We start from the raw sequence: 137680 nt of genomic DNA, 5'->3' as shown, positions 1-137680 counted from the left end.
CTGTGACTTCTAAGAAAGCAGTGGATGGAGATCGGAACCAGGAAAGTAAGTGGGGAGATACCATGCAGTTTGTGAAGTAATTTGGGCAAGAATAGAAACGGGGAATAACATTTTTATTCCCAGTTGCCCACCCCCTTCTCATTTCTCACCAGTAACCAGACTGACTCGTTTCTCCACTTCCAGGTTTGAAAAAGAGAGTTTTCATGCAGGGATCAGACGCGTCGAACTTTTTCAAGAAGCGAGGCAAAAGATCCACCAAGTCCAGAGACGAGCTGAATGGTGAGACTGTTTGGGGAGTGTTTATGGAAAACTGGGATTTCGTTAATGCTGCTTTCATCTCCTGGGCTTCCCCCCCCCCCGGTCCTACATTGTCTGCCACACTCTGAAAGGATTTGTGAACAAATCAGAGATTAATGGCTTGGGATGAGAATAGACTCATGTATTTTTGTATTTTGATTATAGGAAATGTATGTAGACACTGGTTGCATTCACCTGTACAATGGAGGATCCCCTGTTTATTTAAACAGGGTAACTCTTGAGTAAGGGGGTGGTGTATTGAATTATAACTGTAAAGGACTGGTGATGGAATTAAAGCTATTAACAGGGTTATGAAAAATGGGCTGTCTAGATCAGAAAGCCATAAAGGAAAATCCATCAGTCTGAGTTTGCTTAAATTGACCAGTATTTGCAGAGTGCTGTCTGGATGATGGAGGTTTTCATTTAATTTTTTAAGGATGCATATTTATTGGTAGCATTTCTAAACACGAAACGAGTTCGCTCTGCAAATGGAAATAGCATTGTCTGCCAAGTATCCTTGAAAGCATCAGATGCTTAATTGGCTATATATCACAACATGGTCTCGACTAGAGTGTGCTTAGGAAGCTGCTGTGGGAGGTGCAGGACTGCACGGTGAAGTGAATCTACCTGCTAGCAATACATTGGTCTGTGCTGGCTCATGTTGACAGCTTGCTTAGGAAAGAAGCCATATTGCTAGCAAATTTCTGGCACTGAGCTCAATGACAGTTTATCAGCTCCTTTGGATCGAATGAACACTGTCGGCAGTCAGAGAAATATGCACCTGATTTTCTCAAGACTCTTTTGACAGACCTATGGCTGAATGGGGCAACAAATCCACACGCCCAGGTAATCAAAATGCTCATTGAAAGGAACTCCCACACGTCTGTGTCTATGATCTGGGACATAAGTGTGTAGCAGGAGAAATGCATCAGTTGTCTTATAGCAGCTTGAAGTACCTTTCACCCTAGGTGACCCATAGGGGAAAGGGCACCTTTCCCAGAGGTAAGTGGAAAAGTTTCCCCTTGCCTCTGGCTGAGCCGCTTTTGGCCCCTATCCTGCGCTGGAACAGGCAAGCCAGGAGGATTGCACCCTTAATGGTTACATGAGCCATTAGTCTGACTCAGCATAAGTCAGGTAGCTCCTAGGGGCAGCTTCCAAAATGAAGCATCACACGATACACAACATTGGAGAAAGGTAACTTATGTGCAGATTTCAAACTAAATGTCACTGCTATTTGCTACTCTGGGCCTCCAACGCCAGAAGTCATCCAACGCACAAGCAATGGGCCCAAACATTGACGACAGAATTCCCTTGTCCTCGCAGTGTTGCCAAAGTATCTCTCCCACCAGGCTAACATGTAAACAACATGTCATCCCTCCTCCTTGCTTGTATTTTTAAGGAGAATATAGCAAACACTCCCTTTGCCCAAATGTCATTTACATCCAAACTCTGAAATACTTTGCCTAGAAGCCCACAGCAGGGTCTTAGTGTGCATGATAAATACTGAGCACTGAGGATAATCAGCTTTTGATCAGCTCCTCGAATTTGTGCCACCTCTTGAGGATGTACCACAAGACCATCTGGTCTAACCCCATGCCACCAGGTGGACCCTGTTCACACACCAACCCCTCCCAGCTGCTCATAATGTGGGAAAGTAAAATTAGGAGGCAGGCTTCAAAACTGTAAAGCAGGGGTGCCCAAACTTTTTGGCAGGAGGGCCACATCATCTCTCTGACACTGTGTCAGGGGCCCGGAATAAAAAATAATTAATTTACATTTCAAATTTGAATAAATTTACATAAATGAATATATTAGAGATGGAACCTATATGAATGAATGAAGGTCTTGTAAAAGTCCTTACACAAAGCAAGACTGGCCTCTCCTTTGCTGCTGCATCACAAACGTGAAACAGCAAGCAGCGGAGGGAGCCCTCATCCCACAGCTCATGCAAGAGGCCAAACAGTTGCCCGCACACTGATAGTAGTTGCATTGGGCCAGCATGGGCTCCAGCAAGTCTCCAGAGGGCCAGAGGCTCACTGGAGCCTGGGGGCTACCCGCGGGCCGGATTGGGAGTCCTCGAGGGCCACAAGTGGCCCCCGGGCCGGGGTTTGGGCACCCCTGCTATAAAGTATAAAACTGTGGTCTTTAACCTTTTTTTGTGCCACAACCCCCTTAAGTAAGGGCCCAATCCTATCCAATTTTCCAGTGCTGGTGCAGTTGTGCTAGTGGGGTGTGCGCTGTATCCTGTAGTGGAGGGGCAGTCTCTGGAGCCTTCTTAAGGTATGGGAACATTTGTTCCCTTACCAGGAGGTTGCAATGTAGTTACACCGGAGCTGGAAGGTTGGATAGGATTGGGCCCTCAGCAAGTAAGTAATGAGATTGGGGCTCCCCTGCCAATTCAAGCCCCTCCTGGGACCTGATTTGCCCATACTTATCCCTACCCACCCCTTATAACCTTACCTCCTGTGTCTTCACAACAACCTTGTAAGGTAGCAGCCTGAGCAGGGCTGGCCTCAGGAACTGCAGGGCAAGACTGTAAGAAGAGGCTGTGCAGGATTATATTAAGAACCCGGTTTTTATAAGGCAGTGCCAATATTGGATTGGCTCCAAGTTCTCTCCTGCACAGGCTTTGAAAGGTTGCTGCAATTCCCCCCCCCCCAAAAAAAAATGAGGCTTCACGACCCACAGGCTTAAGAACCCTGCTATAAAAGAAACACGTATTTCTTTTCTTGCAACGTGATTTCCAAAGGTGGATCACTCTCACTACTTTGAAAAGTCTCCTAAAAAGAAAACCCTACTTGGTTGGATTAGCTTGGAAATAACTGAGTTAATCCAATAATGGGGGGGGGGGAGTATTAGCTCTTACCATTTTCGGCTTTATATTTTAAAGTTCAGCCTGTGGGCTGGAGGCGAACCCCTTCCAGTTTGCAACAAAACAGTCCACTTAAAAGCTTATGGAGAAATCAAGTGAGGTAATAAATAGATTTATAGCAAAGCGAATCTCTATACAGTCCTAATCAGGGCCTCCTGGGCTCACATTTTATGCACATCTTTTAATACAGCGGAGACCCGCCAGATGCTGGCTGCCGATGAACAAAGGAGGGAATACTATGAAGAGCAGAGGAATGAGTTTGAGAACTTTGTGGAGGAGGAGCGCGACGGTAAGAGCACAGGGTCCAGAATCAAAACACAGAGGAAGCTGCCTTAGACCGAGTCAGACCATCGCTCAGTCAAATTCAGTATTGTCCAGTGGTTCCCAAACTGTGTGCCATGGCGCACTCAAAGGGGCGGTGCGGGATGTTCCCAGTGGCCCCTCCTACTGGCTCTCCCGAGTGCCACCATCTTGAATTGTGCAAAATCTCACAAGAGCCAAGATGGTGATGCCCAAAGATTTGGGCACCATGTGAGATTTGGTGTGATCCAGGTGCTGACATCCTACCAGCTCGCACGGCAGAATGAAGACATTGCAGCATTAGGGGAGATAGTATTGGCTTCTTAAAATAAATGCCACATGGCTGCAACTTCAGCCCAGTGTTGGACAGGGATGTGCAGTCAGGGGAGGCATAGACATACTCCAAGGAAAATACCACAGTCTGTGAGTGCATGATGCGCTCTGCCTGGTTTCTGAGGGGTTGTGTGAGCACAGGGGAAGCTGAGCTCTTGCTGCTGCTAGACTAGAGCTGTGGTAGACAAAAACTCAGCCTTTGCTGTGACTGCACAGGCTCTGCAGCTTCTGGGTAGCTCCCAGAATGCTGCGGTGCCGCATCAAGTGCCTCCCCACTCATTCGCTACACTACACGTCACTGGTGTTAGGCTGGCTTGGCAGGAAGACTCCTGTGCAACGCACACAATGCTAGGAAAGGAATCTTTCTGTGCTTTTGGGGTACTGTTGCAACAGTCTCCATTTCACGAGATTCTATTGATGGTGTTGAAGATAAAGGTTCTCCAAATGGGAGTTGGTTGATATTGCCAGGACACAAACAACAAGCTCCTTCTTGTCTAGGGTTGCTGATTGTTCTGGATTTTGTTAAGGCAGCTCAAAAGACTACAATTCTGCCTTGAATTTAATTGAATTTAAAAAGAACCCTTTAGGCATTTTGAGAAGGAGAGTAGCAGATGGTGGTTAAATTCTTTAGAAACAGGAACCAGATACGGAAGTGACCTTTCCGAAGGTGGTACGCTTGCTCCTCAAGAGCTGTTGGGGCTCAGTACCTGCTACCACATGCACAGGCAGTGGCCTGATGCATTTAGCAGCGCTGTGTAAGTTGTTAGCCGTTTTGCATTGGCAGTTGCAGCCTTCTAGCTCAGCGCCAAACCAAACCTTCATACTTCTGCATGGAAATTAGCATTTCCCATAGCTGAGGCACACACTTGCGTGTAAAACCCACATGTGTTCCCTTATTTGCATTTTCCCACAGAATAAGCCTTGTACGTTTTGCATTATGTTAGCGCATCAGTTCAGAATCTTCCACGTGGGTTGAGAACATATAGTGCAGTGGTATCCCTCCTAGTGGTTTGATTAGGGTTGCTCTCTCTTTTTCTGCCAGGGCTTCTGTTCAACAGAACAGATTCAGGCACAAATTCAACTGCATTCACTAATTCAGTCCCACCATTTCACAAACTACAGTCATTGCTCCATATCAGTGGGAGATAAATTCCTGCTGCTTTCCCAGATACTTGAAACCATGGACAGCAGGAAACCCTATACTTACCGTTCCTCCAGGCAAGCCCTCCAAACCACTTCCTCTTCATGCTTGGAGGGTAAGTGTTAATATATGCTAAAAAGCAGTTATAAAGAGGAAGTAATTTAGAGGGCTACAAATGAACAGAAAGAGATGAGATAAGCACAAGGGGGGCAGTTGGAGTTAGTAAACCATGGCAACTTGAGACTACCGAGACAGGGTCCTCAAATACAGTGGTTGACTGTACTTTGGAAACCTCTCAATTACAAAAAGTAGTGCCCCATATAATGTTGAGGCTACTCTTCAGAAATTTAAGGCCAAAATCTTGGGTATAAGGAGTTAGAGGTATAGTTCTTTGTGCTACTCAATAGCAACTTGAAATCTAAGTGCCAAAACTGTCAAGAGTTAGGACAGAGGCAGGGTGCCTTCTGAACTCCTGCAAGTGATAGTAAGCAATCTGTATATGAAGAGCTGTCTTGTGCTGTTTTTGCTCCCCTCGGCCATAAACGCAAGGACTTCTTCCCAAACATCTTTTCCTAGGAGGGAAAATATATGTTGCTTCTAAAGACTATGACCACATCATTCCCACCACAACCCACACTGGGCAGTAACACGAAAGGGTGGTGAGGGTTTTGTTTTTAAAAGGCCAGTAAAAATTTCATTCTCTGAAATCCCCAGCACTGCCCAGGGTGAAAATGTAACATGCTACCATGTGCTATGAAATGGCGTATATTCGTTCTGTTGCTAATGTGAGGGTTAGAAAGAAAAATCTGGACTTTTTTTTTCCAGATTTGTATAATTTTTTTTTTTTTAAAAGTGATTTCAAAATTAATTTCTATGGGGTGAATCCATGTGTAGATCTTAGGGGTTCAAAATTGAGGGGGAAGGCAAGATTGGAAAGGGCTGAACAGTGGATATAAATTCCTCATACTGCTGAAAGAATATGGGGGTTTCATTATGAATGGGGCCATAATCCTGCATTTAGGTCAAGAATTTAGATCAGTGACCAAGCCTGAAATTGGACTAAGCAGATCTAGGGCAAAATCCTAACCAGGTCTACTCAGAAGACAGTCCTATTGTGTCCAATGGGTCTTACTCCCAGGAAAGTGAGGTTAGGATTGCAGCCCTAGCTGGTCCCACTGATATTGCCACATGTCTGGTATTACCATAAACCAGCATTTCTCACACTGGATCATGGCCATTAGGTGAGACTTTTGGTGAGTCTTCGGTCCACGGAGACCAGGACATGGCGAGGTGAAAAGGCAGACCATGCAGAAGTCACTTCTGGGTCACACATGCATGCCCACATCAGCTGCTTAGCTGTATGTTGTGCTGGGGGGTCATGGGGCCAATAACTTCTGGATTCTGCCATTTTACTTTGCAACATTCTGACCTCAGAGGATCCCACATCCATGACGGATGACTCAGTGGGTCACCAACATAAGGAGTTTGTGAACCCCTGCCATAAACACATTGAAAGGTGTCGGGGCTCACTTTTTCCATTTGGCCACCATCAATAAAGGGTCGTTGTTGGTTTTGTTTGTTTTTTTTAACTCTCCTCTCCCTCTACAGAACAGGATGAGAGAAGCCGAGAACAGATCGAGCAGTGGCGTGAATACCATTACGATGGACTCTACCCCCCTTACCTATATAATCGCCACGTTGTCTAGAGCAAGCAGGAAGAATGGACTGTACAAAGCAATAAAAAACTGAAGTATCTTCTGAGCAGGCGGCTGGCAGCAAAACACCCTTTTTGAAGATAATCCCGTTATCAAATTCTCTGTTGAATCTTCAACTTTTCTCTTGGCTTCTTGCACAGAGGGCAGCTTTGCTTTGCATCTGAAGCGCTTGTACGTATGTAGAAGACTCTGGAGTTGGGCATCCAGGGTAATAGTAACAAGCTAGATTAGGTCTTTCAGGGCTGAATGTATACAGAGCAGCTTCAATTAAGCAAATAGGTAAACCTTATTCTAAAGCAGGAGTCTCCAAACTTTTTGGCCAGAGGGCTGCATCCAATATCTGGCGTGGTGTGGAGGGCCAGAAAAAAATTAAATATAAAATTAGAGATGGAACTTAGATGAGTGAATAAATGAATGAATGAATGGGCTCATTCATTCAACCTCTCTGGCCTGCAGAACACCCTCCAGACACAATCAGAGCACAGTTCTGGTCATGTTCAGTTGAGTGGACCAGAGGCTTTTAGGGGACAAGAGGTTGGACATGGGCCGGAAAGAGGCTTGCTGCGGGTCGTGGTTTGGAGACCCCTGCTCTAAAGTAATCACTACTTTGAGGGGATAACTGAAAATTAAGTCAGGTTTATACAGTATGTAGAGTATCTCAAATGATTTTTGAACATGGGATAAAGAATACTGCCACAACGTATTTGTATGTTAAAAATATATTTTAGCCTCTTGCAATCTATTAGCGATGCCTTTAACTATGCTACTTTTATGCAAATGAGGCACATTTACAAGCAAGAAAACATTCAAATGCATCATTAGTGGTTTGGTTTTATTGTAAGCTGCTTTGGGGTGTACATTGCCAAAATAAAAATGGATAATTTTTTAAAAATAAAAGGTTTCCAACTATCAGTTGGTATGATTAGAAGCTTTCAAAATTTAGTGCATCACAAGTACAAGAATTCTAGAACCTATAAAAATTACCTCAGGAACAGCTGTAGGAGGTAAAAACTCAGTACATTCAAGACTTACAATGACATTCCTTCCACATTGGAAAGTAGGAGAAGTTTAGCCCTGTTGTTTATTTATATCTGACTTTATCTCCCTAGTGGGCATAATAGGCAAAACAGCTGGTTAGTCTCTTGCAGCAAAAATAATCTTGTAGCACCTTAAAAATTAGCCAGTGCACTTCAGCAGAAGCTTTTTTGGGCTAAACTCCACTCATCAGATGCATGAAGCAGTCTGCAGTGCACAAGTTTATTGAAAATGAGATGCCTAGGACTTTTCACTGCTGCAACCCACTTGGTTGGCAGCTGCAGTTGCATCGTGCCCCAGAATGCAAAGCTGCAAGGTGTTCTGGGGTGCGACGTTGCATGGCCAACAAAGTGGGTTGTGTGCCAGCACTACCTGGAAGCCGCAAGACATTCTGGGGTGCATTGCAGCCTTGTGGCTTCTGGGTAGTACCGGCTCCACAACCCAACCAAAATCCGTTTGCAACCCATAGTCTGTTGAGAACTGCTGCTCTAGGATGTAGAAGGCTCCTAAGTGCTTCTTCCAAGCAGGATTATTTCTGGTGTGTAAGAATGTTTTTCTGTGGGGCATTCCATCACCCCATAGCTGCAGCCAAACAGGGATTTCCACATATGAGTGGGGCCTTAATCCTGCTTTTAGGTTATACTTTAGAGCAGTGACCAAGTCCGAAACTGGACTAAGCAGACCAGCTATCAAGCTGGTCCCACTGATACTGTCACACGCCTGACATTACCATAAATCGGCGTTTCCAAACTGTGGGTCACACCCCCATTTTCGTGAGTCTCGAGCCTTCTGAGATCAGGATGCCGCAAGGTAAAAAAGTCAAAAGTGAACAGAGCATAACTCCATGCTCAGCACCCTCTTTCCAGATGCAGGACCATAATCTGATGCTCTAAAAGCAGAACTATTTGTGCTCTGTACTTAAAAAAAAATAAACCCAAACCAGAATGGTGCAGCAAGAAAAGCATGCAAATTCAGCAAATCTGTGTATTTCTTTCATTTGCAGAATTCTGCTAGTTCACTAAGACAGATAGTGAGCTACACAGAGCTATGGAAAACTCATTAAGTTTGCCTCTCATTTAAATTTCACAAGACCTATACAAGCCTATCTTTGCAACCTTGAGGGCTAGAAACTTGCTTCCAACAAAAAGTAAAGAAGTGATCCTTAGGATGTTGAGTTCTGCCACCAACACCGCTGCGGCTTTTTGGCAGTTGTACCAAGTGCACACAGAGACTTTCCTACCAGCATACATCCTGTTCATGACCTTGCCAGAAATGCTAGAACTATCCCCCCCTTCTTTGGGTAGAGCTCTCTCCACAGCCAGCATTAAAGGACCAACTTGGTTCTATCATTTCAAGTGAGCACACAGTCACTGATTTATAAAGGCGGCCTTTGATCAAGCAACCTGCTCTAGTGGAACGGCTGACGGAACTCATGTGTAAGTCACCAACAGGAGTGGTTACACACACACACACACACAATCTTGCCAGACATTCTATGGACATGAATCAGAAACAGCACCAGCCAAGCAAGCAAAATGAAGGGCTATTCATGGGGATATAGAAAAGCATTATAGAAACCGTCCACATTATGAATGCTTCAGCGGCTTGGCTACCTAGAGTTCCGCTTCAGTTCAACATCAAAGATGGGATGGCTGCTCTTTTGTACACTTTTAGAGAAAATTGCAGGTGCTTTTGGATGCTTTCAAAGCCTGTACTATGTTTCCATCAACTTGTTCTTTAATTTACAGTTAATGAGACTGAGCAAAAATGGTGAACGCTGATATTGTTAGCCTGCCAAAAGCAACAAGCTGAAACTCAAACCTTCAGGAGAGCAGAGCAAAAGCATCTAATAAATAAAAGTTTGATGGGATGTGCAGTTCTTATTCAAGGCTCAGGCTTCATCTTTGCGCTGGAGACAGGAACTGGGCAGTTTGTCTAGAAAACTCTTCCGCAGACAAGTAAACATTTCTTACTGAAGAATTCCATCACCTGCTGGCTCTTCCAACAAGAAAACAACATGGCTCCTTATAAAGCACATTTCTAACATACTATGCTGAATTCCAGACGTGTTTACTCTAACAGGTTGACTGAAGTATAAAGGCAGAACCTTCAGCACCTTCTATATTAGCCGTTTACCGAGTTCTCAAAAGCAAGTTCATTATTGTTTCTTTGCTTCTGTTCTTCCCCCTACCCCTGTACTTGAGTTCTCCCCATCTAGAGGACACCTTGTTCCTCATGAGCACCACTATCACCTTAATCCCACAGGCCAGTGGTTCCTAATCCCAAACTGTCAGCTATGGCTTCCCCAGGGAGCCACAGAATCCTTGCAAAAAACCTGCTGCAGTACTAGGATTGTAGCCCTAATGGGGAGCTGTGGCCAATGGCCCCATAGGTCAAGGGAGGTCAAAAAATCTTGAGAACCACAACCACCAGACAATAGTAACCACCAGGACAAAAAAGCCAGAACCAGTGGCTGGTTCAATACCTAGAGACCTACTACTGAGCGATTTTTAAGTTTGCCTCTGCTCTCGTTCCTCCCACTCAGGACCATTGAATAATTGGTTTTTAAAAATAATTGCATAAGTCTTGGTCAAGGCTCTTGTTCTATTCTGCATGTGATGACTTCATACAGGCATCCCCCATATCCGCTGATCCTGTATCCACAGTTCACAAATCCCCCCCCCCCCCATTGCCCAAATAACTTATTTGGTCTCTGGTTGCAGCCTCCTGTTACTGTCTCCTGTGCCTGGCTGTTTCTAACAGCTAACAGGAAGTAGGTAGGAGGGCTGAAAACAATGCAATGCTTATCATAAGAGTTCATGTTGCTTTCAGACCTCCAACCCGCTTCCTGTTAGCATTTACAGACAGCACAGAAACCGCAGCAATGGGAGGGGAGGGAATTGTGAACTGCTTCTTGTAGGGTTTACCGCTATCCATGATGGCAGCTGGAACCTATTCCCCCATGGATTGGGGGGATGCCTGCACATGAAATGAATGCTGCTCTCAGACTGAGAAACAGTGCAAAACACAAATAGAGGTGATGAATATATTTTCCCCTCCTTTCTCCAGTCATGGGGCCATGAACAAGCACTTGCTGTGAAGTTTCCTCACCATATGATAAGAGTTGGGTCTAGAGCAAGCCCCTTCTTTTCCCATAGATTTGTGGTCGGTTCCAGCACATATGCTTGGAGATATACCTATGCTCACATCTGGGATATGATAACACACTAGGAGACAAGGAACACCCCGATTTAAAGCATTCACACAAGCATTCACTGCAAGTGCCTTGCTTTAAAAATCATTTTAAAGCAAGTCCAATTTGCCTTTCATTTCTTCTCCTCTGCAGAACATATGATCACCATCCTTATTCTTCAAAGCAGAGCTAAGAAAGATGTTATTTAATTCTTGGGCAGTGAAACTATCCAGAACTATCAGGTAGAGATTTAAAAAACATTTTAAAGTCATAACCAAACATGATACATGAACAACAACAACAACAAAAATAAGCCATTTTACCTTTTGCAACTTCCAAACTAGGAAACTAGAAAACAAAAATCTCCTTTGCCTTTTAAAAATTAGACTTTAATCAGTGTTTATTGTAACAATCTATTCCGGACGCTTCAGGCCACTACATTCTTGTTACGCAACATATATACAAGGCTTCAAAAATATCAGATTTTTAATCATAGCAATCCAGGTAAGTATTTACAAGCCTTTAATGCATTCCACTAAAGAATATATGTGGTTGACTAGTTACATAAGGGTAAATGAGGGGATGCTGAAGAAATTGATAGTGATTTTTAATGGCTAATGCACCATTTAAATACTTGATCCAAATTACGTGAGAAGATAGGAAAAATAACCAAGAGTCTAACATTAATGAATTCATTGCCTTATGTTCTCGTTTCATTTCAAAGAATGCCAAATTTTCATTTGTTTCCGAACACATGCAGTAAGAAACATGATGCCCGGGAGAAGCCACCATTTGGGGAAAATAAATACTGGTTTTTCCTATTTTTTTTTTTACTCCATAGACTATCATGTTTTAGAGTGTACAATGAACAATCTGTAACAGCCTGTACTTTCTACAACGCTGATAAAAAGCATTCAGGCAGGGCACAAAACTTAAAAACAACACCTAGAGGAAAAGTTAAAAAGCAAACGCTATAAAAAGCCTTACTAGAACCACATTTGACAATACTTGTTGCCATTTTCTAAGTATTAAAAAACTTTTTTTCCCTTTTTGGGGGTAAAAAGAGTTGTTCTAGTTCTGCATTAGGGGTAAGACCCATTGTGAAGACAGCAGATTAGTAAGGTGAGGTACATCAAGGAGAGAGAACTTTCTGAATCAATACTTGAGAATTGTTCCCAGGTACCAGGAAATCTTGTTCTCTAGATTCAGGCACATCTTAGATAAAATTAGTCACCGTGCAGCTGAGGTAGTCTTGAATAACACCGGTGAATACTGGTCGACCACAAGCATGGCTGAAGGACCTGAGAAAGCACTGCCACTAAGCTGTGGCTCCGTGGAATGTCCTCTGGTCACTTAGTAAACATAAGCACCCCTGTCGAAGCCAAAGGAAGACGGCTAGGCAGTGGTGTAGCTAGAGGGGGTGCAAAGCACTAAGTGTCGCAGGGAGCCTCACCACAGCGTGCAAAGTGCCCCTCTGCCTCCCCTTTGGAGCCAGGTGTATACATTTTGCTCCCATCGCCTTGAATGGCTCCAAAGGGAAGGGGGAGTGGTCCCTTGCACGCTTTGGTGAGGCTTCCTGCAAAACTTAGTGCTTTGCATCCCCTGTAGCTATGCCACCAAAGCTAGGGATACCCAGCCAGTGTCTCAACCCAAATCCACTGAAAAGCTGGGGATTGTTCACTCTCTGTGGTGGAGAGACTGTGTGTGGGGGACGTCATCAGAAAAAGACCAATCCAGAAGGCAAATACGAAGGATAGAACACGAGAAATTTTTTAAACAGTTACTTCATGCTGCAAGGAATTTGGGTTGTTCTTCCCCTCTTGGTAGAAGAGTTTCTGCACCAATCTTGGGTCCTTTCTTTTCCTAGAAAGGGGGGTTGACAGTGAGGTTCTGTTCAAACACACTGGAGTAAAAACCAACTTCAATACACAATCCGGAAGCAAAACATGTGGTGCCAAGTCATCCCAGTGACCCTGACTAACAGGTACAATCCACAACGAAGTTCACCCATGTAAGGCTCAGGTGGGTCCTTGTCATCCATGGGTTTGGAATCCATGGATTTTACTCAATGTGGATTGAAAGCCCATGTTGGAAGACCTCGGAGAACTTTCTGAATTTGTCTGGGGGGTTTTCTGAGGCGCAGTGGCAGGGGGGTCACATGCAGCTTCCATTTGCCTCAGAACTGGCTTCCCTCTCAGAAACAGCTCTGCTCCAATTGTTCAGAGGCCCGCAGGGCACAAAAGAAAGAGGAAGGATACTCTGGTCCCAGCTGGAGCAAAAGTTGTTGGGATACTGCACTACCTTCTAGAACCAGCATAACAATCAACTGCTCTCAAAGTTGCTGTACAGGCCAATGGTGGTTTAGGAGGCATTTATGAAACAGGGAAATTTGCGGGCATTCTGAAGCTTCCCACAGCCACTTTAAAGCACTCCGTGCTAGTTGTGGGTTCCATTTTGAGAATCTCTGCAGCTTTGCTGAAGGTCTCCACTGCTGGCAGACCCTAACCCTCCCCCCTAACCCCATTTGATCCAATGATTCCCTGTCCACAGAGTCACCATTTGGTCAACAGGCTCAATCATCTCTCACATTTTTATTCCTTTACTAGGACAAAGTGATGCCTTTTTCTATGCCAGAAACACCAGGCATCATCACCTGAGATTTCTCAAAACACAAAGATCTTTGGGTGCAAAAGCCACCTACCAAGACACAAGGGTGTGATTCTGGGAGACAGCCTTTGGTTTACACTTACCTTGAGCATTCCATCACGCTCCCATTTAAAGAGGCCACAATTGCTGGAAAAAAAGAAGGCAGAAGAATCAAGATGGGGGGCAGCTCCAGTTGATTGCAGCACCATGCTAAATTCTGGGAAGCTTCATTTTTGGCCTGAGAGTTGCCATTTAAGGAGCCTGTTGACACCTCCCTACATTCTTGTGTTTTGTACTCTTTTGCAAAGGAGTGTGAAAAATTACCAAGGAGGGGAATTGTTTTTGAAATCTGTCACTCCCCCCCACTCCATTCAGCAGTAACAAGTCAAAGAATGTTAGGAACTTGGAGGTCATCTAGTCCACCCTTCTGCTCGGCACAAGTGATTACAGCACCCTGACAGCTGGCTTTCCATCCTCTGCTTACATACAACAGGGGAGAACTACTACTGCCTGAGGCAGGCTGTTACAGTACCAGACAGCTGACACATAGAGACTTCTACTTCATGTCTAATCTAGTCATCTCACACCATCATTCTTTATGGTAGGATTAAGTAATAAAGTGGGCCCTCAAAATCCACAGACAATGAAATCTGTGGGGAGGGGCTGATATGGTGCCACAAAACTTACTTGGAGGGCATGCCTCCTCAGAAGCCCCCAGGATGTGACTGGAAGTCATTTCCTGTTCACACCAGAGATTTCTGGTCACATCCAGGAGGCCTTCTGAGGCCCTCCAGCTGTGGGCTCGGCATCTGTGGAAACTGAAATCCATAGATGCTGAGCCTCTAAGGAGGCCTAAGGATCCTCTAAGGATGAATAAGGAGGGCCCACTGTATTGTTGTGTGTCAGAAAACTGTCAATGTCCTGTGACCAGACCTGAACTCCTTCCTGCCCCATGGCCTCAGAAGCTTGCAAAGTTTCACCACCTGTTGAGAGGCTGCCTAGACATTTGATGAGGTAGGCTTCAGCCTACAAACAAAATTAACCTGTAGTAAGCCAGTTAGGGACTTGAAGACTGACAGCTTCAGACCCAGATCCTCCTGAGCTAAGGGTAGGGCAAGGAGAAGCAAACATAGTGCTTCTAGCCAGCGAAGTAGCTGCCGCCAGATTAACACACATTCACTACCCAAAGGCTGCCCCAACATCTTCCCATAATGCTTGATGTGGCAAGAAATGAAAGAGGCTCAGTAGTAAAGAACATAAGAAGAGCCCTGCTGGATCAGGCCAAAGGCCCATCTAGTTCAGCTTCCTGTATCTCACAGTGCCCCACCAAATGCCTCAGGGACATACAAGATAACAAGAGACATGCATCATGTTGCCAATCCCTCACATCTGGCATTCAGAGACAGCCTTCTTCTAAAAAACAAAACAAAAACACACACGCTTCCTACCCGCAGTGCTTTTTCGGCAGCTTGTCAAGCGATATGGCTCTATTTCCACAGGGACACTTGAAAAACCGCTTCACGCCATCATGCCAATGGTAGTCGTGACTTTGCTCCACGCACGAGTCCAGGAGTTTGAAATAGGTATACTTACACTGCAGCGTAAAAAGAGAGAGGGAAAGTGGAAAAACACATCAAGAAAGCCTGACTTAAAATTGGGGAAATTGCTCACTGCCCCCTTCCCCCTTCCTTGGAGGGTATCGTTGAGCCTCTTCATTGTATTCAGAACTTACAGTAAGTTTCAGATATGCATGGGCGGGGAGGCAATCTGCCCACCCCCTTCCCATGCGCCTCTACCTCTTAATGTTCCTAAGCATCCATGTCCTTCCGTTATGTGCAAAGGGGGGACAAGGAGGAGAGGAGAACAGATGCACTCAAGGCCTGTGTCGGCATTTTCTCATCCCAACAAACAGCCAGTGGGATGCTGGGCTAGAACCGCACACAGGGATCTGGAATGTTCTATGAAAAGGCTGCTCTGGAGCGCATCTGAAGAAGTGCCCCAGCGCTCTTCAAGCTGCCACGCCACTCACCGTCTTGCACGTGGCCACACGACACTTCACCTCCCGAATGCTCCTCATTTTGTCTTCCATTTGCTCTTTTTTCACCAAAGGCTCAAAATAGCGTTCTTGTAACTCAGCCTCAAACTGTGACCAAAAAAGAAAAAAAACACAGAGATAGAGAAATGTACTTCTTTAGTGTTTAAGCAGGCTGATATAAACCAACATGGCTTGGGTTAAAAGATGGCTGTTTCACAACTGCCGAGTGTGATATGATTTTTTTTTTTGTAACATTAAACACTTCTCTGAAATAGGCAACAGCATTCAGAAGCAATAGATAACTCATTTCAATTGAAGACTTGTCTGAAAATACAGAGTTGAGCCCTAATTGCTGTACACAGTTCTTGCCAGGGAAATCCCCCACAGCAACCCCCTGTGCCCCCCAGGCCTCTCCTGAGAATCAGGGGGCTCTTTCAAACAGGGTGGGATGCTGGGACCCTACAGAGAGAGGAGGAAATTGCCCCAAATTTAGCAGACATCCAACTTGAGCAATGTGCCTCTCCCCAATAGCCCATCCCCAGTCCAGACTCCCACACAATCATTGTGGACCTCTCTGACCCTCAAAAGAGGCTTTTGGCAGCACGGGGGTTGCTGTGAGGAGGGGGCAAGGAATTTTGCTAGTGGAAACTTCCCTTCTGTGATAGCAATGGCCCACTTACAGAGGCAAGCCGCTTCTGGATGATACAGTGAAGTGTTCAACATGCATGTGCAAAAACTGCCCTTAGAGACTGGGTAGTTTAATCACATTTCAACAAAATAATTTTTAAAAACCCTCAAATGTACTCAAGCGCAGAAAACCTTCTGAGATAGTCACCTGGATTAATATTGTTCCAAGACAAAATTTGCAGAATCTTTGATTCTGTCCATAAGGTCTCCAGCAAGTGGCAACCCCAAAAGAGGTTTCCATTCAAAAATGAGTCTGTTAAGTCAGGGTTGACTCAAAGGAAGAGGGCCACTTACTGAGCCAACAGCAAGACTCCAGACCCTTTCTAAAATACAAGATTCAGCTGCTCCAAATACAGTATGTACTTTTGATTTTGAACATGCAATGCTATCACTCAAAACTGGTTTAGGGGGAAAAAAAAAAAGGGATCAGACACCCAGTTCCTTCAAAACAGCAACAAAAAACAAACCAGACAAATGCCCAGTAAGCAACGTGAATTGCACAATCTACTTCCAGGCTTGCAAAAACCTTCTTTTGAACCTGGGATGACAAGGAAGCAAACACCTGTGGCCACCTCCCCCTGCTTTCATCAGCGGTGTAGCTAGAGGGGGGACAAAACGGTAAGCGCTGCAGGTGCTGCAACACACTCCCGCTCTCCACTGGAGTCATTCCAGGCAGCAATGGCAACGTGCAGAAGACACAGTTTGGTTCAGCAAGTGAATGCACGCTGCCATTGCAGCTTGGAACGGCTCTGATGGCAAATGGGAGGAGCTGCTTGAGAGGCACTTGCAATGCTTACCTTTCCCCCTCTAGCTACGCTACTGGCTTTCATCAACCTGTTTTCCAGGCGGTCTGTTTTGAGAAGGTGGTCACCGGTAGCAGGCTGTGGCCACAGCGTGACCTGTGCTTCAGTCTTATTGTCGCAGCCATTATATTCTCACTTACCGGTAGACTGACAGCAGAGGACCCAGAGGAGTACAGCAGAGGCACAAGCTGATCCAGCAAAGCCAAGTGCCAATTCCTGCCAGCACGTCCTTTCTGCACTGGAAAGTGGTGAATGCTGCATTTCTGCTCAGAACGCAGTAACGTTTTTGCGCAAACAGGAGAAATTTAAAGAGTTCTCTTTGAACTCTCTTGTGTGAAAGCCTTCTCTGTCACCATGATTTTCCACCTTTCCCATCTCACATAACACTAACGAGGTACAAAAATTGTCAAGGCACGCCATCAGTTTTTTTAACAATTGACAAGGTACACAGTGCTGTCAGTGGGGGACTCACATCTTTTACTGGCCCTACTAATAAATGACCCTCCCCCTAAACTCCCATGGCACACCTACAGGTCATTCACAGCACAACAGTACACCACGGCGCAGTGGTTGAAAATGGCTGCTCTATCATAAAGCTGTTAGATGGGCAACTTGAAAGTCACCCAATTCCATCTTCTGCTGCTGATCCTCTTTGCCACCCATGGCCCAATCTTGCAAAGACAATTTTAACTCGCGATTCCTGTTGTGATAGCAAGTTAATCTTGCACTTCCAGAGCAGCAAAAAGAATTGGATAAGAACAGTCCCAACTACCTGATCTGAAGCATTCATATCCAGGTATTTTCAGCTAACTCATGTAACTGAAGCTCTCCTATATATGCCAAGAGCTCACCTCCTTAAGTACTCCTGTGTGTTTGGATTTAGCATGCAAGATCTCTTGGAATTCTTCAGACTCCAAATATGCAAGTTGCTGACGCCGTCTCTTTTCAGCGGGTGCTGTTACATCAGAGTCTATAGGAACAAAGGAGGGATAAACAGTGGTTCAGATCCACTTATGCCAGTTCTGCTTCAACAGAACCCAAGTTAATACAGGTTTCCCCTTTATCTGTGGGTCCCTTATCAGTGGTTTCACCACTTGCGTTGTTCAGTTTAACAGTAACTCCCCAGTGTCAGTTCTTTGGAGTTTGCCTGCTTTCACAATCGGACACATGGCAATTAATTTCGCAGCAAGCCTCCAATGTGGCAGTTTTACAATCTCAAAACATCTTTCCGTTTAGTTCTGTACTTCCATACCTTCCAAGAGAGAGGTGTTTCTCTCAGCTCTCTCTGCAATCTCCAGAATATCAACATCCGAGCGTTTCCGTTTGATGCTGTTGGGGTCAATTTTAGAGAGGATATGGCCCTTCGCACGCAGTCTGTTTATAGCTGCCATCTGAAAACAGTGAAAAGACAAGCTGGATTCACAGCTGCAAACAACCCTGGTTAACAGTTCCATCCTAACCAACTTTCCAGTGCTGATGTGGCCATGCTAATAGCGCACTCACTGAATCCTGCAGTGGTGGTGGGGGGAACGGACTGTCATGGAGGCCTCCTCAAAGTAAGGGGACATTTGTTCATTTACCTCAGGGCTGTATTGGCACTGGAAAGTTGGTTAGGATTGGTTTTAGGATGAGTAAAGAAAGCCAGCAAAATTTAACTGGAGCTGAAACCAAATGCCCCCCTCCCCAATGCTCTGCTTGTCCAACTGGCCAAGTTCTATCCATTTCCAACTAGCAGTAGTGAACCTATCCCCAGAGTAGCCAATACTGATGCAATAGTGTCCATTATGGGCTACCACAATGATAAGCAAAAAGATAATTATCAATCCAGAAGGATGCACAAGCTGAATTGTTACCTTTTTCGCTTCTGCCAAGCGACTCAGTTTGGGTGCTGGAGGAGGAGAACCATCAAAGAAGAGGACATCCTCTCCTTCAGAGAAGCCCTTGCCGAGTTGAGGAGTTTGGGGGCTGAAAAGTTTTGCAGATTTGGGAAACTCCATCCCTGGAGGTGGTGACTTCAGCACAGCTGGCCCTGAAGAAGAGGGCAGAGCTGGTGCGGCTGCATGGCTGGTATCCTGAAGAAACCTGAGATCAAAAGACAAAAGCTGTGATTGAGGGGCAGAGGGTGGTGACAGAAGGCAGCTTCAAGCCCTGAAAAAGACTGCCAGAGCAGTCCTTGGAGAAACTGCCCTTGGGTCTTACCAGAAACCCTGTGGTTCTTAAAGGTTTAACAGAGGATCCTCAGTGAGGAAAGTAGTGAGGATGGGAAGGGCTTCTAGGAAGAGAAGGTATGAGAGCCTGAGATCTACTTCCAATCTCAGAGCATGCAGAGATTTATTTATTTATATCCCGCTTTAACTCCCACGTGGGCATTCAAAGCGGCTTACAAAAAGTCAATAAAAACATAAAATACAAAATCAAAAATATCACATGTCTCCTGAGCCACTGCAAAACCTAGTGCTTTGCACCCCCTCTAGCTATGCCACTGCTTCTAATGAAAACCAAGGTACTGTAATGGGCAACCCCCCCCCCCCCACCGATCAGCAGACAACTGAATCTGCAGGCACCAGATCCATAGATATGGAGGGACACCTGCAATTGATTCACTTTTGAAAGCAACAATAGGGTCCAGAAGGAACTCTTTTAGGACTGTTTTGTGGTGTTGGAAAGGGATTTGCTTTCTTGTTCTGATGCCAAGTCAGCCTGCATTTTCCTTGATACGATGTGTTCAGTATGCTTTAAAAGTGGCTTTGTGTTATGACTAATACTATAACCAAGTTTGGACAAGTGAATTGCTCCTTGCAGAGCAATCACTGAAAACTGTCTGAAAATTACCTCCTTTGCAGCTCTTCGGACCTCCTTTTCCGGACTTCCAACATTTTTTGCTTCTGTTGGTTCAGGAGTGCCGAAGCAGAGATAGACTGGAAAGCTGGGCTCTGTTTCCCAGCAGATTCTGGGGAGCAAAAGAAAAAGTTGCAGATGGAGCAGCTTTGCCTAGGATGCCTCAAATGTAACAGCTCTTTCTTTCAAGCCTACCTGTTGCAGTGGCTTTGGCCAAATGTTTGTTAAGGTTCCGGGCTCCAAAGGAGGGCACTGCCAACAGTTCTTTGAATTCCTCTGAACATGGCAAAGGTTGCTTTGGCAAACCTGAAAACACAACTCACAATGAAACAAGAGCCAGGGCCCAACGATTCACTAAGCACCTCCACTTGTCTCCACTAAAAACACCATCAAGTTTTTAGATCAGTGTTTCTCAAACTGTGGGTAGGGACCAATTTCAGGTGGGTCTTGATTCATTTCAACAAGTATTTTATTTTTAATCTATTAAGATTTGGTGCAATCATGGTACATGACTATATTTGGGGAAATGTTACAGATCTGTACTTTGAACAGGCTATGATGTGTATGGTTTTAACAATGGGGCTTATTCCCAGATAAGTGTAGACAGGACTGCAGCCTTTGGGATGTTTGGGGAATTAAAAAAAAACAAAAAACAGATCAGCAACTGCTTGAGAGGGTTAAGAGGGTTCTTATACTTATTGCAAATTTTAATTTACTTGATTTGATTTTGTTGTATGGGGTTTAACAGTTTTCCTGCTTGATGATGTCACTTCTAGCTATGGAATCACTTCTGGTCATCCTGAAAGATTGTCATTCTAAAAATGAGTCCTGGTGCTAAAAAGTTTGAGAACCACTGTTCTTGCTCTTAAGGCAGTAAAGATATGCTTAAAAGTGGGTGAGAAGGGTCTGCAGAGATCTTATAAGCAGCTAAGGTAGCTGAACAAGGCTTCCACCTGCTGGAAATCAACAGGCCAATGTAGACAATCAGGCAATAAGATATGAAGTCATATCTTATTCTAGCAAACTGTAGTCACATGTACTGAACAGCCAAGTTTACACTACTGACTGCACTTCAAAGCCCAGACTTAGAAGAAATCAGGATACAGTTGAACTACAGGCATATTCAGCAGCAGGGGGGCATGTAAGAAAACAGGAGAGAGTTACCCAGCCTTTGCTTGGTTTCCTGAAGAATTGCATCAACTCCTCTCACCACCAAATTGGAGAGCGTGGTCTGGACCTTCTTTTTCGGAGCAGCAGCAGCTGCGCTAAAGAGGAAACGCAGAAGAGGGGTTACCAGCTGGAAACAGGCAGGCTGCAATCTGATGGTTGCTAAATGCTTCGGTTAGTTCCCACTGTGTGTGGGCAGGTGGCCGCTCCTCATTGAGGAAGAGTTCTTGGGCTATGCGCCCCTGCAAGCCTCTATAATGCAGTTTTCACATTGTGATATTGAAAAGCGGGAGACATGTCACTCACATGAAGGCACTGAAAAGGTGGAGACAAATCCAGCCTGGTTGTGATTATGGCAAGGTAGTGAAGAAATACCAAGAAGTAACTAATCCATGCCTAGGGACCGTGTGTATGGCTCATCGCGCTCTAGGCAGAAATCCCCCACTCACCATAACCTCCAATCTCTGCAAAAACCCATCTTTTCCCGTGAAGTCCTTGTTTCCTCCCCAGCCCAGCCTTAATTTCAAGCACAATCAGGTCTCTCCCTGCCTCTCCCTGCCACCAAAATTTAGAATATAAATAAGCTCCTAGGGCAGCGGTTCTCAAACATACTGTGGTCACAGTGCCCTTCTTTTGCGGCAACCAATTGTTCCCGGCTCTCCTGGGCACCATCTTGAATTGTGCGAAATCTTGTGCAAACCAAGATGGCAGTGCCCGGGAGAGACAGGAAGAAGAGGCCGCCGGGGATAGCCTGTGCCACCCTCAGGCACTACAGTACACAGTTTGGGAACCACTATCCTAGGAACTTACTATCAATCTTTTTACAGTCAAAACCGTAACCAAATATATATTCTAACCACACTATTTGCCGTTCACAAGGAGAGAATGATGATTACCCCCTGAATACAAAACATTATACACGACTACAGCTGACACAACAGCTCTTGTTTTAAGAACCAATCTAAGCACACTGTGCTTACTAAAAGGTAACGCTGAATAGTGTCAGAAGAGATCAGTAAAGGAGCCCTGTAAGGAAAAGGGAGACCTGGTTTCTCTTACACAGAGGCTGCATAGGCTGCCGAGGAAACCCCTCCGTAATGAAACCCATTCTGGCACAGCCTCTCTTTCAAGCCAAGGTTCTTCTTAGCTGTCCTTTTCAGAGGGCAGGAACTTGAGAAGGACGACTGTAGATCTGCCCGCTTTGAACTGAGCCTTCGGTACTGGGATTGCACATGAAACTGACAGTATTCACACTCATTCTGAAGGAGGAAAGCAAGAATAAAAGGGCTGTAGGAAGGCTCACAGGGCAGTGAAATGCAAGTAGTAAGACTGACTTGTTTGCAGCACTCGGACAGTCCTGAAAACATAGGTTACCACCAGATATCAAACATGTGGACATAACACACCCCTCTTCTTAAAATATTAAGAATTGTCATCATTCATTCAAGATCCCAGATTACTTATGGACATAAACTTACCATCTAAAAGTTTATGGACAGGTTTGAACTCGGTATCCACAGGGATCCACTCCCATACTCCCCCATGGAAACTGAGATTCACAGGAGCCCCCACAGACACAAGACACTTCCAGTTGTGTCCGGAGGTGTTCTGAGGCCCAGGGCTTGCCAGTTCTGGCTTGCCAATTTGCCTCCCCACAGAACACCTCTGGAAGGTACTTCCGGTCATGTTCAGAGGTCCTCTGCGGGCTCTCCAGATGCAAACCTGCACTGGGTCAAATCCTCTGGTTCCGAACCCACAGATAAGGAGGGCCCACTGTGTACATTTTTTTGAGAGAGAAATTTGTTTTAAACCAGAGGTGCCCAAACCCCGGCCCTGGGTCCACTTGCGGCCCTCGAGGCCTCTCAATGTGGCCCTCCGGGAGCCCCCAGTCTCCAAGGAGCCTCTGGCCCTCTGGAGATTTGTTGGAGCCCACACTGGCCCGACGCAACTGCTCTCAGCGTGAGAACAACTGTTTGGCCTCTCGAGTGAGCTGTGGGATGAGGGCTCCCTCCATTGCTTGTTGTTTCACGTATGTTATGCAGTAGCAGCAGCAAAGGAAAGGCCAGCCTTGCTTTGTGCAAGGCCTTTTATAGGCCCTGAGCTCTTGCAAGACCTGCATTCATTCATATAAGTTCATCTTTAATGTATTCATTTAGGTAAACTTATGTAAATTTATTCAAATTTTAAATGTAAATTAATTCTTCCCCCGGCCCCCGACACAGTGTCAGAGAGACGATGTGGCCCTCCTGCCAAAAACTTTGGACACCCCTGGTTTAAACTGACCTCCACCCTCCCTCCAAACAGTTGCCTATTTACTGCAAACTCCCAGGTGACAGAGAACCTCCCTGTTTATTTCAGCTTGCCCAAACCACCAGGGCCTGAATTTCTCTGGTTAATGACTACAACAACAGTCTGCAATACCAGAGTATGCCCCATTAACTTAGCAGCACTGGTATCAAAGTGTACAGGAAGATCTAAATGTGCAATTTGTAAGGAGAGAGTTTGGAATCAGAAGAATTTAGGCAACTGGCTCTCACCCACAACAAACCCAGAGATTTTTCCAACATCAGCTCCGGGTGTGGCCTTTGGCCATGTGGTGGGTGGGGAGTTTGGGCCATTTGAGTCTCAGGTAACAAGCCACATGGTCTCTCACCAGGCATGCAAATTTGTGTAAATATCAGAAGAGATATACACACCAGGTTAACAAGCTGTGTACAGGGTTCTCCATTTTTCTTTCTGGCTTTACAGGTTCCTAAATCCAGGGCCTCACCAAGAAGCAAGATCTTCTGAGGATGATCAACAGATATACAAACCTAATAAGAAACAGTGCCAATAGATTTCAGTACACAGAGAGCTCAGCTGGAAGTCAGCAACTACTGTAAAGAAACCAACTATAAAGGAACCAACCAGTTGAAAGGACATGAAAACAAGTTTCCCCAGGGATTTGTGAACAGTAGCTGCCACTGTTCTCTTCAGAGAATAGTGCTCGTGCTCTGAGCAGCAGGTACAAATGAACATGCAACTTTGGCCTCTGTGGAGTAAGAAACAACAAAGTTGAACTTCACTGGCTACGAGGACTAATGACTGACTATCAAGCCCACAGATTAATTACACACTGGGTAAAGAAATTTCTTCTTCTTGACCATGGATGCTGCTAGAGTTTCTCTTACCATCTAAAAGGCTGGCTAACTCCTAAGGGAACGGAAGCACCTATGGTTGTGCACGTTCTAGATGGTGAATAGCTGTAGAACAGAAAATGGATGATCCTTTCCCCACTAGCAGTCTCACTTCAAAACACATTGCACAGCATGCCTGAAAAGAATTCCCTGTGCAGAAACCAAGAGGCTGGCGCTTGGGAAAGAAAAGAACGACCCTCACCTCATCTGAACCTTCTTTTGGTTTCATGGGATTGGCATTGAGCAGCCCTACAACCATGCCACGGTCCGTCTTCCAGTGCTGCTTGTGAACGTCCCCAAACAGAAACAAGGAGACACATCTATTGAAGTCCTGCAAGTCATTCAAATGCCAGATACTGAAGGTTCTGCCCTGGAAGGGAACATGGAGGAGAGCAAACTGTCACAACACTCATACTGTGGGTTGCTGTTAAAACCTTTACCGCCACCACGAAGGTACATCATTATGTAAGTGAGATGCCCTCTGTTAGGAGATTAACAGCCCAATCCTGTGTCCAGGTCTGCTCAGAAATAAGTTGAGTTAGTACATCAAACAATAAGGAGCACTGATAATAAAGATTGGTTCCATTGCATTTTTTCAACTCCTACTAAGAGGAAGGAGAGTACAGGTGGAACCTCAGTATCCACTGATTTGGTATCCACTGAGTTGACTCACCACTGATACTGGGGTCCAACTTTAAATGCCTTGGAAACAAGGAAAAAAGTACCAAAATCCAATTTCCCACCTTCATGTTCTTGAATAATTATAATTTCATTCCACCAGATTCCATTATTCACCCCACTTAGTGGTTGAATGCGATATAGCATCTATACCAATGCATTTTGGGGCAACAATGGAAGAGCAAGAAACCTGGGTCTTTAAAGCTATTTTTTCCACTAATTTGGTATCCACTGATTTTTTTTTCATCCACTGGGGATTCTGGAATGGAACCCCAGTAGATTATCAGGCACATCCTATAGCACCTCTTGATATGTTTATTCTGCTGTATACTTTCTCTACCATTGGCACACATCAATAGGACCCCAAAGTAAAGGGCAGGAAGGACTTTTTAACCACCTCCAGCCAGTCAATGTTTCAGGAGTATGAAGAGGACAATAGCAAATGTGTCCGAGAGCAATAGTAGGTGAAGAAATGCAGGACTGCAAACCAATGCAATCATTGATCTTTAAAAACAATAATTTGGAAGTTCAACGAGGCGCACATAACCTAATGTTCACTTCAATGAAAATGCCACAGTGCAGGCACAACTGAAAAAAACCACATTTACATTATTGGAGCTCTGAGGAGTGACTTTCTTTATGATGACTCCAAATGTCACCCAGTCCATTTCTTCAAGATTTACAGAAGCAAGTTTGTCTTGCAGCTGAGAGAGTCGAATAAACTTCCGGCCTTGCATTTTTCTCTCCATCTCAATTGAGGACACCCGGGGTTTTCTACAACAAAAACACAAAGAAGAATCTGTTAGAAAAGAAAGCAGGAGAGAAATTTCCATCCCATCCCAGAAGTAGCACTTAACCGAAGGCGCCACAGCACGCAGTTTGGAAATCACTGGATTACAAAATTCAACTTTTGGGCACAGACTTTACCATTTTTCTGAAGACAGCATGTATGTGGCTGTGCTCAAACTATAATGAAAGAGTAGAGCTGATCACTTTTCTACAATGCTTGCTGACCTTAGCCGGAGCCTGGAGAAAGTTTCTACAGAGACTTCCGTATTAGCACCGCTGGAACTCTTGGGCACTGGAGACTTCCAGCTGTTGCTCACAGGAGGCCTGTTCCCAGGAATTGACTTAAGAGGCTGAGGCAAGAAATTTGACACTGGCTGTGGTGCACGGCTTTTATTCTCTAAGAGAAAAAAAAAGAAGAAAGGTCACCGTGAATGACACAAAATGGTCTCCTGGTGTATTTTTGTTACTATCTCCTAAGAGCTTGAACAGTTTCTCAAGACTGGTTCATCTACTATTGCCAATGCAGGCACTCTTGCAATGCAAACTTTAAAACCACAACTTACTATAAATCTCAGTTGCCAAGTTTCTTTCAAGAAAAAAATAAACAGTTGTTGCCAAATCCAAGCAGAGGGTGCCTGTGGCCAAAGAACACAATCAGACAACTAATTCAGCACTAAGAAATTGTTTAAACCACTGGTTCTCACACATTTAGCACTGGGACCCACTTTTTAGAATGACAATCTGTCAGGACCCACTGGAAGTGCAAGATCCAAGATGGCGCTGCCCAGCTGAACCGGGAAGAAGAGGCTGTGGAGATGCTGTGAAGTTAGGGAACCACTGCCCTGACATATACTATTCTTTGAATTTTTATGTACCACAGAAGTTCTCAAAGCAGTTTACATAGCAAAAGAAAAGGGAAGGTGGTTCCCTGTCCCAAAAGGGCTCATAATCCAAAAACTGCTCACTTAGGCAGTCCATAGGAGTCCAAGGAGGCAAATAAGCACTACAGTTGCAGTAGAAGACTAATTACGGATGACTATACCTGAAACTGGTGGTTTGGGCTTCTGGCCCTGACCTTTAGAGGGCGGCAAGGCAGGACAGTCAAGCTGGGCTGAGAAACATGGAGACTCTTGAAGTTTTGTCAGCTTCCTTTCCTTTGGGGGGGCTGCGAGCGATTTACCTGATCAACAAATCAAAGATCAGTTAACAAATGTAATAAGGTACTTGATGACAAACAAGGGAGAAACTGACCCCTGCAGTTCAAGTGCTTGAAAATACAGAAGACCATTAAGCTGTATTTGAGAGAAAAACAACAAAGAAGGAACAAACTGCTTAATAATAATAATAATAATAATAATAATAATAATAATAATAATAATAATAAACTTTATTTATATCTCGCCCTTCTCCCCAAAGGGACCCAGGGCGGCTTACAACAGGTTAAAAGCAGATTAAAACATAATATTAAAAACAGATAAAAACATTAACATATTAACAACCTGCTTAAGGGGCAGGTACGATGAAAATCTGTTTGATCTCAGAGTTAGCCACACTCTGTCTTAGGGCTCAGCATCAGCTCCAGATTTGAACCCCCTTTTTTGCTTTGTGATAACAACTGCATCACTGCTCCCCAACAAAGGCACCCAGAATTTTATAAGAAATTCAAATTGCATTATACAAACAGTGTCATATTTCTGGGTTCTATCTGAAATACCCTTTCATGTCAGCAGCCTAATGTCTGAGGCTGACAGCCTCTTCAGGGTTGGACTATATTACCATATAGGTAAAATACTACATAAACATTCTAAATCACGACAGGTGTGGTACAAGAGAGATTGAGCGAGAAGAGGAAAATAAGAAATCAAGACACCACTTTCTAAACGATGTACATTAAATAACTTCATTACCAGAAGTGTTCTTGTTAGGGACAGACTTAGTCGGCTGCCCTATCACGGTCATTTGCAACTGGTCCTGTAATTTCTTCATCTGTTCTTGTAGTTTCCTCAACTCATCTAGGCAGGAAAAAGAACAAATCAGCATACCAACAGAGGACATAATTACAAGCTTGAAGCCAAGGGAATGGTGACAAGGTGCAGGGTCTTTTCTATTGTGGCACCGCATTTCTCGAATCAGTTACCAGAATATTTCAGAATAGCCCCCTCTTTATATGGTTTCCAGAGGGGTCTAAAAACTTATTTTATTTTGCTTGGCCTTTAAGGAAGGAGGAACCTCCTAGGTGATCTTTCTATCCTTGTTTGCTGCTTTTATGTTGTTGCTGTTTTTTATATTTTGATCTGTATCATTTAACTTTGTAATTTTAATATTGCTTTTAATGGTTTTTATTTATATCTTTTTACAGTTGTACTTTTATTTAACTGTATACTGCCTTGGACATAGGAAAAGCGGTATGTAAATCTTTTACATAAAATAAATAATGATTTTAGAAACCTTGCAACTCTTGGTTGGTTTGCTCCTTCGTCTCATTAGCTGACACTTGTTGGGGCACTTCCTGCACAGTTTGCTCCTCCTCCTCGTCGTCTTCTGACAGGTCACCCACATCTCCGAACAAGTCAGCCACATTTTCCTTGTGGTCGCTGGACCCTCCCTCATCACTTGCCACCTCCTCAGTGTAGGATGTGTCGTCTTCTGCATCAAAGAGCTGATCATACTCATCTGGCTCTCCACCTGCATCAATGCCATTTTTCCCAGGATGTTCAGCCTCATTCTCTTCTAACAGGGAGGCTAAGAAGTCTATATCATCATCACCTGAAGCAAGAGGAATTGAGTCAAACTAACCATGGCTTAAATGGCACCAAAAACCCAATGCAAGGCATACTTAAGCCTACTGGTCATTATAGTGGGCCCATGGCATCTGCGGATTCCACCACCCATGGATGCCCACTCCGCAACTCAAAGGGCCTCCAGGGTGACTGGAAGCCACTGTCAGCCGTATCAAACTGGAAGAGGCAGGAAAGCCCATGAAATGCTTTGCAGGTCCGGTGTGGCCCAATGTGAGCGATTGCAGTGCCACCACCCTGTTCTCCATGAACTTGGGGGATCCTAGAATGGATCCCCTGTGGATACCAAGGGCCCGCTGCACAGCTCTAATCAGAAACAGACACCACTTAACTATGTGTTAGCATTCAAACCTGTTCAGAAATGGTGCTCCTGACTCTGACGTGATCCCTTACTCCCAAAGCCAGAAACGAGACAGAAAGGACACAGGGCCACAATAGTTTCCTGCTTCTTGGAGGGCAAAGAGCAGCACAGGGCTGCCTCCAACTCTCTTGGCAAAAGACTTTGACAAAAAGCTGCCCTCTCCATTTGATCGGCTTGTTCCCCTTTGCAGATGAAGCTGAAAAATGTGTAAATATGTGCAAAGTAGAAGGTGATAATGCCAAAGTTGATGCGTAGAGTGTGCTTTACCACACTGAGCTACCTCCCTATTACAGCAAGGGGGGGGGAGGAATCACCCCAGTTAAATTCAATTTGGATAGAAAAGTTATTCTTCTGTTCATTGAGTCATCTGGCACATGGATGGGATGCATGTAGGTGGATGGGTCTGGGTGGATGTCAGAACTTAATCAATATTCTTCGCCCACGGACTCTCTCTTAGTCACAGTCAAAAGGTAGCAAGCTGGCCAAGATATTGTACTTTCTTCCATAGACAACCAAAATTAACTGGGATTAAAAAGAGAACATGCAGGATCTTGCTCTTGGCTCCTGAGCCCTTAGCCACAGCTAAGAAAGAGCTGGTGCTATGTTTGTACTGCCCCCACTTAGTGTTAATCACATAGGCAGGAAAAGGTCAGGAATACAACCCATATGGAAAGCAACAGATCAAGCCCAATAGCTCCTTAAATAGCAGTTGTATTTTCCAAACTAGTTCTTGGATTGCAGCCAGGAGGGCTTGCTTGTCCAAAGTATAGTTTATAGCAATTCTTAAAACTCTCAGACAAGATTGTTTGCGGATACTATGCGTAACAAGAAAATTTGGGCGGGGAGTGTCTGATACTGAAGAGTTACTGAAGCTAAGTGGGTGTGTGAACCTGATCAATAACAAATACTTGATAAAATAAATATATAAATATATTGTAAAATACAAGAAATTCATAACTCACCATTCATACTTTCAATAGCACCAGCAGAGAGTTAATGGAAGAACTCTGATCTGCTAGAAAGACACAAGACGAGAGCAACAGCATAAACATAAACAAGGTCTAATAAGTAGAAGGAACTGCTGCGGAATATTTTAAAATCAAAGAACTAAAAAGGATGAAAACAGCACTATGATCAAAGCTGTAGAGAAGCCACATGGAACCATAGCACAGAGATCACATTAGCAACATTGAGGCCAGTTTACAGAGTCCAAAGTAATACATCTGACCAGTAGAATATATCCCAACAGAGAAATTTCCAGTGACAATTATGTACCCATAGGAATCTAGTACAACATAACCGAGTGATGTGTTGGAAGCACTATGTTCATGCATTACTCAACAAGGCATCTCAGCCTTAGGTTCAAACACGCAGTGATAGGGGGCAAACCTATGCATTTAAGGCTGCAATTCTATACATGCTTACAGAGAGCAAGTCCCACTGGACACAATGGGATTTACATCCAAGTAAACATGCAAATAGGAGTGGTGTCAGGAATGGGCCAGGTCAGACACTGGCTGAGGGCCCACCTGGCCAGGCTGATCCATGAACTCTCAGTACAGTGGCACTGAAAGCAGCTAATAAGCCATTAGCTGGGCAAGGGATCCCCCTGAAGAGCTTTCCCAGGGCGCCCCCCCCCAACAACCCAATACCAGTCACACATGCACAAAATTATGTTAAGAATCAGGTCTGCCCCAGTCACATACAAAGCACAGAATGTGCACGGCTCATTTTAAGAGCAAAATCCAACTCATGTTCCCACATGTGCATAAACGTAGCTGCTTAAACATGTACATGTCTGTATGCTGTTTGACCTTGAAAAAAATGAATCATTTATTTTTTCATTATCGGTTACAAGGACAATAAATAATAAAGAAGAGACATAAATAGAAGTAGGGGGAAACAAACCACCTTGATTAGGGGAAAGAAAGTAGGCCCCCAGTAACGAAACCATGCCTTGAGTACAGATGCCAAACTGCAGCCCATGAGCCACACGCAGCTCTTTGACATATAACATGTGGCTTCTCCCCAACAAAGGCATTCAGAATTTTTCTAGGACATTCAAATTGCATTCTACAAACAGCGACATATCTCTGGATACTATTGGAAATACCCTCTCATGACTTCAGCCTAATGTCTGAGGCCATTACCCCTAAGAGGGCTGAACTAGATGATCTTGTAGGTCCCTTCGAATCCTCCAATTCTAAATTCAATTGTGATGGCACAATGGGAGGCTACAGGGCAAACGTTGCTTCCCACATGCCAGTGGTGGCCAAACCACAGCTCGTGAGCCACATGTGGCTCTTTGACATACAGCCAGTTCCCATTACCTGCTAGGGTGAGGTTCCTGGAAAACCGAGTAGATACTGAATTAGCGGATACTGAATAATTGAACCTATGGGGAAAATGGGGTTAGGTTAAAGGGGTCCTCTTCACCATACACTCTATGAACTTGAATCTTAACTTGAAGTCTATGGGGCGGGGTGGTAGCAAGGGCTCGTCTACATCTCCAATGTCGGATGCTTTCTTCTCTGTGCTGGCTAACCCTTGATACATTGAAGGTTGTGGCAATGGTGATTTCTCCATACTGGCTATCCCTCAACTTGCTGAAGGTTGCTGGCCTTGGAGCATTGCTGGACAATGAGGCCTTGGAGTTCAACAGTGGGGATGGGGTTGCTTCACCCATCCGCCTCCTTCACCTGGCTGTCCTTCCTCCTTTACCTGGCTCCTTCTCTAGCTTGCCCCAGCCCCAAAGCAGGTAGCCTTCCAGCGACCTCTCATCATCAGCCTCTCAGCATCGCAAGAGTTGTGAAGGTTCAGCCTGAATTCCCAAGATGGTGGGGCAAATCTGGAAGTGGACACAGATGTGTCCGATGATTTGCCCTGGACCAATTCCAATGCCTGTTTGATGTGGCACCAGCAAATATTAGCAGATAACAAGGACAGAGTCATGGTTAATGAGAGATAGGTGGCAATTCTGTCCCTTGCAGATAAGCAAACTAGCAGACAGCGAGTATAACGTATTCACATATAAAGAGAACTGACCGTAGAATGCGCAGCTCTCAGAAATATGCTGGTTCCTTTTCTGCAGCACAATCTACAACAGAAATAAGAAATGTTGAAGCTTTGCAATTATTTACTGGCTATAAAGTGAGAGTTCTCTGGATCAAAATGCTCAGTGTAATGACCACGATCAGTAAATATTTATAAGAATTGAAACGCTTCTTTCAAACAACAGCTGTCAAATGTCCAAAGTTCACAGCACATGGCGCTGATGCGAAGTAGGTCTGGCCCCCCCTGGCAAGGAGGCTCTGAAGAGTCTGGCTGGACATGCAGCGCCAGCTGCTCTTTTTGCATTGCCCCCCTTCCTTGCAGGCACCCAGTGCAGAGCTGCCCCCAGGAGGCTCCAACCCTCCCTGTGCACTCTGACTTGGGAGGAAGCCATGCACTGGGCAGCAGAGCTTCCTTCCCAGGAGAGCAACTTCAGTAGCCTTGCAGAGAAGTAGCAGTTCCTGGAGGTCCTCCACCCCCCTCCCAACTGCAAATCCCCCCCTTCCTTTCTGCACTCCTGCGCTGCTCCTTCCTTCCTGGCAGTGGTGGGGAAGCCCCCTTTCTGGTTGATCAGCCCCCCAATCAAGAAGCAACCCTCCTTTAATGACAAGCCAGCCCCCCATGGAGCCCCCTCCCGCTTCATGATCTGCCTGCTCCCTCAGGAGGAGAAACAAGAGATTTTTTCCCTTACCGTTCATAGCTTCTGGCCACCGCCCGCACTACTCTCTTGCAATCCCCCGCCAAAATTCTAACTGACCTCAGCCCGGCCTCCTCCAAGCCCCGCCCCTTCCTGGTCGTCATGGCAACCCGGAAGTGGATGAGTTGGACCTGAGTTCAGATGGGTTGGCCCCGCCCACCAGGGCCGAAGTCAGCGTTGCCCTGAGAAACGGGGCCCGCAAGGCGGAAAGGCAGCCTGGACCTTCCTGACACGTGTCGCGTTGCACGTGTGAATGTGCCAAAAGCGGGGTTTTCCATCATTTCCAAGGGCAAGGCGTTTGGAAATGCAGGATTGGGCTGGAAGGGGGCTGGCCCCTGCCTGGGACTCCTTTAAAAGGGGCTGGGCACAGAAGAGTGTGAGAAGAGACAGCCCACTTTCAGGACCAGGAGGTGGCAAGGAGTTCCACAGGCTGATGACAGATATTGACTGGGAGGAGCAAAAGAGGCTTCCAAAGGTGTCTGAGCTTTCAGGTTCCATAATCACATCCTATGGCAAGGAGTTCCACAGGCCAATCACAAATACTGGATGGGAGTAAGAACAGGGGGTTCCAAGGGCTCTGAGCATTCAGGTGCCATCACCACACCTTGTGGCAAGGAGTGTGGCAAGGAGTTCCACATGCTAATTACTACAAGCAGTTGTTGCACCTGGCATTCTGAGGTAGCCTGCTTCCAAAACCAGAAGGTTGCCCATGCCCAGTAACCTGGATGGACTTTTCCTCCCTCAATCTGTCCAATCCCCTTTTAAAGGCATCCAGGGCAGGTGCCATCAGCTCATCCTGTGGCAAGGAGTTCCACAGATTAATTACACACATAAGATTAAGAGGTAGTGCCAGAATGCTTAGCAGGAATACATAAGAACATAAGGAGAGCCCTGCTAGATCAGGGCAAGGGTTGTTCTAGTCCAGCTTCCGACATCACACAGTGAACATAAGAAGAGCCCTGCTGGATCAGGCCAAAGGCCCACCTAGTCCAGCTTCCTGCATCTCACAGTGGCCCACCAGATGCCTCACGGAGCACACAAGACCACAAGACTCCTGCATCCTGGTGCCCTCCCGTGCATCTGGCATTCTGAGCCTACTTCTAAGGTCAAGAGGTTGCACATACCCATCATGGCTTGTAACCTGGATGGACTTTTCCTCCCTCAATCTGTCCAATCCCCTTTTAAAGGCGTCCAGGTCAGAGGCCATCAGCACATCCCGTGGCAAGGAGTTCCACAGATTAATGTAATATAAAGCTAAGAGGTAGTGCCAGAATGCTTAGCAGGAATATGTAAGAACATAAGGAGAGCCCTGCTGGATCAGGGCAAGAGCTGTTCTAGTCCAGCTTTCTACATCTCACAGTGGCCCACCAGATGCCTCACAGAGCACACAAGACCACAAGATTCCTGAATCCTGGTGTCCTCTCTTACACCTGGTATTCTGAGGTAGCCTACTTCTAAAACCAGAAGGTTGAACATACCCATCATGGCCTGTAACCTTTGATGGACCTCTCCTCCAGAAATCTGCCCTATCCCCTTTGAAAGGCATCTAGGCTAGATGCCAACACCACATCCTGTGGCAAGGAATTCCACAGATTAATCACACACTGGGTCTAGAAATATTTTCTTTTGTCTGTTCTAACTTTCCCAACACACAATTTTAGTGGATGGCTCTGGAGTCTCATAGAACACAGTATATTGCAATATATTCTTATTCTTCTTACAGTAACATAACTCAATTAGGTGTCATGTCACTAAATTTTCTTTTTTGAAGCATTATGTGGCCAGGTGATTTTGTTGAAAACACTTAAAAAAAAACAACAGGACAAAACAAGACAGGTTTTTAGGACTAGTTCATTTATTCTTTCATTATAAAGTCCAGAAACCACTGAGAACCTTACATCATTAAGGTGCATTTGAAAAAAGAGAGATTTATTTCAATATATTATTTAAATCAGTCCCAAAACAGTGTTAATGCCCTGATTAAAAGTAGCTGAAACAAGAAATGAAATTGTTACTGGTTTTCAGCCTAAGCCATGTCTACTCAGAAGTAAATACCATTAGTGTCAATGGAGCTTACTCCCAGGAAAGTGTGGATAGGATTGGGCTGTTTGTCTCTTCAATATGCCTTCTCAGCTTTCCACATATACTTGCAGAAATCAGTGACAATCAGTGACAGTGGTATCTGGCCAAATGCAGTCACATCCAAGCATACAGTGATCATCACAGCTACTGCCTTGGACACAGGGCCTCAGGACAGCTGAATGCAAGAAACAAATCCTTTGAGTTGTATCCATTTTTCTTCCTGCTAAAATGATCACCTCTTTCACTCAAGTGTAAACATGCACAGCCAGATATATGGGCTAATGTGGTGCACCTGAGATCATGTGCATGGATCATGTACACATGCCAGCACATACAAGACTGCAAAAATGTGCAAACACATTGTCATACACATATATAAATGCACATGTGGGTATATATGCAATTCAAACAATAAGACCATTCAGTGGAATTAATATTCTCACTCTTTCAAGTATCTTAATTCAAATCATAAGTTATAGTGCTGGCACATTCAGTTCCTGCCCACTAAAGAGATCTGATAACTGTTTTTAAAAAAATCCTTACCCCAAGGTAATTTTCCAATACAAATAAACTAAAAGCAAATAATTCCAACTGAAATAGAAAAAGCCTATTGCACTCCAAAGGCCAAACTCTCTACTCAAGGATTGTGGTGGACACATTATTTTAGAAAGTGGAGATCTTATGGGCATTTTTAAAGGACAGTGCTTAGATGATACAGTCCATTACATGAATCTGAAGTGTGTCTATGTCAGGAAGAATCATTCCACACTTTGGACAAGAATGGACTGGGATACTCCTCTGTTGCTGGTCCCAGTTCTGATCTTCTGTTCCTGCAGAGAAGAATTTTACAGTTTTTGAGAATACATATACTTCCTACCAACTCCTTCTGCAGTAGGGGAACACTGACTAAAAGTCAGACGAATTCACAAAATTGGATCTTCCTTTACCCTTATTAACTGGACAAAGGGGCCCCTTTTAATTAGTGGCCCTCTTATATTCAGAAGGGAAGAGCAACTGTCCTGTTTACCCCACCATAATATCTTTTCCAGTGGTTATTTCCCGGTATCTTTGTGCGCACATTTTCAGTTGTTGGCCCTTTTGAGACAAGGAATCACCTTCTAATTTGTTTTGCTTTGTAAGCTGCTTTGCAAACTTTTCTGTTGAAGAGCAGGATATTCATCATTATATTGAAGAGGGTAACAAAGAACCTGAACTGCAGGGTAGGACAGAACGTTGGCATCTTTCAGGTAGGCTCTAACTGAATATATTTTTTGAAGGGCGGGGTACATGGATTCTGAATCTGTTGCATAGAAATCAGTAATGGGTATGCTGTCAATCACTACATCAAACAAAAAATTTCCCCCACACTTCATACAGAAAAATTCATCTTCAATTCACATATTTGCTACCCTCATTTTCAGAAGCTGATCCAGCTCTGTATCCTGAGGGTTTGGGCTTAGAGGTGATTGCATTGCACAGGTTACAGATAAAAACTTTGTATAGGCATTATCCAAATAATCATGGCCATCCAACATCCACAAGTGTGGGCTGGCAAGCCGTGACCCCATGCCGATCTGTTCTGAAAGTTCAGCTGTCACAGTCACAGCATTCATCTGCAGTGATTAAAAAAACACCCATCTGTGAACCTTTTCATGGCACTCCAATGTGCCATGGCACACTGGTTGAAAATCGCTGACCTAGCCAGCTGAGGAATATTTTTTTATCAAGTAATTCCCAAGATGGTCCTATGGCCTCCAACAAGTGGACACAGCCAATGAACAGCCTACTGTCAACTTACAGCTTCCCAAATAGATCAGTTCACAACAGAGGCGTAACTAGGTGCAAAGCAGTAAGTTTTGCAGGCACCTGAATGTGCTGTGCAAGTGGCCCCTCCCCCTCCCTTGGAGCCATTCTGGGCAGTCGGTGCAAAATGGAGCCTGGCTCCAAAGGGGAGAGGGAGGGGAGTGGCTGCTTGCACACTGTGGTGAGGCTCCCTGAAAAACTTAGTGCTTTGCACACCCTCTAGCTATGCCACTGGTTCACAACCAGGAGATTAAAATGAAACAATCTTGAGTGTTGTATGAACCAAATGCTACCCTGTGGTGCATTCCTTGGTTCACCCTCCTTTTCATTTTACCTCCTTGGGAAAAGTGAGACGGGTTTTCTGGATCTGATGGTAGCCGAGCTCCATGGCGAGTCTGCATTTCGGCCAATGAGTACCTGAAGAGAGAGAGAGAGAGAGAGAGAGAGAGAGAGAGAGAGAGAGAGAGAGTTAATGGCATGCTCCTAACTGCCACTCACAGAGGCATTTTGGTCCAATTAATATAGCACCAAAGAGCAGAAGAACTGGGAGAGAAGATACTCCCTGAGAAACATTTTTAAAAGACACCACATTTTCCTATTAACTATAAGAAATATTGGAATATTTCCCCATACTCATCCCTTACCTGTCTAAATCTTCACGGTCCTGTCTCTCTGACAGCAAGTAGGCCAGCTGCACAGCTAATTGCTCTTTTTCCTCGTGTATCTTTTCCCGAGCGGCTCTTTCCGCATGAAAGTCAGAACAATACAACTCCATCTGATGAAGGAACAGAAAGAAATAACAGTTGCTTCAAAACAGAGGGAGACCTCACCTTTTACTATAAAGATCCACATGCAACATCCTGATCCTGTGCATTTTTAGGCTGTATCTTAAAGACAGTGACCTGGGAATAAGCTCCACTGAACACAAGGAGGCTTACTCCCAAGTAAGCATGCATAAAATGGTGCTGTGCGTCTCACTCAGTTCAAGCACTTATTCCCCTGCTTTCATTCATGGGAATGTAGCCTTCAAAGGCGTAAAGTTTGTCCGACCCTGTTGATCACTTTCCCTACCCTTTGCAAGTGTTGAGATAGATCTGGTTAAAAAGTATTTCAATTTTACCGAGACAAACTTGTGTAGAAGATACAGCCGGGAAACAGGAATTTGCTCAAGGCTCAGGGAGTTTTGTGGCTTAGGAGAGGATGACTGAAAACATGTGACAATGGTCAGTAGAAGCTGGGGCAGAAGTGTGGGAAGGTAGTCTGCTAGCATGCCAATTCTAGGTGAAGATCTGTAGTAAGTCCAATCTGATACTGCACAAGGTACTAATTCAGTTTCAGTTCCCAATGTATTGTATGAGGTTAATGGTAAGAAATAAGAACAGCCCCGCTGGATCAGGCCCCAGGACCATCTAGTCCAGCTTCCTGTATCTCACAGCGGCCCACCAAATGCCCCAGGGAGCACACAAGACAACAAAAGACTTGCATCCTGGTGCCCTCCCTTGCACCTGGCATTCTGAGTGCTATTCTTCACTGATCTTTTTGTCCTTGTTTGCTTTATTAACAATTATGCTTTAGCTCAGCAGCAAAGCACAAGCAGAAAGGCTCAGGTTCAGTTCTTGGTATTTTCCTATAAAGCTGGGAAAGATCCCGACCTGAAACCTTAGACAGCAGCCACCAGTCACTATGGACAATCCCAAACTAAACGGACCAACAGTCTGATTCCGTTTAAGGCAGCTTCCAGTTTGATCTATCTGTGACACCTCTTTATAGATGGAGGGCAACTACAACTTGCAGTTCCTGAACTGGCATTAAACCCTGTTGGCATCTTGACCCCATACCTGAGCTTGGAGGACAGTTACGGTCTCCAGTTCTTCCTCCTGCTTTGCAATGGTCTGCTTCATTTCATCTATCTGGAATTGTTTGTCAGCCAATGCCTTCTCCGCCAGGCCCAGCCTGCGAGTTAGTTCTTCCGCCACAGCCTTATCTACCCTTTCAGCCTGTAAGAGGTTTATTAAAAAAACAAAGCAGAACAAGAAACATCTTTGAACAAAAGCAGCCTGGCCACTCAAAACACATGAATCTGTTTTAGCTATTATTTTAAAGACTAGTTTGAAAGCATGCTGTTCTTTCCCTTCCTATATTAAATTAGGACTCCTCTTTATAGTTATACTTACCTCTTTGCCTTTCAATTCTTCAATGGTTTTCATTGCATCAGTCAGTTCAGGTAGGAGTTTGCTGTGAGCATCCTGCAACTTATTAAATTTGGCTCTGTTGGAAGGCAAGAAAGGTTGATATGTCAACCTCATGTTTCATTTACTCCCTGTTCACAATGATTTAAGCCAGAGAAGTTACTAGACTAGAGAGGGTGCAAAGCACTGAGTTTTGCAGGGAGCCCATGTCCATGGTTGTGGGACATGTTCTGAGGCCCAGAGAGGCCACATGTGGATGTGACTGGAAGGTGCTTCTGGTTGCGTCTGGGAAATCAGGTGGGGCCCTCCACCATGAGTTCGGAAACAGCAGTGAGTCAAATCCAAGGCTCCAAACCTCCAGATAAAAAGGACCCACCTGTGTCTGCTTCTGAGCCTATGTCCTACTCACTTCTCATCCTGTGTCTTGGCTTGTTCCAGTCTGATCTCTGAATGCATGCTCTCCACTTGAAGTTCCAGCTTCTTCATGCTGTACAGCAACTGCTGCTTCTCATCCAAGTCTGCTGCATTTGCAGAATGTTTTCTTTCAAGCGCTTGACACCTGAGGAGGTTCAGAAACAGAATGAACACCTTTTCACAGCTCTCATTCTCAACCACATGTGTGTTGCCTCACCTGTGGCACTCTCTCCCTATATACAGGGGGTTCTCTTTATCCATTGGTACAGAACCTGTGGATTCGACCCATTGCAGGTTCTGAACCTGCAGCTGGAGGACCCACTGAGACCCTCCCAGACATGGTTGGAAGTGCCTTTCTGGCACACCCAGAGGTGTGCTGAGGCCCAGAGAGGCCGCATGCCACCTCTCCAGGCCTCAGGAGATCTCCGCATGCAAGTGGATAATGAAACCTGCGGATAATGGCATCTGTGGGGGTTCCATTCTCAGAACACCCACAGATGCAGAAAACCTTGGATTTCAAGGACGGACCTGTAGAAGCAAAATAATGGTTGGCAACATTCAGTCTGGAAAGACTATGGTAGAAGCCTACAGCACCCGGTATTCCTAGGCGGTCTCCCATCCAAGTACTAACCAGGCCTGACCCTGCTTAGCTTCTGAGATCAGACTGCCGATTGTCCAAAACAAGCCACTAAATTTAAAGGCTCTCTGCTGGGTGATGTTTTCGCTATGCTTATTTTAAAACATTTATATTCTGCTTTTCTTGTCACAAAGGCAAGCAATTTACAGAACAGAGAATAAAACAGCAACAAAATAAAACTAAAATAAACAAATAAGGAGGCAATTGTTATAACCAAATTCAACACAGTAGACCATCCAAATCCCCTGGGGGCTGGGGATAAGAATAGGCCCTCGGTTCGGCTGTACTTGTCGTAAGAGGCGACTAAACAGCCACCGGGTAGATGGGACTCGTTAGCCTGGGAAGGCAGCTCATCTGAGAGAAGGAAAACTCTGATCCCAAACCTCCACTGCCTTGTGGCTACATCCAGTTATGGAAAAGGCTTCAGGAGTCAACCTGGAGGCAAAATCCGGAGCCGGAGCCCCTGAGGCAGTTCATGGCTGAACACAGTCACATTCTGGCAACTCCTGCAACGCTGCTGGAACCAACTGTATCGGCCTCTGCCTTTCCATTGGACCATTTCAGCGATGTGGAGAAGGGGGATTTGCTGCATGGGAAAGAGTCTATCCTCCATACCTACTTTACCCAGGCTTCACGCACTGGAGAGGACACTGTTCCAGAGTCACCATTCAGAGCGCGATACCATAGTCTTCCAAGACTGAAGGATGCCAACAGACCGTCCAAGTGTAACCCCATCACCACTATAACTCTCATTCCCCTAACAAAAGCTGGACAAAAAAACCAATCTCTTGAAGGAGTGCAGAGTAGGAGCCTGCCACAACTCAACAGGGAATACATACCATAAGGTTGGTGCCACCATCAAAAAGCTCCTGTTTCACACAGATGCCTGTCATATACATCCACATACGTTTAGTATATAGATTACTTTTGTGTATAAGCCCACTTAAAAACAACAATTGAAGAATTCTAGACACTTTTTCTGACTTTGGATTTAATGGCACTCTTACTTTTCTTGCAGCTTCTTCTGGATCTGCTCAGCCTCTGATAGTTTAGCATGCGTCTCCTGAAGTTCTTTGAATAGGGCAGTCACTTGCAGATTTAACGTTTCTACTTCACTGCCCACCTGCAAGAAACAGACAATGCAAAATCACCTGAGAAACCAATTCTACCTTCCTATTCCAAATTTAACATAGTACACTTCTAGACTGCACTCATCTGAAATTATTAAACAGGCTTACAAATTTTGTTGTCTTAAAAAGACCTATTCTTGGGTATATTTGGGGTGCTGAATGAAAAAATGGCATTGGTTTTGCCCAAGTGGCTCTAGTTTTGGGGTATGGCATAGCTTCCTTATATGCTGACTCAAGCAGCTTCCTCATGAGGAAGCTATGTCATTGGCTTCCTTATAAGGAAGATGTTTGTTGTTGGCACCCTTCAGTCTCAGAAGACTATAGTATCGCACTCTGAATGGTGGTTCTGGAACAGAGTGTCCTCTCCAGTGCGCGAAGCCTGGGTAAAGTAGATATGGAGGACAGACTGTTTCCCATGCAGCAAATCCCCCCTCTCCATGTCGCTGAAATGGTCCAATGGTAAGGCAGAGGCCAATACGGTTGGTTCCAGCAGCGTTGCAGGAGTTGCCAGAATGTGACTGTGTTCAGCCATGAACTGCCTCAGGGACTCCGGCTCTGGATTTTGCCTTGAGGTTGACTCCTGAAGCCTTTTCCATAACTGGATGTAGCCACAAGGCAGTGGAGGTTTGGGATCAGCGTTTTCCTTCTCTCAGATGAGCTGCCCTCCCAGGCTAACGAGTCCCATCTACCCAGTGGCTGTTTAGTCTCCTCTTACGACAAGTACAGCCAAACTGAGGGCCTATTCTTATCCCCAGCCCCAGGGAAGGAAAGGAAGATGCTTGTATCAACATATAAGGTGGCTATGGTGTACCCCCCAAACTAGAGCCAATCAGGCAAAGCCAATGCCATTTTTTGATTCAGCATCCCCCAAATATCCTAAATTCAAACATCCTTGGCAACCAAAAAAAGTTTTGTTTGTAGGCCTGTGTTATTTATAAATTGGTATGCACAAGATTGCAGTCTGTATTTTTATCAACCTTTTTTTTCAATTAGAGCAGTCTACACCTTTAACGCTTTTCAGTGTCCCTAAGACTATGACAAAAATAGTGGAAAACCCTGGAGAGCCAGAGATTTCTTTCAGGTTTCCACCATATGCTGAAGATGCAACCCAATTTTCTAGTTCAATTTTAAAATTCTCACACCTCCTCTTTTCAGTAGTTCTAAGTCCTCACTGAGTACACCTTTTACCTCTAAACATGCCTGCACATTCACTGATTTCAGCAACATACGACAAACACATCAATTTTAATTCAGCCCTTTTAAGTGTCCTTCCATTAGGCGAAAAACACAGTAAGAATGTCTGGTGGTTGACAAAGAACCAGGTGACCTTGAAGGAAGTGTCCAGTCTTTGGGGGATAGAGATGAACTCCCCGTGAAAGAACAGGTTCATAGTTTGTGGGTACTCCTGGCTCCCTTGATGTCAGCCATGAGTGTTTGATCAACTCTGTCTGGTTTGCTACCTGCACACTTCTCTGGAGAAGGTGGACTTGGCCATAGTCGTTCATGCCCATCAAGCTATGGACACACACAGACACTTGAATCACAAGTACCAGTGGATCTTTGTGGTAATAAGCCCAGCTTGGAATAGCAATGAAGCTTCTTTTTCATTCCAAGATTCTGACCTCTGAGGAGTCCATGCTGACTTCCCTTGCACCCCTCATTTGGTAGAGGAGTCCATGCTGATGTCTCTTGCATCCCTCATTTGGTGTCTACGCTGGCAAGACTAGATCACTTGGACCATTAGTGAAATATCATTGATGATGTCATCTGCAGTTCACTGAGGTCACTCCACTCTGCCTATCAAGTTTTCCCAGAGGCAATGTGACAGCATCACCCAAAATGTCATAATGAGGCATTCTGAGATGTAGTACATGAGACCAGCATTTGCATGAATAAAAACTGGTTGAAGTGAATGCATGAGGGATGGTTCACTCTGGTCCATTGAATTTCAAATATTCTAGAGTCCTACAGATGGAAGAAGGATTCTGCCCCAAAGCCACCAACAAATACATCTGCCATGTACATCAATGAATGAAAGGTACTTACACTTTCTTTTTCTTTTGGTTCCTCCTCTTCCTGTTCTGTTTGGGTGCCTTTCTCCAACTGATCTGGTTTTTTCCCCAGTGTCAACAGTCTAGGAAATGCAAAAATCCAGGTTTCAAATGAAACTTACTGGCCATTATGAATTTAGCTATTATGGATAGTTATTATGGATAGCTAGAGTAGTGGTTCTCAAACATTTTGGTCTGTGAATCCCTTTACACTTCTAAAAACTATTGCAGAGCTATTCATTCTAGGGCATGCCAGAGCCAAGGGAGGGGGTTGCAGGTTCTCCAGCTGGCATGGAAAGCAATGCTAAGGCAAGGAATACTCTTTAAAAAAAAAAACAACTTTTTATAAACGTTTAAGAACTTTCAAGGCAGATTTGGGTATCCGGGGTTTTTTGGCATCCATGGGGGATCCGGGAATACAAACATGCGCAAAATACCCACATGGATTACAGTGCAGGGAGTTAAAAACATAACAGTGGCATCATACAGTTTTGCCTTCTTTGCTAGTCTGCACAGGTCTTGTTTTTCTGTTCTGCTTTCACCATCATGGTACCGAGACGTGCTCTGAACAGTCAGATATACGAATTACAACGTTATCATTCTGGTCACAGGAGCTCATCTCTGCCAGATAAACACTGCACAGTAATCATCCATTTGATATTGTCTGTACCTGTCCTCCTGCTCCTGAAGTTCCTTTTCTAGTGCTTCCCTCCTCTGAGTTTCATTCCTGAGACAATGAAGAAGCTGGCGGACCGTTAACTCTTCTGATTCCAGGCAGTTTTTAGCTTCCTCCATGGATCTGCTCCTGCTTCGACATGAAATATATCGCTAGGAAAGGTGATTGTCATTTTAACATATTTATTTACTGTGTTTATACCCGACTTTCTTTTCCCAAAGGGCACTCAAATGGGCTTACAGGCATAAAAATCACATTTAAAACAGTATAGGCATTAAAGGTGCAATCCTAACCCATTTTCCAGCACAATAGTCAGGCAATGCAACTCCGTGGTCAGGGAACAAACATTGCCTTACCTTGAGGAGGCCTCCATGACTGCTCCCCAACTGCAGGAAGCAGCACATGCCCAACTGCCACAGCTATGCCAATGCCGGAAAGCTGGTTACAGTTGCACCCTAAATCTCCTAAAACCACTGTTTACTTAGAAGTAAGTCCCACTCATTTCAACAAGGCTTACTTCCAAGTAAGTGTGCCCATGTTTTCAGCACCCGTTATCTTTTTGTGTTGTTTTTCCAGGTATCTTCCCCCCACAATAGGGGTGATCAGAATTGCACACAATATTCCAAATCTGGCTGCATGCCAAAGATTTTTATATCCATTTGCTAATATAGACTGTAGATTACATTGGAAGTTGCCTGATCCTGACTGAGATCACAGGTCCATTTAGCTCAACATTGCCTACACTGATAGCAGCTCTCCAGAGTTTCAGGTGGGTTTTTCCCAGCCCTACCTAGAGATGCCAAAGATGGAACCTGGGACCTCCTGTATCCAAAACAGGTGCTCTACCACCCCCAACAGATATCTGTGAAATGAAAAGGGCAATACAGAACCAAACCAGTCTCAGGAATGGCACAGGAATTCGACTTACATGTAGACAGCAGTGTCACTGATTTTTTTGCCACTAAGATCCTTATTTTCCTTTAGGCCTCCAGTCACTTCACCTTCCTGTGAAAAATAAAATTAAAAAAACAACAACATTCAGACTGCAAGTAGTAGTAGTAGTAGTAGTAGTAGTAGTAGTAGTAGTAATAATAATAATAAACAACTTTATTTGTATCCCGCCCTTCTCCCTGAAAGGGACCCAGGGCGGCTTACAACATGTAAAAACAATTTTAAAAAGCATGATTTAACACAGATAAAAACATATTAAAAACACATTAACAGAGGCCATAAAAACAGTAGTCAGAATAAAGTCAGAATAAAAAGAGCATAAAACAGCAAATCATAGAGGAATCCAGCCTGTCAAAAAGAAACTAAAAGATGTATAAAAGTGTTTAAAAGGCCATGGAATCAGAAGGCTTGTTTAAAAAGAAGGGTCTTCAGGCCTCGCTGAAAACACTCAAGAGAGGGAGCCATTCTCAAGTCAAGGGGAAGGGAGTTCCATAGTGTTGGTGCCACTACTGAGAAGGCCCTATTTCTTGCCGCCGCCCCACGTACCTCTCTAGGCGGTGGCACTTGTAAAAAGGCCTTCTCTGATGACCTGAGAGGACGAGCCGGATTGTAGGGGAGTAGGCAATCTCTAAGATAGCCTGGCCCAGAGCAGTATGGGGCTTTAAAAGTCAAAACCAGCACCTTGAGTTGGGCCCGGAAACGAATGGGCAGCCAATGTAGTCCCCGGAGAAGCGGACTGACCGAGTCAAACTGCCTAGCTCCAGTGACCACACGGGCCGCCGCATTCTGCACTAATTGCAGTTTCCGAACCGTCTTCAGGGGCAGCCCCACATAAAGCACATTACAATAATCTAACCTCGATGTCACTGAGGCATGGATCACTGTGGCCAGGTCTGCACGATCCAAGTACGGACGCAGCTGGCGCACCAGCCGAAGCTGAGCGAAGGCCCCCTTAGCCACAGCTGCCACCTGGGAATCCAGGAGCAGCTGCGAGTCCAGGTGGACCCCCAAGCTGCGGACCTGCTCCTTCAGGGGGAGTGCAACCCCATTCAGAGCAAGCCGATAATCCAGCACCTGCATCAAGGATGCAAGTGAGATTTTGTGAGATCGAAGAGGCTGTGGAGGCATCACGACCCAGGCAAGTTTGGGAACCACTGGTCCTGGGCCAGATCCTAACAATAAACTCCAAACTGATGACACCTCATGCATTATTTTTTGGGAGAAGGCAGATGTCACTTACGTGCATCTTGATCTCCACAAATGAGTCTTCAGTTGTGGTACTGTTGAGTTTCAGCTGGAGCTCTGAGACAATGGCAACCAGATCTGCCTTCTCTGCCTGGAGTTTTGTCACCTGGGTCTTCAACTGCTCCAGTTCTTGTTCCAGTTCCTTTTTGGAAACCACTGCACTCTCCTAGGAGAACCAGTCAACAGACAGGTTAGCTCACCCTTAGAGTAGTCCTAGGTGGAGAGCAAGAGCCATTCCTCATATTATTTGTCAGCCAGTTTGCTACTGAGCATTCCTTGGCATACCCAGAAGGAAACCAGAGTCACTTTTGGCTCTCTGATGAGTGTATTTCTAGACATAGGTTTGTCTCAACATTCACAAGTGTCATGGAAGAAAAAGGTCAAAACTTTCTTATTAATGTGTATCTTTCTTCTATGGATCTAATTAAGAATATTTTTGTGAGAACTATTATTTTATTTAACAGTGTCTTTTTACAGATTTGGCCTCCAGCAAAGATGGCCATCAAAACACACAGGATACCAGCAATGCCATCCTAAGCAACTGAACTCAGATGCAAGTCTCCCTGAGCGCAACAGGAATGACCCATATATACTCCTATATAAGTCAGTTTTGTACATAAGTTGAGTTTTGAGGCAAAAAAAAAAAAAAATCACATTTGCTACGACCCGCAGATAAGTCAACGGCAAAACTTAGGAGAAAAGCTGGCAGACATTCATGCATTATCTTTAGAATTTTAATTTAACATATAACTTATTTTTAAAAAATAAGTGGGGAGAGGGGGGCAGTGGCACAGTTAGAGGAGGTACAAAGCAGTAAGTTTTGCAGGTGACGGAACAATTCGTGCAAGTGGCCCCTCCCCCTCCCCTTCGGAGCCATTCCAGGCAGGGAGAGCAAAACTGTGTTCAGGCACCTGCAAAACTTAGTGCTTTGCACCCCCTCTAGCTATGCCACTGGGAGGGGGAACAGCAGGCAGGAAAGTTAGGCATGCACACTGCTGCGGTCTCTCTGTCCTGGCTGGAAGCGTTCTGTGGGATGAGAATGCTTGGATAAGCGTTCTCATGAGACCAACGGATGAGCTGACCCAGGTTTTCAGGGAGACTTCTAAGACTCAATTTCTAGACTTATACATGAGTATATATAGCACTCCCTAGTGAGTGTGCTTAGCCTTGAAAACAAGTCATTTGGAGTATCTGTGGCTTGTTCTTTTGTTAGGAAAAAAAAACCTTAAACATTTAAGATAGCTAAGCAGCTAGTTCAGGTTCTGGAAAGGTGCTTGCACCCACCCACTCACCCCCCAAGCCAGTTTTATTTACATTTGGAAGTCCTTCGTTCTTTTCTTCTAGAGTCTGCAGTTTTTTTTTAAGTGTTTCGTTCTCCGCACACTTGGTTGCCAAGCACTGCCTCGCTTCTTTGAACTTGGAGGCATAAAACTCCCGCTCTTCTTTCTGCTTGTCACTCCACACGGAAAGCTCTTCAAAGCGCTCCTTCATAGCTTGGTTGCGTTGCCTCATGGCTTCTGCAGGGCACACAGAATAGACACTATTAGAACATGGCAATAAGTTGTAACTCCCTTCCCTCCTAATAGATCAGGAGCTCCCAAATTTTTAGTGCTGTGACGCAATTCGTCCTACACTGTGGGTTGTGACACGATGCCCCTGTACTGCTGCAAAACCTTCTTGGGCACCCCTGGAGGCCACTTCTGAGTCACACCAGGCCCGTGACCAACTCCATTGGCCTCTGCAGTCCCCAAAATGCCCTGCAGAAGTAACCAGAAGCAACTTCTGGTTTGATAGTGCAAGTACCCTGCGCATCTTGTCTGATCGTGGAAGCTAAGCAGAGTCAAGTCTGGTCAGTACTTGGATGGGAGACCGCCTGGGAATACCAGGTGCTGTAGGCTTATACCATATTCTTTCGAGACTGAAGGTTGCCAACCCAGTGGCAGGTTTTACAGAGTACAGCAATGATTCTATAAAGTCTATCAGTTTTATTTCTAAGATTCTATAGACCTTGGCTGTGAACCTGGGGCCCCACAAAAAATGTTTCCAACTGGTCCCCACAGCAACTAAGGCCAGCTGTGGCAACAGCTATCCGCTATGACTTGTCTCCAGCACCAAACACACTGCCTATGAACATGGAAACTCTACTTTTGTGTACTCTGACAAGTAGTCTCATTCTTGAATTTATTTAATGACACAATAAATATAGGATCAAGGCCTACATTCTATTCACACGGCACCTCTGATTCCTACATCTTAAAAGGGGACAGGAGCAAAATGAAGCCACCTGCTAACAAAACTGTCCTGCCAGCCAGCCAACCCAAAGCCACACATCAGTAGACTCTGCAAAAGGGACTCCTGCTCAAGTCAGTTTTCTCTAGGCAAGTTTACTGCAAACTCAGGGTTGGAAAAAAGAAAGCACATGTGCAGTAGCTTTTCTTACCTTTCAGCTCATTGTTCTCTGTGATGAGCTCTTTCATCTGCTGGACCATTTCCTCCACCGTGTATGTGCCGAGAGCAGGCGATGAGAGGTTGGGGTGCCCGTTTTCCACCTCATTTCTTCTACCATCCCCATTGGTGCTAGGGCAGCTTAAGGAGTTCTTGGACATGGCTAGTTACTTTGGAAGGGGGGGAAGAGAAGAAATGGGAATTTAAATACATGTCACAGCTTGGAGGTGTTGCCAACCGATGCCATGGTAGTCCTGGGCTAGCCTTTTTAAAACCTTATCCTTGTACACCTGTGCAAATACTAAACTGATGAAAAACACACATGGGAGTTATCAAGGCCAATGACCACATCACTGGACTAACCCAACACCAACACAGTCCTGCAACGAGCTGGAATCCCTAGCATGTTTGCACTGCTGAAACAGAGATGCCTGCATTGGCTTGGTCATGTTGTGAGAATGGATGATGGCCGGATCCCAAAGGATCTCCTCTATGGAGAACTCGTGCAAGGATAGCGCCTTACAGGTAGATCACAGCTGCGATACAAGGACATCTGCAAGAGGGATCTGAAGGCCTTAGGAGTGGACCTCAACAGGTGGTAAACCCTGGCCTCTGAGCGGCCCGCTTGGAGGCAGGCTGTGCAGCATGGCTTTTCCCAGTTCGAAGAGACACTTGGCCAACAGGCAAAGAGCCAAAGAACAAAGACCCATAGCCAGGGAGACAGACCAGGGACAGACTGCACTTGCTCCCGGTGTGGAAGGAATTGTCACTCCCGAATTGGCCTTTTCAGCCAAACTAGACGCTGTTCCAGAACCACCTTTCAGAGCGCGATACCAGAGTCTTTCGAGACTGAAGGTTGCCAACTACTAGTGGTATTTTGGTGCAGTGGTCACAACATGCAGCAAAGAACGTCTGGGGGCAAATGAAGCAGCAACAGGGTTTCACAGGTGAACCCAAGTTGGCAATTTTCAATATTTTTCTTCTCATGGCATACTGACCTCTATGGTCTTCACCTCTTATGATGTCACTTCCAGCTTTTGGTAGATTCTTCCAGGTTCTACGGCTCTGTTTTTAGGGCCACTGTCTTTACTGTAGTAACAGGTTGTCTGTCCCTCTTCTTCTGCTGGGTCATGTTACTCCATGTTGGCATCCTTCAGTCTCGGAAGACTATGGTATCGCGCTGTGAATGGTGGTTCTGGAACAGAGTGTCCTCTCCAATACGCGATGCCTGGGAAACGTAGATATGGGGGACAGACTGTTACACATGCAACAAATCCCCCCTCTCCACGTCGCTGAAATGGTCCAATGGAAAGGCAGAAGCCAATACGGTTGGTTCCAGCGGCGTCGCAGGAGTTGCCAGAACGTGACTGTGTTCAGCCATGAACTGCCTCAGGGACTCCGGCTCCGGATTTTGCCTCGAGGTTGACTCCTGAAGCCTTTTCCATAACTGGATGTAGCCACAAGGCAGTGGAGGTTTGGGATCAGAGTTTTCTTCTCTCAGATGAGCTGCCTTCTCAGGCTGACGAGTCCCATCTACCCAGTGGCTGTTTAGTCGCCTCTTACAACAAGTACAGCCAAACTGAGGGCCTCTTCTTATCCCCGGCCCCCAGGGGAAAGGCTCATGTTACTACTACTACTACAACTACTACAGTTGCCCTAAAAACGGAGCCACAGAACCTGGAAGAATTTTCCAGCAATTTTCAGCTCCAAACTCCCACGGCACACCTGCGGACCTTTCGTGGCACACCAATGTGCTGTGGCAAACCGGTTGGAAATAGCTGGTGTAAGGATGACTTGCAGTGATGATGGGTTTCAGGGGTTCTCGCGTTCACTTCTTGATGTCGATAATTAGGGGCAGCAAAGCGTCTTGTGTGTCACCATCATCATCAAGATGATAAACAGGCAGCATCACAGAAGCTTTCACAATCAACAGTTATCCTTGTGGCCTGTAGGTTATTTCCTGGACGAAAGTGGTTTCCATACTGCAGGCCTGTCACATCTGAAGATACTAGGAGGGGCAGGGCTGCTGAAGGCACCTGGCGCAAAGCCAGCCTTCAGATGAGGTGGGATGCCACTCGCCCTTCATTCTGCCCACGTGTGTCAATTCACTCTTCTAAAAGTGGCTTCTCCAAGGGCTCTGAAGGGGGCGAGCAGAAGGGCCTATACTTTGGCAAAGAATGCTGCGGACAGGTGACCAGATGTCCTCTTTTTCCAGGACACATCCTCTTTTTTAGCCTCGTGTCCTGGAAAAGAACTTAAATGTCCTCTTTTTTGTGAGCAGGCATCACACAGTCTTCTTGTAATTAATAAATTATATGTAATACAGTTTTAAATTTAATAGTAAGTAATGTAGTGTTAAAATTAACCACATGAAATCAACAGAGGAGAGTTTTTAGCTTTCATTTGGTCATGTCCTACATTTTTCTGGGGTGTCCTGCATTTTGGGGTGCCCTGTCCTGGCTGCAGAAGGAAGGAATTTGGGCAGGTGTGCAGCTTGTGGGGGGGAAGCAAAGCTGCACCTGCCCAGATCCCTCCCTCTGCACAGCACTCTTCAGATGGGGGCGGTGGCGTAGGTGGAGGGGGTGCGAGGCACTAAGTGTTGCAGGTTTGCTTTGCGCCCCCTCTGGCTACGCCACCGGGGGGCTGCCTGATTCTCCGTCCGGGGCTACAGCTGTTCAAGGAAAAGCAGGACAGCCAACGGCCCTTGGAGGGGGGGGGGCTGCGCGCACGCCCCCTCGGGGTCCCCGGGTCTGCTGCTGCGACCTGCCCCGCCTCCCCCCCCGTCCGCCCGCTCCGCTGCAGCCCAGCCCTGGAAGGGCGGCTTCCTCCTCGCCAGTGACGAGCCCGCTTTCGCTTTCGCTTGCGCAGGCGAGCGCGCGCGCGCTGCGCGGGAGCATCCCGTCTCCGGGAGTTCCGCGGGACGCACAGCTCCTGGCACGGCTGCCCCGAGCGCGCGCGGGTGCCCCCGGCCGCCCCCTCCCCAGGGCCCGGGGTGCGCCCCTCCCGGCCGGCCGGCGCAGCGCACCTGGGCTCCCGGGGGGCTCCTCGCAGCAGGACCAGCCGCGCCTGCTGGGTCGCCTCCGCCCCGCGTGCAGCTGCTGCGGTCCCGAGGCCGGCGGTGCGCGCGCGGCAGGCAGGCAGGCAGGCAGGGCTTGGCCGGGGAGCCGCTCGCCTCGCCCGCATCAGCTGACTGCAGCGCACGCCTCCCCCGCCCTCCTCCCGCAGCCCGGGCGCTGCTGGCCGGGAAGGGGAGGATCTCCGCGGGGCAGCCCAGGAGCCTGGCACCGGCAGCGCTGCTGGCATCGCCCGCGGGGGGCGCTCTGGAGCGGCGCCCGGTGCTGGAGGGCGCCCCTGCAGGCTCGCGGGGACACCTCCAGTGCGCCCACCCGCCCCTGGAGCCGCAGGGCCAGCAGGCGGTCCCTGCAAGGACCCACCCGCCCGGGGGCCTGCCAGGAGATGGAGCCAGGCGGGCATGCGCGCCAGGCCCCAGGAGGGTGTTGTGGGCACGAGGCGGCGCTGGGCTTGACAGGCCAGTGGCAGTGCCCCCCAGGCGCTCGCCTGACCACAGGCTCAGTCTTCTCACGGACTCGCAGTGGCCCTGCGCAGTGGCGTAGCCAGAGGGGGGCAAAGCACTGAGCAAGCCATGGAAGCAGACCTTCCCCTCCGCAGTCAGGCGCCTGCCTCCGTTTTGCTCCCGTCACCCCAAATGGCTCCGCTGCTTGCCCGCCACCTTCAGGCGCCTGCAAAACTTGGGGCTTTGCACCCCCTCTGGCTATGCCACTGCTCCTGGTTTTGGTTCACATACCCACACAACGCCACAAGGCAGGCACTCAAGTTTCACTCAACCTGCATCGCTGTGCATGACCTTATATATTAAAAAACCCAGGCTTGATGATTCCTCTGTCCATTTGATTTGATGGTTTATGGCCACCAAAGGAGCATCTCTCTTTAACCCTTGCACTGGGAAAGCGGGACTTGGATGGCCAACTGGCTGTTGCATGCCAAACTGGTCAGCCATTACCAGTGGTTCCCAAACTTTTTAGCACCAGGACCCACTTTTTAAAACAACCCTCATCACTATCAGGACCCACCTACGTTTTTTAAAAAAGACCCACCAGATTTTTAAAAAAGGAGATCTAGAAAAAACTATTTATTTACTTATAATTAATAACAACAAGAAAAAGAATCCCTCAAACTTTATCTCTCTGTATTGACATCTGCTTGCAAACTGCAGGAGCTGAACTCTTTGCAGGGTAATTAGCAGTTGCAATATCTGATTTTTCAATAGCTTCAGGGCTTGTAGCAATTAGTTATCTGATCTTTCCATGGTGACCCACCACAAATCAGGTCACAACCCACCAGTGTGTCCCACCCCATGGTTTGGGAACCCCTGGCACAGACAATACAGAGTGAACTGTCTCCATATCAGGCTAATTCATATGTGTGCATCTTTCACTGTTAATATTTCCCAACTTTATTTTTGGGAAAAGTTGAAAAGCGGTATATAAATACTGTTAATAATAATAATAATTTATCTGAGACATTGGAGGGAGCATTGAGTGGAGGTGGGTTGAACTCTTGCTAAGAAAGGGTGACCAAGATGAATTAGGATAGCATATACAGTACTCTGTGTACTAAGAAGATAAATTCTGCATCCCAGCAAACCCAGTTCTACGTCAAGAACACCTGAACTCTGCAACCTGCATACATTATACCAGGGGCGTCCCGACTTTTTGGCAGGAGGTCCACATCATCTCTCTGATACTATGTCAGGGGCAAAAGAATTAATTTACATTTCAAATGTGAATATATTTACACAAATTTACATAAATTATATTAGAGCTGGAACTTATATGAATGAATGAAGTCTTCCAATAGCTCAGGGCCTATAAAAGACCTTGCACAAAGCAAGGCTGGCCTTTCCTTTGCTGCTGCATCACAGATGCGAAACAGCAAGCAGTGGAGGGAGTTCTCATCCCACAGCTCATGCGAGAGGTCGAATAGTCGCCCTCATGCTGAGAGCAGTTGTGTTGGGCCAGTGCGGGCTCCAACAAATCTCCTGAGGGCCAGAGGCTCCTTGGAGACTGGGGGTTCCCTGAGGGCCGCATTGAGAGGCCTCGAGGGCTGCAAGTGGCCCCAAGGTTTGGGAATTCCTGCATTATACAAATTGAACAAATATGTGCAGTTTATTCAATTTTCCCAAATGTATTCCATGTTGCCCATTTTACATAAAATTCTGCTTTGCTAGTCATGGAGTGGAACTATATAGACAAATAAAGGCCTATTCTGTATTGCAATCCATTATGCATTTACCTGGGAGTAAGTCCCATTGAACATCTGAGTAGACACGCATAGGATTGTGCTGTTATTCAGCCACCTCTCCGATGCCCGAGATATAATCCCTACATTTGTCATAAGAACATAAGAACATAAGAACATAAGAACAGCCCCACTGGATCAGGCCATAGGCCCATCTAGTCCAGCTTCCTGTATCTCACAGCGGCCCACCAAATGCCCCAGGGAGCACACCAGATAACAAGAGACCTCGTCCTGGTGCTCTCCCCTACATCTGGCATTCTGACTTAACCCATTCCTAAAATCAGGAGGTTGCGCATACACATCATGGCTTGTACCCCATAATGGATTTTTCCTCCAGAAACTCGTCCAATCCCCTTTTAAAGGCGTCTAGGCTAGACGCCAGCACCACATCCTGTGGCAAGGAGTTCCACAGACCGACCACGCGCTGAGTAAAGAAATATTTTCTTTTGTCTTTGTACCATAAGGATTAGAAACTTTTTTCTTAAATCCCAGATGCTCTTGAAGCTGAATTTAGTAACAAGTATAATATCCTACCCTGTTGCAAAATTATGCTATAAACACAGTCCTCATAAGAACATAAGAAGAGCCCCACTGGATCAGGCCAAAGTCCCATCTGATCCAGCCCTGTATCCTACAGTGGTCCACCAGATGTCTCAGGGAGCACACAAGACCACCAGTACTATCCTGCAGCCACTCCCTTGCACCTGGCATTCTGAGGTGGCTAACTTCTATAAACAGGAGGTGATACATACCCATCACAGCTTGTTACCTGTAATGAACTTTTCTTCTAGAAATCTGTCCAATCCCCCTTTAAAGGCATCGAAGCCAGATGCCATCACCACATCCTGTGGCAAGGAGTTCCTCAGATTGATTACATGCCGGGTAAATAAATTTTTTTTTGGCTGTTCTAACTCTCCCAACACTCAATCTTAGTGGATTTCCCTTGGTTGAATGAAGTGTGATATGCAAGGCCTCGCTATCCTGACCTTTGGGTCACCTTGTTTCCATCACTATTGGCTCTGTCCTATTTAAAAGGACCAGTCTGTTGGGCATTGTCTCTGATGTTTCCTTCTTGCACATGGCTGGGTTGCATGACATACAGCTTCCCCTTCTAATGCAACCCCTTCCAGCTCTGCAGAACTATTCTTTGTTCTAAGACAGGAAAGCTGTCTCACGCTTCACTTAAAACCATAATTTATCTCTGCTGCATTTGTTCTCTTCTATCTTTTTAAACGGTTGTCTTTTGGGCCATTGCCATGACCTCTACTTTCTCAGCCTCAATACTGTAAACTATTGCCAGTCAATTTAAAATGGGGTAGAACTTTAGCGTTTCTAACAAATTATACAAGGACCCTGTGGCCAGATTTCTCAAGACAAGTTACAGCCCAATCCTATGCATGTCTACTCAGAAGTAAGTCTCATTAGAGTCAATGGCACCTACTCCCAGGAAAGTGTGGATAGGCTTGGGCTCTCAGTCTGTTTCAGGGAGATGGCTGGAGACCAAAATCTCTTGGCTTCTTGGCACGAGAAAAATACTAGTGTTTGCTATGGATTCAGATGTGCTGAATAAGTATCGCTTCCAAAGTTGGCAGGTAATTTAAAGGATTGTGAAGATGCACCCCTTGAAACATTAAAGATAAACTTTGAAATGTGAGTTTTTCCAGTCTGCAATATCAGAATGTCTCCCTACCCTATGTCAGAAGCAGCGGAGATATGGTAAACAGCTGTTTGGCCCATAGAGGTAAGGTCTACTACTCACACAACATGTTTTTACATAGCAAGGTCAAGAAGAGTTAGACCCCTTTGTGATTTTGACACGTTGAACTGGTCTTATAAACTCTCAAGCACTCATCCAGCTGGTGATATGACCTAGTGGGGAAAAAAAAAATATTGCGAAGGGTGTTATACCAGGCAGAGACAAGGTACACAAACTACACAAAGCACATTTGCGGACAGATCCAGAGGCAGAGCCCCTTGGGGAGTTTGTAGGTAGCCACACTGGGAAAGGCCTCTAATGCCAGCCAGGAGGGACAGTGCCGGGGGCTCAATGGAACAAAGGCCTGTCTCAGAATGAGGCAAAATATGTCATTGATCATGACAATTACTGTAAATACCATACAATTGAGCTTGCGTGTCTCCAGCAGAGGGAGCTGATGATCTTGGATTCTGCAGGTTGACAACATGATGTACCTTATATTTGAAGATTATGCCTCAGTTCTAGATGAACTTCTCACTCTCATCTGTGCTTTCATCTATAGCATTTCAGAATTCAGGTCACATGAACACTAGTTCTCACCCAGGTCCTCATCATGACTGATTATTAAGCTTTCCAGGTTCCTCTGTGCTACACTGCAAAAGAACCCAGCTCTTGCAGCTGTTGTTGCATCTGTTTGCAATTGAATGCTTCCAACCAAAATAGCTCTAGTAATCTAGTAGTTCATTGAATCTGTAACTTAACTATGCGGGCAGCTAATGACTGGGCAAAATCTATGGGTTGAGAATAGGCTTAACCAGCTCAGTTGTTAGAGTACAGCTAGTTGCCAGAAGAGTGCTTCTCATAGATTGAAACTTTAATCAGCCTTGGTTTATCAGTGACTGTGGGGCTTCACGCACATACAGTATGTGAACTAAGCAGGATTCAGTAAAAGCAACACAGACAGTAAAAAAAGTCACACAGGTTAAGCTGAAAGATAAAACTGGTGATGCTGCTTTTTCTCCTTAGACCTGCTGAGAAAATTACGCTGTTCTGTAATGCTGCTGTCCTTCCATAAGTGGCCTTTTCTGATGACTGCCTGACATGACTCAGTCAGAATGCATTCCAGCTACAGATAATCATCCGTTCACACTATCCCTTTAGGGTCCCTTAATCCTCTGATGCTTTGTCAAACTTCACATGGCAGATTCATTCACCTTCTTTGCAGTGGTCTTTTTCTACCACGTTTTCCAGACTCACAAAGAGAGTCTGGTCCAACAAGAAGCTGACGAAACATACCAAGATCCAGGTCTACAGAGCTTTCGTCCTGAGTGCACTTCTGTACTGCAGCAAGTCGTGGACTCTTCGCTCACAACAGGAGAGGAAACTGAACGCTTTCCACATGCGCTGCCTCTGACGCATCCTTGGCATCAATTCCAAACAACACAGTCCTGGAATGAGCTGGAATCCCTAGCATGTATGCACTGCTGAAACAGAGACGCCTGCGTTGGCTCGGTCATGTCGTGAGAATGGATGATGGCCGGATCCCAAAGGATCTCCTCTATGGAGAACTCGTGCAAGGAAAGCGCCCTACAGGTAGACCACAGCTGCGATACAAGGACATCTGCAAGAGGGATCTGAAGGCCTTAGGAGTGGACCTCAACAAGTGGGAAACCCTGGCCTCTGAGCGGCCCGCTTGGAGGCAGGCTGTGCAGCATGGCCTTTCCCAGTTTGGAGAGACACTTGGCCAACAATCTGAAGCTAAGAGGCAAAGAAGGAAGGCCCACAGCCAGGGAGACAGACCAGGGACAGACTGCACTTGCTCCCAGTGTGGAAGGGATTGTCACTCCTGAATCGGCCTTTTCAGCCACACTAGACACTGTTCCAGAACCACCATTCAGAGCACGATACCAGAGTCTTTCAAGACTGAAGGTTGCCAACAGTTTTCTGCTTTTCTCTCAGTTTGATGTGGCTTGGTCCTCAATGGCAGTGGGCATTAATGAGCAGCTGGCTGTGCCCAGCGCCTAGAACAGTGATTTTTCAACTAATGTGCCATAGCACATTAGAGTGCCGTGAAAGATCCACTGGTGTACTGCTGGAGTTTGGAGCACAGCTGTGGGAAATGGCTGAAAATCTCTTCCTGGTTCAGGGCCCTTGAGAGGAGGGTGCAAGGGGGAAATGGTACCCGGGACCAGGATCAAAAAAGGAGACCCAGAACCAAAGGAGGGAGGCCAAAAACTTCCTGGGATCCTACATTTTCCAATCTCACCACGGCCATGAGAGGGGAGGTGCAAGGGGTACATTGTACCTGAGCCTGGTGTCCAAAAGGGGGGCCAGGAGCCAAAGGAGGGGAGCCTAAAATTTCCTGGGCTCTCAGAAAATATTTGCATACATCCTGTGAAAACTAGCATTCACATTTTGTGTAAACTTATATGGTTTTCTATATCATAATTCATAGAAATTATGATCCGATGATCGTATGAAATTATGATCTAGCGGAAAAGGGAAGGGGCCCAAAAGAAATGCCATACCCCCCGATAAAATTAATCTCAGAGGTCCTGAGGGCAACTGTCTGTAGTAACGAATTTTCTGTCCCTCTTTCTCCGCTGGCAGAGCTGGACAGACAATTCATTTCTACAGACAGTTTTCCTTCAAACAGAGCCACAGAACCCAGAAGTGAGATAACAGGTGAAGATCATAGAGAAGACCATAGACGTCAGTGTGCCCTGAGAAGAAAAACGTTGAACATCACTGACCTAGAATGTGAGTCCTTGATGTTACTCTGAGACTGTGCACTTTTCCCCACTGCCTGCTCAGCACTGTATTTGTCAATCTCTTGTTGGCATCCTTCAGTCTCGGAAGACTATAGTATCGCACTCTGAATGGTGGTTCTGGAACAGAGTGTCCTCTCCAGTGCGCGAAGCCTGGGTAAAGTAGGTATGGAGGACAGACTGTTTCCCATGCAGCAAATCCCCCCTCTCCACGTCGCTGAAATGGTCCAATGGAAAGGCAGAGGCCAATACGGTTGGTTCCAGCGGCTTCGCAGGAGTTGCCAGAATGTGACTGTGTCCAGCCATGAACTGCCTCAGGGATTCCAGCTCCGGATTTTGCCTCAAGGTTGACTCCTGAAGCCTTTTCCATAAGTGGATGTAGCCGCAAGGCAGCGGAGGTTTGGGATCAGAGTTTTCCTTCTCTCAGATGAGCTGCCTTCCCAGGCTAACGAGTCCCATCTACAAATAACCTATTTGTCAATAGGTTATTACAAAAGCACTATAAGTCAGTTGATTGTACCCAACATGCCAGTTACAGAAAGCCCATTTACCAGCATGAGCTATTATGTGCTAATAGGACCGAGCTGTTCTTTAGTACATATCTAGAGGTTTTGTGTCACTGTTTCTGAACTGCTTTTAATTCTCTGATATTTCATAGCAAATCCTCATGTAAGCCGTATAAGGAAATCCGGGAGCTTCAGACACGTAGACATTAATGTTACACATATGTTCAATGTATATTATTCAGTAGTTTTGTTGGGTGGTTGTCTGTTTTTGTGTGCCAATTGAGTTGAGAAATTGGAAAAAGTAATGCTGATTTTCTGAAAGGCCATTAATTGCAACCATTAAAAGGGATCTAACTAACAGAACACCAATTTCTTCCTGCTTCCTGTGGATAAGAGGATTAATCTCATTAGAAAAGGGAACAATAATTCTCATATGTGCTTTAGCTCACAGTAGTTCGAATAGGGTTGGAGTCTAATGTGTAACATTAAAATCATTCCTTTTGGGCCTTGTCCAGTTAATTCACAACTATTAACTATAGCTGGGACTTAACAAACTTCTGGCCATTAGATTTACTACTTTTCTGGGGATGCTGCTCAAATGTGGGTGTCGCACTGACGATACAAGATACAGACTTGTTGCCTGTACACCACAATCCAAAAATAAAAGAATCCAGTATGAACCCTCCTTTACCACAGGCTAAGCATCTGTGAATTTGAGCATCCGTGGATGCTGAACCCACACTTCAGAGGGCCTTCTGGATGCAACTGGAAGCCGTTTCCAGCTCATGTTGGCGACTTCCCCTGCACATGCCCGATCTTGTCTGATCTCAGAAGCTAAGCAGGGTCAGACCTGGTTAGTACTTGGATGGGAGACCGCCTGGGAATACCGGGTGCTGTACGCTTATACCCTGGGGTATACCCGGGTGCTGTACGCTTATCCCCTGGGGGCTGGGGATAAGAATAGGCCATCAGTTTGGCTGTACTTGTCGTAAGAGGCGACTAAACAGCCACCGGGTAGATGGGACTCGTTAGCCTGGAAAGGCAGCTCATCTGAGAGAAGGAAAACGCTGATCCCAAACCTCCACTGCCTTGTGGCTACATCCAGTTATGGAAAAGGCTTCAGGAGTCAACCTTGAGGCAAAATCCGGAGCCAGAGTCCCTGAGGCAGTTCATGGCTGAACACAGTCACGTTCTGGCAACTCCTGCGACGCCGCTGGAACCAACCGTATTAGCCTCTGCCTTTCCATTGGACCATTTCAGCGATGTGGAGAGGGGGAATTTGCTGCATGGGTAACAGCCTATCCTCCATACCTACTTTACCCAGGCTTTGCGCACTGGAGAGGACACTCTGTTCCAGAACCACCATTCAGAGCGTGACACCATAGTCTTCTGAGACTGAAGTATGCCAGCTAACGCTTATACCATAGTCTTTCGAGACTGAAGGTTGCCAACCATTTTCCAGTCACATTTGGGAGGTGCTTTGGATTCGGATGCAATCGGAAGTCGCCAACGTGGACTAGACGTGGCTTCCAGTCATGTCCAGGAGGAGGCTGGGAGGCCAGCATGATGTCCTGGTGCGGCCTCCAGGTAAGTTTATGTAGCACCATGACCCTGGCTCCTCATGGACTTCAGAATCCATGAATTTTGGTATCCTCTGGGAGCTTGTGGAACTGATCCCCTGTGGATACCGAGAGCCCTTATAAAGCAGACAGATATACTTTATTAATGGTTTCAATACCTTCCCTACAGGTTAAAAAGTAGTAACATGACAGAAGTTCATAACATTATTAAAGATATGCAGAAATGAGAGAAAAATTGCCCCTCAAACTTGGGATTGCCCAATATATCTTCATGTTCAAAGGATGTGGACAGGATATTCCATCATTTCTAGTTGCTGTGGAGCCTTCAGTTGGCCTTCAGGCACCGCTCAAGGCTTCTCAGGTATACCTGGCCCAAAGTGTGCTGTTAGAAGCAGAATGCTGGATGAGGCATGCCTTTGCTCGGATACTGTGGGGTACTTGCTGTGTTCTGATGATATCTTCTTATTGCATTTAATGGTGGCTGTTTACGCCTAGGGAGTGGGCCAGATGGAGATGGCCATATGCTGGGAGGCAGAGTGTTCCACAGGAACACAGCAGAGAGTGCAAAGAGCGAGGGAAGAACGGCAGGCTTTTGTGATTTAATGGGGCGCCAGCAGAACGGAGTGAACTCGAAGGGATCCAGTGCAGGGAACAAGGAGAGAGATGGTGAGAGAAGGTATGCGCTTGAAAGGCCAGTCATGTAATTGTGTCATCACATTTATTCTTCTGTACTCTGTGTAACAGAAGTAGTATACAGAGGTACCCCCATATCCGGGGGGGGGGGTTCCATTCCACCTCAGAATACATTGCGTTCCACATCACAATGCGTTCTGGGAAGACACTGAGTGACGTGAGGAGCCTCATGTGCTCGGGAAGAGGCTTCAGGCAGGTCAGAAGGTTGTGCGCAGTCCTCAAAATGCAGCGGTTTCACTGTGCACTAGTAGAAAAATCTATTTCTGGTATTTTAATTCACTTTCCCTACCTTTTTAACAGGCATCCCCTGTATCTGCGGAACCTGGGTAACTGAAACCACGGATACAGAATCCGTGGATACTGAGGATGCCTGAATTTCATGTGCCTTCACCTTTTACTGAATTAAGCTGTTGGTTCGTTTTGTGGAACTCCCTCCTAGGAAAGGTCTGTATTGCTCCCCTAGTCTGGCTTTTCAAAGGCTACTGAAGATCCCCCTTTTTGGCTGTGTAGGCTGGATGTTTGTCAGAAAGGGAGAAAACTGGGAACCTGAGTCACTGCTAATCTGGAATGAATTAGTGGTCCAGAAAGAGGCAGCCTTCACTGCATGAAAGGGTGCCACAGTAGGAGATAAAAGGCAGGGTTCTAAAGGTTGCCATGATATCCTGCAGAGAGGCAACAGGAACCCCCTGGGAGATGTGGGAGTCAAACTCTCTCAAATTAAAAGAAGCACTGAAAAAGCTTTTAACATTGACAAAAGGCGTGCGACCACATTGGGCTCATTTTATGTGACAAGCTTGCATATCAAGCATTCACATGAGATTATCAAGAACATTTTTATTCTAATTGCATTCCTAATAATAGAGTCATACTACAATCTAGCTGGCACAATGCCATTCTCAGTGCTTGCAAAGCTGCGGAAATCTGTGCACTGAGCTGAACTTTCATGGAGTTTTCTTGCAGCAAGATGTGACATTTGGGGGATCCCAATGTTTTCTAGGAAAGAACCGTCCCTAGCCAAAAAGGGGCTGGGATTCATCCCCTTCTCTTGCCAAGAGAGATTCCAATGGTGGCGCCTCTCCTAAAACGGCTGCTACAGCCCCTCTCTTGACAGGAGATGGATGGATTGTGCTACCCATGTGATTGTAGGTCATCTCTCAGCCACGATAAAAGTGCAGTCCTGCGCATGTTTCTTCAAAGCAGTGGCATCCCAGAGCTGAAACCCAGGGCTGGGTGACGCAGTGATGCGGAAATGTCAGCCCTTGCACCATTATGTCGCCCCTGCACCTTTGTGCTACACCCTCCCACTTTTGGAATGGCTCCATTTTGAAGTCAAACAGAGGTGAGAGAGGGCAGGTGGACCCAACCTGGGTATAGTGCTCTATACGTACATTGATACACATTTCTGTGTGAATGACTGTTTGCAAGTTCATTTTTACAGCTCTACAATCTGCTTACACTAGACACAGATTTTACCAGCATTGAATGGAAATTGTGAATTACTGTCCTAGGTACAAATGGATAATCCTTTGAGGTACAGAGATGCAGCTGGGTACAGTTTGTGACCAGCCCTTTTCTCTCCTTACAAATTCATTTCCTTGTCATATTCCCCCCCCCCCACCAAGAGTTGCTGCCCGAAATTCTTCCTGAAATTCATTTCCCCTTCAATTAATTTTTCTTGCCAAATTCATTTTCTCCAGCTTCTTCCTTCCAACATTAATTTTTCTTCCGCTCCTCTCCCAAAAGAGAAAAATCCCAATTTTCTCACTACAATCATGCCCTTTCTCCTTTCTTTTTTTAATTCATATGTAGATGAGACCGATTCCTTTTAAGAAAATAAAACAAATGCAGTATACCAAGGAAATGTGCCATGAAATATTTGCTTGTTTAAAACATTTATACTCTGCATTAAAAGGACTATCAAGGCAGCTAACGACACTGAATAATACTGACTAACAGCATTGAAACAATGTCATAAAAAACAATATTAGCAATATATACAATTAATAATATCTATCCATATGCTATATCCATCACCACAGTAATATCTGGGAGCTATCATCTGCCCTGAGAACTAGTGCAGTTATCAAGATCAGTTGTTAAATGAATTAAGTTCACTTGTTCAGATCTCCCCTTGGCCATGTTTGTAGTGGATAGTCTTAAGCCATCTGTGGTTCTTTCATCCTTACCTACCTCACAGGGTTGTTGTGAGGACAACAGGAGCTATGTACAGCACCCTGAGCTCCTTGGAGGAAGGGTGGCATACAAATGTGAAAAATCAATAATAAAATAAATTACTGCAACAGTATATCAGAAATTCTTTCAGCATTTGGGAAAGATACTCTTAAATGCAACTTACCTGCCTTTCTGATCGCAGAGCTTATTTTCTCTCCTGCAGATATATTTCTGTCCAGCAGGTGGCAGTGTATGTAAGCCCACGAGTATATTTGGTAACCATGTAAATTGATCCTCAAAGAGCTTAGCCACTTTGATACACTCTGCAGACTTGCTGCTCCCCTGATGTCTAATTCAGAGAAAGCACAAAGCCAGGGCAGATAATGCACTGAACGTAAGATCGTAAGCAAAGTCCCACTGAATCAATAGCCCATCTTCTTCAGCATCCTGTTTCTCAGTGGCCCCCATGAGCCAGCTCCAAAAAGCTCACAAGGAGAGACATACATCTCTCCTGAAACTCAGTTCAGAGGTATACTGCTGCAGAACCTGGAGACACTGCAGAGTCATCATGCCATCGATAGATCTGTCCTTTATTTAGGCTGTGTTTGTTTTTCAGCTCGAAAATAGCCAGAAGTCGTTAGCATGCCTCTAGTGAAGTTGTTAGCAGGCCTCTAGCATGCTTCTAGTGTGATTCACAAGAACATAACATAAGATTCATTAAAAAACAGCAGAAAAATGGTGTCAACGTACTTCATGATGTCTTTGTGACATTTAATCATTGCCTTATGATGATTAAAGTTACCTTAAAGTTATTAACTTCTGTATAATGCTTTTAAAATCTCAAGAAAGGATGGTTCCTTTGGTCCAAGTTCAAAAACCCCTCCTCCACAGCTTCCCCTATTTGCTGTACAAGATGGCTGCACCTAGTTGTTACCTCGAAACAAGAGTGATATGACATTATTCGTGGAGGTGGCCATGTTTTCTATCCCCAAGCTTGGAGGTGGTGAATGCCTCCATTTTGCTCTCACAGCCCAGAATGGCTCCAAAGGGGAGGAGGAAGGGCCCCGTGCTGAGGCACCCTGAAAAACTTAGTGCTTTGCACCCTCTCTAGCTATGCCACTGGATTCTGAATAAAGCTGGCGAAAGCCTCTAAGCTATGAACAGAATAAAAGTTATGAGTAGGTGGCACCTGTAAATACAAGAGATTCACTTTCCTTCATCCCACACACGTAAACCTGCATGGGATCCTCCTTATGTCCAGATAACAAAAGAAAGCCTGCCTAAGCTGACATCTGTGACTATTTCCAGATCTGTAGAAGTAGTGCAAGCCCACCAGTGAGGACACTGGTCAGGCAATACACAGAAGCAATGAATGAATGTGTATTCACAAGATAGCATGCGCAATGCCATTTTGCAGGTGGGTATTACTGGAACGAGTACATTTATTTTATTAATTTATACCCTTTTTGCCCAACAGGCACACAAGGCGGCTTACAACACCTTAAAAATACAACATTAAAAAACAATTTACAATAATTAAAAAAATCTAAAAACAAACAAACCCCGTGGATTTTCATATAAAAAGCAAGAACGCCAGCCACCCTGTCAACAATTAAAAGCTTTTTGAAATAAAAAGGTCTTCAGTCCACGCCGAAACGTTAGCAACGAGGGAGCAGTTCTCAGTTCTAAGGGGAGGGTATTCCACAGTTCGGGGGCCACCACCAAGAAGGCCCTCTTCCTGGCCGCCACCCCTCTCACATCTCTTAGTGGCGGTACAGTCAAAAGGGCCCTCCCAGATGATCCAAGAGCACGGGCAGGATTGTAGGGAAGGAGGCAGTCCCTCAAATACCCCGAGCCCGAACTTATCACCTGTTTTGTGACACTAGGAGCTGGCTGGCGGTTGGGTAAGGGGATATAGTTCCACTTATCATGAGTAAAGCCTCAGCCAACCCTCTGGTACTTCTTGGATTCGCACCAGCTGGCACAAACCTGGAAAGCCTGTGAAGGGTTGCCCATCCTGGGAGTGGTGGTTAGAATATGGCAGAGGAGGCCTCAATTGACCCTAACCCAGGTCTGATCCTCCCCCACACAAAGCCCCCCTTCCCTGTCTCCAAACTGCCCTCCTACCACCCTCCCCACACTACCCAGTGCAAACGTATCTGTGCCAGCTGGTGCAGGGTTAGAATTGGTGTTGGCCTTCATGCCAACCCCCTGAGTAGCCACAAACATGCCTTCTGTTTGCAGCTGAGCCAATTTAACTCCAGGTTAGAATTGTGCTGCAATTTAGCAAGGCAATCATTACATCCCATCACTGGTACAACAAATCAAAGGGAAGGCCCATGGCTAGATTTAAGAATGACTGAGACTGATTGATACGGCCTCCACTGCTCTAGAAGCAAGTCAACACATTTCTACAGGAAGCTCTGGAAAGCTTCTGGTTCTTAAAATTCTGTGATCTATTGAACTTTAAAGTTGAATATCAGCTACAAAGGGAGGAAGGTGTGTCTGATCAGGAGCAGGGTTTAATCCTCTCCTCTGAATTGTTTTTCCCATGAAAATAGTCTTACCCATTTCCTCTTTTTTCCTGCAGAGCAAACGATACAGCTGAAGGAGAATACTGATGGCAGATAGCACAATGACACTGCAGTTCTGGGGGTATGTCAGTTCTGAGTCCTCAAATCTCAGATAATCTCTCATGCTTTGAGCTGCCTTTAAGATTGCAGTTTGATCCATTATTATATAGGAAAGTGTCCTCTTCTGTGAATTTCCCATGTATCTCTTGCTTTGGGGTGGGGGGGGGGAAACCCTTAATCTTATTTCTATGCAGATTTTTTAAAGCAATATTTATTTAGCTTGGCTTCTTGTTAAGTGTGGTCTTTCAGCTCTTCCCTGGGTTGTTCCTGACTTTAAAAAGAGAGATGCCCCTTTGGACTAGATTTGGATTGATTAATTCTATATATAAGCATGAGAAAGTTTTTCATCAAGGAAAAATGCTCTTGCTGGCCCAATTCCAAATCAGAGATAGATGTGACTAGAGGAAGAGCCTGCCAGTACTAGAGTGCTACAGCAACCAATGCCATTTCTATAGTGGTGGTCAGTGGCGTAGCTAGAGGGGTGCAAAGCACTAAGTTTCGCAGGGAGCCCCACAGCATCTGCAAGACATTTCAGAGAGACTCCAATCATTAACTGTAGTCCGAGTTGAAACTTTACCAAAAGGGCAAAGGGCTGGGAAGCAGGAGAATCCTTTGTCTTCCAGAGAAGGGTAAATAAGTAAATCAACGAATGACTCCTTCGGCTTCAGGAGCAAACACAAACAGTGAGTAAAACAGTGATGGAAAATTTCAGGAAGAGTTACATGAATACAAGGGGCTGCAAGAGGGAGTGCTGAGTCTGTCAGGCTGGTAAGTGTCAGGATCGACTGATTTTAGGTATCCTTCTTGGAAGACCTCAGCAGAACCCCAGGGACCTGGGATATGGAGATGATATTAGTTTACCAAGAAAAAAACAAAAGATAACCTATAATCCCTCTTAAAATAGTTAATGACATATTTACTAGTAATAAGCAACTGTGTAAAATCAACATGTTAAGAATGTGCTGCATGGACCTTTTGAATGTATAAAAAGCTGTTGAAAGAAATGGGAGGCATGCAAGCTTTTTAGGCACCCGCCAACGTGCATCCTTGTATTGCAATATAAGATTTTTTAAAACCCAGTGCAGGGATTTTTGCTTATTTCTACCCTGCACATGCCTGATCTCATCTGATCTTGGAAGCTAAGCAGGGTCAGGCCTGGTTGGTACTTGGATGGGAGACCGCCTGGGAATACCGGGTGCTGTAGGCTTATGCCATGATCTCGGAAGCTAAGCAGGGTCAGGCCTGGTTAGTACTTGGATGGGAGGCCGCCTGGGAATACCGGGTGCTGTAGGCTTCTACCATGATCTCGGAAGCTAAGCAGGGTCAGGCCTGGTTAGTACTTGGATGGGAGACCGCCTGGGAATTCTGGGTGCTGTAGGCTTATACCATGATCTTGGAAGCTAAGCAGGGTCAGGCCTGGTTAGTACTTGGATGGGAGACCGCCTGGGAATACCGGGTGCTGTAGGCTTATACCATGATCTGGGAAGCTAAGCAGGGTCAGGCCTGGTTAGTACTTGGATGGGAGACCGCCTGGGAATACCGGGTGCTGTAGGCTTATACCATGATCTGGGAAGCTAAGCAGGGTCAGGCCTGGTTAGTACTTGGATGGGAGACCGCCTGGGAATACCGGGTGCTGTAGGCTTATACCATGATCTGGGAAGCTAAGCAGGGTCAGGTCTGGTTAGTACTTGGATGGGAGACCGCCTGGGAATACCGGGTGCTGTAGGCTTATACCATGATCTGGGAAGCTAAGCAGGGTCAGGCCTGGTTAGTACTTGGATGGGAGACCGCCTGGGAATTCTGGGTGCTGTAGGCTTATACCATAGTCTTTTGAGACTGAAGGTTGCCAACCATTTTCCGCACATCGGGCAGAATCCTCCGCCTTCTAACAGCCCAGTCCTGAGCTGCCTGGTGCCCAGAGTTGCAACACCACCAAAATGGCTGCTGCAGCATCCTATGCAGGCCAGGCAGCTACCTGTGTCTCCTCAGGGGAAGGGGACATCCATCCCCTTCCCTGGGTAAGGGCACAGGCCCTGCAACGGGGTTACTCAGGTCTCTGCTGGCTATTTTGCCCCAACAAACCTCTCCACCACCCAGAGCTCTTCCCCTGCTCCAGGTGATATGTGGCTGGCTTCTGGCAGGTACTGGGCTTAATGTGGACTGGGGCTGAGCCAGCACCAGCGCTGATCTGGCGCTATTGTGGGTGTGCCTTACGGCACATTTGCGACACTTAGCTCTGGTGTATGGCTGGCACTAGGAGCTCAGGACTGGTCTCAAAGTCCCTACAACTCCTCCTACAACAGCCCTAAAACTCTTCTGTCAGATACCTCTCACAGAACTACAGATTCTTACAGCACAATCCTACACGTGCCTACTCAGAAGTCACTCCCTTTATGTTCAATGGATCTTACTCCCATGAAACTCTGCATAGAATTGCAGCCATAGACGATCTTGGAGACGAGGTATGACTATCAAACCAATCTAAGTCTCTGGTACAGACACGAAACATTCCATCTAGAATACGTAAGATAGGAAAAGATTTGGCTTGGCCTCTGTAGAAACTGTAGCTGCCAGAGTCTGCGGAGTACAGTTTGCCCAGTGATGTTGCCTCTGTTGTGTACTAACAAGGCTGTAATGGTCCCAGTCACTGCAGAGTTAATGAGTCTCAGACAAGGCTATGCAGCACAATGGTCTTTAAGGGAAAAAAGGAAGACTCGTAACACCTGCGCTTGCACCAGTCTGCCATTTTTCAGGTTTGCAGTGGTTCTTCGGGGAATCAAAATGGCAGATTTATGCTGCGATGTCATCTGGAGGGATATGTGCCCTCCGGCAGCACTTTTATCAAATGCTCCCTCCCCCAACATACTTAGTAATGATTAAACAGAAGAACGCCACACTTCTGAACAAGGGAAAAAAAGATTTTGCTGTAATAAAAAAGTTTGCAGCTGTTCCTCGCAGCTGTAAGAAATTGAGTTCTACTCAGAAAAGACCCAACACAGGGGAGGCTGGTCAATATCAGTGTTTTAACCTTCTGCCGCATACTTCAGTACTAGCCCAAAGAGAGACTGGGGCTCTCCAAGTCTCCGGCAAAGTGCCATTCCCATGCCTGCTTTCTGAATTCCATTCAGTGGGAGATGCTGGGACTTGGAGCCGAGATCTTCTACGTACATTCTGTACATGATAGAAAATGATAATAAACTCTCCCCACTTCCTACAACACATCTTCTTTCACCTCCCCGATAGTTGGCCATCCTAACAAACTGTTTCAGTAGAGTCTTAAGCATGTGAACCTTGTCGTGGGAAACTGTGCGCCCAGCAAATTTCCTTCATAAGATATGGTATTCCCCGAGCCCCTCAAGTCTCTCTCCAGACTCGCAATTTCCTCAGCGCAGGCAGAACAGTCTGATTTATTTCACTCTCCTTATTTATGTGTTCATTACCACAGCCCCTAAAAGATCAAGTTCTCCTGGAACTACAGTCATAAACAACAGTACTTCCTGAGAGAACGGACTTGGCAACAGAACATGCCACATCACATGATCATGGGGAAGGGTAGGGAGGGACCCCTTTGACCAGGGAACTGGGGAGACCCCATCATATTGCAAAGAAAAGAAAACCTTGTCAGCTGAGGAAACAGAGAGTGACTCGGAATCAACCCCATTGTAGAACCCATCCTAATTACATGCTGTGGAACAGTGTTGTTGGAGAGGGAAGTATTATGGGAACTATGGCTTTTCTAACCTTCTGCCCAGCTTGTGTTCCACTGAACTAAACACAGTCCTGTCCTGTGGCCTGACAGGTGCTTGACAGTCATCCTATTTTTGCAGTCATGGGCAGGCAGCAAAAGCAGGATGTTTATCAGGGCCATAATAATGAGAACCAGGATGTTGTAGTGGTTTGGGAGTCGGACTTAGACTTGAAGGACCCAGCTGGAATCCCTGCCCAGCCACGGAGGTTCCTGGGTGATCTTGGGCCAGTTGCTCTCAGCCTCACCTCCTTCACGGGGCTGTTGTGAGGATAAAAGGAGGAACTACGTACGTTGCTCTCAGCTCCTTGGAGGAAGAGTGCTATAAAAAGGTGAAGATAATAAAAATAGACTGTTGCCCAAATCCTAACCAACTTTCTGGCATAGCTGTGCCAGTGGGACACGTGGGTCATCCTGCAGTTGGGTGGCACTCACAGAGCCCTCCTCAAAGTAAGGAAATGTTTGATCCCTTACATTGGAGCTACGCTGCCCTTATGTCGGTGCTGTAAAGTGGGTTAGGGCCAACTTAATGGGTCACAAGTTGGGCACAGTACACAATATTTTCGACTCTCTTTTCTCTTTTACAGAATACTTTTGAAATAGTATTTCACTGAGCTGAGGAGTGTCACCGAGGGAGAGAGATACACTACACACACTCGCAACAAATATAATTCTACAGCCTGACAAAGAAGCTTGCATTTTTCTTCACTGGAAGGTTCAGTAATTCCACAATCGCCAGGCAGTCCAGTAACTTGTGTTTCAGCACAGAGACAAACTTTAAGAGACATAAAAGAAAATCGAATGAGGATCTGGTTGTGAAATCTGAGCACGTTTTTAGTTCTGTTGCATAGTATAAGTTGTGCCAAGACTGCCGTTAATCAACACTTTGTCCCCCTGTTTAACAATTCCCTGCCAAAATGCACAAGAAGATACTGGCTCGGGTAATAAATCACCTATTCACTCAGCCCTGTATGATGAAGTTCTTTGATGTCTCTTACTGGTAGGGTTGTCAGCATCGCTAGGCTGCCGCAGACTGTGGGGCAAAGCCTTGCACTGAGTCCCAATGATATCTTCTCCTATCTCCTGATCAGTGGTGCATATGCCCTATGGCAGGCAGAGCATGTGCCCTGGGCGCCACTTAAAGGGCGGGGCCACTTTCTATTAAAGTCAAACTAGTGGAGGCTCTCATTGAGCCTCAAGAGGAGGAGGAAGGGGGCAACAGCTGGATTGTGAGGCCACTGAAACACATGGAGGCAATATGGAGAAGGGCACTGGCTTGCAAGGATTGCAAGGCATCCACCAACAGGAGAGGAGAACCCAGAAGTGACATTCTTGGGAGAGGCGAACCTGGAAGTGACATTGATGTCACATGACATCATGATGTCATGATGCCACCGCCCCACATGCCATGGCCTTTAGCTATGCTGCCTCCCCAGTGGTGAACCAGGCTCTACCATTGACACTGGTACTGAGAGTTCAAGGGTCAGAGTGGCCAGGTGACCCTCCAGTTACAGTGTGACTCCTTGGACAGCACTTGACATGGCTGACCTTTGATGCCATTGCTGGTTGTCAGGGCCTTCTCTTTCTTTAAAAGTCACACTGAAGGTAGAATGTCACCAAATGCGGTTTTCTTTTTTTAAACATTTCTACTGCTGCATTGATGGGACAAGCCACACCAGGTGAGAACTTCCTTTACGCCAGTACAACAGGAGGGGGCATGGATATGTGAGGACTGCAACTCGCCTCACTACCCTCTTTTCTTTGCCCACTGCTGGGCTGAGGGCGTTTGACCATGCATCTAGTGCAATTCTTTTAGTGCCTTTTAGAATTCTTTGAAAAGGTCAACAGGCATGTGAATGTGGGAGAACCTGTGGACGTTATATATCTGGACTTTCAGAAGGCGTTCGACACGGTCCCTCACCAAAGGCTACTAAAAAACTCCACAGTCAGGGAATTAGAGGACAGGTCCTCTCCTGGATTGAGACCTGGTTGAAGACCAGGAAACAGAGTGGGTGTCAATGGGCAATTTTCACAATGGAGAGAGGTGAAAAGTGGTGTGCCCCAAGGATCTGTCCTGGGACCAGTGCTCTTCAACCTCTTCATAAATGACCTGGAGACAGGGGTGAGCAGTGAGGCGGCAAAGTTTGCAGATGACACCAAATTTTTCCGAGTGGTGAAGACCAGATGTGATTGTGAGGAGCTCCAGAAGGATTTCTCCAAACTGGTAGAATGGGCAGCAAAATGGCAGATGCGTTTCAATGTAAGTAAGTGTAAAGTCATGCACATTGGGGCAAAAAATCAAAACTTCACATATAGGCTAATGGGTTCTGAGCTGTCTGTGACAGATCAGGAGAGAGATCTTGGGGTGGTGGCGGACAGGTCGATGAAAGTGTTGGCCCAATGTGCGTCAGCAGTAAAGAAGGCCAATTCTATGCTTGGGATCATTAGGAAAGGTATTGAGAACAAAACGGCTAATATTATAATGCCGTTGTACAAATCGATGGTCAGGCCACACCTGGAGTATTGCGTCCAGTTCTGGTTGCCGCATCTCAAAAAAGACATAGTAGAAATGGAAAAGGTGCAAAAGAGAGAGACTAAGATGATTACAGGGCTGGGGCACCTTCCTTATGAGGAAAGGCTACGGCGCTTGGGCCTCTTCAGCCTAGAAAAGAGACGCCTGAGGGGGGACATGATTGAGACATACAAAATTATGCAGGGGAAGGATAAAGTGGATAGAGAGATGCTCTTTACACTCTCACATAACACCAGAACCAGGGGACATCCACTAAAATTGAGTGTTGGGAGGGTTAGGACAGACAAAAGAAAATATTTCTTTACTCAGCGTGTGGTCAGTCTGTGAAACTCCTTGCCGCAGGATGTGGTGATGGCATCCGGCCTGGATGCCTTTAAAAGGGGATTGGACAAGTTTCTGGAGGAAAAATCCATTACGGGTTACAAGCCATGATGTGTATGTGCAACCTCCTGATTTTAGAAATGGGCTATGTCAGAAGGCCAGGTGCAAGGGAGGGCACCAGGATGAGGTCTTTTATTATCAGGTGTGTGCTCTCTGGGCATTTGGTGGGCCGCTGTGAGATATGGGAAGCTGGACTAGATGGGCCTATGGCCTGATCCAGTGGGGCTGTTCTTATGTTCTTAATGATGCAGCCCCGTCCCATGTGCTGACAATATTGGGAGCCTTATTCTGTACTTGGACAACTCTATGTCACTCTTTTGTTTCCAGTCTTGCCCAGTTTGTGATCTACTTGCCAAAGGACCAGAATCCCATGTGGTTTTTCTACATCAATATTCACACCATTGTGCTGAGTCTGAGGTCCACACAAAGACCCCAACTTCTCCCAAAGCTATATTCTAGCAGTAAAGAACATGATGAGAAGGGACTGCTCTCTCTGATAAGAAAATAGCACCAGAAATGGATATGGAAGAAAATACTGTATAACAAAAATAGGAGATGACTTTAAAAAAATCATGTTTCCTCTTAGGAAGTAGCCAAAGCCAGCAATCCAGTTTTGTAGGGTCTCAGGTTTAAAGTCAATGGGGGTGAGAAATCTGGGCCTGATATTTGGGTACCCCAGACTACAAAGGGATGGATGAGGAGATGGAAATGAAAGACAGCTGGGTTGACGTTTCAGATCGCTCCTGCCCATCAAAAAGCCAGCAGCCAGAACCTGAATACTGTACTGCCATTGTTAGTAACTGGTCTTCCTCGGAAGGTTGCATTCCGGTTCTGAAATCACCTGTATTCCCACAAGAAACAGGGAGGAAGCTGTCAAGGTTGGGGGGGGGGGAGTAAAGGAGCCATTTTTAGTTTACATATCTGTAAAGATGTGAAAGGGAAAGATAGTTGCTGCCTAGAAAGGGAAAAAAGAGAGCATGTTTTCTACTTATCTGAGAAAAGGAAGTGAATGAATAAACCGCACTGCATGCATGGATGGTTAAGAGCATCAGCCCAGCAGTAATTGGCTCCACAGAGTGTATTCTGATTAGCTGGTTTTGGCTGCAGCTGCTTTATCAGATCCGTGCTGAGTTCGAATTTGGCTGCAGGGGGTGGGGAGAGGAGATCATTCTAGCTACACAGCAGAATGTCTAAGGCCGGACTTCTGGTCCCCTGTGAAGAAACAGCAAACACAGGTTTGGAAAGATATGAGGTTCCCAGCTGCGGTTTTCCAGCCTCTCACTTTATATTCCTGAGATCTTGTCCAGAGCCAGGAGAAAGTGAAAAGAATTCTTGGTGGACTTAGAGAACTTATTACATTTCCATGGGATTGTGGTAAAAAAAACATTACCTGTTTTTCACCTAGTTTCTAGCATATTTTTAGATATTAGATATTTCTAGCACCTCAGGCATTGGTGATACCTCAGCATCTTGAAGAGGCTGTTGAGTAACCCACAGGCCGTACCCAACCTATGTTGGGTGAGCATCTCCTTCTTCCTGGACAGTCTAGTAAACAAAGAGTCTGACTCTGAGCCAGATCATTGGATTACAAGGCCCACCTCATTTCCAGGAGCAAGAAATTCCAGTTGCTTGCATGCCACACTGAGGCTCCCTGCAAAACTTAGTGCTTTGCACCCCCTCTAGCTACACTACTGCCTGCCTCTCCCTCTGTTGGTGCCAGATGAAAAAGCATGTAAAAGCATTTCCCACCAGTAGCTCCAGTTAAACCTGTGTTAAAGCAGTGCATGAATGAACCTGAGGTTCCTACCATTGTTATTTACGAGTAGGATTCATAGTGATTAGCCAGGAAAAAAATATTCAGGTCATGGTGGGGACTTGTTGGAAAGCTCAGTGCAGTGGTTTGATCCTGCCAGACTCTTTCTATGCTCTTGTCTGAACATTTTTGCCTATTTGTCTGGGGTAATATCCTCAGTTCCTGCAGAAGAATCCATGCCGAAGTTGCTGATTTATAACTATCCTGAAATAATGCATACCTTCACCCTGGGACCCCGATGATGTACACAGACCCAAGTGTGGGGGTTGATATTTATACCAGGAGGTTGGGTGGTGGGGGAGTGGATTCTGGAAATATTTGCTGATGCTCCAAAATACCTACATTTACATCAAAGAGCTTTGTGGCACCTTAAAGACTATATATATATATATATATATATATATATATATATATATATATATATATATATATATATATACACACACACATATCTTTCAGGATGAGCTTTTGCAGACAAAGGTCTACATCATTCGATTCTTCTCGGTGAAAGCTCCTGCCACAATAAATTTGGTCCTCTTTAAAATGCCACTAAACCCTCTTGCTGTTTTTGCTATAGTATAACAGTGGGACTCTCCAGGCATTTCTTTTACATGCCCTTGTAAAGACAAAGGGCAGATTTTGTGGTTAATCTTTCAACAGTTCTTTCTGGGGAGGAGTGGTGAGAGAGCTCACTTGTGTGCAGGTCCTATTTCAATGCATTGCGCACATATTAATTTTCAAATAAGTGAATATATCAATATGCATCAATGGAATGTGACACTGTAGACTGGGGCCATCAGGTCTTCTAAAAACCAGCACTGCCTCAGTTCTGCTAGGTGTTGGCTCCCCCTTTCCTCAACATATTCAGTTTGGAAGTCTACCTGATGTTAGTGTTTGCAAGCTTCCCCCCCCTTTACCTTCCAATCTATCAATGTCTCTTTCCTTTCTTTTTTTTTCTTTTCTTTCCAATGTTCTTTCCTTCGCTTTTTTAACATGAGCATTGTCATGAATATGTACAGTTTAGGCCTAGTAACATGTAAAGCCTGAACCAAGCTAACCCAGTAACACAGAAGGGGCTTGCAAGGGGCTTGCAGTCCTAGCTGCTAAGAATTTACAACTCAATGGAAGGTGATAATGTAGCACCTAGGCAGCCAGAAAGACGCCCATCAAGGATGGAATGCAGCTGTAGATCTCCAGGGGGGAGGGAAGAGCTGAGAGGGCGAGCATCCAGCCCCACTTCTGGAGGACAGGGTCTTTTGGTCTTTGTCTCTTGGTGAGATAGGTGGTGGGTGTACATCCTACCCCGCCAGGACCATGTGGCCTTTTAGGTAACTGGCCTGAGGATCTACAAAAGAAGCTGACCCAGGTGAGAGTCAGAGAATAAGAGAGTTAGCCAGTTAGCTTTGTTGTTTTATGCTGATATGTTGTTGTTATAATAGAGTTAGCCAGAATAACTAATATTGTTGCTATAATAGAGTTAGCCAGTTAGCTTTGTTGTTTTTATGCCTCTAGCATTTGCTGCCTTTTGTAACTTTTTGTAACCCTATGTACTTAATAAAGTAAAAACCCTTTTACCATGTTGGTTCATTGTCTGTTGGGGACAAAGGTTCAGAATCCTGCCTAGCTGTTCAGCAAGCTACCAAATCCTCATCGAGGACTAGTAACTTGAGGACTGAGACTTTTAAGTAAAGAAAGTGCTCAGTGCCTACAAGGGATATAGTTAAGCCTAGAGGGTCTCAGTATCCCTGGACTGAGACACTGGCTCTTACAGGGTGGTGGCAGTACTACCGAACAGGGATCTTTGAGGGCTCTAGGGTTCAGAACCAACAACTCTGAGCACCCCAAAACCCTGGGAGTGAGACTAAGTATACGACAAGCATATGAAGTTGTCTTATTATTCCCAAAAGTACCAGTAGGGTTCGTGTCAACTGGTGCGACAGCTTATTGTATCACCCCCATGATGGACCTCCGCCCATACCAGGCCATACAGAATAAATTACGTTTTTTTACCATTGACAAGTCACACCACAATGCAAGCTGGGGGTCCCATCCCCCAACGGCCCAATAATAAATGACCCTTCCCCCAACCTCCTGCAACACACCTATAGACCATTTGTGGCACACCTGTGGACCACTCACTCACCTCCATTTTGCTCTAGCAGCCCAGAATGACTCCGAAGGGGAGGGGGAAGGGCTGCTTGCACTGTGCAGTGAGGCTCCCTGCAAAACCTAACGCTTTGCACCCCCTCTAGCGACGCCACTGCCGAGTGCTACTGGGAAAATCAATCAGGATGATCATGAAATGTGGCAAACCAACAAGCTGCCCTTTCTCCTGTCCTCATCCTGCCTTCCATTGCGCAAGCAGTGCAAGGCTAATGAACACAGCAGGCTTCTTTCCAAGCCCTTGGCTCCAGGAGCTGAGCTGGGTGTGCAGCATGTCTGCGCCAGTCAGTGCAGCGACAGCACCCTCCCAGCGCATGTGAGTGTCTGTGGCAGGATGCTTCTTTCTCCTGTTACTGCCCCTCCCTCCCTTTGAAGACCGGCTCCAATTGGTCAGGCTCCGAACCACTGCTGAGCCGTAGGCCCCAGCCTCTTGCCAATCAGCTGGTTCACTGTGCTGGGATCTTGTTTCATAAACTTAGCCTCAGGTTTTTTTGGTGTGTGTTTAAATATATGTAAAAAAAAGCATTTGGGGGAAACTTGAGCATCCCGAGTGCAGCCTGCATTCTCCGCTCCCATCCATCATGCTGCAAAGCCTGCTGCTCCTGCCTTTCACTCTCCTCTGCCTTGGGACTCAGCTCAGGCCAGGCAGGGGCTGTCAGCTGCCATCAGACTGGAGACCCCTGAGCGAGAGCTGCAGGGCTGAGCTGGCAGAAATCATTGTGTACGCCAAAGTGCTGGCCCTGCACCAGGATATGTACAGCATGTACAACTACCTGCCCTGGCAGTATGAAGGCACGGAGGCGGGACTCTTCTACTCTGCTGAGATTGAGATGCTGTGTGACCAGGCTTGGGGGAGCATGCTGGAGGTTCCTGCAGGGTCCAGGCTGAACCTGACGGGGCTGGGGTATTTCTCCTGCCACTCGCACACAGTCGTACAGGATTACTCCTACTTCTTCTTCCTCAGGTGAGTAAACCTCACAAACTCACCAATACCTAACCAAAATAATCTTTTGAAAAGAGGATGGGGCTTTCCCCCCCCCTCCGCACAAGATGCTGCTTGTAGTTTTCTGTCACATGGGTTTAATATTAATGTTTCCTAGCTTTTATGTAGTGCCGCAGAGCGTTCAAAGCACTTCACGCATGTTATCTCGGCATTCCTTACAACAACCCTGAAAAGCGGGCCAGTTTTATTGGAGATGCAAGGTTGCACCAAATGTAGAAAGGGGGGATGGCTTCCCTAAGGCTAGATAGTGACTAACCTAAAGACCACTCACTCCTGGGGGCTGGGGATAAGAATAGGCCCTCAGTTTGGCTGTACTTGTTGTAAGAGGCGACTAAACAGCCACCGGGTAGATGGGACTCATTAGCCTGGGAAGGCAGCTCATCTGAGAGAAGGAAAACTCTGATCCCAAACCTCCACTGCCCTGTGGCTACATCCAGTTATGGAAAAGGCTTCAGGAGTCAACCTTGAGGCAAAACCTGGAGCCGAGTCCCTGAGGCAGTTCATGGCTGAACACAGTCACGTTCTGGCAACTTCTGCAACGCTGCTGGAACCAACCGTATTGGCTTCTGCCTTTCCATTGGACCATTTCAGCGACGTGGAGAGGAGGGATTTGCTGCATGGGTAACAGTCTATCCCCCATATCTACTTTTCCCAGGCTTCGCGCAGTAGAGAGGACACTCTGTTCCAGAACCACCATTCAGAGCACGATACCATAGTCTTCCAAGACTGAAGGATGCCAAAAGACCACTGCTCTTGGTGTGGTTCCTCCACAGAAGTGCAGGACTTCCAGTTTGATTTACAGGGACCACACGAATGATGGAGCTCCTTCATTAGCACAGTCCCTTTCAATCATACAGTTGGGATGTGCCCACAAGATCATCTAGTCCAACCCACTGCCTATTGCAGGAAATCCTTCTAGTGCATCTCCAGCACTGACTGTCAAGCCTCTGCTTGAAGATTGTCAAGCAGCAATCTGTTCCACTGCTGAACCATCATGACCATCAAGAACTTCTTCTTGATGTCCCACTGGAATTTCCTTTCTAGCAGTTTGTACCCAAATCAAACTGGAGGTAGAGTACCGTCACACCTTGGCTTCCGTGGGGGTTCTGTTCCTGGAACTCTTGTGGATGCCAAATCCTTCAGATAAACAAATCCATGGGTCAGGGCTCACCAGCCCTCCAAATGTGACCAGATAATTCAATTCAACCTCAGAATTGAACAGGATCCAGGTTCCAGGGATTTACCAGTGGTAAATTCTGGAGCAAGCTGGTGTTCAGCGCATGTGCTTTCTAACCAAGCAGTTTCAGCTGTGGTGATCAGGTGCAAAGCACAGGGTTCATGTCGCTTAGCTTGCTGATGTTACAGGAACATGATGCACAGTAGCTTCTGTGTATCAAGAAAGCCTTTCCCTGTAACAGTGTCTTCAAAGACAGAACTTTACTTCCATGCAGCTTGAGGCTTAAGATCCTCTCCCCCTCACCACAACCACACTTTAGAGCAGGGATATGAACTCTTGCTTTCTGTTGCAGCCTATCCATCCTTCTATATCTATATTGTACTGGTTTTGAGAGTCAAAACTAGACTTCATAGTGGTAGACCAACATAAACATAACCATTTAACATAAGCCCTGCTGGATCAGACCATAGGCCCATCTAGTCCAGCTTCCTGTATCTCACAGTGGCCCACCAGATGCTTCAGGGAGCACACTGTTTATTTATTTATAGAATTTATATCCCGCCTTTCTATTCCCAACAAAGGGCACTCAAGGCAGCTGACAAATAAAACATACATAGATACACATACACAATAAAACAAGACAACAAAATACCTGTATCCTGTTGCCACTGCCTTGCATCTGGCAGACATCTGCAGACAACCTACTTCTCATGGCTTCATCCATCAATTTGCCCAATCCCCTTTGAGAGGTATCTAGGTCAGACACCATCACCACATCCTGTGGCAAGGAGTTCCACAGATTAATGGCATGCTAGGCTAAGAAATATTTTCTTTTGTCTGTTCTCCCAACACTCAATTTTAGTGGATGTCCCCTGGTTCTGGTGTTATACAAGAGGGAAACAGAAAGGAAAAAGAACATGCCTCTATCCACTCATTCAATCATTGTCATTTTTTGTTGTTGTTGTTGCTGCAAAGAAATCATGCTTCCCCTTGTGGCACACATGCATGCCTGACATATCATTTATAAAGTGGAGGCCGAGAGGAGATCAGAGTGTTTGGGGGGGAGAGACTATGGAAAAGCATGTGGGGATGGGGTGGGGCAGACGTTATACATGAATGGAATGGACCCAAGTTAAAGGGTCAGTAGCCTTGCTGCTGTCACATCTAGTTTTGGTCTCAGAACATCTTGGTTTTCTTATTGTCAAATTCTTGACCGCAAAGGCAGTTTGGCAATAGAACAGCCAAGGGAGGTGGTTGACTTTCCCTCACCAGAAGTTTTCAAGCAGGCACCTGCTGGAGATGCTCTAGGACAGGGGCAGACAATCGAAGGAAACTTTCAGTTTTGCTATGGACACAAGAAATTCTGCATTCATTCTTCCTATGTGTTATGCCTGTGGTTCCCAAACTTTTTTGACTTGCGGCTCCCTTGACCTACTAGGCCATTGGCCGCAACTCCCTGTTAGGGCTACAATCCTGTACAATAGGATTGTACAATAGGGTGGTGGGTTTTTTGCAAGGATTCCACAGCTCCCCTGGCTGGTTTCCATGGCTCCCCAGAGAGCTAATTTTTCAAGAGCACCTACATATGAGAGCTGGTGTAGCATAGTGCCTAAGGCTGCAACCCTGTGCATTCTTGCATGGGAGCAGCGACACAGCTAGAGGGGGAGCAAAGCACTAAGTTTTGCAGGGAGCCTCACTGTAGTGTGCAATGGGCCCCTCCCCTTTAGAGCCATTCCAGGCAAGGGGGAGAAAAATGGAGGCATACATAGCAGTGAGGCTCCCTGCAGAACTTAGTTTAAGTTAGAGGCTCCCTGCTTTGCACCCCCTCTGGCTACACCTCTGCACCGGAGTAAGTCTCACTGAACTCAGTGGAACTGGCTTCTTAGATGTGCATAGGATTGTGCTGCTAGGCAAGTCACTCCCTTTTAGCCTCAGGGGCTCCCCCCCCCCCCGCACTGTAATATGGTTGTTTTGAGGATTAGGGAGCCAGGATGGTGTCGTGGTTTGGGAGTTGGACTTGGGTGTGGAAGAACCATGTTCAAACCCCACTTAGCCATGAAGCGTGATCTTGGGTCAGCTACAGTCTTGCCAACCTCACAGGGATTTTGTGAGGACAGAAGGAGAAAAAAAACTATGCACCCCACCCTGACCTCCTTGGAGGAATGGGGACATAAAAATGTTAAGAGTAAATAAAAATAATGACTATATAACATGATACAAATGAAGCAAGGTGCACATTCAAAAGCACTACACAAATAGGAAATGATGATGATTTCTGGTCAACTCACTGTTAGGGGTAACTATTGTAATAGAACAAATTCAGCGCATACCAAAGGCACACATACCTTCACTTTTAAAAACAGATGTTGTTTGATGTCCTGATAGCATTGCTGCAGTTATAAAAAGCTATAAATAGTTACCACAGCAAAAGCTCTTCTGGTACTCTGCTTTTAATTATTTATTGGGCATGTTTTAAACTAGGGGTGGGCAAACTTCCAACTTTAGAGATCCTGACCTTACAAAACTGTGTAGGAGAGAGAATTTCAGCAGGTACAGCTTTTCATGTGTGAGATGACAAGCTGCATCTGCTGAAATTCCCTCTTCCATGCAATTATTAAAGGTCCAAGATACCTAAAGTTGAAAGTTTGCCCACCCCTGTTTTAAACCCACCTTTTGAATGCAGGATACTCTATGAAGTAGAAGTATAACACAGGCCTACACGCATTATGCTGTCTTAAAAGTTAGACCTATTCTTGGGTATATTTGTGGTGCTGAATCAAAAAATTGCATCGGTTTTGCCTGATTGGCTCTAGTTTTGGGGATATGGCATAGCCACTTTATATGCCAATTCAAGCAGCTTCCTCATAAGGAAGCTGCTTGAATCAGCATACAAGGTGACTATGCCTTACCCCCAAAACTAGAGCCAACTGGGCTAAAACTGATGCCATTTTTTAAAATTCGGCACCAAAATATCCTGAATTTGTTCAAACATTCTTGGCAACTGAAATTTTTTTGTAGGCCTACACAACGTAATACCAGTTCAGTCAAATTGAACATTGCAAAATCGCACATAAAACTGAATAACACCCATCAACTCTGAAGGCCTGAATAAATGAGGAAAAGGGGCCAAGATTCCAATTCTGGCACAGTTCTTCTGAAGACAGTTGATGGCACTCAGAGAAAGCACTCACTGCAGTGGCCACCAGCCTAAGTGATGCTGGGAATAGCCTCTAAGAGCTTGATTTTAGTTTTCACTCTCATGGTGATTTTCTGACACAATGCTTGTCCTCAGGAAGGCTGATGGGATCAGAGGATGCTCTATTGGAATGGATGGACTGTGCTATAAATGCCTTAACTATTATGCCGTATATCCTTTCTTCAGAATGGATGAGAACTACAACCTCCTTCCACATGGAGTCAATTTCCAGGATGCAATATTTCCAGATATTCAAGAAAACAGACGGATGTTTTCAAGCCTCTTCCAGTTCTCCAACTGCACTCAAGGGCAAAATGCGATCACCTTCTCCAGCGACTGGGAGATACAAGAGGACAACAGGGTAAGTGTTTTGTTTTATCTGTTCTCCCAGAGGGTAGTCAGCCAATAGAGCATATGGTCAATAGAGCCACCTTGGTTCTTAGTCATGGGTCTGAAAGGGGCATCTTCTTATTAATAAACTGTAGCAGTGACTCTTTGTCTTCATCTACAAAAAAGCCACATCTGGAGTAGAGTTCTGGTTACCACATCTCAAAAAGGACATAGTGGAACTGGAGAAGGTGAAGAAGAGAGTGACCAAATGATTACTGTACTGGGGCACCTCCCTTATGAGGAAAGGCTACAGCGTTTGGGGCTCTTCAGTCTAGAAAAAAGGTGCCTGAGGGGGGGACATAATTGAGATGAACAAAATTATGCAAGGGATGGATAGAGTGGATAGGGATATTCTTTTCCCTCTTACACACCAGAACCAGGGGACATCCACTAAAATTGAGTGCCGGGAGAGTTAGAGCACACAAAAGAAAATATTTCTTGACCCAGGCTGTAATTTGTGGAACTCTTTGCCACAGGATGTGATGATAGTGTCTGACCTAGATGCCTTTAAAAGGAGATTGGACAGATTTCTAGAAGAAAAGTCCATTACAGGCTTCAGGCCATGACAGGGATAGTGCAATCTTCTGGTTCTGGAAGTAGGCTACCTCAGAATGCCAGGTGCAAGGGGGAGGCACCAGGATGCAGGTCTCTTGTTGGCTGGTGTGCTCACTGAGGCATCTGGTGGGCCACTGTGAGATCCAGGAAGGTGCACTAGATGGGCCTTGGCCTGATCCACTGGGTCTCTTCTTATGTTGTGTTCTTCAGATGCCTAGGGCAGAAACTTGAACAAAATGAATGGGAGAGCATCAAGCTTTCCTTCCAGAATTTTCCTTGCCTTCATTATAGCTGGCACCAGAAGCCGTTGCCTGGAGGGTGCAGACATCTATCACATTTTTTAATCAGCTTGCTTCCAAACAGAGATACCAGTTGTGGGAGTGTCTACACATTCTGGTTTTAGCATATACATTTCTTCCTCAGGTAAAACCAGGTTTTAAAATGACTGCATGCTTGTGATTTTAGTGGAGGAAGAAAAACAGTGGTATGCTTTTTTAAAAGAAGAATAAAATGCACCTCCTTGAGGTACTTTTGTACATAAAGCATAGCAGGAAGACAGAGCCCTGCCCCAAGAAGCATACAGTTTCAAAAATCTAAATAGGATGTGTGAGGGGAGAAAGATAGTGTTGCTGATACAGTTACAATGAATCCTAGCCCAAAAAATCAAGCAATTCATATGTTATTGTTATTAGTCAGTCTGCCACCCTACAGAGCAATCACAGGAGCAAATTCTTCCATACGTACTTGGCTATTTAAGTTGGCTTGTGAAAAAAATAATACCCTAGTTTTGTGCGAAAATTTCTGTTGATGGTTGATCTCTGGCAGGAGAATTGGAGTAGGCTTCCTGAGAACAGTCCCACAGTTCAGTGGAGCTGAAAGCAGAAGATACAGAGCCATTCTTGAAATTCCAATTGCAGTCCAGGCTTGATAACGGTGCATTAGTTTCCTTGATCTTAGAAACATGGGATTCAACGCCAGATTCAGTCTTCCATAAACCATATTGGATGGTATTCAGAATTTCAGAAGTGGTGCCATAGGATCTTTCTGCAATTGTGCAGTGCATTGTGGGATTTTTTTAGGAAGCCCCCAAATGTATATATGAGGACAACATACCCATCAAAGATCAACCATAAACAGGAATTCTAATGCAAAACCATTGTCTGTTATACTTAGAGCAAGTGGCAGTGGTGTGTGGTTCACTCTGCTAGCCCATTATAGAAGTCACACAGTCAAAATACTCAGTTGTAACAACACTGGGAAATGTGTTACCAGTAAAGTTGCAGCTGTCCCACTTTCTGACCTCTTGCAGCTGTGAGCAGATTATAGAATAGAGGAACGGTTGCTTGGATTGATACTGAAATAATGGTTCTTGGGCACATATTTGACGTTCTTCAGAAAAGCACATTGTCCACCTCCATTCCTCATGGATGCAGGAGTTTACCTAAATCAAGAAATTTCTAAGAATCCTCATAGATCTTAGTGTTTGTATCAAGACTCGCTTATTTTAAAGTCACTTTTGCACAGATATTTAAAAAAATGGATTCAGTGCATGAACTACCTTGGAAAGTATCATTGTCTTAACACAGCAGTGTTATGTTTGTATATTGTAAGGGGAGAGTATAGGCCTGATGAAAGGAGGCAGGGGGACAAAATCCCCAGGGCCTGGGCTTCTAGGGTATTGGGCCATGACAAAACAAACTACACAAGTTGCATTTTTATTGGTTGGAGAGGAAAATAAGTACAGATGGGCCCTCTGAACCAGTGGAATTGACTCACTGTGGGCCCTGAACCCAAGATGGAGGGTCTCATCTGAACTCCTGGACATGACCAGAAGGGTCTTCCAGTTATGTCTGGGAGGCTTACTGAGGCCTCAGAACACCTCTGGACACATATAGAAGGGGCTTCTAGTCATGTCTGGAGGTCTGGTGAGTGCCTACACCCACAGATTCACTTATCCGCAAGTAAACCCTTGTATGACTCCCTCTGAAAAAGTGTCTATCCCTCTCCTCACAAGCCAGCACTATCACTTCTGCACCAAAACATCAGAGTGGTAAACTGCATGAAAGTGCAATGTGGTTGTCCTTAAGTTGTATATCCTTAAGTAAGGGACTACCTGGATCTAATAGCTTGTACAGACCAGGGTTGCATTTTTAGAAGCAGCAAAGTACTCCTGTGTGTGTGCTCCCTGCAATGAAAATGTGGTATCTTCCCAACACATTATGCCTGCACTGTGCACTGCTGTACACCCAGCACACACATTGCTGTCGGATGATCGCAACAAGTCAAAAGTTATGTTCCCTCCTTGCTAGAGCTCCTTTGCTAGTGAGACTGCTGTGTGCGACCTAGCTGGGTGGCTGAGACAGTGCATGTGATGTCATGGATCACAAGAGATCCAGTTCCTTCTGCTCTCCATTATGTCTTGGCAATCTTCTTTGATATTTTTCTTAACAGTATGTTTGGAAATGCTTCACATTTTTCCCACAGTGAGCATTTCCTCACTTTATATAATATGAGTGTTCATGTAGCCTTGGAGGGGGGCAGTGGCATAGCTAGGGGGTTTGAAAGTATTAAATTTTGCAGGGTGCCTCACCGCACCGTGCAAGGGGCCCCTCCCCTTTGGAGCCATTCCAGGCGGTGGGTGCAAAACAGGGTGTGCACTTAGTGCTGTGACCGGATGATTGAAAATGAAATAAAATTAGGATGGGGCAACAGGGAGGAGCTCCATCTATATACTTTTTAAGGCAGTTCTACTTCAAGAACTTCATAGCTATAAACTGGTCAATTGTAAAGTCTCCATAGTGACCTAATCCCGTAAAATCTGTATTTGCGAGCAGCAGAATTTTCAGATAAGTGTGGAGACCTGCTGAGCTCTCAAAACTGGATTTGTTGCAATCTGCTGTTATTTCATAGACTTCCCAGAATCTCATAATCCCACCTGAGGACTGCTTTGTCCATTGAGCTGCAGTTCCGCAGGAGGGCTGCTTGCTGGCCAATTTCTACGAGGGATTTGAGATAGATATAATGGGTTAGATGTGCTGAGTGGTGAGATTCTTTTCTTAGTTACTCCTTTTTTTTTTTAAATAGGGGTTGCCTGTATGTAGCTCTTCTGGGAAGAATGATAGGGTATTAGTTGTAGTATCTTGCCCTTCCTCCAAGAAACTAAGGGTAGGGACAAGGTTATCCATTTTATCTGCACAACAACCTTGTTAGATAGATAAGGGTGAGAGGTAGTGATTGGCACATGATCACCCAGTGTTCCTTGTGCAGATTGGAACCCAAATGTCTCTGATTCTAGCCCAGTGAGCCATGGCTTGCTGTGGAAACCAGCTAGGGGAGCTGCGGAATCCTTGCCAAAAACTCACCGCCCTACACTGTGTATAAGATTGTAGCTCTAATGGGGAGCTGCAGCCAGTGGCCCGTATGTCAAGGGAGTCAAAAAAGTTTGGGAACCACTGTCTTAGTCCAATACTCCAACCACTATCTCACACTGGTTCTCAAGCAAATCACTAACTAGGTTCCTACCCTTAAAGTCTGGATAGAGTTTAAAATAGAGTTCTGATTTTCCAAACAGGAACTCATCTAGAGCAGGATGACCAGATACAATGGAGGACAGAGTGCCTACACCTTTAACTATTGTATATAAGAGGGAGTTTTGGCAGGTGCAGCTTTTTATACCCTCCCATGTTCCATGCCAAAATTTCCTCTTCTATACAATGGTTAAAGGGTACATCCTCCATGAGCCCCAGAATGCCCTGAGGTAGTGACTAGAAGCAACTTCTGGTTTGTAGACATCACTTCTGGTTTGAGACCCATGGAGTGGGCCTCAAAACCTCTGGTTTAAGGTCCCCGGAGGCCAATGGAGTGGGTCACTGGCCCGGCATGACCTGGAAATGGCCTCTGGGGGCTTCCAAGAAGGTTTTGTGGCACTAAAGGGAGCATTACATTGCAACCCACTGCAAAAGATAAGGTGTGTCGTGGCACTAAGAAGTTTGGGAACTGCTGCCCTATATCAGTCTCTTGCTCCTAGGTTGCTGATGCACCATTCCCACCACTTTGTTTTCTTCCTGTACCAGTCTCATGTTTAATTAAAGGAAGTGTTTTTCCACATGCCTTTGCAATATGCTGTTGGCCAAACCATCAGGCATAGCCAGAGAACTGGCCTCTTTTCAAACAAAAATTTCAGTCGGTCCTGAAGGCTTTTTTTTTTCCATGTCAGGCATGCTGAGAGCAAAGCCCATTTCATAAATATGCTAATAGCCTTACTGATTTTCCTTTGTCTGCTTAACCAAACAAACTTGGCTAATGCGCTGTGCATAAGGTCAGGGCAGCATATTCATGCTGCACTCTTAGGAGTCCTCAGCTTTCGTAGAAGTAGAAGGATTGGCGCTCGTTTGGGAAATGGAGCCCAGGCACTGTAACGAGGTAATATTAGCAAAATAGCTGACATTAACAAAATAACTGCCTCCATTAGTAGAGAAGGGCAAAGCTTCATAGCCTGATCCTTCCAACATGACTTGATTTGATGAACAAGCCTAAATGCATCTGATGTACTTTTCAACAAAACCATCTGCTTCATATGATTTTAGTGACATAGATGTAGGCATTATATAAAAACAACTGTTGCGTGATCTATACTTACACCCTTTCAGCTTATATACAGTTGCTAAATTTTATCTTTGGGCAGGGACATCCGAAGTGTGCTTCATGATGCCTTAGGGCAGGGCTCTCCATGCTGTGTCCTGCGGGCCAGATCCGGCACCGCAGGTGAGTGGAATACTGGGGAGCCTCCATACCATGCCACTAATCTCCCCCCCCAAACTGAGCACCGGCCAGCTGCTTCTGAGGCCAGTCACCCCAGCAGGCTTTGTGCCCAGATTTCTGGGCAGACATGGCAAGCTGGAGCTCAGTTTGGGGGAGATCCACAGCACAGCAAAGAGGTTCCCTGGTGGAACAGAGCGTTCCGTTTGCACCAGAGAAGCCTTTTCAGGAACGCAGCGGTCTCCAGTTTGGAGACTGCTACCTTAGGGTGTCACAGCACACCTACAGGGGTGCCACAGAATGTCCTTGGTTGCTCCTCCAAGCTGTTCCGCCTAGGCGCCACCATCTTAGATCTTGCAAAAGATCACAGGATTCAAGATGGTGCCCAAATCTCACAATTTGGACCCCACCACCTTGAATCTCACACAATCTCATGAGATTTGAATGCCATCATCTTGGATCTTGTAAGATTTAGCGAGATCCAAGATGGCACCTGGCTCAGCTGTGAGGAAGAGGCTGTGGGGGTGTCATGACCCAGGTAAGTTTGGGAGCCATTGCCTTTGGGTCTCTACCTAAACAGTTGGGCTGTCTCCAAGTGGGGCCTGACTCCCCCTGGGGAATCTTCTCCTCTCTCTAGCGGCTCCCTCAGCTCATTCTGCTCCCTTTAGTCCCTTCATTCTGACTCCTTTTGCTCCTCTGACCTCCTCCTCTCTTCTCCCTCCCGCATTTCTGGTTCCCCCTTTTGCCTCTCTGGGCCTGTCTGTCCTCCTTTCTTCTGCCTGCCCCTCCGACTCCAAGGGAAACCCTTCAATGGTTCCTGCCCAAGCCCCTTCCGTAGCAGTCAGTTGTTGCTCATCCCACAATTTGTCAGATGACCAGGAATGAGTGGTAGTCAGTGATGTTGCTAGCCATTGCCCTGATGTCCAGCTGATTGGCAAGGTTGTGCTCTCTTCCTACCAGGAGCTTGTCCTATCCCAATTTTCCCTATCCTGCCAACCACACCAATTTGTCCCATCCCAATATTCCAACTCCCTTCTAATGCCCACTTTTGGCTAATTAACACCCTCCTTTTCCAAGAAAAACAGCTGTGGTGTGCAAAGAAACAAACACAACTCCTTATCTATAGCAATTAACCAAATTTATTGCTACAAAGACTGGCACTCCCTGCAAGTCCTCTTGTCCAGAAGCTTTCCCTCCCCAAAACTCCACTTAACTCAGTGGGTAAAGGTCTGAAGCCTCCAGTACAAGTTCACCATCTCCAAAGCACAGTGCAGTCTTTCCAGTCCAGTCTTCTGCAGCAGAGTCCCTCCTCTGCAGCAGAGGCCTGGCTATCCTCTCTTCTATGTTCTCCAGCAGAGGCCCGGCAGTCCCCTTCTCCTGTAGGTCTGGGTCAGGTAACCCTCTTGGTCAGGGTAACTCTGTCTCCTTCTGAAGCTGCCTTTTATCCTTGGATGTCTCATAATCCAAAATGCAGCTCACCTGTGAGCTACCTTGTTAGCCCCTTGTTAAGTCCAAATTAGGCTCAGGTGAGCCATCTCTTCAGTCCATGTCCATTCAAAGTTCCATCAAGGTCAAATGAAGCTCAGGTGTCCATCCAGGTCTCCATTGGCCTTGATTGATTACAGCTGTGGAGCCAGCCCTGCCCTTCCCAGAGCTGTTAAACAGCTGTCAAAACATGGAATCGCTGTCAACACCACAGCATCCACCTGATGATCTTCTATTACAGAGCTCATGGGAGCTGACAGTCCTATTGTCTTTACAGGGTTTGTGCAGAACAAGTATGCATAAAATGGCAGTCTTAGTTTAACATGGCATTGATACACAAGATTGTCAAATGAGCTGCAGCAGTGCCCTGCCATCCAGGAAGAACCTGGAGGCTTCCTCAAGGTAGGGAACCTTTTTTTTTCTTACCTTGGAGCTGCATTGCAGCTGCATCAGTGTTGGGAAGTTGGATAGGATTGGACTCTGAATGCCAGAATAAGGTTGCTGGGGGCCCTGGGGCAAAGTCCTGCTCTGGACCCCCCCCCCAAAGCAACCCCACCCACCCCTTGAGAGTTCTTTGAGTGCCACTACTGCCATTGGTGCTGAATATTCAGAGGTCATACAGTCTGGTGAGCCCACTGATGGGCATACAGTGCCCAACCCCTGACATCACCCATGCATTTCCTGCAGTAGGGGAAAAATGTGCTGGTCACATTTGTGGTACTGATACCTGCCTTTCTCCTCTGATTTTGGATGGCTTGACCTTGCTGACAGGACTCCTATAGGAGATGTGTCTATGCACAAATCACATACAACACAGAGTGTTTGTTGCAAAGACATACATTTTTCTAGTTAGCAAGAAAATATAAGTGGTTTGAAATTCTAAAGCAAAAACCATCTCCCTATAGCTGGAAGACTGTCTTGGGGGAAGATTTTTTTGTTGACACCATATTAGTAGTATGGCAGATAGAGCCTGTTTCTTGATTGCCTCCACATCTGTTTTCAAGAGCAGAGATAATTTATAATGGGTGGGAAGCATTCTGGGGTTAGAAAATGCCACTGCCTTGGAAGAAAGAAGACCCTGCTTGCTGCTGTTGCAGCAGTTGAATCTGAGGTTAAAGTGTTGTTGTTGAGGAAGCTTGTTTTGAACCATTTTTAAATGAGGCAGGAAGAGCTCAAGAGTTTGGTTATTCACAGTGGCATAGCTAAGGGGGATCAGGGGGTGGCATTGTACTGCAGAACAAGCTTTAGGGAGGCAACAAGTTGAACTTGACACTGGTGGCCAAAACTGTGAAAACTTTGGTATATAAGAATAATACCATCATGTCATATATCATTAGAAAGGTAATTTAATGCTTAATGCAATGAAACAAACCATGCTAGAATATTTGTATTCAATCAAAAGTTATGGACAATTCACCAGAACACTTTTTACTTAATAAATTAAATTTGATTTTGTCATGGGGGAGGGGGGCTATAAAACCTTCTTTGACCCAGGTAGCAGATGCCTTAGCTATGCCACTGCCCCATTTTTCACTTTTTAAAAAGTCTGGGTGTGACATCACTTCCTTCCAGGGTACCATTTTGCCCTTGGCACCCGGCTACACTTTCTTTAGCTATGCCACTGATTATTCATTTTAGCTGTTGCCATGGTTCAGTTCAAAGGTTTCTTTTGGGTTTTTTTGCCTGTATTGGAGCAGCTGGTGAAGTGCACAAAAACTAGCAGGACAGAAAGTGTATCTGAAAACTACTGATATCCACCCAGTTGCTGGTAAACAAAACTCAGTGTTGCCTGTAACCCAATCATTGTTTGCTTTTCAACCCCCAAGCAGATTTTATCCTGCACTATGCATTTTGACATTTGTTTAAACATCTTGCGTCCAGCTTGGCATCCATGTGAAATTGCTAATGGAAGATGCAGACGGAACCTCTTAAAAACCTGGACCACACTTCACTAAAGGACGCAGTGTCCAAATTCACCCCAAGTAATTTCCTTTTTCCTATTGTCCTCAGTTAGAAGCAAAAGGCATAACTTCAGGATCTTGGCTGCATTTGTTGTTTCTCCAAATTCTAGGCACATTAAAAGGGTAAAGCAAATAATGGAAAAACAGGACAAAGTAGGACAAGCTACGATCATCAGGATTGTAAGTCCAGTGGAATCCCAGTTTATTTTCACATCTGGAACAGCAGGATAGATGTGTACCAGTCCTGCTTTTCAAGATGTCTATGGTTGCCCAACAATCTGTTAAAAGAATAAATAAGCCTGTCCGATTTCCTTAAATAGACATATTGTGAAAATCTACTTAAATAAATCTGTGGAAAACAATACAAATAAAATGAGAACCAGGCTTGGATATGTTTGACTGAACCTAAGGTTGGATCTCACATTTCATGTTTCTGTACCTTGCTGCCAAAATGGATATCTATGCAATTGTCTGCGTGGTGGCCTCTCCTATCGTCCTTCTGCTGGGCAATGCCTCCTTTATGGAGAGGGTCTGGGTAGGGGCATCACAATCGTTTGTGGTGTTGGTGCACAGTCATATTTACTGTGTTACTGAGTTATATCACTTATGGCCCAATCCTATAGCAGAGTTACAATGGTGGAGCTCACATTGTGTTATTGTAAATGGTGCAATACCACCATAAATGACATTTTGCTACCCGCTCTGATGCCAGTCGCATCAGGTTGCTTCACTACTGGGCCATTCATCATGCTACCTTCTGCATCAGGAGAGTGTTCTATTTCCTGTGGGGAATATGTGCATCTCTGCTCTTTGTGACAAACCACAGAGAGGTGATCTGTAGCATGGCAGCCTTCCCTTCCCCATCTTCTCTCAACAGCATTGGAGGAAGAAGGGGAAAAACCTTCAGAAGGCAGAACTACCAGGGCACAACTCACATTTTTGTGCTAACTAGGAAAATATCTTTGTGACAGTCTGTGTGTGTGTGTGATTTGTCCACTGACGCACATATTTTACTTCCCTATGGTAGTCATGCTAGCAAGGTGAAGCCACCCAAAGTTAAGGGAGAAAGGCAGGTATTGCCCTCGACAAAAATGTCACTCGGAGCAGCACTTTTTCTTTCCCCACGTGGGTGGTGTCAGGGGTTGGGCAATGGGAAACTTTGTTGTCTGAAAAGGACATGAATGTGTATAAATGTCCTTCCTTGGGATGAAGGAACATCTGTAACAGTTAGGATTTTGTGCTATCCAAAATAGCGGATCCACCACCACATGGGACAAATGCTAAAGAAGTTCGAATTTTGTGCTGAATGAATAAGGGATGAATAAGAGGGTACAAGAAGTGGGGAGGCCCCGAATGATGAGGCCTGGCCCCAAATGAGGCCTGGTCACCAATCAGCTATTTGTAATCAGATACAGAGCTCATTGTGAGGCTTTGGCCAATATCTCTCAGTCTGGCTTGTCTTGTTGTGAAAGAGAGGAGCTATGAAGGGCCTCAGAAACTATATTTAGAAGCACAGGAAAAGGATAAGTGGCTTTTGAGGAGAACTAAACAATTCAGGGAACAGAAATCTCAATAGATGTTAACCATGGTAGCTAAGAAGAAAACCTCCACGGGCAGAGATTGTATGCCTTTAATTACTATGGGCACAATTCTAACTAGGTTATTCAGAAGTAAGTCCAATTTTGTTCAGTGGGGCTTACTCTCAGGAAAGTGTGGTCAGGATTGCAGACTTAGAGAAGCTAAATCTGTAGGGCAGCAGTTCCCAAACTGTGCATCAACAGTTACTTGCCAGGGCACTGTGGGACACCTGCCACTTGGCAGGCAGACTGCGCCACTCCAAACAGCAGTGGAAGGTTTGGTTCAGTGGAAGAGCTCCAGTCCACGAAAACCACACACTGGGAAGAGCCTTCTCGCCCACCCTGTCCCTCTTGTCTCTGTTTGTGGCCATGTTTCAGGCCTCCAAACCCAGAAGTGACTGGCGATAAGGTCACTGCCAGTCACCTTTGGGAGTATCACACTGCCTTCACAGCACAGGGGGATGTTGCAGGTCCCAACAGTTTGGGAAATTGTACTAGAAGGGATACCTATCCTCATGGGCCTTGCTTGTGAGCTTCTCTACAACATTCTGTCAGTGGTGTAGCTAGAGGGGGTGCATAAGACAACTGGAATTTGCCTCACCAGGCTAAGGCTTGTTCCTGGTGGAGGCAGGGGGCATTCCTCGCCAATGGGATTGTCCCTCCCATTCTGAGGCTTTAAGGCTCAATGGCTTAACAACCTTATCAAATATCCTGGAGAAAACTTCCTCTGGAAAGAGGTTTTTCCCAGTGATGTGAGCTTCTGCACTCTCCACATCCTCACCATTTATTTTATTTTTTTTTGGTCCTTCACTGAGGAATGGGCAACTCTGAATCTGAGGAGTCAGATTGGCCTGAACATTGTGAGGGAGAGCTGGAAAGAACGGGGTTCCTCCACGCCTGAGGCTGCTTTCCCTCTTCCAGCCTTGGTCTTTCAGTTGTCTAGGGAGAGCAAGCAGACCCTGCGAGGCCAGCTTGCTAACAATCAAGCCATGGCACCCAGGACAGGAGGAACAGGGGTGACCGCAGTACCACTGCTGAACCCCTTAAGCTTATTAGCACCTCTAGGCTCTTTGGAGTGCCTGGACAGGTCTGACTCTGAGCTGGCCTCAGAAGACATGTTGGCCTTTTTTTTTTAAAAAAATATGTATTACCACATTGAACAGCCGAAGAATAACCATCTGGCTGTCCACTGGACCGTTTATGAGGGGAAAACAGAGGCTGGGCAAAAAGAGCGGGAAAACAAACCCCTCACTGGGTTCCTCACTGCATATGAGGAAAAAGTTGCCCGCTGAGATACAAAATGGCACCTGCTGAGGTAAAAAACAGAGCTGATGTTTGTGAGCGTTGGGCATGTTCTGGGCATGCTGATGGAGAGTCCTGCCCAACTGCCCCTGACACTGCAATAGCACCTGGTGATCAAGGGGTCTGCCTCAAACCTGCCACCACCTCAGAGAGGTGCAGACCAGGCACTGTGAGCCCAAACAGCTGAGGTAAAAAACAGAGCCAACGCTTGTGAGCATTGGGCAGGCTCTGGGTGCTCATGGAGAGTCCTGCCCGATTGCCCCTGACACTGCAATAGTGCCTTGATGGAGGGGTCTGCCTCTGTTGCTCAACCTGCCGTCACCTCAGAGAGGCGCGGACCAGGCACTGTCAGCCCCAACTGCTGAGGTAAAAAAATGGCGCCTGCTGAGGTAAAAGCAGACCTGATGCTTGTGAGCATTGGGCAGGCTCTGGGTGCACATGGAGAGTCCTGCCTGATCGCCCCGAACACTGCGATAGTGCCGGGCCGATCCAGGGGTCTGCCGCTGACCCCCAAACCTGCCGCCACCTCAAGAGGTGCAGACCAGGTGCTGCCAGCCAAGCAGCAATTTCCCTCACAGTGGGAGAAGACAGCGCAAGCGCCGCCTTCCCGAAGGGTGGAAAAAGCGGCAGTTAATGTTTCTGCAGTGGAGAGAGCCGGGCCTCGGCCGCATCTGTCAGGCAATGACGCTCCTTTCTCTCCGGAACGTAACAGAGCCGACCTCGCTGAGGAGGGGAGTTGAGGCAGGCTGAAGAGAACCGTTTTCCCTTTGCTTTGAAACAGCTGAGGAAGAGCTCCAAAGGAGATGACCGAACTCCAGCGAGGCAGGGACGGTGGGGACTGGATCCCTGTGCTTGTGGAGCTCCGTCCGCCTTTCCACTGGCCCTGCCTCCAGCAGCAGCGAGGGACAATCCCAGTGGTGAGGCATGCCACCGCCTCCACCAGGGAACATAAGAAGAGTCCCGCTGGATCAGGCCAAAGACCCACCTAGTCCAACTACCTCTAAAACCAGGAGCTTGCACATACCTACCATGGCTTGTAACCCATGATGAACCCTTCCTCCAGAAATTTGTCCAATCCCCTCTTAAAGGCATCCAGGCAAGATGCCATCACTACTTCATGTGGCAAAGAGTTCCACAGACTAATTAGGGCCCAATCCTATCCAATTTTCCAGCACTGGTGCAGCCGCAATGCAGTCCCAAGGTAAGGGAACAAATGTTCCCATACCTTAATGAGGCCTCTGTGACTGCTGCCCCACCACATGATGCAGTGCATGCCCCATTGGCATTGGAGAATTGGATAGGACTGGACTCTTAGCTGGGTAAAGAAATATTTTCTTTTGTCTGTCCTTAGTGCAAAGCACTAAGTTTTGCAGGGAGCCTCACTGTGGTGTGCAAGCAGCCCCTTCCCCTCCTGAGCCATTGGGGGGGGGGAGTAAAACAGAGGTGAATGCTAGAGAAGACCTAGAGGAGAATGCCTCTGTTTTGCTCCCCCTCAATGGCTCTGAAGGGGGGGAGGAAGGGCTGCTTGCATGCTGCAGTGAGGCTCCCTGCAAAGCTTAGTGCTTTGTACCCCCTCTAGCTACACCACTGTATAGGGTTGGTGACTGCTGGAGGAGGATTACTGAACTGGAAGGACTTTTGGTGCATTAAAATATTTAGTTAGATCTGAAGGTCTGATTTTAGATCTGAAGTCAGCCTATTGCTAACAAATGACTCCCTCGTTGTCTGCAGCTTTTTAAACTTTTCTACCCATTGTGGTCATGAAAAACAAGCCCCCATAAGCAGTGGTAGGAGTCATCCTGCTTGCCCCACCTTCTGCAGAGATCGGATACAACAGATCGTGCCACGAGACCTTGAATGACACTGAGCACTTGGTAGGGCATGCTTCAACTTCAGCTCTGGATAATTACCAACAGACTCCAGCAATGAAGCAGCATGTCGCCATCCACCCTTGGCTTGTGAAAGAGTTCTCAATTAACCCATTGGAGCCAGTGCACTGGTATGCGCCTTTGAGCTCTTCACACTTGCACCAGTCATCTGTTTGGCTGCTGGGCCTGAACATTGCAAGCATTCCAGAAGCATTGTTCAGTGCAATGTGCTGACAGGCCAGCTCCAAAGAAGGCTGCTGGTTTTTGCTCAGCCACACCAGAAGCAGCAAGCAATGGCTCCAGGGCCCTTCAAATTTGCGTCTACTATTTGTGTGCATGGTCTACTATTTGTGTGGATGATCTTGGTTCCATCTCTCTCTCTCTCTCTCTCATTCTCTCAGCCTATCCCACCTCACTGGACTGTCAGGAAAATAAAACTGAATTGTTCCTATGCACATCAACCTGAGCTATAAGCAGGGCCGACTTTAAACAAATTGGACTCTATGCCTAAGGGCCCGCCTGCAATTGTCTAGTCTTGTCAAATATACACAACACCACTCTACAGTGGACACCTCACACCACATTGCAGGTTTTGTAGAGAGAACAGCAGAAATTTTAATTTTCTTTGGAATTCTCAAAAGTCAGTAGTGATTGATTATGATGTGCTTAGATTCATTTGGTCCATTAACTCATGTGCACTTTTTAAGTGCACATTTTGATTGCTTTCCATTCTGCCATAGAGGTAATAAAGTCTATCATAAACATTATGAGTATCTCTAAGATTCTACCGACTTTGGCTGTGAACCAGGGCTGGGCAAAAAACGTTTCCAGTTGGGCCCTGTAGCTCCTATGGCTTGCCCTGGCTGCAAGGAAAGGTGTGAGGCAAATGTAAATGTGACACATGATTTTGTTATTAGCAGAACAGCAGTGCAAAAGACACACAAAATCATGCAGGGGATGGACAGAGTGGACAGAGAGACGCTCTTTCCCTCTCACACAGCACCAGAACCAGGGGACAGCCACGAAAGCTGAGTGTTGGGAGAGTCAGGACAGACAGAAGAAAGTATTTCTTTACACAGCGTGCAGTTAGTCTGTGGAACTCCTTGCCACAGGAAGTAGTGATGGCATCTTGCCTAAGAGGGAACTGGACAAATTTCTGGAGGAAAAGTTCATTATGGGTTACAAGTCATAGTAGATCTGTGCAAGCTCTTGGTTTTAGAGGCTGGCTGCCTCTGATTGCCAGATGCAGGGGAGGGCACCGGGATGCAGATTGTGTCTGTTGTCTTTGTGTTCCCTGAAGCACTTGGTGGGCCACTATGAGGTACAGGAAGCTGGACTAGATGGGCCTTGGCCTGATCCAGCAGGGCTCTTATGTTCTTATGGAGTATCAGCCAGAGGAAGAGAGGGGAGATTTTTGCAGCTGACTTAGAAGCACCGTCTGTGGTATGTGGAGGAGGATGACCAAAGGCTCTGGTGAGCTAAATCTCCTTCCCTGAGTAGCACTCCCTGGGTCTTTGCCTGCTTCTTGGTGCTCAGCTGATAGAGCTATCACAACAGACATCCTAAACTTCAAGTAATCTTTCCTAACAAGGAAGCCAGCCCTTTAAAGATGCCAGTGCTGATGTATCTTGTTGCTCAGAAAAGTGGGGTGATCACACCTTTTGTATCTACATTAGATTAACCTAGATTCTGTTAGACTAGGGTGGTCCAACATGTGGCCCACAGGCCACATGCAGCCCATGAGCCCTGTTCTGGTGGCCCTCGGGGTGGCATGCAGTCTCCAGTCCAGCACTGCATGCCCATCCCACTTGAACTGACAAGTGTGAAGGTGCTATGGAGCGGGGCGAGCTATGGGAGCTCTCCTGAGGTCTGCTGGCCTCTCAAGACTTCCCTCCCCCAGCATGCTACACCCCGTTCAAGCAGGTGGGCACAAAGGCTTTCTGCAGCACCTTTGAGCTTTCCTGCCTCCCTGCTTCACCGTTCCAGCATATCCTTTGCAGAAACCAGAATGGTGTGGCGGGGAGCTCGAAAAGCCCTGCCACACTCACTGCCACCTCTGCACTTGCCAAATGATTTTGGCAGGCTTTTTGAATGTGGAAGTAATTGGTGGTGGCGTTGTCTTGTCACCACCAATTACTTCTGGGTTGGCCCAGCTGGAGGTCACACGAGAGTCTTGTGGCCCCCCGGCTGCCAAAAGTTGGACTGCTCTGAGCTAGACATTCTGTACCAGATCTAGGATGGTTTGAAGTATGTATGAATCCACTGGTAGCCACCATAGAAAAAAAGCTTTGCCATCAGTCTCATGGCATTTCCTCTGCTGACAGAAGGACATGCCAAAATAAACCAGAGGAAGGCTGCATTTTTTAGACAAGGTTATTCCCCCCCCCCCACGCATGTGGAGAATGCCATATTAGGTCATTTTACTGTTGTGATCTTTATTCTTTAAAAAGTGACTATAAGTAGAAAAATGTCACTCTCAAACTCAAACAAGATTTCAAATCCTGAGCGGCAATATCATACATCATAAACACACTTTCAGAAAATGCACCCGTGCTAGTTAGGATTGGGCTTACATTTACATATATTATTTGCATGTGACAAATCTGTGTGTGCGTGTGCCCGCCCACATGCACACATATGTAAGGAGGGCCAGTCAGAGCTGGTCCATCCACTTTTGAAGGTTGGTTCTGCCTCAGATATAAAGGTAAAGGTTCCCCCCCCCCCCAAGTTAAGCCTAGTCATGTCTGACACTAGGGGCAGCACTCATCTCTGTTTCTAAGCCAAAGAGCTGGTGTTGTCCATAGACAGTTTCCAGGGTCATGTGGCCGGCATGACTAGACACCTAAGCACATGGAACACTGTTACCTTCCCACCGAGGTGGTATCTATTTATCTACTTGCATTTTTACATGCTTAAAATGCATAAACACAACACCGATTTTGAAAAGAACACAGAATTGCTGTACATTTAACACTACCTAATACAAGACAATATTACTTGAATTCTTGTTATACTCTTGTTAATTAATAAATTATTAATTAATAATAATCAGAGTCCTGCGCCCCTATTCATAAGGTCTCTAGCAACCTTAGGGCTGCAGGACTCTGATTATTATTAATAAATAATTAATAAATTAATAATTTATTATATATTATATAATAATAAATTAATAATAAATACAACATTTCTTTCTAGAGCTCTTTTTTTGTCTGGTTAGTCACAATAGATTGTTATTTTAGAAAGTGGGTCCCTGTGCTAAAAAGTTTGGGAAGCTTTGCTCTAATTCATCTGTGCATAATTCTCTCAGATGAAGGAGAGGTTCACATTAAACCATGTTTGGACCTGCTTTTCCTGCCTCCAGCAGTGAAGAGTGCTGAAATCCAAAGTAGTCATTACATTTTTTATTGGGAAGTGGGGCCTATGGCTTGTTGGTAGAGCACATGCTTTGTACATGCAAAGTCCTCAATTCAGTCTTTCATGGCTCCCATTTAAAAGGACATCAGCAAGCAGGACTAAGGCAGGTGTTGAAAAGCAGCTGCCAGTCGGTGTAGATACCTACGTACTAGAAGAACCAGTGATCTAAGCAAAAGGCAGCTTCATCTTTTTCCCATGCTAGAAAAATAGTCACATGTGACACATGCAGTAAAGGAGAGGGAAGTACAACCTTCAAAGGTCATTCAAGTTCAAATTGGACTGGGAAAATAGGTTTGCTCATCAGAGCAGAGAAAGAGCATTTCCCTCCAAGATATTCTTGGAGCAGACTGTCTTTTGCTGGGTTTGCAATTGAAAACAAATTCACTTGCCCAGTCAGGTGAGCTGTCTATAGAGAGGTCAATTATGCCTCATAAATTCCACTTGTGGAAAGAAGGCTTGGGACCCAGTGCTGCTCTGTTTTGAATCCAAAGGGAAAACTCACATCAAGGGCCTTGTCCATGATAAATGTGCAGTAGTTACACAGCTATCCAGATGTTTCCCCTGGAGAAAACATTTTGATACCAAGGGCATCACATTTCTGCTGCATTTAAAGACACAAATTCTTGCAAGCAAGATGCAAAATTATTTACTCTCAAAAGCTTCTGTATGAGTGGCTAGCAGAAGCGCAACTGAATGGCTATTGAAATGGGAGACATACCCATTTGGTTGGTTGGGGTGAGAGAGTCTAGTCTGAATCTGAACCGTAAAAGAAGTACATTGTGTTTGGCAGCAGGCTTGACTAGCGGTGAGGTATGGACTGCATGCTGTGGCTTTGAGGGGAACTGATGCCGATATACTATTATAGGATTTGCACCTGAGTAGTGGTGACCCTGTGAAATTGCCACTGGAAAATCCAGGAAGACTTTATGATTAGGAAGAAAGTTTAGCTACCCTTTTTCAAGGAAAACTTAGTTTCCAAAGCTAAATACTGTAAGTAAATTAAATTAATGGGCTGCTAGGATGATAATTGCTGCTTATATTGCATATAAAATTCAGCAAATAAACCATCTGTTCCTGGCAATTTTATTATGCTTTAGATTTTATAGTGCAGTTTTAAGAGTGGGAGAAGATGGAGAGAGAGGTGAGAGTAGGTATCAGTGGGGGCAGGTGAGAGAAGACCTTTATTGCACTACATGTCTCTGTTCCTTCAGGTGACTAGCAAAATTAATGTATGCAAGCATTCTTTACTTATGGAATGTATATATCTTGGAGAACTCACCTTTTCTTGGTACAGATACCTTGGCCTCAGCTCAATTCAGGCCCTCAACTGCAGTTCAGTTGAAGTCGTCAATTCAATTTTTCACACCTCTAATTTAAAAAAATGTATGCAGACAGAGTCCTCAAGGTGTGGCACCTCCACCCCAGCTGCTATGAATGTGCTGCTGACATGCTTCTCTACAAATATCTGGATTTTTGTGGTCATGTTTGTTGCAACAAAGCATATCCCCCTTTTCTGTCATGCAGCTATGCAGAAACCCCAGCAAACATCTCATAGAAAAGATGTCATGCTGGGGTAAATCATGCTGTTTCTCTCCTGCTAGGAACACCACTTAAAAGGTGTCTTTATACCCATTTAGTAGTTTGAAGAGGTTATTTTGTGTCTGAAGGAGAGATAGTACAAATGGAAGAGAGGGTGGTTAGTTCTACCTGGATAGTTCTACCCTTTCTTGAGTAGAAACAGCTGGGTAGAGGGACCTTTGGAATGCCAGAATCCTTCAACCTCCATTACTTATTTGAAGGAATTTTGAGTTTGGTGCTCCTTATTCTTCTCAGTCTAGAGATAAGGCCAAGAAAAAGAGTCGTACATGGCCTGCTGTCCACTGAAGCAGCAGTGAGTGTGAATAAGTGAGGTATTTAAGTGGTGACTCAAAGAGAGGTAATGAGATGAAGATGAAGGCTAACTGACAAATCTAAAAAAATCACAAGTTCCTGGGACTAGCTGGCCAACAGCCAAGGGTTCTGAAATACCTCCAACATGACATTATTGTTCTGACAAAAATATGCAGCTTTTCACTCAAATGGTGCTCCTCAGTCTAGGGCAGGGGTGCTCAAACTTTCAACTTTAGGGATGCTGGACCTTTAACAAGTGTATAGAAGAGAGAATTGCAGCAGGTGCAACTTGTCATCCCACAGATGACAAGCTACACCTGCTGAAATTCTCTCTTCTATACACTTGTTAAAGGTCCAGCATCCCTAAATTTGAAAGTTTGAGCACCCCTGGTCTAGGGTCAAGGCCAAGAAAAAGAGCCATACATGGCCTGCTCTCCACTGAAGCAGCAGCGTGAAGAGTGAATAAGTGAGGTATTTAAGTGGTGACTCAAAGAGAGATAATGAGATGAAGATGAAGGCTAACTGACAAATCTAAAAAATCACTGGTTGGTGACAACCATAACTAAAGATAGTGTGATAATGTATACAGAAGAACAAATTTCACTGGGGAGGAATCAGCTTGTCATCTGCCTAAGGACACCTAGTTTCAGTCCCTTTTTGCTTTCCTTCAAGGATGCCAACAGGCACATAGATACGGGTGATGCAGTAGATTTCATACACCTGTATGTCTTCTTAGGGGATTCATTGAAGAACAAGAAATCGAGATTAAGAGTAAACATAGAGTTCTCATGGTAGAGAGAAACAAGCATATCAAATGAGTCAAGATGGTGAAAAACTAGGGAAAATGTAAAGAGCTTCCAAAGGACTTCTCCAAACTGGCTGGATTTCAGTGTAATGTGATACCCTCAGTCTGTTTAAGTGGATGCCAGGTTGATTCAGGACAAAGACAGTACAGCCCTGAATTCATAAATCATCTATAGAATTTACTGTCACAGGATCTGATGAGCATCTTTTGGTACATTGCAGAGTGCCACAAAAGAAAAGTTTGTTTTGAACTGCCAGCATCAAAGGTTAATTTATTGTCACTCGTGCACAAGAGTGGTGAAGCACTGAGATGATTTAAAATCAAATATCAAAGGAGAAAGTGGAAAGCAGCACCTTAGTTGACAGCTGTGACAACATGGAGAGAACATGGAGAGGAGAGACCCAGAACTGTTTATGCTCAGTGGTGATGACCATGAAAGGTTATGCGGTTTTTAATAGGAAACTTGAGGAACCTTAATCACCGCATCCCCAGCAGTCGAAATACTTGGTGTGTGTGGTTGTTGTACTGCAATTATGTGGGATTGCAAGGATTCATTTTGTCCAAATATGGCTTGATGTGCTACAGAGCTTTGCTGGAGTGACCCCCTGACGCATGGTGGTTGTGCTTCTAATGGTGAGGTAGAAAAAGAGAATTTCAGCCACTGCAGCTTTTTACCACCCCTGCAGGACAGCATGTTAGCCAAAACAGCACCTGGGGACGTGATTGCTCTTCTCTTCTTCTTTTACAGGGGATGTTGTTGTCTGTCCCACACTAGGGGCTTAGGAATTCCATTTCTTTCTCACATGATTCCTTAAATCCTTCCATCAGCAATGGAAGATGCTGATTTGCTGAAACTAGAGATATTTGAAATGGATGATTTCAGCTGTCCAACCAACATTGGTTCCCTTCCAAAGTCCTTCCAGGATCCCATCCTCCTTGCCCCCCAAAGTTCCTATACCCTATCCAGACCCTGCCAACATCCTCTACCTCTCCTTTTCTTAGGTGAGAAGGGAAGATTTCCCACACATCCCATTTTCACCTTACCCTTCTACATCTCTCTGCTCTCTCTCTCTCTCGGGTTGCCAGATTGTCAGGCTAAGAAAGGCACATAGCTTTAATGTCCCAAAGCAACGGGGGAAAAGGCAGCTACTCTATGTGTTCTTGATCCAACCATAATGCTCATTCCATCTCTGGCATTATATATGAACAACCCAATACTATCAGATTGGGACCACAAGCATTCTGCTAATGGAAACACCAGGAGCTAGATGAAAGTGCCTGGATCTGGCATGCGATGCACATAAGTCATCAGTCCCAAGTGGCTTCTGGTTGTGTCTGGTGGCCTTCTGTGGGCCTTCCCCATGGCATGGGCTTAGCATTCACAGCTGCTGAACCTGTGGATAAGGAGGGTGCACTGTACCACCAAACCCCTCTGGGTGACGCACAATCTTGTCACTCGTGAAATCACACTGGGGCATCTTTCTTGCTTGCTTGCTTTCTTGCTTTCTTTCACACTCAAGAGGTGTTTTTGCTGGTTGGCAAAAATGAATCCCCATTGTTTGCCTTAATGGTCACAAGCCCAGTGTAGGCCTCCAAGGGTGCATTGAGGCCATGGAATAATGGCCAGGCTGTGTTTAACCTGTTAATAAGGGCACATTGCTCAGCTGCTTGAAGCAGCTGGCAGCTGCTAGAAGCAAGGAATTCAATTGCAGGTGGCGAAGTGAGCGAGCAAGTGAGTGAGTGAGAGCCTCTTGTTTCTGAAAGGCCTTTAGACCAGCAAGCCAGAGACACAGAAAGATGAGAGGAATGTCATTGTCACCTGTTCATTCATCCATAGGACAAACAGAAGGCCCCTCTCTATCATTGGAATGTCTATAAGAAGTCACTTTTCAGAAACGTTTAGCCTTTTGAAGGAAAATAGATGGAACATTTATATATCGGTTTATATAAACTGATCAAAAGAGACACCGCAGTCCAAGCAAAGAGCTCTACCGGCTACAGGGCCGTCCTTTTGGTGTTACATTCTTGTCACTCTCAGATCCCTCTGGTAGGGCTGGCTTTAATCTAATTGGACCAAGTGTTCCCAAATGGGCCCCATGCCTAAGGGACCCCTGTGCTAGGGTAATCTAGTCTTGTCAAATACACACAACATATTGCAACATATTGAATTTTTTTTCCTGAACAAAAATTAAAATTAATATCTTTACTAAATCATATGTTTGCACTCTAAAGATAATTAATTGCCATACACATCCTATATTTTAGGTGGCAAGGTAGGATATGAATCCTATTAACCGATTTTTGCCTGGCCCACAGGTGCACACATTTGGACCCTGTTGTGTAAATGCAATGTTGGGGAGAAATTTAAAAACAGAGCATAAGAACAGCCCAGCTGAATCAGGCCATAGGCCCATCTAGTCCAGCTTCCTGTATTGCACAGTGCCCTACCAAATACTCCAGGGAGGCACTGGCCCCAGACCAATTTAAGCAGGCTGGAGGTCTTGGAGTAAGGGAACACCAATGATAGTGGGACAAAAGAAATGTGCACTTATACCTGCGATTTTTAACCACCGTGCTGCAGCACATTGGTGTGCCGCTTATGTGCTGCAGGTGTGTCATGGGAATTTGGGGTGTGCCTTGTCAATTGTAAAAAAACTGATGATGTGCTGTGATAATTTTAGCACCTTGTCAGTGTGCTATGAGAAGACAAAAGATTGAAAATCACTAGCAACATCCATCACACCGCTCTGTCAAAAATTATCATAAGGCTCTAGCTCAAGTACAATCTTGATACAAGAACCTATGGCAGCTTACAGTCTGGAGCTTTTAAAATGTGATGGATTTTTCCTCCAGAAATTTGTCCAAACCCCTTTTAAAGGTATCTAGGCCAGATGCTTCTCAAATCCCTTGGCAAGGAGTTCCATAGACCAATTACATGCTGGGTCAAGAAATATTTTCTTTTGTCTCTTCTAACTCTCCTGACACTCAATTTTGGTGGCTGTCCCTGGTTCTGGTGTTGTGTGAGAGGAAAAAGAACATCCCTCTATCCACTCTATCCATCCCCTGCATAACTGTGTACATATCAATCATGTTACCCCTCAGGCATGGGTGGAACTGGAAGAGCTTTGCTAGATACTTTCAAGAGGTTCACAAACAGGATGTGAAGACCACAGCCAGTGCCCTTGTTCCCCCCCCCCCCATGGCTTGCATATAGGGGCACACTGTCTTTGAACATCAAGGCTCAATGGCAAATAGACCTGTCATTCATAGCTTTGTCCATTGCCTTTTTAAAGCTATCTGTCCCCACATCTTGCGGCAGTGGAATTCATGCACTCATTGTCCGTTGAGTGAAACAGAACTTTGTTTTGCTTGTCCTGACTCAGCTGCCAATCGGTTTCAATGGATGACCCCAAGTTCTAGTATTTATGAGAGACGTTGTGTCTCTTATCATTCGTGGGGGTCACAAGCACTTTCTAGTGGGTCACATGGCCGCATTCCACACAGCGCTTGCAATAGCAGCAGCTGTGATAGCTGGAGTGGGAAGACTTGGCATTTCACAGAGCAATGCAAAATATTGTGGTTTGAGTCCTGGGAAAGTGGGAGAGCCCAGGAAGCACTTCCTTGAAACAAAGCCATCTGGATTTGATGCAGCTGATATAATGATGTTATTGTTGATTATGACAATGATAAATAAATAGTTCAGAAAAAAATAAGAAAGAGCTTTGCATTTATTGCATGAGGGAAAAGGCTCACTACTGAGTTGCATTATATTGAGCTAAACACATTCCTTCTCAATTACAGAGGCAAGGGGGAACTTCTGGTGTGCTTACTGCTGCTGCGAAGGCCTCGGAACCTGGGAGTGAGTGGTGATGACACAAGGCATGGCACAGAATGCTCTCTCTCTCTCTCTCTCTCTCTCTCTCTCACACACACACACACACACACACACACACACACACACACACACACTTCCAGGTTGGGAGGCCTAAGAGGGTCAGGGTGGGCAGGCAGACTCTTCCCAGTGTGTAGTTTTCATCACACACTGCAGCTGTGCCTGCCATGCTGAGCCTCCTGTCACTGTCTGGAGGCTCACGCCACAGTCTTGCTACTGGGCTGGTTCCTGCGATGCCCCATTGAGCACCTTGCAACATGCTTTACTGTGAATGGCACTGGTGAAAATGATGTCAAACTGTGAAACATGAACTGCCAGTGGAATGTTTTCTCACACACACGCACACCTCACTACATTCTGCAGTGTGCAACTCAAGCAGTTTTAGTGACATCCTATCACTGCTGCTGCTGTGCTGCTGCTGCTGCCTAGTCTGTGGGTCACCACTGCTGGCCACAGTCACTGTTGCTTGTGTGTGTGTGTTCGAGACAGAGAGAGAGACAGAGACAGAGAGAGAGGTGGAATGCATATACCCCAATCCAAGTACTGATTGTTAACTTTGATTAAAGAAAAAACACTTTAGATGTTGAATTATCCTGCCATAAATTTCTTTCTCAAGGCCATTCTAGGATTACAGGTTTCAGAGAATGCTTTATGACAATCGGCCCCTTTGCTTGGGGCCTAAACAGATACAAAGATGTATCTGTTTCCATCCCCATCACTAAGTCCCAGGGAGAAAACAGAAATGCTACAGATAGTTTGTTTCTCAGCTTGACCCTGATTACCCCAATCCAGTGGAGTAACCAGAGGGGGGGCAAAGCACTAAGTTTTGCAGGGGCCTCACCACAGCATGCAAGCAGCCCCTCTCCATCCCCTTCAGAGTCAGACATACACCTCTGTTTTGCTCCTCCTGCCCGGAAAGGCTCTGAAGGGGAGGGGGGCTGCTTGCATGCTGCAGTGAGGCTGCCTGCAAAACTTAGTGCTTTGCACCTCCTCTAGTTATGCTACTGCCCCAACATCAGTAAAGGAAGTGGCCGGCATTCCTTTGTGTTAAAACAAGAACTTTTCATTTTGCTTGATAACTTTTGTAGTCATTCAACAACAACAACAAGAAATGCTCTTAAAATGCAGAACTTTTTCTCCACAAAACTTTGTGCACATCCAAGAACATGTCATTTCAATCATGCTGCAAGCATTCTCTTCCATCACCCCTCAATGAAACGTAAAATGATGCCCTTGAACTATTTTAATGCTTCCTTCTTTGCTGAATTCCAAGTCACCAGGCATTGAAGTCTCCCATGAAACAAAGATCATACTTTTAAATAAAAGAGCCCTTTCTCTGGAGATAAACTGCTGAGCACAGTGCTTTTTAGAACATTTTTTAAAAAGAGTGTCTATGGAGTATTTATGCTCACACATGCCGGGCTTCTGTTCCCCACAAATTTCTCCTTTCTGCTGAGTCCATGCCTCTTGATAGGTGCGCTAGCCAAAGCTTGCAAACGGCACTCACATTTTCCAGCAAGATACACATGGGGGGGGGGGGGAGGACATTCTTGAGATCTCTCCAGCCGGTAACTAGGATGTCCACACCACATCCTAATTGAACAAACATAATTGAAGCCCGGGAGGAATGAGAGCAAATCACTCTCCAGTGCATCCTGGTCTATTATATTGCTCACAAGTCACCTGGCGGTGGTGACAATTTGTTTTTCGCAGATAAAACTGAAAGGCAATCCAAGGCCTCTCTCTGTTGCATTTGATCTAGAATTCTAGATGCAGGTCTCTTGTTGCTTTGTGTGAGGCATCTGGTGGGCCACTGTGAGATACAGGGAGCCGGATTGGATGGGCCTTTGGACTGATCCAGCCGGGCTCTTTTTATATTCTTATGTGCCTATACAGAAACAGGAATTTTGGCGGATGCTGTTTTTCTTACATGTCTACCTTTGTCTACCCCAATTTCCTCAATTTGCTTCATTGCCTTGACATGCAGAAGTTTGACAGGTTGTCAATAAGCTGGCACAAAAAGTTTCATTCTCTACATTCCCGTGTGCCAAGCTGCTTCTAAAAGCACAGGAGCAGGGCGTCAAAAGATCTGGCAACCCTTGTTATGAGCAACATTTCCCATGAACCATTAGAGATGGTCTGAAGGGAAAGATAAGAAATGTGCAACTATCTCCCAAACGTCTGGGCAGGCTGCGAGCCCAGAGGACTCCTAGCAAGGTCAGCCTCTTACTGACCTTCCACAGAAGTCCTGCAGCACCAGGCAGTCTGGTCTGCACATCTCAGCACCAGCACTGCCAAGAATGACTGATGCTGATCTCACAATGTCCAGACAACAATCCAGTCCTTACATTCCCAAGCAGGGCCTGAGGACTGCCAGATCTCTTCTCCTTGAGCCAAATGGCTGGAAATTTAAAGGGGAAGTGCTTTGCTTTGCCTTCAAGGCATTGGTGTAGCTAGAGGGGGTGCAAAGCACCAAGTTTGGCAGGGAGCCTTACTGTGGCGTGCATACAGCCCCTCCCCCTCCTGTCCAGAGCCAGGCGTACACCTCTGTTTTGCTCGCACCACCTGGAATGGCTCAGAAGGGGAGGAGGGTCCCTTGCACACTGCAATGAGGCTCCCTGCAAAACTTGGTGCTTTGCACCCCCTCTAGCCACTCCACTACCTTGAAGCCACTTGCTGTAGTGGTGCTGCATGGCTTCATATGATTGTGCATGATTGCTGCTTTCTCCACCAGGGATTCCTGGGAGGACCAACTGCCTTGTATGGTGGATCCAGTGATTCAGTCTCTCTTTACTTCTCATGGGGTGCATCCAAATAGCTCCTATTTCAGTGTTTCCAGTCCCTGTGGGTCTCCCCGCACCCCTGTTCCAGCAGAGCCAATTATTGGAGCAGCAGCATTGTATGCAGCTGGAAGGAGAGATGCTACATGCTCAAGCATATTGTGCCCACATTGCATCAGTGTCAGAACAGCAATCAAGAACACTTGGCCAGCCCTCCTGAGGTGGCGTGCCAAAGACGGTCCCTCTTACCCAGTGATAAGCCAGCTTCTGCTCCTGCCCCACGCCAGTGTTCTAGCTCAGTACTCTCCTCCATTCTATGTTTCCTCTTCCTCTCTGCCCCCCTCTTCCTTTTTCAATCTAGGGAGTGGAAGGGGGTGGAGAAGCAGTAAAGCAAGCAGGCCAACAGAGGTAGGCATCCCCTTCCAATCTGCCGCCTGAGGCAATGGCTTCAGTTGGCCTCACAGATGGGCCGGCCCCCCAGGAAGGGGAGAAGGTAAGCTGTTTAAGCAAAGCAATCTTCCCCTTTAAATGTCTTTGCTCAATGGCACCTGCACTGCATTGGTTAGTTGCCTAAACTGTCTTGCTGCTGCAGAATTTGATGTTGTTAATATAGGTCGTGGCCCACTTCAGTCCCATCTCCTGTGTACTGATTCGGAACCATGTGCAATATATGATCACTTGCAAACACCAGTGCACTTTGTGGGCACTCTTCTTGCAGTGAGATGAGGTAGGGAGGAAGGGCCAGCCTTAGGAGGTGTGAGACCCAATTCTGTATAGTCCTTGAAGGCGCCCCCCCACCACTTACCTGGAACAAGCAGCTGCAAGCAGTCTAAGCCAGGTGCCTACTGCTTCTAGAGAGGCCCAATATTGGGCCAACTGAAAGCAGCAGTGGGCAGGAGGGTCTGCAAGAGCTCCACTAGCTGTTCTGGCCTCTGAATAGACATTTACCTCCATGCAAGTTGCCAGCTGTGGCTTCTGGCAGCCTGCACAACACAAATTGTGTTATAGCTGGCTCTGTGGGAAGGAGATGTACCTGGCTTTCTCCTAGAAAGTTTGAGTGGTGCTCTAGTGCGAAGCCAGGGACATGAGACCCTGCTGCCTCTTCGCTTCCTCACCATTGTCTCTTCTCTTGGGTTGGTTTTTACCCGAGCTGAATTCCTTTCATTTTTTCTCTGCACAGAATATCAGGGTGGTCAGCCTCCCAGCCTCCATGCCTCAGGGCAAGCTGAGCTCTTCTTGGAAAGTGGAAGGTTTTGACTCTGCTCTTTTCGGGAAGAGGGGACAGTCTCCTGCCAACTCAAATAACATGTGCAAAAACAGAGCTGCTGTGGAAAGACGGAAGATTCTTCCATGCTGTTTTCCCCCCAGCATCTATGCCTGCTTCTTGAGTCAGAATTGCCCAGGAATAACTTTTCTGATTGTCATCAGAAATCACATAACGTGGAGGTTAAGACAATGATGCATCAGCTGTGAAGTCCCTAGTTCAGTCCTCTCCTCTCCTCCTGCAGAGAGTTCAGGCCCTGGCAAATTTAGTTGGCAACCTTCAGTCTCGAAAGACTCTGGTATCGCGCTCTGAATGGTGGTTCTGGAACAGCGTCTAGTGTGGCTGAAAAGGCCGATTCGGGAGTGACAATTCCTTCCACACTGGGAGCAAGTGCAGTCTGTCCCTGGTCTGTCTCCCTGGCTATGGGCCTTCCTTCTTTGCCTCTTAGCCTCTGTCTGTTGGCCAAGTGTCTCTTCAAACTGGGAAAGGCCATGCTGCACAGCCTGCCTCCAAGCGGGCCGCTCAGAGGCCAGGGTTTCCCACTTGTTGAGGTCCACTCCTAAGGCCTTCAGATCCCTCTTGCAGATGTCCTTGTATCGCAGCTGTGGTCTACCTGTAGGGCGCTTTCCCTGCACGAGTTCTCCATAGAGGAGATCCTTTGGGATCCGGCCATCATCCATTCTCACGACATGACCGAGCCAACGCAGGTGTCTCTGTTTCAGCAGTGCCTACATGCTAGGGATTCCGGCTCGTTCCAAGACTGTGTTGTTTGGAACTTTGTCATGCCGAGGATGTGTCAGAGGCAGCGCATGTGGAAAGTGTTCAGTTTCCTCTCCTGCTGTGAGTGAATAGCAAATTTACAGCACAGATTAGTAATACTGACTAAATCAAAGTCATCCGCTGCTGATGGCGCTTCTGGTGTGCCATTCAAAAGAGCGTTGTTTGTGGCTGGGACTTTTCCAGAGCAGATGATTCTTTTCCCTTCTCAAGCCTCTCAACATGTTGGAAAAATATTTTCCCAAAACAGAAGGAAAAATTGATCGTAATGATATATAATTATTGAATCACTTCCATAGCACCTGAGGTCTTATTGATTGATTTATCTGTGGGTCTTGCACAAGGTCTCAGCCTAAGTCAGTATGGACACCCCTGGAGCCTTTGAGAGTCATGTAAGGAGGGGGGGGGGGAAAGTACAATAAGGCACGAAATAAAAAATTGACTAAAGCATAACCATGAGCAGTATTCTATTCCTGCACAATAGTTGTTCAATGTGTTAGTTGGTATACTGACAGTGCCAATCAACAATTTGGGTTATTTTTTTTAAACCTATTCCAGAATAATTATTTCCTAGATTTAACTAAAAATTGAATTCATAGAGCAATGGTTCTCAAATGTTTAACACAATGGGATCTTGCAGTAGAATGTTCTAGGTTGGCACCCTGCTGATAGTCTTACTGCCCAATCTTATCCAGGGCCTATGGCAGTGGATCTCACAATCCACAGCTCTAGGTCCTGGTTTGGTGCGGCAAAAGCTGTGCCACTATCATGCACTATGGGTGCAATGGCCAGGGGATCTGTGTGCATGCCACTGGCTTACCAAGCCTGCGCTGGAGCTGGTAAGGTGGCAGCGGAGGCAGTTTGGGTGAGGATCAGGGTTTCAACTTAAGTGCAAACCCCTGGAACCTCACCTGTGCTTAAGGAGAGGGCAGAGTATAGAAAGGATGATGTGACTAAGGGTTGTTGTTTTGAGTGGCAACCTTGTACTTCTTGTCATGTGCAGTTCTGCCTTGACCTTCAGTAGTTAGCACTTCTTTTTTTAAAGCATCTTTAACATGTTGAGCTACATGTGAGCACGCGAGAGAAATGTAAAATGAAAACCAATAAATGAATCATGCAGCAATTATTGAGGCCAGCCACGCAGAACAGATTGAGTCATTGCAGTGGGCTGTTGCAGAGGTGGTTGTATTAATAAGGCAGAAGTGCTTAGTTAGTACATGATTAGTGCTGTGGTTTCAATATTTTTATTAATACAGGTGTGCCCCCATATCTGAGGGGGGCTTCATGAGAAATCTCCATCTTGGAGCACCACCGTCTTGGGTCTTGAGAGATTTTGTGAGGTCTAAGATGGAAGCACCCATCTGGGAAGAAGAGGCTGTGGGGTTGGCATGACCCAGGGAAATTTCAGAACCACTCCATTATATAATAAAAGGAGACCATGTCTCCTTAAATTCTTTCTTAGCTTTACCTTACCCCATCTACTCCAGACTAACCCTGTAATTGCAATCCATAATATTCCAGACTGACTGGATCCATTCATTACAAGTAGGAATATTTGGAGATCACCTGTTCTTAGCATCCAGTAATCTCCCTGCTGAAATCAGGCTAACTACTCATGTAAAAAATTTACCCTCCAAAATCTAGGTGGAATCAGCAAAAGGCTCAGTTTATCATTTAATATGACGTCTTGTTGAGTTGTTCAGTAGTAAATGCCCATCTGTGTGTCTCATTTCAGCTCATGTGCTCTTCAGTCCAGAAGGCCTTGTTTGACGAGGAAGACCACGTGAAGAAACTCCAGCAAAAGGTGGCAACTCTGGAGAAACGCAACAAGCAGCTGCGAGACCGTATGAAGAAGGTCAAGAGGTCTCTCAGGCAAGCCAGGAAGAACAGCAGGCACATAGAGCTGATCAACCGGAAGCTCAGTGAGAAACTGGCTTCTGCTGGCGGCCAGATCCCACACATCAATTCCCTGAAACAAGCAAACTCTCACGCAGCGTTCCTTAAAGTATAATGCCAAGCTTGGTGCTGCAAGCAACGGAAACTGATGACTCAATGACGTACACCTCTCCTTTTTCGTACATCATACAGCCTGAAAGAGACCAAGGATTGAAGATGGAGCCACACATTTAAATTCCACTTAAATACGATTCAAAAGGTCCAAGTTTTGGTTTGTCTGTGGGTGGTGTGGATAGGAAGAAACTGTCTTCAAAGACATTTTTAAAAAAGAGTTACATTTGAGCCAAATGAGATATGGGTTTTAGGAACAATTAAGGTAGCTTACTTCTAGGCTAGTTAACAGTTTGGGAGTACCCAATCAGTGGCATAGCTAGAGGAGGTGCAAAGCACTAAGTTTTGCAGGGAGCCTTCCCATGGGATGCAAGCAGCCCCTTACCCTCCTCTTCAGAGCCATTCCAGGCTACGAGAGCAAAACACACCATTTTGCTCTTGTGGCCCAGAATAGCTCCAAAGGGGAAGGGCCACTTCCATGCCATGGTGAGGCTCCCTGCAAAACTTAGTGCTTTGCACCCCCCTATAGCTATGCCACTGCACCCAATGCTCATGTTGCTATAGCATGTTGCCAAAGATGTGGGTCTGGAGCTGTCGGGTGCCTTAGTGGGAGACCCCAAAGAGTGTCCCAGGGAACAGCAGGATATTCATGTGGAAAACGCTCTAAAAAAAAAAAAAGTTGGTTCTGTGCTGGCCATGTTGATACAACTTTCTGCAGGGATTCAGTGATTTCAATAAGATCTGGATCCTGCCTATAAAAGGTGTTAAAATCTGATTTCCACTGAAAGTTGCCACCTGGCAAATTTTTTAAATTAGCCTCCCTCCAAATGTATTTGTTTTTTTCAATGATTCTGTTATAAAATTGAAATGCCATATTGTGGCAACATTCCCAGAATGCAATCCAGCTTTACTTAAGTATAGCTCATGTTAGCAATCAGAAGCTTCTCCATAGAAAATCCAGTCTTGCCTCTTAAGTCAGTATCATTACTCTTCAACCCCAAATTTCATATGGTTTCATAGCCCTTTCTGTCACTCACTCAACACCCATCACTCTCATACTCCCTTCCTTTGGTATGAAGAAAACAGATCAGCTTCAATCATTCAAATTCAATCATTATTTTTGTCCAACTGTTTCTGTGAAGTTTAACTGCAGTGTTTGTTGGTAGTGGCATAGCTACGTGCGTGCAAAGCGCTACATTTTGCAGGCACCTAAACATGCCATGCAAGGGGCCCCTCTCCCACTGGCATAGCTTTTGCAGGGAGTTTTGCAGGGAGCCTGCCCGCAGCGTACAAGTGGCTCCTCCCCTTCCCTTTGGAGCCATTGGGGGGGGCAAAACGGAGGCAAATGGCTCCCAAAGGGAGGGGGAAGGGCTACCTGCAAGCTGCGGGGAAGCTCCCTGCAAAACTTAGTGCCCTGCTTCCCCTCTAGCTATGCCAGTGCCCTCCTTAAGAGCATTCCAGGCAGTGGGAGCAAAACAAAGGTGTACACCTCGCTCCAAAGGGAAAGGGGAGAGTCCACTTGCATGGCACGTTCAGGCACCTGTAAAACTTAGTGCTTTGCACCCCATCTAGCTATGCCACTGCTCATTGGTACAGGCAAGTTCATCTGTTCATAAGTTTCAATAAACATGAAAATAAATATATATTACTCCCTTTTCCACCACAAGTGGAGATAAAACTCTTTTTCGACTATGACTCCAAGAACAGTTCTGAGGTCACCACTAGTTCTGGACACCCTGCTGGGCAGCCTCCACTATCTACTCTTGGGGTACTCTCAACCCTTCTCTGACCTTGGCTGCAAGCAGACACGATCTGAGCTGGGGGAGCCCTTCTGCAGGACTTTTCCTGCAGACGTCAGCTGATTAATACTATTTCAGGCCTTTCAATAAAAACCAAAATTGCAAGTAAAATAAATCTTGACACGCTACAGGCCATCTGGATCTGATCCTTTTCATGCTTTACCAGATCATTTGGCTCAAACAGGAACATTCTACACTGAGACATGTGGGCTTCAGAAGCCATAAGTGTGTTTAGAAGAAGATAATATGCATGTCTTGTCTATATCAGCAAAAAATTATGTCATTCTACTTTGAAATAGGCTTGGGCTAGGAGTAACCATTCCTTAGAAAAGAAGTGAATTGGGGAAGGCCTTCCTGGACTAATGGACCAGTGCATATCCACAGACAGCAGCTTGGGGATGTTGTTGGCTCACACCAATATCATCAGGGCATTACAGTTAAAGTGGTCTACGTATGTATATATTTTAAATCCCATAGAAAGTATTTTTATTATGTTTGCTATAGTCTAATTTCATAAAGTACAGCGTGATTGAATTTGTGAACATTTCTGTGTTTCCTTTGTTGGGGTGGTGAGACAGTTCCTTCAAGAAGCAGTTGATGAGAAACAGTCAATTAATAGATCTTTATGGTAGTATTCTGAATCTTTGACAAGAATGCTGTCTTTCTGCACATTACTTCAAAGCACAGAGCTGGAACTCCTTGATCAATAAACTGATTTATTTAAGATCACATGCCATGAAAAAGTAGGAAAGAAAACAGAGAAGGTGTTGTATATGTTTTCCTCATTTGAGAAATTTGTGTTTGAAAGTAAGAATTAACCTAAAGGGAGTTGTCACTTTAAGTGCCTCTTAGGAAGTACATTGGGTTGAAGTCCCATGTGGATTGGATATCTCTAATTAACTCTATTGGGTTTGGAAAGACCTTTGCTGTTAAATAGAGAACAAGAAGTTGACGCACCTTGGAATGGTGGAGTTTTGCCTTTGGCTGCCTGATGATGTCAATAGCAATAGTAAGATGCAATGTTGTTTTTTAATTCATCAAACAGCATTAGAATTTTATGGCTAGTATACCCAGAGATTTTAACCATGAGTAAATATGTGTTTGGTTACATGATCCAAGGAGTACCATACATTTAGAACAAGCTTTTTTACCACCTTTAGGACAAGCTTGTAGATTATCCTAATGATGGATAATGTTGCAATTTGCCAGACCTATGAGCTAAATGGATAGGTTCAAGCCATCCTTTTACACAGAAGTGCCTTGATAAGGACAACAATCTCCCTGTGTGATAGCCTGTTATGATCAAATTCCCTTTCCAGCTGTACAATGCAATTCAGATCCACTAGGAACATTGCATGTTGGGGTATGTGAAGGGCCATGTCAACCATGTTATGCTCTTGCAGCCCAGAATGGCTCCAAAGGGGAGGAGCAGAGGCTGTTTGCACACCCTGATGAGGCTCCCTGCAAATCTTAGTGCTTTGCACCCCCTAGTTTTGTCACTGGTGATGGTAGACCATGTAGTTGCCATCAGAACCAGCAAAGAGAAAAGAGGGGCTCAGGTGAACCAAACAGATCTCTCCAGAAGAATTGGCTGTGTTTGGTAGGTCATGTGGTAGTTGAATTTTGAATAACAAATGACATAAAAGGATACCATGTCTTCTTGAAGGTGTTCAGCTGAGTTTAATGCTTTGCAAACCAGCCACCTTCTGTATATGTTTGCATGCTTGTACCTGTGCTACTGCATTGTCTAGTGTTTGCTCTTTGATACAAGTGGTTCCAAGAGCATTGTGTACACCCAGTCCCAGCAAATCCTCCTTTTCTTTGCAGGGTTAAATGAATGGAAAATGTGTGTTCATGTGCCCAGTTGTATGCAGTACTCACCATAGTTTCTTATAGTCTTGTTAACACTGGCTTCCCCTCCACATTTCCTCTTCCGCCCAGGAAATGCTACAGAGTAAGGGGCAGACCAAGAGAGAAAAGTACTGAACTTTGTAATTATCACATGGGTCACCCTTTCAGCTGCGCTGCTTCTGCTGAGGTGTCACTTTGCAAACCACCTCTCAGCTGCTGAGCTGTGAAGAGAAATTGACAAATCTTCCAGAAAGCAATCAGGGAGAGTACGGATCTCAATTCAAAAGGGAGAAGGCCCTACCTCATTTTGCTGTCCACCTAGCCATTGTATTTTACATGGTATCTAGCCTTGTTTTAGCAACTGAAAGATAAGAGTGTAGTGTCTCTTTTACAAAAGAGATCTGGGCACATGCAGTCCTGCTACCCATCAGTTTCATCAAGTTCCTGCAGTGGCTCAGTCTTATACACATATATGGGCTTGAACTCTGTTTCCATAAGTCTTCCCATCTATAAATCACATTTAGCACCCAGGAGGAGCTGTCAGGAGGCTAGAGCTATATGCAAAGCTGGAGCACTGGAATTAAAGATTATTCCCTCCAGTGGGCACAAGCCAGCTTTATAGCCAAGTGGCTTTGATTCCCTGACATGCGATCCGGCTACAGCTGCCTTGAATATATGCATCAATTGTTAAATGCTCAATTTAGTTAGTTAAAAGACTTTTCACTGAAGGTGAGACACACAGTTCACAGATCTCTGTCTGTCACTTTAAAAAAAAACTTCTATGGCTTGTGAGATTTATTTAGGGACAAAAGAAATATATAGAGAATTCAAATTAGGGGGGGGGAAGCAGATTTCTGTACAACTGTCCCCTCCTGACCAGAAAAACATTTTGACTTGATCTGCTCTTATGTAGGGCCCTTGTGGGGGGAGGGGGGAGTGCAGGGGATATGTGGCACCTGGGCCCAGGGTGAAAAGGAGAGACCAGGTGCCAAAGGGGAGGAGCTGGAAATTTCCTAGAATCTCAGCTGGCCTCAGGGGGAGGAAGGATGAATGCTGGGCCGCCCAGTACACCAAGCCTACTGGGCAGATAGACCTGGGTTCTGCATTGGGAAGCTCAGTAGACCTTGGCTCCAGAGTTTTCTGGCTGTCACCATTCTCCCTCTATTTAATCTGCCCTGTTCTTGCCCATCACCATTGCTGCCCTGTTTTGCCGTGTCTCCTCCTCCTTTGGGAAGGAGTCCCAAAGAAACCTGATAAAATTTCCCTCTGAGGGCCCAATCCTATCCAGTGTCACTACAATGCAGCCCCGTGGTAAGGGAACACGTGTTCCCATACCTTGAGAAGGCCCCAGTGACTGCCCCTCCACCACAGGATGCAGCGCGAATCCCACTGGCACAACTACATCAGCACTGGAAAATTGGATAGGATTGGGTCCTCTCAGGCTCTTATGACTTTAACACCAGAATGATCTGTTAAAACAAACAAAAAAAAGCAGGTGATGCTCCACAAGGCATTTGGGAGGTAAGTTTGATTACCTGATGAAGAATGCAGATCTAAGTTGGTTCTAGGTCTTATTGAATAACAAAACATTCATCTAACACTTTCTGAATGCACACTGTGTATGATCTTGACGTTGTCCTTCACGAATCCTGAAAGGTCAATACCTTTAATGGGCCCTGCATTACAGCCAGAGAGTTCAAGCAGAGAGGGAATGGTTTACCTAAGGCCACCTATCTGTAGTTTCAGGTATCCACAGTAGCAGCAGGAACCTATCCCCACAGGTAAGGGGAGGACACCTGTATTTAGTGTATTACGTTAATAATAATAATGGAAAGAGGAATGAATTGCATTCACTGCCTTTATTTGCATCCTGGGGTGACCAGTTTTGCAAAGAAACCTGCTGTCCAGAATGGTCTTGGGCAGCATTAAGAAGCTGGGATGCCATGTGTACTCAGAAATAACTCTCATTGTAGTCAAGAGGGCTTACTCTCAAGTAAGTGTGGATAGGATTGCAGGTTAGATGCTGGGAGGTGACATCAAGATGTCTTTTGGCAGTGGCGTGGCTAGAGAGAGGCAAAGCACTAAGTTTTGCATGGATCCTCACCAAGGCATGCAAGTGGCCCATCCCCTTTGGAGCCATTCTGGGCAGTGGGAGCAAAGCAGAGGTATTCCCCTTGGATGCATTCACCTCTGATTTGCACCCACCACCTTGAATGGCTCTGAAGGAGAGGGAGAAGGGCTGCTTGCATACTGCGGAGAGGCTCCCTGCAAAACTTAGTGCTTTGCCCCCCTCTAGCTATGCCACTGTATTTTGGCTGATAACTTTCCATTTCCAGAGACCGTTTGTCATGCGTTTGCTGCTCCCTGTTCCTCCTGCTATTAACTTTCCAGTTGCACAAATCAATGTTCCAATCTGGCACTCGGCAAGATTGGATTGTTGTCGGGATGAAATATGATCCAGCAGCAGCCTTTAGTATCCCCCAAGGTGATTAGTTAGTGAGCAGTTAGATACGAGATGGTTGCAGTGGGCACAAGTAGTGATTATAACCTATCCATTATATTACCCTGTGAGGATTTCTTCAAGGGCATCAACCCACCCGACAAGAAGCAATCAGCACAATTCAAGAACTGGACTTAATTTGAGTTCCTCTGGGGGTTTTGCCTCTTCAAAGCAATCGGCAGAGAGGTTGAAAACAAGCCCACTGTTGCATGTGTTAAACGCAGCCTCCTCCTTGACAAATCTCATCACACTAATCAAGGAATTTGGATCTCTGGTGGCAGCCCATCCAAGCGTTGGAGTGTACTCTTTTTTATGGCTGCAGACCCAGGTATCGATTTCAAACAAATCTGCAAAGGCAGGGGGAAGAATGGGGATTTTTTTTAATTAATAAGGCATTAAGAAAATACTAGCAAAGGCAATCTTAAGTTTAGTTAATGAATTTGTTGAAAATTGGAATGGACATCTATGGCAGGGGCCCAGGTCAATAAAGAAAAGCTGACTGGAAAAAAATGAGAGCCGGGATAGTGTATTGGTTCTGGAGTTAGACCTGGACGAGCCAGTTACAAATCCCTGCTCAGTTTCCTGGGTGACCTTGGGCCAATCACCCTCTCAGCCTTATCTACCGCACAGGGTTGTTGTGATGACAAAAGGAGGGGAGGAACCGTGTATACTACCCTGAGCTCATTAAGGGAAGGGCAGTATAAAAATGTGCAAAATAATATACAGACTCCCTCCTTATGAGGCATAGATTTATAGCACGATCCTATACCTGACTACTAAGGAGTAAGCCCCATGACATTCAATGGGGCTTACACCCAAGGAAATACATATAGATTACGGCCTTGGAGTGTATTTAGGCAACTAACAGCCCAGTCCTATCCCTGCCACCAGCACTGATGCAGCCGTGCCAAAAAGGCACATGTGTGTGTGTGTGTGGGGTGCAACCGGAAGGCAAATGGGTGGTAAGTAGAAATAATGTTTTATTTCCTCCATGTAAGCTCTAGGGCCGCTTGTGGGTCTCTTCAGATATATGCCACTATTTTGGTGGTGTATGTAAGAGGAGAGAAAAGGGGCGGGGAGTTTTCAAAGGAGGGTATAAAATCCAGCACGCACTATTGCTGCTGGATCCACACCTTCCCACCCCTACCTGTCCCAGCCCATAAATACCCTTGTTCCTCCTGTTTCCTCCCCGTCCCTCCAATTGCCTGCTCCCACCAGTGATGTAGCTAGAGGGGGTGCAAAGCACTAAGTTTTGCAGGGAGTCTCCCCATGGCGCACACACAGCCCCTCCCTCTCCCTTTCGAAGCCATTCCGGGCAGTGGGAGCAAAACAGAGGTGTACGCCTTGCACACTGCGAGGAGGCTCCCTGCAAAACTTAGTGCTTTGCACCCCCTCTAGCTACACCTCTGGCTCCTACTACTGCCTTAACTGGTGCCAGTGTATGGTATCCACCACTGGTGAGTGTGCGTGGCCACCAACAACTGGGCTGGCCACGCTCCCTTGACATGTGCTGGATTCAAGCACTTCTGCCTACAGCCTGATGCTTCAGCTGGTGAAACTTGAGTTCCAGCAGCGGACCTGATAAGCTGGAATTGGGCTGTAAGCCTGAGTACACATACTTGAAATTACCACACATTCCTCCTCCATTTACCCCACCACAGCTCCCCAGGAACAGCCGCACTCTTTGCTTCCACAAGTACACTCTAGAAAGGGAATGGGAGGTGAGGAAGAACTACCAAGGTTGGAGGGGACCCACCAGAGACCACCTTGCCAAGCATCCCCTCAAACCTGGAGTCAAATTTCTAACTCTGATTCTCAGTCTTTTCCATCTCATGGCGCACTGTGAAGGCGCTAAATTTCTCAAGGCACACAATCAGTTTTTGACAATAGACAAAGCACAGAACACTGCCGGCAGGGGGCTCATATCCCCCAATGGTCCTACTAATAAATGACCCATCCCCAAATTCCCATGGCAGACTTCTGGACCACTTGCAGCACACCAATGTGTCTCGGGTGCACTGGGTGAAACCTTCTTCCCCTCTCCCCCACACAGATGGGTGGCACACTTCAAAGGCTAGAACCATCAATGAATTTTGTTGTGAGTCAGATTGCTGACTCTCTTCACAGTGATATTTTAGGCCAAGTGATGATAGACCCATTCAAAATAATCAAGCCCAAACTCTTATAACACACCCAAGGAATTGCTAGAGAAGCAATGTCTCCCCTCCTCCCCATTTCTGTAGTTGCTTGATCTGCTTCATGCTCAAATGTAAAATGATATTGCCATTGGATTGAATATACTGAAGCCCATGAACCATTCCTTCTGGGTTCACAGGCTGGCTTTGCCTTCCTCTTCCAAATTCACCTTGTCTCAGGGCGTGGTTCCATCTCACTCAGTGCAGACAAGTGAACTGAAAGGCTGTCTTCTCCAGGTGTTCTCCCCAGAGGTTAAATAGCTGGTTTCCCTTTCTCTTGCTTTCATTTCTTTAAATTCTCCAGGATATGCGATCAGCCAAACACTAATTTTTACAAGCTTCAGTCAAATCCTTCCGTGGCTGCCAAGCAAGTTTTCATGACATCATCTGTTCTGCTCCTCTGTGCTCCTGCTAATGTTTCATGAACGCCGATGGCAACTGTTGGCGCTGTGGGAGTTTCTCATGCTCAGCTCTTTCGGTGGGGCATAATCTATAGGATCAGTGCTCTGATTTTCCACAACCCCCCCCCCCCCACTCTTCCATGATGCAGGGCTTGTCTGCAAAAAGCCTGCCTGAAGTCTTTGTTGCTAATTAGACATACAGCTGTGCTGTGGGTGCAAGTTCCCAAGAGAAAATGGCATCCAATTGTACAATGCACACAGTTGGTGACAGATGGAAGCCTAATCTTTGTCTGTGTCAATCAACATGTTTCCAGAAAAGCCACATCTTTATCAAGGATTATATGTTCACCACCCTTGCTCCACACACTTTTCTTGTCACCCTCTCAAACTTTCTCTACGCAAGGAACTGATGTAGGTTGCCACCCCATGCTATGCCTGGGAGGGGAAGTGTATAAAACATTGTGGTCTTCCAAGACTAAGGGGAAGCAGATTAGCAAATGTCATTCTGAGAAAGAGTTCCTGTGAGTACAAAACCTGTTCTTGTCCACATAATCCCTGATTTGTTTTTGTAGTAGAGGAGACCAAATTGAGAATCAGTCGACATTACAGCAGTCAGACATTCTGGTTATTTTACACAAGCTGTTTAGTCTGGAATTCCTTTTTATGGGGAATCCACAGGTCATTGCCAGCCCTGAATTTATGTTTTCTGTGTGTTTTGAGTTGTCATCTTGTCTTAGTTCTGCCCTGATTAGTGGCACTTCTACAAAATTTCAAATTGCACCAGCCTCCCATTTCAAGACTATTGTGCCTTTAATTAGTAGCTTCCTCCAACGCCTATCCCAGGAGCATTGTTGATAAATAGCATCTTAATTGCCCCTTTACTGGTCAGTTCCTGTTTCCAACCCACATGCACGTCTGGTCCCTTCCTTCATATATGAGTGAGTTTTTTAATCATATGGGGTAGGGTCCAATTGAGCCATTTCTCTAAGAGTGCTAGAAATTCTGCTTTAAAGTGCAAACAACAAAGAGTCTTGCGGCAGCTTAAAGATTGACAAATTTATTTTTTGGTTACAGACAAATATAGCCACCCCTCTGCTACCTTAAGGTGTGAACCTAGGAACATTTTTTATTATTATTACAATATTTGTATTGGCAACCTTCAGTCTCGAAAGACTATGGTATTGCGCTCTGAAAGGTGGTTCTGGCACAGCGTCTAGTGTGGCTGAAAAGGCCAATCCGGGAGTGACAATCCCTTCCGCACCGGGAGCAAGTGCAGTCTGTCCCTGGTCTGTCTCCCTGGCTATGGGCCTTCCTTCTTTGCCTCTTAGCCTCAGACTGTTGGCAAAGTGTCTGTTCAAACTGGGAAAGGCCATGCTGCACAGCCTGCCTCCAAGCGGGCCGCTCAGAGGCCAGGGTTTCCCACTTGTTGAGGTCCACTCCTAAGGCCTTCAGATCCCTCTTGCAGATGTCCTTGTATCGCAGCTGTGGTCTACCTGTAGGGCGCTTTCCTTGCACGAGTTATATTTATAGACCACCTTTCTCAAAGATTTGTAGACTTGCGTGATGTAGATTCAAGGTGGTTTACACAGCTAGGCTTTCAAATGGGGTTTTTAGAAGTGTTGTTCTATGAGAGAAGCTGGGTCCTCCATTGCTCCAGGTGTTTGCCTTCATGGTGCAATCTTTATCCTGGCTGCACAACTCTTGCACTTTCCAAGCTTCCAAAGGCAGCTGCAAAACACACTTCAGGCAGGTTCTCAGGCTTTTCCAGGTGACAGCTCAACCTCTCAACCGCACCTCCTTACCACCTCTATGGTGAGTCCAAACTAGAGCATGAACAAGACATGTCTACAAAATTATTCTGTAGGAACTTCAATGGGCTGCATCTCTATGCTACTCCACTCCCTGTCCTTATTTCCTTCTGACCCAGATGAAGCCTAGAATCTTAAAACACAGAATCTCAATAGAATTTGACCCTAGAATCACAAAACACATAGACGAACAAGCCTTGCTGAGGGAGAATCAGCATGGCTTCTGTAAGGGTAAGTCTTGCCTCACAAACCTTTTATAATTCTTTGAAAAGGTCAACAGGCATGTGGATGCAGGAGAACCCATGGACGTTGTATATCTGGACTTTCAGAAGACCGTTCAACACGGTCTCTCACCAAAGTCTACTGAAAAACTCCACAGTCAGGGAATTAGAGGGCAGGTCCACTCCTGGATTGAGACCTGGTTGAAGGCCAGGAAACAGCGAGTAGGTGTCAATGGGCAATTTTCACAATGGAGACAGGTGAAAAGCGGTGTGCCCCAAGGATCTGTCCTGGGACCGGTGCTTTTCAACCTCTTCATAAATGACCTGGAGACAGGGGTGAGCAGTGAGGTGGCAAAGTTTGCAGATGACACCAAACTTTTCCAAGTAGTGAAGACCAGAAGTGATTGTGAGGAGCGCCAGAAGGATCTCTCCAGACTGGGAGAATGGGCAGCAAAATGGCATACGCGTTTCAATGTAAGTAAGTGTAAAGTCATGCACATTGGGGCAAAAAATCGAAACTTCGCATATAGGCTAATGGGTTCTGAGCTGTCTGTGACAGATCAGGAGAGAGATCTTGGGGTGGGTGGTGGTGGTCAGGTCGATGAAAGTGTTGACCCAATGTGTGGCGGCAGTGAAGAAGGCCAATTCTATGCTTGGGATCATTAGGAAGGGTATTGAGAACAAAACGGCTAGTATTATAATGCCGTTGTACAAATCTATGGTAAGGCCACACCTGAGTATTGTGTCCAGTTCTGGTCACTGCATCGCAAAAAGAATATAGTGAAAATGGAAAAGGTGCAAAAGAGGGCAACTAAGTTGATTGCTGGGTTGGGGCACCTTCCTTATGAGGAAAGGCTATGGCGTTTGGGCCTCTTCAGCCTAGAAAAGAGATGCCTGGGGGGAACATGATTGAGACATACAAAATTATGCAGGGGAGAGTGGATAGGGAGATGCTCTTTACACTCTCACATAACACCAGAACCAGGGGACATCCACTAAAATTGAGTGTTGAGAGAGTTAGTACAGACAAAAAGAAAGTATTTCTTTACTCAGCGTGTGGTTGGTCTGTGGAGCTCCTTGCCACAGGATGTGGTGACAGCATCTGGCCTGGATGCCTTTAAAAGGGGATTGGACAAGTTTCTGGAGGAAAAATCCATTACGGGATACAAGCCATGATGTGTATGTGCAACCTCCTGATTTTAGAAATGGGCTATGTCAGATGCAAGGGAGGGCACCAGGATGCAGGTCTCTTGTTACAGATGTGCTCCCTGGGGCATTTGGTGGTCCGCTATGAGATACAGGAAGCTGGACTAGATGGGCCTATGTCCTGATCCAGCGGGGCCGTTCTTTGTGTTCTTATGTCCTTAAGCATGCATGCCTGGGAGTAAATGACAAGCAGTTGTGGGGGAGGGGAGCCCAAACCTTCCAGACTTCAGTGGGCCAAACTGGCAAAGGAAGTGGACATGACCATGGTTATACTCGTACCACAGGACATTCTGAACCTACTGACATTTTCTGTACCTCCAATGGTTACAGTTGACCTTTAGTTGTCCAACAGAATGACAGGCACATGTCTTTTACGCATCAAGCATGAAGCATTGCAAATGAATGAAAATGGAATTCAAAGTTGTGATGGAGGGAGATATGAACTGCAGGTGGTTCACCTCTCAGTATTCCATCTGTCTTTTCAATGTTTTGGTTCCACCTGAACAATCCGCAAAGCAAAGCAAATCTCTTAACATTCAAAGTGAAAGGGATTCACTTTCAAGGTGCCACAAGAGAGAGTCCCTATTCCCAAGGTGAATGTTCCAAGGTGGGCAAAATCTGAAATGAAATGTCCTGTTATCTCTTTGAAGAGTTTCGTCAAAGATATAACTTAGTGCTCTGTTTATTTGAACTGTGTGCTCTTACATTCCAACTCCTTCTCCAGTCTCCCGGGGGCTAGAGTTGGTTTGAAGTTCTTAGACTGTGTTTAAAATACTGAGCCCAACTATAAGCTTGTGAACACCATTTCAGGCTTCAGTGGCTGGGACAAATGGCCAAAAGGAGATTCCTGAGCACACCACTTCCAATATGAAGTGGCAAACATTTCATGTCCTTTAAGAGTGGGGATTTGACCCCCTGGCCCCAGTTCCTAGTACAACACTCTAACTACTACACCATCCTATCTTTCAGACTTCAGACTGCAGGTAGAAAGACTGCATTACTGAACGATCCTCCTTATAAAAAACTTGCTTATTTGTGGAACAGGACATTGGGATGTTAGGGAATTAGGATATAAGAAGAGCCCTGCTGGATCAGGCCAAGGGCCCATCTAGTTCAGCTTTCTGTATCTCACAGTGGCCTACCAGGTGGCTCAGGGAGAACGCAAGACATTAAGAGACCTGTATACTGTTGCTACTCCCTTGCATCTGGCCTTCAGAGGAAGCCTATCTTTAAAACTGGGAGTATCAAGACTTGTAACCAGTGATGGACTCTTCCTCTATCAATCTGATCAATTCCCTTTTAAAGACACCTAGGCCAGGCACATTCATGCTCGCAGACTTTCACACAATCTGCTCCTGAGGAATGACCAGTCTTTTGAGTTTTTCTGCACAAAGCTCTGGTTGTCTTTGAAGGGTGTAGGTTTTTCCATTCTTTGCCACTGCAGGGTTGTTGTGTTGTTGTTGTCCTAATTCCCTAACATCCCAATGTCCTGTTCCACAAATAAGCAAGTTTTTTATAAGGAGGATCGTTAACTAGCCTTTTGCTAGGCTTATGTTGTGTGAGGGTTGTTCTCTTGGTGTCCTCCTTGGCTCCAGGGAAAGAGGGATAGGAATAAAAGGGGGTATTGCGGGCCTAACAATAGGAATTTTCCACCTCTTCCTGGCTCTTCCCCAGCTTGCCACAGTTGCAGGAAAGCAACCCTCAGCCTGTTCAGAGACCTCATCGCCAGTCCCGAGTGCCTTATGGAGCACTGAGCTCTCCCCTTTCTGGGCTCTCTCCCATCCCCACCACCAGCTCCACCTCCTCCAGCCTTGGGGTTAAAGGACCAGTATTACCCCAAAGTAGGGAGGCCCTTGTCCTGTGAGGAGCAGCCAACCCTGTGCCTTGATGGCCTGGGGGACAGCGGGAGGGCCGGATGTGCAGCCATGCATTGGCCGTATGGTGCCAGTGGCTGCTCTCCTGCTAGGGTTGTGATGGGACAGCTGGAGTAACTGAGAAGTTGGGGCACGTCTGGAAGCGAACAAAGAAAAACAAGCGATTTCATGCTGGTCAATGTCCTGCCCATTCATTCTTCTCCTCCCCTGTTGCCCTCACAGCTGGGCTCTTGCTTTTCTGTGTGTGAGCAGTCCAATCGGATCCCGCCGTTCCAGGAACTGAGCTAATGTAGTTACGTATTCATCGTATTCATCGTACAACCATTATATCTTTGTAAAATTGGAAAATATATGTTTTTAATTATCTGATGCTTTGTGTGTGCCTTTGTGTGTGCCTGCGTGTTTAAATCTGTTGATTTAAATTGCCTGTAGGACACCTTGGGCACCCACTGATTGGAGGAGAAAGAGGGGGACACAAAGACTTTAAATAAATGCATACGTTTTGAGCCACAAAAAAAAGTTCCCTGTTTGTGTTCTTATTCTGCAGATATCGGTTTGGGTCTCTTTTCCCCTTTACTGCTCCCAGGAGATTTTTAATGGCAAACAAAGGACCAAAGCTAGTGTCTCTGTGCCGGAGGCAACTTTTTTTCAAAGGAAGGATACTTGGCTCCAGTGAAAATCTGCTGAATTCATGTCCCTCCAGCACAGGAGAGGCGGGTAGTGCTATATGCTTCTTGTATATAACCTAACTGTTTATAGCACTGCCTCTCAAATTGGCTTTCTCCTTTTGCTAGGCTACTGGGCAATCAATTCATTACTAGAATCCCATCCTCTGAAGGGTTTCTAAGCCACATCTCTGTCCCCAGCTTGACAGCTTATGGGTTGCCTCATTTGCCCAGGCCATCTGTTGAGAGAGGGGGTCAATTTTAGAAGGGATTGCACAGGCTGAGAATTCCACTCTGTTTAAAGAGTTGCATTTTTTTTTGCGTGTTTGTGGATTTGTTGGGTGTTTTTGCTTTTTTTTCTTTTTGGTGTGTGTGTGCGATCTACAGATGGTTAGTACACACAAACCCTTGCTAACACAAAGGTTATAGCCTTATGGCATGACATGTTCCATGTGGCTCTGTTCTGCACCGCTTCTTGTGCTGGTTCAGTTATTCTCCTTATTTGATCTCCTGCTGACTGTGTGAATTGACTCCAAAGGAAATTTTTCGTGCTTATGTTGATATGATCTGTGAAGTTTGACCTGTGGTGGCCAATTCATCACACAAGACATCAGTGGCATGACAGCCATTGAAATGATGAACCTCTTACTCTCCTTGCAAAGAAGTGTGGCCATGGCGGTGGTGTAGCTAGAGGGGGTGCAAAGCGCTAAGGCCCCTCCCCTTCCCCTTCAGAGCCATTTCAGGTGACAGGAGCAAAACAGGAGTGTATAGGCCTGGTTTTAAGGGTGAGGGGCCGCTTGCACGCCACAGTGAAGCTCCCTGCAAGACTTAGTGTTTTGCACCCCTTCTAGCTGGTGATATTCCCCCCCCCCCACACACACACAAAGTGAGGTCAGTTGGCCAAAGGGAGGGTCTGTTAAACTCTCCAGGATTGCTTTCAGTTGTCACCTGAGACTGACACCAATTCCTGGAGCTGCCACGACAATCCTGGAAGGCTGGCAACCCTATCACAGAAGATTGCTAATGAGGCAAGTGTTTCAGGATGAAAACCTTCTACTCAATCATTTATAGGGGAACAGAAGAGGTTCATGACAAAAAATAGTTTTGCTCAGGGAACCAGTATAAACGTTGCTCTGGCGGCTCCACTGGTTGCCGGTTCTGTTCCGGGCCCAATTCAAGGTGCTAGTTTTGACTTTTAAAGCCCTTTACAGCTCGGGTCCGGGGTATTTGAGGGACCGCCTCCTTCCCTACAATCCGGCCCCTGCTCTTAGATATTCTGGGGGGGCCCTTTTGACTGTGCCGCCACTAAGAGACGTGAGAGGGGTGGCGGCCAGGAAGAGGGCCTTCTCAGTGGTGGCCCCCGAACTGTGGAATACCCTCCCCTTAGAACTGAGAACTGCTCCCTCGTTGCTAATGTTTTGGCGTGGACTGAAGACCTTTTTATTTCAAAAAGCTTTTAATTGTTGACAGGCTGGCTGGCGTTCTTGCTTTTTATATATGAAAATCCACAGGGTTTGTTTTTGTTTTTGTTTTTGAATCGTAAATTGTTTTTAACTGTTTTTCATGTTGTATTTTTAAATTGTTTGTTAGCTGCTGCCTTGTGTGCCCATTGGGCAAAAAGGCGGGGTACAAATTAATTAAAAAAAAATAATAATAAATGATTTGGAATGAAGTGCCATAACTGAACAATGAATTTAAAAATACTATGGCCTAGTATTGACTAACAGACTGGCAGAGCCGGCTGGAGGGACTGACAATTTGTTACTACAGATCAGTGGTTCTCACACATCTAGCACCAGGTCCCACTTTTTAGAATGAGAATCTGTCAGGACCCACCAGAAGTGATGTCATGACTGGAAGTGGCATCATTAAGCAGGAAATTTTTTAAGAACTGTAGACTGCAATCCTACCCACACTTATCCAGGAGTAAATCCCATTTACTAACATTGTTAAAAGAATATACATAGTAGTTTGCTAAAAGTACAGAGCTGTAACATTTCCCCAAATGCAGTCACATGCCATGGTAGCATCAAGCCTAATATATTCAAAATAAATTAATGAAATGAATGGGGACCCACCTGAAATTGGCTCGTGACCCACCTAGTAGATCCCAACCCACAGTCTGAGAAACAGTGCTATGGACAATTGCCCTAGAAACAGCCGTAGAAGCTGGAAGAGCTTCCTGGAAATCAGAAGTGACATCACAAGAGGTGAAGAGTCAGTGTGCTGTGAGGGGTTGAAAATTGCTGCTTTAACAGCTTCTTGGTCATTGGCCTCTCCTTGTCTTGGCCAAACTCACCTTGGCAGCCGAGCACATCCCACACAACTCGTCAGACTTCTTTGTCCTTCTGGCTGAGGTGCTTTTACCGCATTCTATCCTGGATGGATTCCGAGTGGATATGTGGGCTTTTTTTCTCGCTTAATTTTGAAAGTCAGGCTTGCTCCCTTCTCTTGGCTCTGCTCCATAGACTGCATTCTTTAAGGAAATGCCATGCGCCACATTCCCTCCTGTTGAGTCACTGCCACCCACTTCCTTAGATGTGCTACTGAATCAGACTAATTAACCAATGACAAGTGCATGCAAGTTAAGGCAATCACAGCGGGACACTGGAGCTGAACAACTGCGCTCCCTTTGCAAAAAAGGCCCCACAGTCCTCTCTTCTTGATTGCAGCATCATGTGCAATGCTCAAGACTGCTCTGTATGCAAAGAAGTCTTGCAGGGAGCCTCACTGCAGCGTGCAAGCGGCCCCTGACCCCTCCTGGGAGCCATTCTGGGCACGCCTCAGTTTTGCTCCCACTGCCTGGAATGGGGAGGGGAGGAGGAGGAGCCCCTTGCAAGCCCCTTGTGCTTTGAACCCCCCAGCTGTGCCTCCATGAAACATATGCCTGTTTCCCCTAGATCAGTGATCTTGAAAGTTTTTCTGCTCATGCCATACTGACCTCTATGGCCTTCTCTATGACCCATCTCTATGTCACTTCTGGGAGACTCTTCCAGGTTCTGTTTCTAGGGCAGAATGAGTTGTTTGTCCATCTGCTGGCGGAGGAAAAGGGACACACAATTCGTTACTACAAACAGTTGCCCTAGAAACAGAGCCACAGAACCTGGAAGAGTTTTTCAGCAATTTTCAACCACTGTGCGCCAAACTTCTGTGGCACACCTGTGGACCTTTTGCGGCACACCAGTTAAAATCACTCCATTACAGTTTCTTTTCTCTTGCTGTCTGGGGGGGGGGGTGGACTCCTGGTCTCTTTACCTGGACCCCATCTGTCCAAGTCTTCCTCCTGGATCCCCTTCCAGCTTCCCTCTTCTTGGTCTCTCCTTCTTTGAGATTTTTGCCCCTGTCTCGGACTGTCCTTCTGTCTGCCGCAGTTCTGCTTCTTACTTTCCATTCCACTCTTGCTTGTTGTCCTCTTCAAACTGGACTTTGTCTCTCCTCCTGACCCCTGTGAACCCCTTCATTCCCTCACCCCATTTCACCCTCCACTCTGCTTCCCTGTCTCACCACCTTGCTGTCCCCGCCTTCTTCATTTGCCTTCCCAAGTCCCTTCTCCCACCTCTACACCACCCTCTGTAGCATCACCGCAGGATGGAAAGCAATGCTCTCCTGATGGTTTTTCCCTTCCTGGTGACTGTAACGCACTCCTTGCTGGACTGTCTGTGGCAGTCATGTCTGTCACAATCACCCCTGTGAGGTAACAGAGGGTGCACAGGAAGGTAAGGCGCATGGGTTGTGCGCCTTGCGCTTTTCTGTGACTGCATAGTGAACCAACAAGAAGCTGATGGAACATACCAAGATCCAGGTCTACAGAGCTTGCGTCCTGAGTACACTTCTGTACTGCAGCGAGTCATGGACTCTTCGCTCAAAACAGGAGAGGAAACTGAATGCTTTCCACATGTGCTGCCTCCGATGCATCCTTGGCATCACCTGGCAGGACAAAGCTCCAAACAACACAGTCCTGGAACGAGCTGGAATCCCTAGCATGTATGCACTGCTGAAACAGAGACGCCTGCGTTGGCTCGGTCATGTCGTGAGAATGGATGATGGCCGGATCCCAAAGGATCTCCTCTATGGTGAACTCGTGCAAGGAAAGCACCCTACAGGTAGACCACAGCTGCGATACAAGGACATCTGCAAGAGGGATCTGAAGGCCTTAGGAGTGGACCTCAACAAGTGGGAAACCCTGGCCTCTGAGCGGCCCGCTTGGAGGCAGGCTGTGCAGCATGGCCTTTCCCAGTTTGAAGAGACACTTGGCCAACAGACTGAGGCTAAGAGGCAAAGAAGGAAGGCCCATAGCCAGGGAGACAGACCAGGGACAGACTGCACTTGCTCCTGGTGTGGAAGGGATTGTCACTCCCGAATTGGCCTTTTCAGCCACACTAGACGCTGTTCCAGAACCACCATTCAGAGCGCGATACCATAGTCTTTCGAGACTGAAGGTTGCCAACAACAACAACAACAAAAATAGTGAACCATGACTCACGAGATCACCACAGGTTTTCCTGTCAAGAATGATGGAAAACCAAACTATTGGAAATGAAGAATGCATTACTTCCTGAATTTTTTTGCTTCCATCTGGAAGAAAAACCATCCTCAGAGTCTGACTGAAGAGGAGACATGCAACACCCCATCTGTCAACTGTGCAGAAAGCAACACTCCTTCCTTCGGCTTCTATATTCATTTCATCGTCTTCAGGGACTTTCCCTTGTAAGACAAAAGCTGTTAGAGTCTTCAAGAGAGAGAGAGATGGTTTCTTTCTTTAACTAATGTTGACATGCAAATGGTGCAACTGAGATGCTCTCAGGATATTATGCAGGGTCCAAGAACCTGTGGCCCGGCGCGCCCACTTCTGCGCATTATGTCATGTTGATTTCAGCAGGAAAGTTCAGCATGCGCTTAAATCTCTTCCATTAAAATCATGCCACTGTTTCCTTTAAGACCAGAATCTGAGGGCTCAGTTCCGTTCAACTTTCAAGCACTGAGGCAGCTGTGCCAATGGGTGGGGGCAATCACAGAGGATTGCTGTTTTTATACCACCTGCAATGTGGTGTTAGGTGCCCATTGCAATGTGGTGTTGTGGGTATTTGGCAAGGCTAGTGGGGGGGGGGCTCCTTAGGTGTGGGGCCCAATTAGGAGGAATTAATCCAATTGACTTAAAGCTGGCATTGATGGGGTCTCCTCAAGGTAAGGGAACATTTGTTCCTTTACCTTGGAGCAGCATTGTGGCTGTACGGACATTGGAAAGTTGGATCAGATTGGGCCCTAAGAGTTTCTCATCCACTTTTAGCACAGTTTCCTACTTAAATAAAAAGGTGGAGGTGGTATAAAACCCACCCTCCCAGATTATGTTGGTGTCCTGGGTGAACTTTTTAGTTTCTTAAGAACACTGTGGTTTGGTTTGCTCTTTTGGGAAACATGAGGGGGAAGATTACGGGTTACAAGTCATAGTAGATATGTGCAAGCTCTTAGTTTTAGAGGCAGGTTGCCTCTGATTGCCAGATGCAGGGGAGGGCACCCAGATGCCGATTGTGTCTGTTGTCTTGTGTGCTCCCTGGGGCATTTGATGGGCCACTGTGAGATACAGGAAGCTGGACTAGATGGGCCTTTGGCCTGATCCAGCGGGGCTCTTCTTATGTTCTAAGACGGAGTGCTCAAATGCTTGCACAAAAGCAAACGTTGTACCCTCAGCTTGTTAGAGGGTGCTTTGGTTCAGGGCTCCAGCCAACTTGGAACAGAAACCTTCTTTACAGCTCGCAGGGGTGGTGGGAGTTTCAGGAGGAAAAAGGGAAACTCTTCAGGAGAGTCAAAACACAGCTCTGGGAGGTGAGATGGTGAGTTCTTGCTGGTCATACCACAGACGTACTATGGATTTGTAAAAACTAGACTCAAAGGCACTTCCCAGATTCTTTGGAAGTCCTCACCCTCCTCCTCCTCTCCAGGAATGTAGAAGTTAAGGCAGGAGCCCCAGCTTTGCAAGACAATGTTTTTCTTCCCCTGGGGCAGAAGGGAGATCTGAACCTAGAATACAGTGGAGAACAGCAGGGTTTTGACACAGCTGGGATGGCAAAGCAGGATCTGAACACCGCCCAACCCCAAGTAGCTCCAATGATATGAATTATAGTAATACTTTGGTTCAGGTTGCATTTCATTTCTTTTGGCGTGCTATAGCGGTGCTGAAATGGTGACTGCTGTTGTTGCATCGACTTTGGGAAGCGCACAAGGCTTAGAGCCTTGTTGCTTGATGGAGTGCAAGGAGCAGAAGCAAGCAAGGAAGAGACGGCAGACAGGTTTGAAATGTAGATGCAGGGAAGCTGGAAGCTGGAAGAGATCCTTGCCCAGCCTCCTCCAAGTCTTTTATTCACTCTCCTCCCACAATACAGAGCAAGCTAATGTTACTTTAAGTTAAAGATAACGCTAGCTAGCAACAACACATTCCTAGTTCTGACTGCTTCCTTATCTCTAATGCTAGCTCATCTTGTTTACTAGGTAAAAGGCAGTGAACAAGGTCGTGGCTCAGAATGTGTTCTGGCCAAAGCAGATGTGCCTGCAGTTGCCAAGTTCACTAAAACCAAAACGTGCTTCTGTACTAATCACTACATGCTGTATCCTATGGGGCCAGGTAAGCCAGCATCAGTTCTCCTCAGGGTAAGGGAATAAACATTCCTTTACCCCGTTTAACACCCAGGTGGCCACAATGGGTCTCCTTGGATCTGTGTCCGCTATTGAGTGGCGGAGACCCATGTCTGGTTTCCCAGCCTGGGGGTATGAGTATCAGGACATGAAGGCAGAACCTGCTGCCATCCCCACCCCTCCCTTGGCCTGCTCCTCTCCTCCCTTGCCCTTCCCTCACCCAGCCATCCTTACCACCAGGAGCTCTCTGCGTGCATCTTCTGGCACTAAAGCCCAGCACCAGTGGCACTCATTAGCTCTGGCAGGAAAGTGCCTTATGGCACTCTTGCAACAGCCCAGGTCAGCAGCCCACAGGACTGGGCCCTTAGCTGCTAATTTAGTTTTTGATTTTTAGATTAAATTTCCTGCTTTTGAGATCTTTCTCTAACTTAAAAAAAAATGTATTTCTTTCTAAAACACGGTGAGCCACTTTGGGGGTTTTCATTAGTTGAGTGATGAAAAAGAAATATAATAAACAGATAAACAAGGCAGTCAGTTGATCTCTGTCCATTCTGTAATCAACGAAGAAGAGTAAGTCTGAAAACCAACTACCAAATCAGATTATGGTTTAAATTGAATTTATTGGAGTAAAACCATTCTTGCGATCCCTTAAATTATATCATTATGATAGAAATCTTGATATGTATACATGATTGTCAAGGCAGAGAATAATTTGCAACATAGCCCCATGAACAATTTGCAGCATTGCAAACTCCTTACGCAGGTTAAACATTTTTGCAGTGTCTCACTACATGCATTGAGTAAATACACAGTTTTTCTTCTCCTGGAACACAGGATGGTGTTATGAAATCGAACCAATCACAAGACTTGTATAATATTAGGCACACTGACATTCCTGGATTAAATTTGTGTAAGCTTTTTTTCCTTTTTAAATATATAAAACATGCTTGCATCTTTGTTTTTCTTAAAAAAATAAAAATAATAAAAGAGATGCTCTGCAGTAAGTGCTGTTTTAGGAACCATTCCAGGTTTTTCTGAGTAAACCGAGTTTTGAAAAATCCCAGATGAAGTATTAATAAATACTGTAAAATGAAACACGGATTCCCTGTTAGGAATGACAGTCTGGATCCAGCTCTAGTCACAGGCAACCCATTGCCATGTATAATGATGGGTGGCTCTGGAGAGGGGTGCACAACCCCCTGGGCATCAGAGGAGCACTCAGCCAGTTTGAGAGGGCTTGGAGAGGGTATTGTGAAAGGGCTTTGCAGGCAGATGTGCCTCTTCCTTCACACTGGTTGTATGTGCAGAAGGCAGCTTCCACCCAGTAGCATAGCCAACATGGAGGGAGGTGTGTGGTAAGTACAGCAGGGGCCACAGCGCATTGTATAAGCAGCCCCTCCCACTCCCCACTGGAGCCATTCAGGAAGCAACGGCCACTAACAGGAACGCCTGTGCGTTGCAGTCACTGCCCCAGTGGCTCTAAGGGTGAGTTACGCAGCACCTTGGGACACCTCTAAGAGGAAGGGCTGCTTACACAGCACCTTGGGACACCTGCTGTATTTACCACACCACCCCCTGGTTACGCTACCACTTCCACTCCACCTCTTGCCATCCTGCTTTCTAGATTCAAAGAGAAGAAGGGGAATGGAGCAAAACAGGAAGTGTGGAGTAAAGACTCTAGTTCCCAAACTTTTGAGTGCCATGACCCATTGCGTTGCCATGGTGGGTCGTAGCCTGATGCTCAATTCTCTCTTTCTGGGAGCTCCCAGAGATCTGCCAGGCCCGCTACCCACCCCATTGGCCTCCATGGGCCCGGAACACCTCCTGGAAGTTACTGAATGTTACAGGCACTTACCAGAAGTAAACCGGACGTCACTTCTGGGTGGCATTCTGGAATCTGCAGAGGCCAAGGAAGTGTGTCATGGGTCCAGGAGCTCCTGGAAAGGCTTTGTCGGTGAAGCAGTGAGCATCAGGCCACAACCCATTGCACATCGCGACCCACAGTTTGGGAAATATTGCTACAGAGTGTCTCTGATGTTTGCTCACTCCTTCCCTCCAAGCTTCTTTCGCTCCATTCCCCTCCTTCATTTTGAAATTAAGGGAGTAGGAGGAAGAGAAAGAAGAGGACCAGTTGGGGCAGCAGGTTGTGGACCACCAAGGAAGAGTGGCAGGACGTCTTCTGCTGCCCCTGCTTCCCCCACAGATCATTCTTATTGGATTGGGGCAAATGGCTGCAATGGACTTCAGAGTTCAGCAGATGTAAGCGTATTTTTTTGACTGACCAAAACTGTGGATACTGGACACAATCCAGTGGCAGTTAAGCCCTTTCAAATTCTATTAATGTCAGTGGGAGAGTTTAGCACATTCTTAAATCTCTCTCCCTGAGATGGGTAGACCCTGGAAGTGTGAAACTTTGGCTGCACTATTATTACTGTTAACGTTTCTCAAAAAAAAAAAAAAAAAGGTCCTGTAAGTACGAGATGTTTACTCTCATAGATGGAGTGCTGGAAGAGCAGAGGGGAAAGCTCTGAAGGAATAAATAACATAATCTAATTTTGTTGAAATTATGCCCTGCTCTGAAAATATTTGCCGATTGTAGTATTAAAAATACTGTACTGTCAATAAATAAATAAATAAATAACTTTGACAGGTCTGTGGTTATGCATTTGCAGTCTGTGTTTCTGAGACACAGTTCCAGCAGTTCCTGTTTGTGATGCAATCCAGGGATGCTGTAAATATTTCTGATTTCCTGCCCTTAAAGCAGTAAGTGTCTACAAATTGCTGCTATGGATAAAGGTTCAGAAAGTCAAGCAACAGGTCTGCAAACAGCATTCTCAGAACTGAAAAAGACAAGGGGTGATGCAGTGTGCACGCTGTTAGGTTGGCTCATGGCGCAATCTGATCTGGGCATTGGTCTGCCAGAACCTGCTTCGTGGCAGCATAGCAGCTGAGCCACAGTCACTCACACGCTTCCAGGCCACTGCTGCAAACGGGAAGTGGTGCTTTCCCTACCGCTGCACCACAAAATTGTACCATTTGCAGGGCCGTAGGGCAGTCTTCTGTGCTTCCAGAAGCGACTGCAGCCTTGCAGACGACATGATTTTTGCAGCGCTAAGATAGGAAAGGGCATTTTCTTACTGATTTTTATCTTTAAAAAATGTTTTTAAAAGGGGACTTCAGAATCCGTGGCATATAAAGATAATGAAAGCTGTGGATGCTAGACCCTCACACAAGGCGGGTCCACTGTATTGACAATATGCAACACACAGAACATTGGCCTAAGCTGCAATACCAACTGTTCCTATTTATTTCCAATGACCCACCTTTCCTGTTGGAACTGAAGGACAGGCACCAACACATTCACATAAATTAATTAAAACATCTTAAATTAATTCACATAAATTGATTAAAAAAATTCTTTCCACCTCCCAACAAAGCAGAAGCCTTTCCAGTTTGGACTCCACCGTTTGCATAAGCCTGAGCCTGGAGGGAAATCTCAAAAAGTAGAGCCTGCATCATAAACAGGCTTGGCTGCATTGTCTTCCTTCACATCCAGTGGCATAGCAAGAGAGGGTGCAAAGCACTAGGTTTTGCAGGGAGCTTCACCCCAGCATGCAAGCGGCCTCTCCGCCTCCTCTTTGGAGCCATTTTGGGCAAATCTTAGTGCTTTGCACCCCCTCTAGCTAGGCCACCGCATCCAGCCCTTGTCCTGACTCAGAAAAAGCACAAGAGAATCAATGCAGGGAGACAAACAAAAAAGGAGACAAAATGATCTGCTGTCTCATGACTGGGAAATGAGGGGAGTTTTCTGTTGACAAACAAAAGAGGGGGACCTAAAGGTGTGCAACAGAAGCCAGTTCATTAAAAAAAAATACATTCTGATCTGGCCTGTTTCACAAAGCACTCCAGCCCTTTGTCACAGTGTGCAACTATTTGCAGGAAAGAGTGCATGGCTTTAGTCTACATTCCAGTTTGAGGACTTTCCTTAAAACAGCAGCTTTGAAACTTTGCACCCTTAGGAAACTCTTGCCATACCTACTTGTCTGCTGTTGTGGAATCCCTGCCTGTTACAAAGAATTCTGGGCTTGGACTAAGCAGAACATGCTGTTTGTGAGCCTCTGGTCTGGTCTTCTAAGCCCCGCTATCGCCCTGCACTAACTAGAAGCCTCCCAATGCTTTTTCTGTGGCTGCT

The 137680-nt window shown here is 45.9% G+C and overlaps 4 protein-coding genes and 1 pseudogene across 6 annotated transcripts in view; 3 read left to right on the top strand and 2 right to left on the bottom strand.

Moving 5' to 3' along the window:
* The window catches only part of UCMA (upper zone of growth plate and cartilage matrix associated), a 7200-nt gene extending 551 nt beyond the window's left edge, over window positions 1–6649 (top strand). Inside the window, exons 2-5 of the mRNA XM_066634556.1 lie at window positions 1–45; window positions 184–279; window positions 3360–3458; window positions 6552–6649. The exon at window positions 1–45 is cut by the window's left edge and continues 24 nt beyond it. Coding sequence (XP_066490653.1) covers window positions 1–45; window positions 184–279; window positions 3360–3458; window positions 6552–6649 — 338 coding nt within the window. The remainder of the gene's footprint in view (window positions 46–183; window positions 280–3359; window positions 3459–6551) is intronic.
* Window positions 6650–12505: 5856 nt separating this feature from the next.
* On the bottom strand, window positions 12506–32681 carry MCM10 (minichromosome maintenance 10 replication initiation factor). Of its 2 annotated transcripts, XM_066633961.1 has the most exons (21): window positions 32607–32681; window positions 31910–31961; window positions 29827–29879; window positions 28154–28471; window positions 27613–27717; window positions 26748–26885; window positions 25931–26102; window positions 25525–25690; window positions 24441–24608; window positions 23759–23875; window positions 22122–22321; window positions 21060–21160; window positions 20091–20201; window positions 19890–20007; window positions 18911–19139; window positions 18310–18448; window positions 17909–18027; window positions 15562–15675; window positions 14981–15126; window positions 13637–13679; window positions 12506–12749 (listed from the first exon to the last, which is right to left on the bottom strand). In XM_066633961.1, exons 3-21 carry the CDS (start codon window positions 29831–29833, stop codon window positions 12672–12674), a joined length of 2589 nt encoding a protein of 862 aa, XP_066490058.1. In that variant the 5' UTR covers window positions 29834–29879; window positions 31910–31961; window positions 32607–32681; the 3' UTR covers window positions 12506–12671. The 2 variants fall into 2 exon arrangements, with proteins under 2 accessions (XP_066490058.1, XP_066490059.1); XM_066633962.1 differs by lacking the exon at window positions 32607–32681 and having other exon boundaries at window positions 29827–29876; window positions 31910–31955.
* Window positions 32682–34462: 1781 nt separating this feature from the next.
* Window positions 34463–51647, bottom strand: OPTN (optineurin). 2 transcript variants are annotated; one of them, XM_066633520.1, is made up of 14 exons: window positions 51261–51647; window positions 48231–48405; window positions 47105–47307; window positions 45786–45956; window positions 44523–44599; window positions 43589–43726; window positions 42914–43001; window positions 40745–40860; window positions 39096–39245; window positions 38672–38765; window positions 38336–38494; window positions 37142–37272; window positions 36832–36914; window positions 34463–35524 (listed from the first exon to the last, which is right to left on the bottom strand). In XM_066633520.1, the coding sequence occupies exons 2-14, from the start codon at window positions 48394–48396 to the stop codon at window positions 35400–35402; spliced, it is 1701 nt and encodes a 566-aa protein (XP_066489617.1). In that variant the 5' UTR covers window positions 48397–48405; window positions 51261–51647; the 3' UTR covers window positions 34463–35399. The 2 variants fall into 2 exon arrangements, with proteins under 2 accessions (XP_066489617.1, XP_066489618.1); XM_066633521.1 differs by having other exon boundaries at window positions 43589–43723; window positions 51261–51646.
* A 15048-nt stretch (window positions 51648–66695) lies between these two features.
* Window positions 66696–66809, top strand: LOC136658032 (5S ribosomal RNA; annotated as a pseudogene).
* A 9908-nt stretch (window positions 66810–76717) lies between these two features.
* On the top strand, window positions 76718–112717 carry CCDC3 (coiled-coil domain containing 3). The gene is made up of 3 exons (XM_066634269.1): window positions 76718–77201; window positions 81800–81974; window positions 112067–112717. Exons 1-3 carry the CDS (start codon window positions 76819–76821, stop codon window positions 112340–112342), a joined length of 834 nt encoding a protein of 277 aa, XP_066490366.1. The 5' UTR covers window positions 76718–76818; the 3' UTR covers window positions 112343–112717.
* Window positions 112718–137680: the final 24963 nt, after the last annotated feature.

Source organism: Tiliqua scincoides, chromosome 7, assembly GCF_035046505.1.
Source record: "Tiliqua scincoides isolate rTilSci1 chromosome 7, rTilSci1.hap2, whole genome shotgun sequence".
NCBI classification, from domain to species: Eukaryota; Metazoa; Chordata; class Lepidosauria; order Squamata; family Scincidae; genus Tiliqua; species Tiliqua scincoides.
This window is presented reverse-complemented; position numbering and strand designations above follow the sequence as displayed.

Coding starts and splice junctions, on each gene's coding strand:
- MCM10 (XM_066633961.1), bottom strand. Junction 27,718..28,153: donor AACCAACCAAGAGTTGCAAG/GTTTCTAAAATC, acceptor TTTCCTGCCTAG/ATGAGTTGAGGAAACTACAA. Junction 15,676..17,908: donor ACACAGGAGTACTTAAGGAG/GTGAGCTCTTGG, acceptor TTTTGGTCACAG/TTTGAGGCTGAGTTACAAGA.
- OPTN (XM_066633520.1), bottom strand. CDS start 48,396: ATGTCCAAGAACTCCTTAAGCTGCCCTAGCACCAATGGGGATGGTAGA. Junction 39,246..40,744: donor CAGAAGAAGCTGCAAGAAAA/GTAAGAGTGCCA, acceptor GAACCTCCTCAG/GTGTCAAGCGCTTGAAAGAA. Junction 37,273..38,335: donor TAACTGTCCTCCAAGCTCAG/GTATGGGGTCAA, acceptor TTCCTTCATCAG/ATGGAGTTGTATTGTTCTGA.
- CCDC3 (XM_066634269.1), top strand. CDS start 76,819: ATGCTGCAAAGCCTGCTGCTCCTGCCTTTCACTCTCCTCTGCCTTGGG. Junction 77,202..81,799: donor TCCTACTTCTTCTTCCTCAG/GTGAGTAAACCT, acceptor TCCTTTCTTCAG/AATGGATGAGAACTACAACC. Junction 81,975..112,066: donor AGATACAAGAGGACAACAGG/GTAAGTGTTTTG, acceptor GTCTCATTTCAG/CTCATGTGCTCTTCAGTCCA.